The sequence below is a fragment of the Convolutriloba macropyga genome, chromosome 4, assembly GCF_964194025.1.
Source record: "Convolutriloba macropyga chromosome 4, txConMacr16.3, whole genome shotgun sequence".
Classification (NCBI taxonomy): Eukaryota; Metazoa; Xenacoelomorpha; order Acoela; family Convolutidae; genus Convolutriloba; species Convolutriloba macropyga.
The window spans coordinates 24,291,899-24,436,077 of NC_134471.1; the positions used below are offsets into that span (position 1 = coordinate 24,291,899).

The window sequence follows — 144,179 nt, forward strand, 5'->3', positions numbered from 1 at the left end:
TGTTCTAGAACAATCTTTGGTTTCGTTGCATGAGTGACTTTTCAAGCTTGACGTTTTGATTTTTTGAGTGATTTCAACTTCGCGCATTCAGAAGTTAAGCGTGTTGCCAAAAACGATCGTGGACAATGTTAGTATATAGCTCGAGTAGCGGAGAAATGAATATCCACGAGTCTCATCCGCTAGCCAGAAGTTGTACCATAGAAGTTTCCCTCACTTTATTACCCCTCCTAAATTTTTTTACCTCGCCTGTCGTTTAATAGCAATTCGTCTGTAATTAGTCGGTTTACGTTTATCTTTCAGTTTGAAAAAACAATCAAACAGTAATCTACAAAGTTAGCCGAATCAAGTCTTCTGTTTTGAGATATTTCATGGGCCAATAGAGGGAAGTAATCTGATTTAAAAACTGTAAGGGTGAAAAATCTGTAAAATAAATATCTGTAGCTGTTCGTTTTAAAAAGTAGCACTAAATAGGTAATTTTCAATGGCAGTGTAATGTTTTTTTCAAGATGTTATTTCTGAAACGTAATAATAGATATTAAGCAGTGCAGAGTACTCCAAAAAACTGCTTCTAATTGCTTTCGGATAATTCAGAGAAAGAATTTCCTTGATAGTAACTAAATTTTTTCGACAAGCTCACGCTTGTTACATAATCCGCCTGATGTTTCCGTACTACCTTCAACTACAAGAGCTCCCGCTCATTAATTTTAATTGTGGATCTCCTCCGTTTTTGACGCATTCCGTACGCTATCCACCCCCTCCCAGTCGCAGCACGTGCCGTTAGTTACTAAATCTTTATATCAAAACAAGGAGGCTCGTTAATGTGCATTCGCACATAAGGTTCCGACCCCGCTCTTCCACAATTTTGGCATAATTTCTACCAAATAAGGAACAGATAGAAAAATCCAAAAATTATTTTTGGGAATCCCAAAAAACCAAAAAAACCTCAAAAAGCCCAAGTATTCAAAAAAAAAATAAAGTACGAACAAAAAGATAGCCTCCAAACCAAAGAACTCAGTGGAGTAAAAAATGATCCACTAGATGGATGAGGCGTGCGAATATTGAGAAAGCGAGTTAAGACGAACAGCAAAATCAAACAACAACGAACATTAAGTACATCAAAAACTTTGTCCGTTTTAAAAAAAAACCTAATAACAAAGTTAATATACCGTCAGATAAAACTAAAACTAAACAAATTACTTATAAATCACCTGAAAAGATATGGGACCAGTCCATAAAAAAGTTTGGTAACAATTAGACAAAAATAACAAAAACAGTAAAGTTAAAAAATTCTCTTATTTCTTTTGAAAAACAATTAACTGCAAAGGAATGAAAATCATTAGAAATCAAGTAAAATACTACAAAATTTTACGATTGTCAATGCTTCTATAGAAGGGCATTAATACCTATCCTTACTCAATTTTTTAAGCGGCTAAAAAGAACAACAAAAAGAAAACAAACAAAAGTTCAATTAAAACTTGCCAGAAAAAGCTGTCGAAGTCGTAAAGCTATATTTTGGCCCTCAAAATTTGTTAGATTGGATTTTCTTGAAACACAGATAAGGTAGTATGCGGCTTTTCATTAATGAGACTAGGTAACAAGTGGACAAAAAGAAAAAAAGGCCAAAATGTTACTTTTGATTTTTTTTCGAAACGAAATAACTTCCACAGTCATGAAAGCCATTAATTACAAAATGAAATAATTGAATAGGTTCGTTTATCCGTCCAATGGAAGCCCTTGAGAACTGCAATTATCCAGAATATGTCTTGTGTCTACAAAAAAACGTCAAATATAACAAATCACTTTAATTTACTTTTTTTGTGAAAAACCGGTGTCGAAGCCAGTAAGGTCATAAGGAATTCTTAAAATATATTAGATTCTCTGACACCGATCTCTTTTTACATCATCCCTTGACCTCAAAAATGTCTTATTTGACCTGTAATTAACAAGACTCGTTAACAAAGAAAATTGCGAAGTTAAAATTTTTTTTACTTCATTTTGTAGAACACTTGTTTTCAAAGTCATGAAAGCCGTCAACTATCTACTAATATAAGAATATCGGTCCATATTTTATTCCATGAAAAACCGATGAGACTTGTCAGCATACAGGAAATTTCTTAGGACTAAAACAACAAAGTAAAAACGACATTTAAAGACAAAATTAAAAAATTCAATTTTACTCTTCAAGAAAGAAGGGTCGAAGCCATTAAAAAGTTAATCTATATCTTTCAGGATTTTAACATGTTCAATTGCCTTATTTTGAACGCCAATAATTTGATATGAAAACTGTCAATAATATTATAATGTGACAAAACTAGAAAACGTGAAATACTGGTAAATATCTAAAAATAAAAAAAATCTGAAATCTACTAATATTAGGCCAATATTTATTTAAAAATCAACTATTTTTAAAAGTCAAAACGACCATAAGCACTCTAGTGAAAAACTAAAAGCATTAGTTTGGAGATGCATAGGGAACCAAATATAGCTACCACTCTTGAGATTTGATTTGATATGTTCTGTTCTTTAATTAATATAAAAAGATCAATTTTTTAAAACGACCGACTGATTACAATCCGAGTTCTTTTTGGATTGTAACAGTCCAAGATTGGTCCAAAATTTGCCCTACTAATGCTTATCGTCCATTAGGAACACTTAATTTTTTGAATGTTTTAGATATAGAAAGTTTGTTAGTTAATAACTCAAAAATAAATGCGTTTTTGATAATCAACGAATAAAGTTAGCAAAAAACAGCAAAGTTTTGATTACAGAGCACTCTCAACAGAAGTGGAATTGAGAATGACCCCCTTTCAAGTCTACAAAACTGTATTAGTGTTGTTTGAGGTTGTACTTGCGGCAAATTTTGTCAAAGTGGACTAAAGAAGCTTATTTCGTGGAGTTTTGATGAAAAAGGCTGAGTTTTGAAATTTTTAGCCCAAATTTTTGAAAAGAAAATTAAATTAAAATAATCAACAATACTTTTTTGTCTTTAAAAAGGAAATCATCAACACCTTCTAAGTCTAAAAAATTGTATTAGTGTTGTTTGAGGGTGTACTTCCGGCAAATTTAATCAAGGTGGACTAAAGAAGCTTATTTCGTGCTGTTTTTGATGAAAAAGGCTGAGTTTTGAAATATTTAGCCCAAATTTTTGACAAGAAAATTAAATTAAAATAATCAACAATACTTTTTTGTCTTTAAAAATGAAATCATCAACACTATTCCTTAACAAATTTTTGCAAAATTGACGAAAATGTAGGTAAAAATTCCGAAAAATGTGAATAAAAACTACAAAATTTACTCTGCTGCAAATACATTAAAATTTTAGAAAAAACGCATTTGAGCAAATCAACAACCAAACTATCTCGACCACAATCGCTTAGAAAATTGCTTGTCCTAAATTCGTATCCATAAAAAGAGAACTATAAAACTGGACAAAGTTGGCCAAAAAAAGCATACTTGATGCTATCTTTTATGAAAAAATTTGCCAGCTCTCTTTTTTCATTAAACGTAAAACCATTGAGACTATCGTTATGAATTTTATCATATTTTTTTGGCAATTATTCGTCAAAAATTACAAAAAATATGACCAAACAACGGAATTTAGGTTAACATTCGCAAAATTTTAAACGCCCGTAACTCCTTAGAAAAAGCGATATTCAAAAAAATTAGTTCAAAAATGAAATTCTGCGCTTGTTGAGCTTTCTAATGATACCACTCACAACCCTCTAAGATCAGTATATCGATCGGGCAAAATTGGCTGAACAAAAAAATAAATTGAGCATATAGTTCCTCTCCCACTAAAGTGGGTCGGACCAAATTTTGCGTCATAGCTTCACATTATAGCTTAGTGACCACATATAATGTAACCCCCTCCGCCTCTAATTACTGTAAATATACTATAAAGGGGGTTTGTGTGTGTGTGTGTGTGTGTGAGTGTGTGTGTGTGTGTGTGTGTGTGTGTGTGTGAGTGTGTGTGTGTGTGTGTGTGTGTGTGAGTGTGTGTGTGTGTGTGTGTGTGTGTGTGTGTGGGAGGTGGGGTGGGGGGGTTCTATGACGGGAAAGGCCCAATTTTTCAGCATATGTAGAGTTTCAACTTGTTCAAACTGCGACAATATATCCTGGGTTATTTATACTCTTTGTAGATTTGACGGCCTAACTTTGCAAATATGCAAATATCTGCGGCACCTTATCAAATTCTGGAATTTACCAATCTGCTATCAATTGTGAATTGTATTGACATTTGATTCGAGTAATTCGCAACCAGCCGAGGGTGGTCACCAATTACTGATGTACCAGAAATAATAGGCCAAAATAATGCAAAGTTATAACTAAGTTAAACTAATGAACTGCGTGCGATTTCGTGGCTTGATAATGGTGGTCTAATTTGTCAATCGCATAGGAGCGTGATTGAGTTGCGTATTCATTGGTTAACAAGATGAATTAGTTAAATTGCGACAGTGAAACAAATTAATTAGAGAGAAACTACTTTTGAGGTAACCAAGTAGTTTAGGAACCACGATACAGAAATAAGCGAAAGAGAGCTGTTCAAATCCTTAAAACTAAGATTTTCGAAGTTAAGAATCGTCAGAATGTCAGAAAGTGGAAGTGGATTTATTGTTGAATCAAACGCGGAGGTCCCATCGGATGTGTTCAAACTTTTACACGTGAGTTTTTATCATAAGCAAATTTTTTCGCTTCCCGTTACCATTTATCCCCCGTCAAAACTCGACTGCAGTCATTTTGAAGAAATTGCTAGCAGATGCGAGTGGGGGAAGAGGTTTTGTGGTGCTGGCGGGGATGTTGGTTGACAATTTGGGTCTTTCCCATTATAGCCCCCCCCCCCCCCCCCCCCCAGCTTAGTGGTCAGATAACCTATAGCCCCCCCAATCATGGTAATTATACCATAATGGGGGGCTATAATTTAATGGGGGGGCTATAATGGGAAAGACCCGACAATTTTTTTGTTTGGGGTAGTGGGATGGGGTGAGGTTTGGTAATAATCATAGAACGTGCGGTCTGCGATACGCACTTTTCAAAAGGTGGTGACATTCGTTAATTTTTAGAGTATGCCTAACTCACATACGGTTGCTTTTCTGCTTTCATTGTTTTGGATCTTTTTCTCTGTTTGTGTCTTCCCATCCCTATTTGTCATATCTTGCCCTGGAATTACAGCATGTTGCTGAAAGGTCTCTTTTTCTGGTTTCTGATCTTAGAACATTGTCCACACATAACTGCAAAATGAAGCGCGCTTTCAATATTTCCAAATAATTTTGCGTGAAATGGTGCTAGATCTTTTGCGTTGATATAAGAATGGTATTATTGATAAACTGCACTGATCGTTGAAGATGTTTCCTCAAATAATTCAATTCTCGAAGATATTTTCAGGTTTCAAAACTTCTAAAGTTTCTGCAATTTTCAAAAGCTTCTGCAATTTCACTTTTCACTCTTAGATTACTACAAAAAACATAAAAACTAAAAATTTACACTAAATAGCTTATGCAAAAGATATCTTGGATGTTGTGGCAAGGGAGAAATTCTATCGCTGCATTTGTGTATTTGCCCTGCAAATACATGATGAAATTTGTGGTGCGAATCCACAATCAAATTATTTCGGCCCCAATTACTTGTCCTAAAATTGTAATCATGAAAAAACTTCAAAACTGAGTTGTGCGACTTATGGCAGAAACAAAAAAAATGAGGAGAGTGGTTTCTGATTAAATATGAATAATTGAACATATGAACTGACTCTATGGTTGTGAGCAAAAATTAATGTATGCAAAAACAAAATTGAGGAGCTAATACAAATCGAAATAGATTACAGAAAACGCGGAGCCAATGATGATTGAAAAATAAAGGACAAATGCGTACCACTGCTGTGATATATACTGAAAGGCAAAAATGTAAGTTCGCACCCCATTATTTCATGAAGTAAAAATTTATTGGATCTATTCTGTTTCGCCCCCCCAGTGTTTTTTTATGACCCCCAGTTTCAAATTATATGTTGTCATATAGCGCGTTTTTATGTAAGAATATAGCACGTGCGCCTGGGGGTCATAAAAGATTTATGTTTAATAAGCTGGGGGCCGAAACAGAATAGATCCAACTATTTTTGAGGCATAATTACTCCAATTAAAATGACCTTTTGAAAACAATTTTTACACAATTCATCCCCTACAGTAGTCTTGTCGTCTACCTGTGAAACTCAGATAAAATGCAGCCTTCACTTTCCTGGAAACTTAGCTCAAACTTGAGGAACTTATTCTGAAGATGAGAACTTATTCTCATCTTTTCTCTTTCTAATGTTGATTACGGGTGCAAACCTCTAATAGTTGAGTAAAAACACATCGCATCTTGTTGCAAGTGTTTTTCTACTATGAAATGGGGATGGAGTTCTCCAACTTTACATTGGGATTCGTGGTAAATGAGCGTTTTTGTTGAGAAAAACCTTTATTATTTTCCCCGTACATTTAAAATTGCTTACAAATTTTTGTGATTCGGTTAATATGCTCCGAAGAATTAAACAAAATATATAATGTATCAAAAGTAAACATTTTTTAAAATTGCCGAAAGTCTGCAGTGCCAGAAATTAAAACGCCAGAAGTTCCTACTTCGCCAAATTTTGACTTTCATTGACTTTCGTCATTTTGAAACGTATGCGTTTCATGTTTTAAGCATGGTTACGTGACACTTCAGAAATCACTTCAAAATTCGGACTTTAATTTTGACTTAAACGCCAGAAGTTCTCATTGACTTCATGCAGAGTCACGTAACGGTTACAAAGCTCATTTTTATATACTGACAGATTTAACTGTATGCTGCTTTCTAGACATATAGTCAACAGCCTTAACGGTTATGTCCAGTTTGAGATTTTACGGAGAAATAATATGAGATCTGTTGTGAATAGCGGCAGAAAACTTTGTTTCTTTTTTCACCAAAAAGCGCTCGCATTTTGTTTTCAAATCAAGCTATCATCTTTTTTGTAATCAAATGAAATTTACTCAACTTTGTATTGAAATATATGCAATAAATTTTTGTAAGATAAACAGTTTGTAGCGGCAAAATTAACTGCAACGCTTTTAGCAATTTTAAGTGTTCGCACGGTCGGTTTACTTTTTATATAAATGGTTTTAAAGATGATGCAAGTTATCATGCATGACTGCAAATTTTTCGTTATCAATAGATTTGCTAAAAAGTTGAGAGACTTTACAGTTAAAATAAAACTAGTGCTATCACCGCTTTTATTGCTGCAGATTTGAAGAAATTATTACCTATTTTTTATTTCGTTTTAAAAGAAAATAAAATTTATCATGTTTAATTTTCGCAATGTTAAGTTTTACTTTATATCCGTTTTGAATCGAAATCTGTAAACTTACCCTTTCTATAAATTAAAATTTACCTTTTCTATTAAAACTTTTCATCAAGTTTTTTCCTCTTTTTTCATCAACAAATGTTGCTCAGCTGTAATTTAGGATGTGAAGTCGCGATCATACAGTCCCTATTCTAAATTCCAAGTTGGAAGTGTGATTGAATTGGATAATGGGAAACTGATACCTGGTTGCAATGTGGAGAATGCTTCATATGGTATGACAATATGCGCGGAGAGGTCTGCAATTGTGTCTGCAATATCACAGGTACTTGATATACATTAAGAACAAGTCAAGTAGATAGTTTGACGAATATTTAAAATACTCGATGATATAGGCTTAGATCTCGGCTTATATATGGAGGGTTTATTGTTCCGACCTACTTGTGGGGGGAGGAAATATATACTCAAATGGTTTTTTTTGTTCAGTCAATTTTGGCCGATCGATATATTCATCGTCGAGAAATGTGAGTGGTATCATTAAAAAGCTGTTCCAGCGTAGAATTGAAAATTAAAAAGATTTTTTCGAATTCCGTTTTTTTTCCATGAGTTATCGAGGATTGAAGTTTTGTGTGAACACGGGATACTTGACATGATTTTGTTCACTTTTAGTGTAACTTTTCTTCAAATTAAGATATTTTCTATAAAAAAAGTATTTCAAATTTACATTTCATGCCACAAAAAGAATCAGTTGTGTGTTCCTAATGAACTGAAGGCGATAAAAAGACTAGCTCTGGTCTCATAGGGAAGTTCACTATCAAAAAGAAATCGAGTTCTGTTTGAGAGCTATTTCTTTTAGGAAACTTTTCAGTTTTTTTTGTTTTTTTTAAGTAACCTAGAGACTAGTCACTTTTAATATCGAGGTTCCGTTAACGCCAAACTTCATTTACAGTAAAATGAAGCCCAATGAACAAAAAAATTCGTTTTCAAAGAATTGCTCATGCTTTTTTTTGGCTTTGACACTGAGTTTTCGTAATATTAAATGAAAATTTGATTTTTTTTGAGAATTTACTATTTTTTGGAGTCCTATGGTATGAACTCATTAACTAAAGGTGCAATATGATCTGTAATGAGCATTAACGGAACATATCTAGTGCTTTGAGTGGACAGCTATCGGCTGTTAAGACTTTAAGAATAAATTTTCGAAAATTTTTCTGAACATTATCCAATCTTAAACTTTTTTCTTGAACTGTTAGTCAGTCTCAGTAGTGACATGACCCCTTTTTTCTACTGCAACCAACTTTAATCTGGTTAGCGGTTTTATCTTCTAACTATTGGTTCTATGACTTCAGTGACAAGATTTTAAAAAAAGAATTATAAATTTTTGGATATTTTTGTATTATTGGTTACTTTTGAACTCTTATCACATTATCCAAATATTTATAGTTTCCAATGGCTTAAAAAAGACGTTCAGTGGATCACAGATGAAATTTTCAGTGAAACCTTATGTTTTAAATGGCTCTGACACTTTCTTCTTGCTTTTTCCTACTGAGTTTTTGATTTTTGCTTGTTTATGCTGTTGTTTTCATAGCCATAAGACTTATTGTGATGCTTTATTGATTAACTATGCATGACAAATATCCTTTTTTTCCCATCGTGGCATATCGTTGTGTATTTATTGACTTCTGTTGAAAGCTATTGAATTTAATGGCTGCTAAAAGCATAAAAATAATTTTTTGAAAAATTTTTTAACATTAACCAATCATCAATTTTCTTTCGTGAACTGTTAGTCAGTGTCAGTATTGAGAAGACCCTCTTCTTTTCTATTGTATACACAACTAATCTGGTTTCCGGTTTTATCTTCTAACTAATAGTTTTCAAACTTCAATGCCACGGGTTTTCATAATTTTTAAATTTTCGTTTTGGATACTTTTTTGTGCTTTTTGAGATCTTATTACATTATCCTAATACCGATGGTTCCTATTGTTTTAGGGAAAACGTTCAATGGATCATAGAAAAAATCTTCGGAGTCGAATTCATGATTTAAATTGCTTCGACACTTTCTTCAGGCCTTTTTCTACAGAATTTTTTGTTTTTGCCTGTTTTTGTTGTTGTTTTTATAGTCAATGACGTGCTGTAATGGTTTATTGATGAAACATGAATGCAAACAACATTGTCGTCCCATCAATTAGCGTATTTACTGGCTTCCGTTGAAAGCTATTGAATTTTATGGCGTTGATACTATGAGTTTTCTCTTAAATTGCGTGGTTCTAATGTATTTGCTCATATTTGGTGATTATTTGAAGTTATTTTGTTAACATAGAAGAATCCCATTGTGTTAAAAAACTATTTGAAACTAGAAAAGTTTTTATTAATTTTTTTCTTGAATTTGCGGTTTTTTCCTATTTTTTTGTTCTTCAGGTAGCCATAAATTGCTGACCGCTCGCATAAGCTTGTATTTAAAGATTGAATGATTGATGTTACCCGAAGCACTCAGTTTATTGCGAGTACTCCTAAAGTTTACGATATACATTTCTAATTTTATTTTAAAGTTTTTAGTTTTTTTTCGTCTTTTCGTCAACTTGTAACTTACTTTCATCATTGAGAGGTCCCGTCCAATTTCTTGTATTTCAAAAAAATATCTACTTATTTGATTTGTCACTGACATTTTGTTTGTTGGACAAAATGCGTTTGCAAAAACGTTTTTTGAGTGGTCTGTTTTGTGTTTCTTTTTCTCTTTTTTCAACACAATCGCGTAATAACAGATCCCAATGGTTTTCAAATGTGGCTCAGGTAAGCTAAGTTAATATCTCAGTATAAATACTTTAGCTCAAATAGTAGAAATCGCAATTGAGTTAAAATTACGTAATATTCAGATAATAGCTAATGAGTTAAATGGTATCAATAATTTGTGTTTTCTCAAATCGTTTGTAGTTTTTTGAGTTTTTCTGCATCTATAGTCCGCTTCTATGGCTTAGGTCTTTTTGGTTTCGTAATGATTCTCATGGTTTATTTTCTTAAAAACTAATGCTTTTTAAGACTTTGAAATTTCATGGTTTAAAAAATATTGATTAATTTTCGAATTTCGCCTTATTAGTCGTTCTCTTTGTCGACTTGTTACCTAGTCTCAATAAGAAACATTTCCATCTGCTGTATAGTTAGGAAAAAAGTATATTTGTGTTGTTAAGGTTTTATCTGACTGCATTTTGACGTTGTTACTAGGTGCTTTTAAATTTTGATATTCAGTTTTTGCCGTGAAGTTTTTGTTTTTGCTAATTTTGTTGTTAGATTTTTTTCTCGTAGTCTCTTTAACGGCAGATCTCGTTGGCGCTGTAATGAGGCATGGCATTATGTAATTCAATTAGTGGTTAGATTGTGTAACGATTGTTTTAACCTCAAATATCTGTTTTTGTTATATCAACGTTTGGTTGACAATTAAGTAAAGAATGTTGATAAGCTCGGGTCGGAACATCATGTGCGAACGCACTTTAACGAGCCTCCCTGTTGACTTATATTGCACAACCGAGCAGCCTTGGAGTAACACATTTTCTCTGACACAGTTGCTGATAATCGCCCCCCCCCCCCCCCCACATCCCATTACTAATGTTTTTGCAATGTACTAACTCAAACGTTGTCGTGACAACTAGACTTGCCTTCGATCTGTTTTTATCTGATTAGATTGGTACGCTCAAAGGGATCCTTATCTCAGAGTTCCCTAGCAAACGCGGTCTAATTTGGTTAAATTGGTCTATTCGAATTTTCCCAACGAAGTCTGGTTGGCATAACCACTCACACTGTCTATTTATGCTGCTCTTATATGTTGATATATGTTTTTATTCACTGCTTTCGTAAAGGAATAAACTATTCATGATTACTAGACCCAACTTTATTAGCTGCATCATCCATTAAAATCCATACGTCTGGAACGAGTTTCTGCTTCCATGTAAGGCAGTTGCAGAGAAGATTTCGTTCACGTGGTCATAAGGATTTCACAAAGCGCAAAGAAAGCTATCAACTATTCAAAAATCATGACAAATATTTTTTGATAGTTTTTCATTTTTTTTGCCTGATATTTAGATTGTTAAAACTTTATTATCAAATGTGAGAGGTCCACTATAGTTAGTGTTGTTCAGGAAACAAAATCTTGGTGATATGAGACAACTATCGTTCGTAGGTCATCAAGTTTTATCACAGACGATTTGAGGGCTCCAAATTGTGATATTTTATCTCACTTCATTTTTGTTTTCGCTCATTAAATATTGAGACCACAGACACTAAATTCTTACATCAATAGTTGAGATACTTGAAATGGGATCGCTTTTTTGTTCAATAATTTTTTCTTTTCGCTCTTTTAATTTAATTGTATTTGATTTATATTGAAAACAATTTGTTGCTTTAATATAAACGGAAACGATTTATCAAATTTAGGGTTTCAAGCCTGAACAGATGCTGACTTTCTACGTGATCACAAATCTGGACTACTGCATATTCCCTTGTGGTGCCTGTCGCAGTGTCATTGCGGAGATGAACCCCAAGTGCTCAGTGATTGTCGTCAATCGCGAGGGTACCACAGCTATCAAGTCATCAATCGACCAGCTGCTTCCTGGAAGCTTCTCGTCCAAAGATCTCGACAAGTCCAATCAAATGTTGGAGACCTAAATGCTATTTTTATTTTTCAATTTCTCGATTTGTTAGAAGATTGTGTTGATTCGATTGTTTGTGTTAATTCAAATAAAATTAAACAATGAGGTTCGGTAATGTGCGTTCGCACATAAAGTTCCGACCCCGCTCATCGACGTTTTTGGCAAAAATTTCGACCAAATGAGGAACAGATAAATCACCCCAAAAATTCAAGTACTTTTCAAAAAAATGTGTATGAACAAAGATAGCCTCTAACGCAAATAACACAGTGGAGCAAGAAATGCCGCATTAGATTCATGAAATCAGTCGTTATTAGGAAAGTAAGTCGAGAGAGGAGCTACCAAATCAAACAACAATAACAACAAATATTAATTACAACCAAACTTATGCCCATTTAAAAAATCTTACTAAAATAGCGTCGGATAAAACTGAAGCTAAACAAAATAACAAAATAACTTGTACTTCACCAGAAAAGATATGTGACCACTCTATAAAAAGGCAAAAGGTAGCAATTAGACAAAAGAAAAACGAAAAAACTGCAAAGAAAAAAATTGGCTTATATTTTTAAAAACAAATAATTTCAAAGTAAAGAAAACCATTAGATGGCAATTGAAAATATCCAATATGTTTATGATCAAATACACCTCTTTAGGAGGGCATTAAGACCTGACATTAAAGATTTTTTGCGGTTACAAAACGAAAAACAAAAAGAGACATCAAAAAAATTCAGTTAAAACTTTCGAGAAAAAGCTGTCGAAGCCGTAAAGCCATATTTGGCCACACAAAATATGTTCAATTGAGCCTTCCCCGAAAGCAAAAAATATGTTATAGGCCTTATCTTTAATGAGAATAGGTAACAAGAAGACGAAAAAAGAGAAAAAGTGCAAAATTATTAAGACATTTTTGTTTTTGAAAACAATTATTTTCAAAGTCGTAAAAGCCAATAGCTACAAAATGAAATAATTAAACAGGTCGTCTTTTCGTCCAACGAAAGGCTTCAGACCTATAAGTAGTCAGATTGTGTCGTACGTCTACAAAAGGGACGTTAAAATTAGACAAAATTAAAAAAAAATAAAATTACTTTTTGTCCGAAAAACCCGTGTAGAAGCCAGTAAGTTCATAATGAATTCGTTGAAGATAACATTGGATTTTGTACACTTGCTGCTTCGACAAAAATAACGTCATGTTTGGCCTGTAATTAACAAGTAGAAAAAAAGAACAAAAATGCGAAGTTAAACGACGTTAATTTTTTTTTAATTTCTGAAAACAATTTTTTTCGAAGTCAAGAAAGCCATCAGCTGTCTTCAAATCAGAACAAAAGCTACTTTATTACTTCATCAAATGACAGTGAGAGCTCTTATTATCCAGGTAATTTAAGACGACTAAAAGACAAAGTAAAAACGACACTAAAGACAATTGTAAAAAAAATTCTATTAAATTCTTCGAGAAAGGGCTGTAGAAGCCGTTAAAACCATAATCTATCCCTTTCAAGACTTTTATATGTTCAATTGTGCCTTAATTTGGACGCAAATAATGTAATATCTGAACTCTCAACAATGTGATTATGTGACAAAACGAGAAAACACTTGAAAAATGGGTCAATACCTTAAAAAAAATAAAAATTGTGAAATCTAGTAGTATCAAAGCCAGAAAACCATCACTTAACGCGTAAAACCTAGGAAACAATCAAATGTAATTCAGTAGAAAGAAGAGGAGGAAGAGGCATTCTTTCCTTGCTGAAACTAAGCTACAAAATGCACAAATTAAGAGAAAATTAGTAGCAAAAATTCAATAAGCCATTGTTGATTTAAAAAGCAAACATTTTTAAAAGTCAAAACGACTATAATCCTTCGACTACAGAAAGTAGATACACTAATTAGGAACTGTTTAGGAAACCATTTTGACCTATCAACAATGAGATTTGATATGAATTGTTTTACTCTTTGATTAACATAAAAACTGCTCGATTTTTTTTTAAAAAAGACAGACTGATTCCAATCCGAATTATTTTTCGATTGTAATCTTTCAAGATTCGAGCAAAACCAGGCCCGCCATTGCTGTTGGCCCATTTAGAACACTCAATTGGTTCAAATGCTTTAGATCTAGACAATTTGTTAGTTAAAAGATGAAAAGTAAATGCTGCGTTTTTGATAATCATAGAGTAAAGTTAGCAAAAAAACGGTAAAACTTTGATTCTGGATTTCTCGATTGAAAAAGGCTGAGTTTTGAAAAGTTTAGCCAAAATTTTAGACATAACAATTAAATCAAAATAGTTAACAATATTTTTCTGTATCTAAAATTAAAATCAACAGTACTGTTGTTAACAATTTTTACCAATTTAAGCAAAAGTCACGAAATTTTAGGCGAAATTCCTGAAAATGTGAATAAAAACATCGGAAATCCGCCTGTTTTTCACAAAACTTCAAACCACGATAACTCCCTGTAAAACACGAAATACAACAAAATTCTTTTTAATTCCATATTCAACGCTGGAGGGGCTTTTTAATGATACCACTCACAACTCTGTACGATGAATATATCGATCGGTCAAAATTGTCTCAACAAAAAAAACCCATTTGAGTATATAGTTCCTACCCCCTCAAGAGGGGTGGGAGCAATGAGTTAATTGGAGATATTTGTTTTTTTGGTAACCTTTTGTAGGAATGGATGTTTGGATATAAACAAAATGTTGACAATGTTCACATTCTGTAACATCAGATCGTTTTCATGCAGCTTTTTGTGTTCGATTCAAACGAAAAAAGCTTTACCATAGTTCTCAGAAACGTAAATCAATTTAATTTTTAGACATTTTTGTCATTTAAATATTTCTCTCTAGCATTTAACGTAGGCGTTATATGTTCTGACAATGATCATACGACGTCACATTCTCAAAAAATACCGCTTACAGTCACAATTTTGATTGTCTGCGGCACTGATTAAATTTCTGAGAAAAAGCAGATAATATTTTTAGTAACTCTGGTCTTTTTTAATTACTATTTCCGGAACTCGCGTGGTATAATAGAGCTTCTATTGCTCTGGCAGATAAACTTCTGAATGTACGTGAGAACTTTCAATTCTATCTAAATCTCGCTGATTTTCTCTCGCATCAGTTCTAAAGTAGATTCATTTAAAATTACTATAGCATTGAGCAAATATCTGAAGCCACCATAACTTCTGTAAATTTATTGAGCTGCATATAAAAACACAACAAAAAAATGAATTCAAACCAAGAAGAAACAACCAATTCGGTTTCCTTGCCAGCTGAAGTGAGAAACCTTTTAATCGAAGCTAAATCTCGAACTTACAGCCCCTACTCGAAGTTCCCTGTGGGATGTGTTTTACAGCTGGATAACGGAGAGTATATTCAAGGCACGTTCATTTATTTAATCAAATCTTATTGCAATAACAGATGCAAAATGTATCGATGAATATTCTGTTAGCGCACGATGAGTTCCACAAAAATATGAAACACCGAAAAAATTTTTTCTTGTGATTTGACTGATATTTATCTTTTGCTATATGAAGAGTGGCATGAAGCCGAATGTTTTCAACCTAGATGTTGTGAAAATTAGGCGAAGAAAATCAAGTTGTGAAAAATCAAGTGTTCCCCTAAGGGGAACACTTGAACATATATCGAACATTATGAGCAACGTCGATGTACTGTCGTCGAGGAAACCAGGAAAAAGTTTTTAAAAATATTAATTTTGACATGTAGGTTTTTCAACCCATATGCCTGAAGAGACGACTAGACAATTGCTAATCAACAGTTTCAATTCAATTGTAGTTTGCCTAAATTGCACAAAATCTATGTTGAAAGTTTTCGACGATTTTCACCAAAAAATTTTTATATGACTAATCGAGCGCTTCATTATGCACTGTTGTAATCGTATCGGGAGTTGATTAAGAACATCGTCATACAAGTGTCACCGGAGTTTGTCTTAACCTCGGAATTTCCCGACGCGACTATTGTTGGGTTATGGTCTTTCGCAAGCGGAATAAAAAGCGTTTTTAACTAAGTAAAAGAATTAATTTCTCAAAAATGAGAGAATAACAAAATGATATTTTACAGTAGAATTTAGAGATTTACAGGAGAGATCTGATTATTAGATCAAGATGGTGATTTGAATTTGGGGATGAAAAAAAGACTCAAAAATCAGCTGTATATATATACCCATTATCAGTGTGAAAATGTCAAGATACAAAACTAATCTTAGTACAGTGATTTATAGTGGGGTCGCAAAGGTTACACAATATGGTTTGCTTCTGCAAATCAGTCGCAAAGGGAACCATAAATGGAATGCATTTGCACTTTTCTAAGAATTCATTCACACTTCCGGAGATATCATCATCATTTAATACATGCTGGGAAGATTTTACATCATTTAATCTAACTCTAATAATAGTCATCTAAATTCACCAATTTGAACCGAATATTGATTCTAAGCACCATTTCTTGACGATTCATTTATATAATTTCTTTGATCGAAGTCATATTGCTTGTCTTTCTAATCTGGTAAGTCAAACTTTCTTTCTAATTCTCACTAAGTTTAAGACTATAGTTTGATCGATATTCTAACACCCCCACTTAGACTTGAGCTGATTGCGTAGAGTCTGTTCCCATCAAAACTGCTCTGAATGTTTCCACTTTCGAAACGGGTAAGGTCTTTATGAAGATGTCCGCTGCCATTTGGTCTGTAGAGACGTAATGAATTGAAATAGTCCCATCCTCCGTCTTGTCCCGGATGAAGTGAAACTTTGTTTCGATATGCTTGCTCCTTTTGTGCATGACTGGGTTTTAGCAGAGTCTGATACAACTTTGGTTTTCTTCTCCAATTGCTATTGGACGTTTCTGTTGGATGCCAAAATCCTCAAGAAGTTGTTTCAGGTAGAGTGCTTCCTGAACTGCTGCTGCCATGCCTTGATATTCTGCTTCTAATGAAGACAGAGCAACTGTGGCCTGCTTCTTGACACCCCAGCTGAGTGCTGCGCCACGTCCGTTGAGCTTGAAGTAATAGCCCGTTGTTGATTTTCTGTCGTTCACGTCTCCAGACCAGTCTGCATCACTTTCCCCCACTAAATCATAACTAGCCTCTTTTGTGTAAGTAAGTTTTTAACCTTTTGAACTTTGAAAGTATCGCAGAAGTCGTTTTCCGCATATCCAGTGTTGATTGGTAGGTGCATTCATGTGTCTGGACAGAATGTTGACTGTGAACATGATGTCTGGCCTCGTCTGTTTGACCAGATACAGAAGTGATCCAACCAAGCTTCTGTAGATCCTCTGGTCCACTTCTTCGTCTCCGTTCTGTGCTGTCTGAAGTTTCAAATTCAAATCAGCTGGAGTTCTTGAGGGTTTGCATTGATCCATTTGAAACCGCTCAAGCATTGTTTCTATGTAGCGTTCTTGGTCGACTGTGACTTTGCCCTCTTCTCGTCTGATTCTTAGACCCAGAAACCAGTGTAGTCTCCCTCTGTGATCCATGTGAAAGGTTGCTTCTAGTGCCTTCTTGACATCAGAGACCACTGTCATACTTCTTGATGCTACTATGATGTCGTCAACCCAGACCAAGATGAAGGTGTGATCCTCTGCCTCTGATCTTGAGAACAAGCAGTGATCGTTCCTGCTTCTGGTGAACCCCTGTCTCAGTAGGAAGTTTGCCAGCTCTTTGTACCAGTTGTTAGCAGCCTGTTTCAAACCATAAATTGATTTATTTAGTCGACATACTAACTTCTCCCCATCTGATCCGCGTTTTACAAACTCCTGTGGCTGTTCCAGATACACTTCTTCCTCGATTGGTGAGTGCAGGAAAGCAGTCTTGACATCAAATTGGTGCATCACATGGCCCTGCTTCGCTGATAGCTGAAGTAGAATCCTGATTGTCTCTGGCTTACAGGTAGGCGCAAAAGTCTCAAAGTAGTCCAGTCCTTCCACTTGTTTGAAGCCTTTCGCCACATAGCGCGCTTTGTATTTGTCCACTTGACCACTGGGTCCCAATTTCACTTTGTAGACCCATTTGCCCGGTATGACGTCCCTGTCTGTGGGTGGTCTCACTAGGTTCCAAGTCTCGTTGTCTTGGAGTGCCTTAATCTCCTCCTTCATTGCCCGGTGCCACTGGTCCCAATCGCCACCTTGCTTGGCTTCGTAGACTGTGTTGGGTTCCACATAGTCGCCCTCAGTCACAGCAAGATGGGTCCTGCCTTCTCCAAAAAATTGCGGAACATTCCTTGCTCGTGTCCCTCGTCTGGGCTCTGCTCTGTCCGCGTGTTCCAGTGCATCTTCATTGAAGCCAACTGTCTCTAACTGTGAGAAGTCTTCTGTGTCACTGTCTTCAGTGACTCTGAGTCTCTGTAACTCACTCTTGTTGCAGTAAATCCTTCATCTAGTGCTGTTTCTCCAACATCCGAGGCCTCTTGTCTCAGTGTTGTTTCTTGAGTATTCACGCTCCCTGCGTCATGCCACTCCTCCTTTATTGCAGTAGATATGTCCTGTCGTTCTCTGTTGTGCCAGATTCCCAGTTCCGACCCATCATCTAGTAGGTTACCCGTTTCTTTGTTGCCAGGGATTGAGCCCACTTCAGACTCCTTGATGATCACATCTCGAACTGCCATCACCTTGCGTGTGTTGGGTATGTACACCAGGTATCCGTTTTCTCCTTCAGTGTAACCCACAAACTTTCCTTCCAGTGCCTTGGGTTCAAGTTTGCTGACTTCTCGGTCCCTCTTCCCCATGAAGACTGTGCAACCAAAAATAGATAATTTACTAATTGGAAGCTTAGGTTTTATACCTCTCATCAGCTCTGCTAGGCATTTTTCTTCTCGTCTGACAACCAAGTTTCTGATCCTTGCTGCGTGATGAATTGATGCTCCCCACATCATCTTAGGAAGTCCTGAGTCAATGAGCAAACATCTTGACATCTCCAGCAGTGTCCTGTTGCACGTCTCAGCTAACCCATTCTGTTGTGGCGTCTCTGGTATGGTCTTCTCCTGTAGAATGCCTGCATCTAAGCAGTACTTCTTGAACTGCTCTGAGAGAAACTCCTTAGCGTTGTCTTGCCTCAGCTTCTTGGGCGTCCCCACACGGAGAACAAACTTCTTCAGGCTGGCCAATGCTTCACTCTTTGCCTTAATCAATTCCACAAACACAATTTTCGTGTACTGGTCTGCAAACACTATGCAGAACCGGAACCCTGACAGTGACTCTACTCTGAAAGATCCCATCACGTCTGTGAACACCCTCTCCAGCTTCTCTTCTGCTTGGGTCTCTGCCACTCTTGGTACTGGAGTTTTTGTGATCTTGGCCAATGCACACACATTGCATACATCATCGCGTTTCCCACTGTCTCTGGTGCATTCCTGACCACATCCGCTTAATTCAAATGACCCAATCGTCTGTGCCACTTCCTTGCACTGTCAAGTTTCACGCTGTTGGAACTCATCTTGAATTTTAGAACGCTGCAGGGTAAGTAAAACAAATATTTTTCTTGTGTTAGTTTTACCCGAGTTCCCTTTTGGAGTTTCATGCAGCTGTTTCCTCTCTCGAAAGTGAAGCTATGTCCCCACTGCGTGCATCTTGTGACTGATAGGAGGTTTGAAGAATAGTCCGGCACACACAGAACATTTTCGAGTTCGCATTGGAATTGCCCTTTGTTTGAGGGTATGTTGATCCTCACACAGCCTCTGCCCACCACTCTGGAAGCCTCTCCGTTGGGATTTCTGACCACTGATTGAATGGGCACAAAGTCCAGGAACGCATCGATGTTCGTCACTATGTGATCTGTACAACCACTGTCCAATAGCATGCCTGCTTTTTTCCACTGAGTAAGAGCTGCCCACCATTCCTCGTCTGGTGTAGCCAATGTTGGAACCATTGCCACTGACTCATGTTTGCCTCCATCTCTTTGTCTCTTGCATGCCCTGTCTAGGTGGCCCTTCTCACCACACTTGCTGCATTGTGCTGTCTCCTTCTTCCTGCAGTCCTTGGCAAAGTGTCCAGGGACCCCACACACAAAGCTGTTTCCTTTCTTGGGTCCCTTCTTGAAGTCACGCTTCACTGCCAGTGCCACTGAACCACTTTGTCCCTTGTGTCTCTGCACCGTGCTCTCATGAAAGTTCTGCAGCCTTTTCCTCAACTCTGTGAAGTTTGTTGCCGGGTTGAAGCTTTCCTGTATAGCAAATTTTTCATACCTCATTGGAAGACCATTGAGGACCAAGGCGTTGAAGAGGGTCTCTGAGACTGCTTCCCCTGCTTCTTGTAGCCTTGAAAGCAACTCCTGTCCTCTGATGAAGAAGCTGTCCAAATCCTCAGAATCCTCGAGCTGCAGTCGAGCAAGCTGTGCCACTAAAGTCACCACTGTCGGCGTCTCCACACTCTGAAATCTTTCTTGCAAAAGCTTCCAAGCCTTTGCTCCATCTCCAATGCCATCATCTCCCACACAGTCATGTCTCATCAGCATGAGGGTTGTTGCATCTAGAGTCAGTGCCCGATGGCACCACACATTGATCCGTTTCTCCTTGATGTCTGCAACTTCCTTCTCATATGCATCCTTCAGCACCTTGTGGTTCTTCTTCTCATCATTGGTTGCCCCATTGGCCAGTGGCACAGGCTCATTGGGTTACTCCTTTGTCCCCAGTAGTGATCCTAGTGTAGAGTCCCTTCGTCTGCATCATCGCCACAAATCTTGTGCTCCAGATTGGAAAGTCCTGTGCCTTTCCTGTGTAAGTCAGCAGCTTCACTGTCTGTTGATCCATTGGAGTTTGAGCAGGCAAAACGGTTGTGAAAAAAAAAGTATTAAGCAGAAAAGGATTATGACTGTCAACAACAAATTAGTTTTGTTTTGGAAATTAATTTTATGACTTAGAAAATTGCTGGGCCCATAACCTGTTGGGCTATGGACTTTTGCAAGCGGAATAAAAAGCGTTTTTAACTAAGTAAAAGAATTAATTTCTCAAAAATGAGAGAATAACAAAATGATATTTTACAGTAGAATTTAGAGATTTACAGGAGAGATCTGATTATTAGATCAAGATGGTGATTTGAATTTGGGGATGAAAAAAAGACTCAAAAATCAGCTGTATATATATACCCATTATCAGTGTGAAAATGTCAAGATACAAAACTAATCTTAGTACAGTGATTTATAGTGGGGTCGCAAAGGTTACACAATATGGTTTGCTTCTGCAAATCAGTCGCAAAGGGAACCATAAATGGAATGCATTTGCACTTTTCTAAGAACTCATTCACACTTCCGGAGATATCATCATCATTTAATACATGCTGGGAAGATTTTACATCATTTAATCTAACTCTAATAATAGTCATCTAAATTCACCAATTTGAACCGAATATTGATTCTAAGCACCATTTCTTGACGATTCATTTATATAATTTCTTTGATCGAAGTCATATTGCTTGTCTTTCTAATCTGGTAAGTCAAACTTTCTTTCTAATTCTCACTAAGTTTAAGACTATAGTTTGATCGATATTCTAACAACGATAAGAAAACGTAGGGTAATGTTGCCTTTTCTTCATATCAGAAATAAATAAGTTTTCTTATGAAAGTAGTACCGTTTTTTGGTATTATACAGAGAATTGAACCCATTCGTTGTAATTTTAGATGTAATATGTTTTTTTTTGCAAAATCTTGCAAGATTTTTGAGATGGAACGAAGTGCTCGTAATTTTGTGCAGCGACTTTCCAAGCTCGGCAGTAATTCTCACTTTGTGGTCATTCAAATTTAAAATTCCAGGAACGAAATCAGCTGATTTTTGTGTGCTCAAATTTGATGGATTTTGCGCCGCAAAAATGAGTTAACTTTTGTCAGTGAAATTCGAATTGTTTATGATTGAGTTTGTTTGTTGATTTTGCGCTGCAGATTTGATTATCGTTGTAATCCAGTGATTTTGCTTGGCAATTAGTTTCAATTGGAAGAGAATTACCTGAATGCTAAATTGGAAGATTGAAGAATGAAAATCAGTTAAGAACAAATATGAAAAAATACATCGCAACTATTTCGCCAGGTGGAAGAACAACAGTTTAATCAATTTTCAAACGGATGGTCAGAAAGAAGTCTAATTTTGGAGCAGGCAGTGTTTTATATTTAAAAAAAATGATAATTATTGAAACGTTTTTTCATCAGATTGAAGGATTTGGGTTGTGGATAGTCACATTTGAGTTAACTACACTATTTGGGGTAAGAAAAAAGATTAAATTGACCAAAAAGTTAAAAATGAAGTTCCAAATGATGATTGAGAAGGATGGTGCTGACTAATGTGCCACATTTCCCTCCGGCCGACATAATATTAATAATTTTTTAAGCTTATTGGCTGACAGAGTTGGACGCGTTTTCTACTTCTCTGACGATCATCTTTTATTTTTCTCATAATTTGCATAATTTGGAGAAATATTACTTAGAACGGGTAAGCTTGTGTACTCGGTCCGGTTGAATTTTGCCTTGAGAAGTTTTGAAAGTTTCCTATTGCACCTTGTATGCTGATCTTCTGCTGGTCTTGGTTTAGTAGCTTGTCGCAGCGCTGCTGCGATGGTGCTTTAGATGGTGAGATTTGAATAACAGTATAATATTATACGAAAAATTGGCGTGGATTCATTTGATTTATCCTGTTCTGGGAGTGATATTCGTTGGCATGTTTGTTGCTGTTATTGCTGTGTTTGTTTCCTCTTTGACCGTGGTGATGGCACTGGAATGATTCGCGGTGCGTTTGTCCCTTGCTTTTGCGATGTAGTTATTTGAAGTCGGGCTGCCATCGATTTCAGAAACTTTGTTTGCATGCGAACTCTCAACGTGTGCGCCCCCGATACGATCGACTCTATCGATGATACTCAACTAGCATCTGTTATCGACATCGATAATCTTCTTATTGATTGGCGCTAATCATTTTACCGCAAAATTGTCATAATCCTTGTAAACTAACAAACATTGATTCATAACACAAGAAATTTGAAACCAAAAGGGCACGTGACAACAATGTAATTAAGGTAATTTTGAGGACTAAGGTTTTGAAACATCAAAAAACAGAGTAGAAAAATCCGAAAGAAGGCAAGTCGACGCCCCCCAACCGAGCACCAAACTATCCCCCCAGGAGGCATCGACACTGTCATTTGGCGCTTCAAACGAACAGATCCAACCCGAACAGCAGAGCAACCTCCTCTGTGGACAAGTTGGTCAACACAGATGCTAGGAGGGTGGAAAGGAAGCTACATTGAAAAAGAAATACGTGGAATGTTGGAATTGGACAAAAGTTGAAGTTGCATTATGGAAGGGTCTCGTGCAGGTGTTCTGTGAGAAGAAATGACAAATCAGATAAGCTTTGAGAACTTATATATTTTTTATATCACTCCATTTATTGGTTCTCGGGGCAAATAACACCCCCCCCCCTCACTGAAGAGGCGTAGTCACCAATTATCAACAGGGTTTGCGTAACTATAACTCAGGATTTCTCCTTTTTTTTGAAAAAAAAACAGTTTCTCAGCTAAGCGATTGTTAAAATTATTAGCAGTTCAAATTGTTATATTATAAAATTCGGGTCCGGTGAAACTTTTGCAAAGATTACATTAACCCAGCAGCCAGCCAGTGCAATCCGGCCAACCGGACATCTCTACAGCCTCAACCAGCCGACTTCATCGTTCCGCCAGTGGAACATCCAAGCCGTAGTCGACATCTACACCAACCCAGCAACCAGCCAGTGCAATCCGGCCAACCGGACATCTCTGCAGCCTCAACCAGCCGACTTCATTGTTCAACCAGTGGAACATCCAAGCCGTAGTCGACATCTACACCAACCCAGCAGCCAGCCAGTGCAATCCGGCCAACCGGACATCTCTGCAGCCTCAACCAGCCGACTTCATCGTTCAGCCAGTGGAACATCCAAGCCGCAGTCAACATCTACACCAACCCAGCAGGCAGCCAGTGCAATCCGGCCAACCGGACATCTCTGCAGCCTCAACCAGCCGACTTCATCGTTCAGCCAGTGGAACATCCAAGCCGTAGTCGACATCTACACCACCCCAGCAGCCAGACAGTGCAATCTGGCCAATCGGGCATCTGTGCAGCCGCAACCAGCCGAGTTAATCTTTCCGCCTGTAGAACCAGTCAACAAAGTGCCCTAAAGATCACCCAGAGTGCCCCCCAAAAGTCACAAAAAGGCCCCCCAACGTCGCTCAAAGGCCCCCCCAAGGTCACCAAAAGTGTCCCAAAGGTCACCCAGAGTGCCCCCCAAGATCACACAAAGTGCCCCAAAGGTCACCCAAAGTGCCCCCCAAGGTCATCAAAAGTGCCCCAAAGGTCACCAAGAGTGCCCCCCAAGGTCACAAAAAGGCCCCCCAACGTCGCTCAAAGGCCCCCCCAAGGTCACCAAAAGTGTCCCAAAGGTCACCAAGAGTGCCCCCCAAGGTCACAAAAAGGCCCCCCAACGTCGCTCAAAGGCCCCCCAAGGTCACCAAAAGTGTCCCAAAGGTCACCCAGAGTGCCCCCCAAGGTCACACAAAGTGCCCCAAAGGTCACCCAAAGTGCCCCCCAAGGTCATCAAAAGTGCCCCAAAGGTCACCAAGAGTGCCCCCCAAGGTCACAAAAAGGCCCCTCAACGTCGCTCAAAGGCCCCCCCCCAAGGTCACCAAAAGTGTCCCAAAGGTCACCAAGAGTGCCCCCAAGGTCACAAAAAGGCCCCCCAACGTCGCTCAAAGGCCCCCCAAGGTCACCAAAAGTGTCCCAAAGGTCACCCAGAGTGCCCCCCAAGGTCACACAAAGTGCCCCAAAGGTCACCAAGAGTGCCCCCCAAGGTCACAAAAAGGCCCCCCAACGTCGCTCAAAGGCCCCCCGAGGTCACCAAAAGTGTCCCAAAGGTCACCCAGAGTGCCCCCCAAGGTCACACAAAGTGCCCCAAAGGTCACCCAAAGTGCCCCCCAAGGTCATCAAAAGTGCCCCAAAGGTCACCAAGAGTGCCCCCCAAGGTCACAAAAAGGCCCCCCAACGTCGCTCAAAGGCCCCCCAAGGTCACCATAAGTGTCCCAAAGGTCACCCAGAGTGCCGCCCAAGGTCACACAAAAGTGCCCCAAAGGTCACCCAAAGTGCCCCCCAAGGTCATCAAAAGTGCCCCAAAGGTCACCAAGAGTGCCCCCCCCCCAAGGTCACAAAAAGGCCCCCCAACGTCGCTCAAAGGCCCCCCCAAGGTCACCAAAAGTGTCCCAAAGGTCACCCAGAGTGCCCCCTAAGGTCACACAAAGTGCCCCAAAGGTCAACCGAAGTGCCCCCAAAGGTCACACAAAGTGCCCCAAAGGTCAGCCAGAGCTCCCCCCAAGGTCACCAAAAGTGTCACAAAGTTCACCCAGAGTGCCCCCCAAGGTCACACAAAGTGCCCCAAAGGTCACCCAAAGTGCCCCCCAAGGTCATCAAAAGTGCCCCAAAGGTCACCAAGAGTGCCCCCCAAGGTCACAAACAGGCCCCCCAACGTCGCTCAAAGGCCCCCCCAAGGTCACCAAAAGCGTCCCAAAGGTCACCCAAAGTGCCCCCCAAGGTCACACAAAGTGCCCCAAAGGTCACCCAAAGTGCCCCCCAAGGTCATCAAAAGTGCCCCAAAGGTCACCAAGAGTGCCCCCCAAGGTCACAAAAAGGCCCCCCAACGTCGCTCAAAGGCCCCCCAAGGTCACCATAAGTGTCCCAAAGGTCACCCAGAGTGCCGCCCAAGGTCACACAAAAGTGCCCCAAAGGTCACCCAAAGTGCCCCCCAAGGTCATCAAAAGTGCCCCAAAGGTCACCATGAGTGCCCCCCCAAGGTCACAAAAAGGCCCCCCAACGTCGCTCAAAGGCCCCCCCAAGGTCACCAAAAGTGTCCCAAAGGTCACCCAGAGTGCCCCCTAAGGTCACACAAAGTGCCCCAAAGGTCAACCGAAGTGCCCCCAAAGGTCACACAAAGTGCCCCAAAGGTCAACCAGAGCTCCCCCCAAGGTCACCAAAAGTGTCCCAAAGTTCACCCAGAGTGCCCCGCAAGGTCACACAAAGTGCCCCAAAGGTCACCCAAAGTGCCCCCCAAGGTCATCAAAAGTGCCCCAAAGGTCACCAAGAGTGCCCCCCAAGGTCACAAACAGGCCCCCCAACGTCGCTCAAAGGCCCCCCCAAGGTCACCAAAAGCGTCCCAAAGGTCACCCAGAGTGCCCCCCAAGGTCACACAAAGTGCCCAAAAGGTCACCAAGATTACCCCCCAAGGTCAAAAGGGCCCCCCAAAGTCACCCAAAATACCAACTAAGATCACCCAAAACCCCCCAAACGTCACCCAGAGTCCACTTAAGGCCATCCAAAGCTCTTCAAAGAGCCCCCGAGTTCACTCAAGTTGATCTCACTCAACCCTCAAAGAAACGCAAGGTGCCCTCCAAGCTCACCCCAAAATTCGCCACAAAATTACCGTGTGTCCACCAACGTCATCCAAATTGACATATATCAACCCCCTAAGGTCAGCAATTTATCCCCTTAAGCCCCCAATAACATCCTAGATTATTGAATTAAGAATTCTAATTTGACGAATTTACCCCTCAAACAAACCAAAACATATAAAGAGCAACAAAAATGAAGACAACACTAACAAAGAAATCAAAATTCGGAAATAGCAAGCAAAGCATAAATAGCACTGTCAAGCTCTTCCACCAACGCTTTAAAAACGCGCAACTGCTTGAGAGTGAAATAAGGAGGCAAATATCAGACAATCTTGATTCAGAAATAGTCTCTCAGACGTTTCAGGAATTCATCCGAAATGTCGAACAAACAGAAAAAATCGTGGAGGTAATGGCCCAGTCCGAAAGCAGTCAAGTCTTGGAACCTCTTGAAGAGGCAGAGAAGCTAACTACAATGAAAATTGAAATAATGCAAATTGTCAAGCAACACGAAATTTCGATGAGAAAAGAAACCTCCAGAGCAAGTAGCAGATCATCACTTAGAAGTCGAGTGTCAGCTGTTTCAAGCACTTCGAGGAAAAATCAGCAAAAAACCACTGGAAGCAGGCATGTTGACAACCAAAACAACACACTCCTTTCTTCGAAAGACACTGCTAAATCCTCAGGAGGAACGAAAATCCAAACCAAAGAAACTGAAACATCAACAACAACGATTGGCAAATACAATTTGCGGAACAGAAGCATACCAAAATTGGGCGCATGCACGGGTGGAGAAGCAGATTTTGACCCACAAACAGCTCTCCCAAGTCAGAACGTCATTTCACAAGAAGATGAATCTGATAACAACGATGAAAATCATCTAGACGGATCTGGTGATCATAATTGGACAACCGAAAATCCCATTTCCATTGTTCCTAATAACCTAAGAAACAACGACGTGCAGCCCAACTACACACGAAACCCTGAGGGAATATACTTGCCTTCTAGGCAGGAAATGCTACAAATTAAGACGCAGAATTGTCTGAATAGTCAGCAACAACGAGAATCCTATAACATATTCCGTCAAAAGACACCAGAACCTTGTCTCCTACCGAAAGAGGGCCGTGGAATCACAGAGGTGGTGGCAAGCTTACAAGAAAGTCAAAACGTTGCATGCCAATTAAAAGAAATCTCAACAATATCACACGCCAATAGCAATGCATATCCTCAACAAATCGGTTCAACCCAACTTTCTACATCAATCCCATTATCAACTCCTGACATAAACCAGCATTGTAGCTATTCGCAACCAATCGGCAGCCTCAGCAGCAACCAGGGTTTTTCAATTATGAACCCCGAAGCAAATGGTCCTTTAATTCATCATCGCGTTGCGCAAAACATCCTTCCTGCACAAAGCCATACACATTTTCAACCAAGCCACAGCACACAGCATCTCACAAAGTGGAAGGAAAAGGAATCGCTCAACTCACTTGGCGTCGTAAATAATTGGCCTGAAAGTCTTGGCCAAAACCACCAAAAGGCCTCAATAACCAAAATTACTGCCAAGAGGGTTTCGTACCCCCTGCAACTCAGCAGATGATACAACCACCAGGCCTCCATCAGCAACTGCCAACGACACGTGAACAATATGTTCAACCTAATAACTGTACAAACCGTCAACAACCCTCTTCGGAAAATGTAAGTGGTCACCAACAACCAATCCACAATGGAAATAATGCTAATCAGCAAACTGCGCGTCCACAATACTCCGACACCTATCATCATCAGCCATTCTTTCGAAACAACTATCGCTCAGTGAAGCTGCCAGACATACGAATACAAAAGTTCGACGGAGACCCACTGAAGTGGAATGAATGGTCCTGCATGTTTTCCTCAGCTATTCATCAAAACCGTGACATCACTGATAATGAAAGAATGAGCTACCTGCAAACATTGGTGGTTGGACCAGCAAGAGAAGCCATTTCGGGATATCTCTGTAACCCCGGATTCTATCATGATGCCTTATCGGAACTTGAAAGACGCTTTGGAAATCCTCAACACGTTGTCGCCGCCCTCACCAAAGAACTCGAACTGTGGCAGAGACCACAAGCAAGCGACCACGCAACACTGATAAGCTACGCTTCTTTCCTGAGAAAACTAGTCCAGACATTTAATGCACATGGTTTTTACGCAGACTTGAATTCTACCTATTTAGTCCGGATCGCCCGAGATAAGCTACCATGGTCATTGAAAATGAAATGGAGTGAACACCTAGTCGACAATGGAAGTCCATTCCCAGGATTGGAAGACCTCTCAATATGGATGGATAAACAGGCTAGAGCCTGTGAACCTCTACAGGACAACAGCTTTTCCAGCAACGAAACGAACAACGGAAATTACGACAAGAACGACCGCAATAGAGGTAAATTTAACCATAAATCTAATTTCAGGCACAAAGAAAGAAACGGAAACCAAAAATTTAGCCAATCCGGCTACAACAAGAACCACCACAACCAAAACCCGAACAATAATAACCAGAACGCAAACGAACATCATCACAACAACGCTAACAGAGCAAAAACATTTGAAAGCAACAACAGCAGTTTTGTTCACAAACCATTCAATCCAAAGAAACACGAGTCTCAACAAAACAGAAGTACAAACTGTCCGGTCGATCAAGGCGACCATTACATAGGGAAGTGTCCAAAATTTCTGCAAATGTCACCGTCTGAACGTAATGCTGAAGTCAAGAAGAATTTTCTTTGCTACAATTGTCTTAGCTCAACCCATAACGCAAAAACATGTCCATCGAAAATTTCATGCAGACATTGTTCACGGAAACACCACTCAATGCTACATGACAACAATTACGTCTCACAGCAAAAAACAAACGCTACTCAACACGAATTACCACTACGCGAGTCCTTTGACGAGATCAGCAAAGAAACGAAATCACCCAACTACACGCCAGTTTTCCCTCGAAAAATTAGAAATCAGCTTCCAATGGTTCCCATTAAACTTTACGGTCCCAACGAAACATGCGAATGTTATGCTTTACTTGACAGCTGCAGCACAATATCTTATGTTTTCGATCCCATGGTAACCAAACTCAATGCAGCACGAACGAGCCTAGAATCAACTCTGACCGTTTCGACAGCCTTTGGTGATTCCTCAATGGAAGCCAAACTTGTACAACTTGATATTGGACCCTTTAACAGCAACAAACCACTGTTTCACTTGAATTACGTTTATTCAATTAACAATTGGCATTTTGATGATGCCCCTGTTTCAGAACTGAATGATGTTTGCAGCAAACATCTCCATTTGCAACACATCAGTTTTCCCCAACTGGAAAACAATCGCATCCAAGTATTACTTGGAATTGACGCAACACAGTACATCCTCGAAAGAGAGTTTTTACAGGGACCCAAAAACACGCCATTTGCAATCAGAAATCTGTTAGGCTGGACTATAACTGGTCCAATCAAATTCGGCCATAAGGAACAACAAAGAACCAACTTCCTTTCTCTTAGCTATGAAGCATTCGACAGAGAATTGACGCTCACAACAAATGAAGATCCTCTGGCAGATTATATAACCAGTTTCTGGAAGATAGATTCATCGGGAACGGAAAATGAAAATGAAACGCCTTTGTCAAAAGATGGCACCAGAGCACTTAAAATACTGAATGGTACAGTGCGTCACACAGGCGAGAGGTACGAGATCGGTCTTCTCTGGAAAGAAAAAGTAAATTTGCAGAACAACTATCCTGTAGCTAAGGCACAAATTCAAAGCCTCGAAAAGAAACTAAGCAAAGCTCAGCTGCTGAAAGAGATGTATCAGAAGACACTCGATACAGACATCGAGAAGGGATATGTCAAGCCAGTTATTTTCTCTAGCATCGCCCCTAGCCGCGTATGGTACCTACCACATCACCCAGTCACCAACCCCAATAAGCCTGGAAAAGTACGGCGAGTTTCAAATGCTGCATCTGTTTTTAAAGGGAATTCTCTGAACAGTAACCTCTTGACAGGCCCAGACCTGATCAACAATCTGGTTGGTCTCCTGCTTCGTTTCAGAGAAAATCCAGTTGCAGTCAGCGCCGATATTGAGGCGATGTTTATGCAAGTAGGTATAATTGAGACAGACCAGCCTTCAATGAGATTTCTCTGGCCCACCAATCACAGTGTGAAGCAATCCCAGTACACCCGTCTCATGCTCACCATCAACAGCTATTTTTGTCCTCCAGAAAACGCAGCGAGGACTGTCACCGCGTACTTGGTGTTCAATGGAATAAATCAACAGACAAATTTTTCCATCAGAAACCATCAAAATTTGAAACCAACGCAGAGAATTACACTGTTCGAAAACTACTATCTCTAATCGCATGCCTTTTTGACCCGCTAAGGATTATAGCGCCCGTAATCATCACTCTGAAAATTATACTGCAAGAGATATGGAAAGAGGGTCTAGCATGGGATGACAGCCTGCCAAAGGAGAAGATTAAATCAATTCAAACATGGATAGACAATTACATGTACTCTCCCCCAATTGAAATCCCTCGCTGCCTAACACTAGACGTAGCGACCAGAAAAGCCTATGAACTACACGTTTTTACGGATGCTTCTCAACTAGCCTATGGTGCCGTTGCTTATGCCGAATTATCTCTGAAAACGGCGTATCTTGTAATTTCCTAATGAGCAAAGCCAAAGTTGATCCAATCAAGCAGCTAAGTATCCCAAAACTCGAACTTCAAGCCGCCGTCCTTGGAACCCGTTTAGCTCACTTCATCAAGAAACACCATACTATAGAGTTCAAAGATACCACATTTTGGTGTGACAGCATGGCTGTCCTGGCTTGGATCAAAAACTCAGAAAAACTTAAAGTTTTCGTGGGCAACCGAGTAAGCGAAATTCAAAGTCAATCGCCAACCAGCAGCTGGAGACATATCAGTGGGAAAAGCAATCCAGCCGATCACGTTTCTCGAGGTATTCTTCCTGCTGACATTAAAGAGCATTGGCTAAGCCCACCAGCATTTTTGTTCAAACCGAAAGAAAGCTAGAGCACTTTTCTCAACACCGAGAAGACAAACACCACAATGGCGCGACAAACAATTCAACCAGTGGTTGCAGCAAAAAATTTCTCAAAATGGACGAAGTTGCTAAAAGCAACAGCCCAAGTGTTTCGGTTCATCGAAATCTTGCGAACTAAATCCAAAAGAGCACTCAACATCAACGATGTCGAAAACGCCAGGAACCACCTTATTCAAGTATCTCAGCAGAATTCATTCGGTCCCTCAATCGCTCTCTTGAATAAAAACAAGAATTTGCCATCCAAAGACAAACTTCTGCCGCTCTCACCCTTTCTGAAGGATAATATTTTAAGAGTTGGTGGCAGAACAAAGAGAAGTACTTTGGGATATAACACAAAGCATCCAATTGTCCTTAACGCAAAGGAATCAATCGCCCGACTATTCCTGGAGAAGTGCCATGAAATCTGCATGCACTTTGGAACAGAGTATGTCAAAAACTTTGTACAGCAAAGTTACTATGTTTTTGGCCTAAGAGACTCCCTACGCAGCATTTCATACAAGTGCTTTGAATGTAGACGTTTTAAAGGACAAGGTCTTCAGCCACCTATGGCAGATCTGCCTGATGCCCGATTTCCAGAAAACGAATCACCCGTAACCTTCACGAATGTAGGACTTGATTATATTGGGCCCTTCACCGTTATTCAAAGAGGCAAAGAAGAGAAGGCCTATATCTGTCTTTTCAACTGCTTAGTGACTCGAGCAGTACATTTGGAAGTGACAGAAGATCTGACAACATCAGCTTGTATCACAGCCATCCGCAGATTCATTGCTCGACGGGGACAACCACGGCTCTTACTCAGTGATAACGGAAGCAACTTCCTGGGAGCCAGAAAACAAATCAGAAGACAAAATCTGCAGTTGGACCACGACTTTATCAAGAACAACTTGTTGAACCAGTCAGTTGAATGGCGCCTCAACCCTCCATCTGCTCCTCACTTTGGAGGCGTGTGGGAGAGGCTCGTACAGATAGTAAAACGAGCTCTTCTTCTGAACTTGGGTTCTGCCAAATTGACTTGGGACGTCTTCACAACCATTGTCGCAGAAGCAGAATGCTTAGTTAATGCACGCCCCTTGACCCACGTCAGAAGCGACAACGAAGACGAAGATCCACTAACCCCAAATCATTTTCTTATTGGTCGAGCTTTCCCTAACATACCAGCCTGTGTGTTCAATGAGAACCCTTCACTGAAGACGAAAAGTTGGACGCAGATCAGACAACGATTGGAAGCAATATGGAAGAGGCTGGTCCGAGAATACTTGCCTACCCTGAACACCCGAAGGAAGTGGACCAACCCAGAATCAAAGCTTGAAGTCAACGATATTGTTTGGGTACTGGAAGAGTGGACTCCCAGAGGAATTTGGCCCCTAGGACGCGTGACAAGGACGTTCACCGGCCCCGACCAAACTGCTAGATCTTGTGAAGTAAAAACCGCTCTAGGTCTTCTAACCCGCCCAGCTGTGAGATTAGCACATGTTTTCCCGAAACCAATCCAACCAGGTTAGGTAAGGCAGGCCCCGAGAATGTTATCGACATCGATAATCTTCTTATTGATTGGCGCTAATTATTTTACCGCAAAATTGTCATAATCCTTGTAAACTAACAAACATTGATTCATAACACAAGAAATTTGAAACCAAAAGGGCACGTGACAACAATGTAATTAAGGTAATTTTGAGGACTAAGGTTTTGAAACATCAAAGAACAGAGTAGAAAAATCCGAAAGAAGGCAAGTCGACGCCCCCCAACCGAGCACCAAACTATCCCCCCAGGAGGCATCGACACTGTCAGCATCTTCCCTCAGTTTCTCGTGCATGAGTTTCGTTCCTCCCTCTAACTCTTTCCTTGCGTCCCTTCCGTGCTTCGCAAGTTTGTCCTATGTTATTTTTCCGGCTGCCGCCGCTGGTCTTGTTTTGGCAAGTTGGACAAGGACTGTAATTTTCTCCTCCTTCTTACCAGATTTTGCAAGGTCTAAGTTGCGAATGAATAACTTAGGCTTCCCCGGTTCCTGCTACGTGATCCATTCTGTCTTTATTAACCAGGATCCCGGAGGTAAGACCTCGTAGAATTCATTCTGTTTTTTTATCGACCGCTTAATTTTCTACGTTTTGAATGCTAATTTCAACGTAAGTGAAATATCGGTCTTTAATCTAATCTGGAGAAAAGAATTACGCGTGATTCGATTTGAGGATCATTTTTTTAAAAAAAATTGCTGGCATCTTGTATGGCATCGTTTCTGTGTAATTTTATTTCACTGTTGCATCGCTGTGTCTGGTTGCGCTTGTTGTCTGAGAAATGTTGATCTCGTCTGGGTTTTTTAAGATCTAAACACCTGTTAGGCCTACCTCCAAAAACGTTTTTGCAGGGCGAAAAATGTTTTTATCATTTTGTCTACATATTTTGAACTGGTGTATTATCGAATTGGTCGGCCTATTCTCAATAATTTTTTTAATATGTCTCTAATGCTTGCCAGTTGTCGTTTTAGTGTCTGAATTAGCCGCTTCATTAACCCAATCGCTCTGTAGTTGTCGACTGACGCCCCGATTTACTCTATAATATTCCGCTTACAGAAAATATTCATCTGCTGACACGTTTGTCATCGTGCTTGATTTAATGTGATTGCTTGCCGATCACCGTTCAAAGGTAAAAAAAATCTGAAGGATCTTTTGTATGATACTCGCTTGAATAATTTAGCTGTTAGGAACTTGTGATCCCTGCTACAAATATATATGTTGATCTTCTTCATTATCAATTGGTCCGTCTAGCTTTCTCTGTATTTCTTCATTTATGACTTGCATGATTTTAGTGGCTCCTACCTCATAGGATCTAACTTGACAAAAGGATTGCAGTTGGTTGGAAGTTTTTGACAAGATGTCCCTGTTCTTATAAGACCCCCATGTATGCATTGCCGTGTCCATCATGTCACAACTGCCTGGATGGTTGCTATGGATGGCCTTTAAACAAGCGCCATTGATCGAGATCGGTATCGCTACGCGATCATCTACGCATACGCAGCATGAGTTTGCCTAAATTTTTCTCCAGAAACTGTGCTTGTTGGAAAGTTTTTTCCTGCAATATTAGACTCAAAATTTTTGTGTTTGCGGCTAAAATTTCTGTTTTTGGAGCATTTAAAAGAAGCTGTTTTGCACACTTTTGATTGAGTCATGGGGAAACTTTGAATACCTTGACGCGTAAACCTTGTGCATAGGCGTCACATTCGACACGTCTATCAACATCGGGATTAAGGTGGTGGTTTAGTGTAGCCTGGATTATTCTGTGTTCTATTTCTTGAAGCCTCGTGCTATTCCGTCCACACATTTTTTGTTTTCTTTAGAAAAGATCCATCGCAACAGGTTAGGGACAACTTTTCCTGAAGGACAAACAGAATAAAGAAACGATTAATTTTTTGCATCAGTTTTGTTAGTCAGCCGTTTGATGCCTGTTTGTCTGAACTCGTACTCTAAGCATTGACTCTCTGTTTTTGCGAAATGAAATTTTCACATGGTTTTTACGGAGCTGATTGTCATCCGTTTTCTTTAACCACTTGTTTGCTTACTAATACAAAATAATTCTTACAATCTTTTTGTTTTAACGATTGCGTTGCAGGCATGTCAGTTAGGCTGTAAATTCCGGTACGTGTCTGTTATATGACCGCCATGACCGCCAAAACAATAATGTTGAACGGCCGTATAAGGCGGCAATTTAAGTTGGTTATACGCATATTTTCAGTCTATCGAAATGAAAGAAGCATTGTCGTGTGGCGCGCTCAAACTTAGTTTTTCCTGAACTGTTTGCAAAATTGAATTGATATTCGGCATTTGATACTTATTTTTGAGGAATGGTTTGTTCAGAACCTTTGTGTTATCAGAAATAATTGTTTAGGTCCCAATAGGTTTGGAATTTTCCAATACGGCCTTCTTTCAATAATTTTGCTAATTAAATTTTGGCTTTTGGGTGTAAATGAAATAGCAATTTTCGCTTTTTTGATGTTGTACTTCATAAATTTTCTGAATTGTCAAGTTTTTTGTGCGCCTTGTTGGATTAACAGGTCTTCCATTTGGTTTCGGAAATTTGTTTGCATTTCCTTTTCTATCGCAAAGTTATTCATGAACAGTTAACATTGCTTGCTGGAAGTGATTTATTAGTGATGCGCATGCCTAAGCTATCGAAAAGGTCTTTTCCGTTGATCAATTATAATCAGTCAGCTACTGCCGGTATTTGAGCGCGTTTGACATCCAACTTTTAGATTTAAAAATATATCCTCTTTTTGTTTGTGAATTTGTTTGTGACTAATTCAACTCTTTCCAACATAGCTGGACCATGTGATTTTGCAGTCCTCAATGATTGTACTTCTTACCTATCACTGCACGCATTTGTTTTTGGTTTGATTAACAGTTCTGACAAGAATACTTGCATTGATTGTTTGCTCCGCCATTGTCAGCAATAAGAAATTGGATGCTTCTTCTGGTAATTTGTTCCTCGAAATCTTCTACTGAGTTGTACCCATTTCTGGGGGACAAATACTACAAAGAAACGTTATAATTTTTTGCATCAGTTTTGGTAGTCAGTGGTTCGATGCCTATTTGTGTGAACTGCTGGTCTAAGCATTGAGTCTCTGTTTTTGCGAAATGACATTTTCACATGGTTTTTACGGAGCTAATTGTCATCCGTTTTCTTTAGTCACTTGTTTGCCTACTAATAGAAAACAATTGTTACAATCTTTTGTTTTACCGATTGCGTTGCAGGCATGTCGGTTAGGCCGTAAATTTCCGTACGTGTCTGTTATATGACCGCCAACAAAAAATATTATTGAATGAATGTACAAGGTGGAACCTTAAGTTGGTTATACGCATATTTTCAGCCTATCGACATGAAAAAAGCATTGTCGTGTGGCGCACTCAAACTTAGTATCTTCTAAACTGTTTGCAAAAAAGAATTGATATTAGTCCTTTGATACTTACTGTTGAGGAATGGTTTGTTCAGAACCTTTGTGTCATCACAAATAACTGGTTAGGTCCAATAGGTTATGCGTTTTCCAATACGGCCTTCTTTCAATATTTTTTCTAATAAAATTTGGGCTTTTGGCTTTAAATGAATTAGCACTTTTTGCTTTCTTGATGGTGTGCTTCATATATTTTATGGATTGACAAACTTTTTGTGCGCCTTTATGAACTAACAAGTCTTCCATTTAGTTTCAGAAATTTGTTTGCATTTCCTTTTCTATAGCACATTGATTCATGACCAGTTAAAATTGCTTGCTGGAAGTGATTTATGAGTGATGCGCATGCCGAAGATATCGAAAAGGTCTTTTCCTTTGATCAATCATAATCATTCAGCTACTACTGGTATTTAAGTGATTTTTACATCCAACTATCGAACTTAAAACTATTTCTCTTTTTTGTTTGTGAATTTGTTTGCAATTGATTCAACTCTTTGCAACATAGCTTGGCCATGCGACTTTGCAGCCCCCAATGATTGTATTTTTACCCATCACTGCACGCATTTGTTTTCGGTTTGAGTACAGGTTTTGACCAGAATATTTGCATTGTTTGTTTGCTCCAACATTGTCAGCAATAAGAATTTGGATGCTTCTTCTGGTAATTTGTTCCTCAAAACATTCTACTGAGTTGTACCCATTTCTGGGGGACAAACACTACAAAGAAACGATATAATTTTTTGCATCAGTTTTGGTAGTCAGTTGTTTGATGCCTATTTGTCTGAACTCGTGGTCTAAGCATTGACTCTCTGTTTTTGCGAAATGAAATTTTCACATGGTTTTTACGGAGCTAATTGTCATCCGTTTTCTTTAATCTCTTGTTTGCTTACTAATGGAAAATAATTCTTACAATCTTTTTGTTCTAACGATTGCGTTGCAGGCATGTCAGTTAGGCTGTAAATTCCGGTACGTGTCTGTTATATGTCCGCCATGACCGCCAAAACAATAATGTTGAACGGCCGTATAATGCGGCAATTTAAGTTGGTTATGGGCATATTTTCAGTCTATCGACATGAAGGAAGCATTGTCGTGTGGCGCGCTCAAACTTAGTTTTTCCTGAACTGTTTGCAAAATTGAATCGATATTCGGCATTTGATACTTATTTTTGAGGAATGGTTTGTTCAGAACATTTGTGTTATCAGAAATAATTGTTTAGGTCCCAATAAGTTTGGATTTTCCAATACGGCCTTCTTTCAATAAATTTGCTAATTAAATTTTGGCTTTTGGGTGTAAATGAAATAGCAATTTTCGCTTTTTTGATGTTGTACTTCATAAATTTTCTGAATTGTCAAGTTTTTTGTGCGCCTTGTTGGATTAACAGGTCTTCCATTTGGTTTCGGAAATTTGTTTGCATTTCCTTTTCTATCGCAAAGTTATTCATGAACAGTTAACATTGCTTGCTGGAAGTGATTTATTAGTGATGCGCATGCCTAAGCTATCGAAAAGGTCTTTTCCGTTGATCAATTATAATCAGTCAGCTACTGCCGGTATTTGAGCGCGTTTGACATCCAACTTTTAGATTTAAAAATATATCCTCTTTTTGTTTGTGAATTTGTTTGTGACTAATTCAACTCTTTCCAACATAGCTGGGCCATGTGATTTTGCAGCCCTCAATGATTGTACTTCCTACCTATCACTGCACGAATTTGTTTTTGGTTTGATTATCAGTTCTGACAAGAATACTTGCATTGATTGTTTGCTCCGCCATTGTCAGCAATAAGAATTTGGATGCTTCTTCTGGTAATTTGTTCCTCGAAATCTTCTACTGAGTTGTACCCATTTCTGGGGGACAAACACTACAAAGAAACGATATAATTTTTTGCATCAGTTTTAGTAGTCACTGGTTTGATGCCTAATTGTGTGAACTGCTGGTCTAAGCATTGAGTCTCTGTTTTGCGAAATGACATTTTCACATGGTTCTTACGGAGCTAATTTCATCCGTTTTCTTTAATCACTTGTTTGCTTACTAATAGAAAACATTTGTTACAATCTTTTTGTTTTACCGAGTGCGTTGCAGGCATGTCGGTTAGGCCGTAAATTCCGGTACGTGTCTGTTACATGACCGCCAACAAAAAATAATATTGAATGACCGTACAAGGCGGAACCTTAAGTTGGTTATACGCATATTTTCAGTCTATCGACATGAAAAAAGCATTGCCGTAAGGCGCACTCAAACTTAGTTTCTCCTAAACTGTTTGCAAAAAAGAATCGATATTCGTCATTTGATACTTACTTTTGAGGAATGGTTTGTTCAGAACCTTTGTGTCATCACAAATAACTGTTTAGGTCCATTAGGTTATGCGTTTTCCAATACGGCCTTCTTTCAATATTTTTTCTAATAAAATTTGGGCTTTTGGTTGTAAATGAATTAGCAATTTTTGCTTTCTTGATGGTGTGCTTCATATATTTTATGAATTGACAAATTTTTTGTGCGCCTCTATGAACTAACAAGTCTTCCTTTCAGTTTCAGAAATTTGTTTGCATTTCTTTTTCTATAGCACATTGATTCATGACCAGTTAACATTGCTTGCTAGAAGTGATTTTTTAGTGATGCGCATGCCTAAGCTATCGAAGAGGTCTTTTCCAATAATCAATCATAATCTGTCAGCTACTGCCGGTATTTAAGCGCGTTTGACATCCAACTTTTAGATTTCAAATTTTATATTCTTTTTGTTTGTGAATTTGTTTGCTACTAATTCAACTCTTTCCAAAATAGCTGGGCCATGTGATTTTGCAGCCCTCAATGATTGTACTTCCTACCTATCACTGCACGCATTTGTTTTTGGTTTGATTATCAGTTCTGACAAGAATAATTGCATTGATTGTTTGCTCCGCCATTGTCAGCAATAAGAATTTGGATGCTTCTTCTGGTAATTTGTTCCTCGAAATCTTCTACTGAGTTGTACCCATTTCTGGGGGACAAACACTACAAAGAAACGATATAATTTTTTGCATCAGTTTTGGTAGTCAGTGGTTTGATGCCTATTTGTGTGAACTGCTGGTCTAAGCATTGAGTCTCTGTTTTTGCGAGATGACATTTTCACATGGTTCTTACGGAGCTAATTGTCATCCGTTTTCTTTAATCACTTGTTTGCTTACTAATAGAAAACATTTGTTACAATCTTTTTGTTTTACCGAGTGCGTTGCAGGCATGTCAGTTAGGCCGTAAATTCCGGTACGTGTCTGTTACATGACCGCCAACAAAAAATAATATTGAATGACCGTACAAGGCGGAACCTTAAGTTGGTTATACGCATATTTTCAGTCTATCGACATGAAAAAAGCATTGTCGTGTGGCGCACTCAAACTTAGTTTCTCCTAAACTGTTTGCAAAAAAGAATCGATATTCGTCATTTGATACTTACTTTTGAGGAATGGTTTGTTGAGAGCCTTTGTGTCATCACAAATAACTGTTTAGGTCCAATAGGTTATGCGTTTTCCAATACGGCCTTCTTTCAATATTTTTTCTAATAAAATTTGGGCTTTTGGTTGTAAATGAATTAGCAATTTTTGCTTTCTTGATGGTGTGCTTCATATATTTTATGAATTGACAAATTTTTTGTGCGCCTCTATGAACTAACAAGTCTTCCTTTTAGTTTCAGAAATTTGTTTGCATTTCTTTTTCTATAGCACATTGATTCATGACCAGTTAACATTGCTTGCTGGAAGTGATTTTTTAGTGATGCGCATGCCTAAGCTATCGAAGAGGTCTTTTCCAATAATCAATCTTAATCTGTCAGCTACTGCCGGTATTTAAGCGCGTTTGACATCCAACTTTTAGATTTCAAATTTTATATTCTTTTTGTTTGTGAATTTGTTTGCGACTGATTCAACTCTTTCCAATATAGCTGGGCCATGTGATTTTGCAGCCCTCAATGATTGTACTTCTTACCTATCACTGCATGCATTTGTTTTTGGTTTGATTATCAGTTCTGACGAGAATACTTGCATTGATTGTTTGCTCCGCCATTGTCAGCAATAAAAATTTGGATGCTTCCTCTGGTAATTTGTTCCTCGAAATCTTCTACTGAGTTGGACCCATTTCTGGGGGACAAACACTACAAAGAAACGATATAATTTTTTGCATCAGTTTTGGTAGTCAGTGGTTTGATGCCTATTTGTGTGAACTGCTGGTCTAAGCATTGAGTCTCTGTTTTTGCGAAATGACATTTTCACATGGTTTTTACTGAGCTAATTGTCATCCGTTTTCTTTAACCACTTGTTTGCTTACTAATAGAGAACAATTGTTACAATCTTTTTGTTTTACCGATTGCATTGCAGGCATGTCGTTTGGGCCATAAATTGCGGTACGTGTCTGTTATATGACCGCTAACCAAAAATAATATTGAATGACCGTACAAGGCGGAACCTTAAGTTGGTTATACGCATATTTTCAGTCTATCGACATGAAAAAAGCATTGTCGTGTGGCGCACTCAAACTTAGTTTCTCCTAAACTGTTTGCAAAAAAGAATCGATATTCGTCATTTGATACTTACTTTTGAGGAATGGTTTGTTCAGAACCTTTGTGTCATCACAAAGAACTATTTAGGTCAAATAGGTTATGCGTTTTCCAACACGGCCTTTCAATATTTTTCTGATAAATTTTGGGCTTTTGGCTGTAAATGAATTAGCAATTTTTGCTTTCTTGATGGTGTGCTTCATATATTTTATGAATTGACAAATTTTTTGTGCGCCTTTATGAACTAACAAGTCTTCCTTTTAGTTTCAGAATATTGTTTGGTTTTCCTTTTCTATAGCACATTGATACATGACCAGTTAACATTGCTTGCTGGAAGTGATTTATTAGTGATTCGCATGCCTAAGCTATCAAAGAGGCCTTTTCCGTTAATCAATCATAATCAGTCAGCTACTGCCGGTTTTTAAGCGCGTTTGACATCCAACTTTTAGATTTAAAATTTTATATTCTTTTTGTTTGTGAATTTGTTTGCGACTGATTCAACTCTTTCCAATATAGCTGGGCCATGTGATTTTGCAGCCCTCAATGATTGTACTTCTTAACTATCACTGCATGCATTTGTTTTTGGTTTGATTATCAGTTCTGAGGAGAATACTTGCATTGATTGTTTGCTCCGCCATTGTCAGCAATAAGAATTTGGATGCTTATTCTGGTAATTTGTTCCTCGAATTCTTCTACTGAGTTGTACCCATTTCTGGGGGACAAACACTACAAAGGAACGATATAATTTTTTGCATCATTTTTGGTAGTCAGTGGTTTGATGCCTATTTGTGTGAACTGCTGGTCTAAGCATTGAGTCTCTGTTTTTGCGAAATGACATTTTCACATGGTTTTTACGGAGCTAATTGTCATCCGTTTTCTTTAATCACTTGTTTGCTTCCTAATAGAAAACAATTGTTACAATCTTTTTGTTTTACCGATTGCGTTGCAGGCATGTCGGTTAGGCCGTAAATTCCGGTAGGCGTCTGTTATATGACCGCCAACAAAAAATAATATTGAATGACCGTACAAGGCGGAACCTTAAGTTGGCGCACTCAAACTTAGTTTCTCCTAAACTGTTTGCAAAAAAGAATCGATATTCGTCATTTGATACTTACTTTTGAGGAATGGTTTGTTCAGAACCTTTGTGTCATCACAAATAACTGTTTAGGTCCAATAGGTTATGCGTTTTCCAATACGGCCTTCTTTCAATATTTGTTCTAATAAAATTTGGGCTTTTGGCTGTAAATTAATTAGCAATTTTTGCTTGCTTGATGGTGTGCTTCATATATTTTATGAATTGATAAATTTTTTTTGCGCCTTTATGAACTAACAAGTCTTCCATTTAGTTTCAGAAATTTGTTTGCATTTTTTTTCTATAGCACATTGATTCATGACCAGCTAACATTGCTTGCTGGAAGTGATTTATTAGTGATGCGCATGCCGAAGTTATCGAAAAGGTCTTTTCCGTTGATCAATCATAATCAGTCATCTACTAACGGTATTTAAGCGATTTTTACATCCAGCTAACGAACTTAAAAATATTTCTCTTTTTTGTTTGTGAATTTGTTTGCAATTGATTCAACTCTTTCCAACATAGCTTGGCCATGTGACTTTGCATCCCCCAATGATTGCATTTCTTACCCATCGCTGCACGCATTTGTTTTCGGTTTGAGCACAGGTTTTGACCAGAATATTTGCATTGTTTGTTTGCTCCACCATTGTCAGCAATAAGAAATTGGATGTTTCTTCTGGTAATTTGTTCCTCAAATTCTTCTACTTATTTCTACCCATTTTTTGGCTGAAATGTTTGACGTTGTTCTCTGTTGATTCAGTTTTTTTTATTTCCATGTTTTCTGCTATTTTGACCTCTCTTTGTGGCTCAACTGTATATCGTAATAGATTTTGTTAACTTTGTTGTCGAGAAAAAATTTGTCAAGAAGATTTCGCTTATCACTCTCCCTTCACAGTTTTCAAAGTTGCAGCTCTGGGTTTCTCGTTTTAGCACTTTATAGAATTGCTCTACGGTTTTGATGTTCCAGTTACTGATATTAGAGTGTTCCAGCTTATCTTTTTTTGGATAGATTGCATATATTGTCCTCAGGAATTTTTTTCGATTGAGTTTTGCAATATCTATGCCTTTCTGACCTTTTAACTCCAAATAAAGTTTCAAAGGTGTAAATTGTTCTGTTCGCTTTTTTTTATAGATCTGATTGGTCAGTTATTGGAGCCTCATATACAGGATTGGTTGGAAGCTCGATTTCTTTAAAATTTGTCAACGAGAAAATTATCCAGAAGAATAATCTGTTTTGCGTTTTGCGAGAACTGGCCGTTTTAGCTGGTTTTCTCCATTTTCCCCACTTTAATGGTGGTTTGTTTTGTGGTACGGTCCAAGAAAAGTCAGTGGCATTCAGGGTAAACTGACTGCCTCAAGCAGTTAGCGTCAATTTACAGTAATTAAGTTGCGTAATTTGTGAAGCGACTATTCAATATAAATTTGTGTGCTCTCACTAGATGGGTTTTGCGCTTCATTTGACCCAGCTAGTTTGTTGATTTTGCTCTTTCAAATTGATAAGCATTGTATTTGAATGGAGTTAGATTGGCGAATTGTATCTAATTTCCGTTGGATTTGTACATTTGTGTTATTAAGACAAAAAACAGTTTAGAAGAGAGTTAGCTGAATGTGAGAGCTTTAAGAAACTGAAAACTTGAAGAAAGAATTTCAGTTAAATATAAAAATGAACAAAAAAACAATAATTCCATCAACTTAAAGGAACAACAGTATTAACAATTTTAAAACGAATTAAAAGACAAAAGTCTAGTTTCGCAAAAAAGTTTGACGTAAATAAACGGACAATGATGACGAGGAAAGCTCGTTAACATAATGAGGGATTTGGTTTACGGATTACCATTTTTGTGATAACTAAAAACTGAAAATATTTGACGCTCAAAACAGTGGAACGGAATGAAGTTCAAAATTTTGACTGAGAAGTATGACTGACAAATACCTCAGGATCAGTAGTTCAGGTCTCGGCGCTAGGTCGCTGCTGGAAATTGAACCAATCTTCTTTCAATTTTCATTTTTTAAGAAGAGTGACATTTTGGTTTTGTCGACTACTAATATATGCCATACAAAATTGACGTATTGAGGTCAATGAGGATAGGGAAAAAGTTTTGCAATGGAAGTTTTTCATTTTTATGTTGAAATTCTGCCCAACTTCATAGCTAAATTGATTATCGTTTTTCATGATTTTTTTGTGAAAAGAATTACACTAAATTTGAATAAATGTACGGACCATGTTACTTATGTTCTTTTTTTCTGCGCAAAATTTTCATTATAGGTTGTCTTCTTAAAGTTAAGTGTGTTACCTAGGATGAGCCAACGCCCTCAGAGAGGTATCAGCCAGATCAAGGTATCGGCCGAGAGGTATCGGCCGAATCGGGCCATTCCCATATTCCAGGCTAAGAGCTCAAAAGAGAAGCCGGTTCTAAGCAAAATGTACAAACATGCTCTGCATTCACTGTTTTATAAAATTACAAGCCCATCATTTGTAGGCAACATCTACTTCTAGAAGAATAGTCTATTTCATCAAACTTAATTTGTGAAACTCGCATTGCCCCTTAAATCAAAATTTTTATATTTTTTTTTCTAAAATATCATCCATTAATTGTAAAAAGTAAAGAAATAGATTATTAGTTTTATTGCATGCTTCTACAGGTTTTCTGGGGTCTGCCAATGGTCTGGCCAAAAATTGATTCCGTTTGTTCGTTGGTATGGACTGTGGTCTGGCGTAGAGTTTGTTGGGTTTGGGGAGTGGTGTGGAAAATGGTCTGACCTGGGGTCTGTTCGGTCTGGCCGAAGGTTTGGACAAAGTCTGTTCATTATGGTCAATGGTGACCAAAGTCTGTTTAATATGACCAAAGGCAACCAAAGCCTGTTCGCTTCTGCCAAAATCTTATTTTGGGTAAGGTCAGCATGGAGCCCTACTGTCCGCGATCGAAATCAGTCTGGCCAATATATGTCTTGAGTCGCGCACCTCATTTTGGGCCATCCTTCTCATAACAGGTTTTTTACAGTACAGAGACCTTCAAAATTTGCTATGAACGCCAGATAGAGCTAGTTTATATACAATTCCTGGTTGATCGGAATACCTATCCAAGGGCGGTAGTGAACAAAATGCAAGATCGACAGAACTTTTTTGCAGGAGTTTTGTATTCAGCCAGATTGTTTGTTCCATTTCAGCCAGAAGATTTTTTGACGGGAGTCAAGGACACTGCGACTTCTAGTCTACAAAAGTCCGTTATCACAACAGTCATAATCATCAAACTGGACGGAAGTAGGTGACTTCCAAACAAACTGTAGCAACAAAATCAAGCGATAAAAAACAAGTCTGAATTACATTATTAAACAAAACTGTTCCGAATTTCCGAAATCATAAGACCTAATTAGCCCCCTCCTTACCTTATTCAATACCTAATGGTTCTCAAGATTAACTTTTTTTGATGTCTCTGCATGCTCCGGACGAATAGGATAAAAATTCTGTCTGGTAAGGGAAGTAACAGGGCGACAACACGTGCCTAGTTATTTCCACTAATTCATAAAACCTAGGAATGAACTTTGGAGCGTCTTATTTTTTTCAGGAAATGTTTTTGTTGTGGTTATTTTTAGTTGTTTCGGTGGGGTGTCTGGTGCAACCGTAACTCAATGGTCATAAAAAAATTGGGTCGCACCCTCTGTCTGACCAACAGCAAATTTTTGTTTGTTCCCTCTAGCCAATTGCCACATTTCAGTCTGTTTGGTCTGGCCAATTACACTATTTGGTTTGTTTCGTTCTGGCCAATACCCAAATATAAGTGAGTTTGGGCGATTCCCATATTCCAGGCTAAGAGGTCGAAAGAGAAGCCGGTTCTATGCAAAATGTACAAACATGCTCTTCATTCACAGTTTTATAAAATTACCAGCCCATCATTGGTAGGCAACATCTACTTCTAGAAGAATAGTCTACTTTTTCAAACTTATTTTATGAAACTCGCATTGGACCTTTTACCTAATTTTTAAAATTTTTTTCTAAAATATCATCCGTTTTTTGTAAAAAGTAAAGAAACAAATTATTAGTTTTATTGGATGCTTCTACAGGTTTTCTTGGGTCTGCCAATGGTCTGGCCAAAAATTGATTCCGTTTGTTCATTGGTATGGACTATGGTCTGGCGTAGAGTCTGTTGGGTGTGGGGAGTGGTGTGGAAAATGGCCTGACCTGGGTTCTGTTCGGTCTGGCCGATGGTTTGGACAAAGTTTGTTCATTTTGGTCAATGGTGACCAAAGTCTGTTTAATATGACTGAAGGCAGCCAAAAACTGTTCGCTTAGGCCAAAATCCTACTTTGGGTATGCTCAGCATAGAGCCCTACTGTCCGCGATCGAAATCAGTCTGGCCAATACATGTCTTGAGTCGCGCCCCTCATTTTGGGCCATCCTTCTCACAACAGGTTTTTTACAGTACGCATATCTTCAAAATTTGCAATGAACGCCAGTTAGAGCTAGTTTATATACGTTTCCTTGTTGATCGGAATACCTATCCAAGGGCGGTAGTGAACAAAATGCAAGATCGACAGAACTTTTTTGCAGAACTTTTGTATTCAGCCAGATTGTTTGTTCCATTTCAGCCGGAAGATTTTTTTCGACGTGTGTCAAGGACACTGTGACTTCTGGTCAACAAAAGTTCGTTATCACAACAGTCATAATCATCAAACTGGACGGAAGTAGGTGACTTCCAAACAAACTGTAGCAACAAAATCAAGCGATAAAAAACAAGTCAAAATTTTTATATTTTTTTTCTAAAATATCATCCATTAATTGTAAAAAGTAAAGAAATAGATTATTAGTTTTATTGCATGCTTCTACAGGTTTTCTGGGGTCTGCCAATGGTCTGGCCAAAAATTGATTCCGTTTGTTCATTGGTATGGACTATGGTCTGGCGTAGAGTCTGTTGGGTGTGGGGAGTGGTGTGGAAAATGGCCTGACCTGGGTTCTGTTCGGTCTGGCCGATGGTTTGGACAAAGTTTGTTCATTTTGGTCAATGGTGACCAAAGTCTGTTTAATATGACTGAAGGCAGCCAAAAACTGTTCGCTTAGGCCAAAATCCTACTTTGGGTATGCTCAGCATAGAGCCCTACTGTCCGCGATCGAAATCAGTCTGGCCAATACATGTCTTGAGTCGCGCACCTCATTTTGGGCCATCCTTCTCATAACAGGTTTTTTACAGTACAGAGACCTTCAAAATTTGCAATGAACGCCAGATAGAGCTAGTTTATATACAATTCCTGGTTGATCGGAATACCTATCCAAGGGCGGTAGTGAACAAAATGCAAGATCGACAGAACTTTTTTGCAGAAGTTTTGTAATCAGCCAGATTGTTTGTTCCATTTCAGCCAGAAGATTTTTTGACGGGAGTCAAGGACACTGCGACTTCTAGTCTACAAAAGTCCGTTATCACAACAGTCATAATCATCAAACTGGACGGAAGTAGGTGACTTCCAAACAAACTGTAGCAACAAAATCAAGCGATAAAAAACAAGTCTGAATTACATTATTAAACAAAACTGTTCCGAATTTCCGAAATCATAAGACCTAATTAGCCCCCTCCTTCCCTTATTCAATACCAAATGGTTCTCATGATTAACTTTTTTGATGTCTCTGCATGCTCCGGACGAATAGGATAAAAATTCTGTCTGGTAAGGGAAGTAACAGGGCGACAACACGTGCCTAGTTATTTCCACTAATTCATAAAACCTGGGAATGAACTTTGGAGCGTCTTATTTTTTTCAGGAAATGTTTTTGTTGGGGTTATTTTTAGTTGTTTCGGTGGGGTGTCTGGTGCAACCGTAACTCAATGGTCATAAAAAAATTGGGTCGCACCCTCTGTCTGACCAACGGCAAATTTTTGTTTGTTCCCTCTAGCCAATTGCCACATTTCAGTCTGTTTGGTCTGGCCAATTACACTATTTGGTTTGTTTCGTTCTGGCCAATACCGAAATATGAGTGAGTTTGGGCGATTCCCATATTCCAGGCTAAGAGGTCGAAAGAGAAGCCGGTTCTATGCAAAATGTACAAACATGCTCTTCATTCACAGTTTTATAAAATTACCAGCCATTCATTGGTAGGCAACATCTACTTCTAGAAGAATAGTCTACTTTTTCAAACTTATTTTATGAAACTCCCATTGGACCTTTTACCTAATTTTTAAAAATTTTTTCTAAAATATCATCCATTTTTTGTAAAAAGTAAAGAAACAAATTATTAGTTTTATTGGATGCTTCTACAGGTTTTCTTGGGTCTGCCAATGGTCTGGCCAAAAATTGATTCCGTTTGTTCATTGGTATGGACTATGGTCTGGCGTAGAGTCTGTTGGGTGTGGGGAGTGGTGTGGAAAATGGCCTGACCTGGGTTCTGTTCGGTCTGGCCGATGGTTTGGACAAAGTTTGTTCATTTTGGTCAATGGTGACCAAAGTCTGTTTAATATGACTGAAGGCAGCCAAAAACTGTTCGCTTAGGCCAAAATCCTACTTTGGGTATGCTCAGCATAGAGCCCTACTGTCCGCGATCGAAATCAGTCTGGCCAATACATGTCTTGAGTCGCGCCCCTCATTTTGGGCCATCCTTCTCACAACAGGTTTCTTACAGTACGCATATCTTCAAAATTTGCAATGAACGCCAGTTAGAGCTAGTTTATATACGTTTCCTTGTTGATCGGAATACCTATCCAAGGGCGGTAGTGAACAAAATGCAAGATCGACAGAACTTTTTTGCAGAACTTTTGTATTCAGCCAGATTGTTTGTTCCATTTCAGCCGGAAGATTTTTTCGGAGTGTGTCAAGGACACTGTGACTTCTGGTCAACAAAAGTTCGTTATCACAACAGTCATAATCATCAAACTGGACGGAAGTAGGTGACTTCCAAACAAACTGTAGCAACAAAATCAAGCGAAACAAAACAAATCTGAATTTTATTATTAATAAAAACCGTTCCGAAATTCCGAAATCATAAGACCTAATTAGACCCCTCCTTCCCTTATTCAATACCAAATGGTTCTCAAGATTAACTTTTTTTGATGTCTCTGCATGCTCCGGACGAATAGGATAAAAATTATGTCTGGTAAGGGAAGTAACAGGGCGACAACACGTGCCTATATAGTTATTTCCACTAATTCATAAAACCTAGGAATGAACTTTGGAGCGTCGTATTTTTTTAGGAAACGTTTCTGATGTGGTTATTTACAGCTGTTTCGGTTTTTGCCATCTTTTGAGATCTGTCACAATTTTTCATGGTTTTTGTTTCGATCGCTTCAACATTGAATTTTTTTTCTAAAATATCATCCATTTTTTGTAAAAAGTAAAGAAACAAATTATTAGTTTTATTGGATGCTTCTACAGGTTTTCCTGGGTCTGCCAATGGTCTGGCCAAAAATTGATTCCGTTTGTTCATTGGTATGGACTATGGTCTGGCGTAGAGTCTGTTGGGTGTGGGGAGTGGTGTAGAAAATGGCCTGACCTGGGTTCTGTTCGGTCTGGCCGATGGTTTGGACAAAATTTGTTCATTTTGGTCAATGGTGACCAAAGTCTGTTTAATATGACTGAAGGAAGCCAAAAACTGTTCGCTTAGGCCAAAATCCTACTTTGGGTATGGTCAGCATAGAGCCCTACTGTCCGCGATCGAAATCAGTCTGGCCAATACATGTCTTGAGTCGCGCCCCTCATTTTGGGCCATCCTTCTCACAACAGGTTTTTTACAGTACGCAGATCTTCAAAATTTGCAATGAACGCCAGTTAGAGCTAGTTTATATACGTTTCCTTGTTGATCGGAATACCTATCCAAGGGCGGTAGTGAACAAAATGCAAGATCGAAAGAACTTTTTTGCAGAACTTTTGTATTCAGCCAGATTGTTTGTTCCATTTCAGCCTGAAGATTTTTTCGACGTGTGTCAAGGACACTGTGACTTCTGGTCAACAAAAGTTCGTTATCACAACAGTCATAATCATCAAACTGGACGGAAGTAGGTGACTTCCAAACAAACTGTAGCAACAAAATCAAGCGAAACAAAACAAATCTGAATTTTATTATTAATAAAAACCGTTCCGAAATTCCGAAATCATAAGACCTAATTAGCCCCCTCCTTCCCTTATTCAATACCAAATGGTTCTCAAGATTAACTTTTTTTGATGTCTCTGCATGCTCCGGACGAATAGGATAAAAATTATGTCTGGTAAGGGAAGTAACAGGGCGACAACACGTGCCTATATAGTTATTTCCACTAATTCATAAAACCTAGGAATGAACTTTGGAGCGTCGTATTTTTTTTAGGAAACGTTTCTGATGTGGTTATTTACAGCTGTTTCGGTTTTTGCCATCTTTTGAGATCTGTCACAATTTTTCATGGTTTTTGTTTCGATCGCTTCAACATATTTTGTAGGAAATTAATTGTTTCAAAAATTTGGAGATAAAAAAATTCAGAGAAAATAATGACACTGAAGGACCTCTGTCGAATAAGATTGGCAATCAACGTGTATCAGAAAGTGCACATTGAATTTCCACATTATTCGAAACGATCGGCTGGTTGTTAATATACACGTTGCAGAGGGAGCTTTGGTGTTTTTTTTATCAATTGAAAAAGAATACAGGTTAAAATATTTTAAATGAATGAAAATTGATTGTTGAAAAACTGATGCTAAATTTACTGATAGCATAAAAGTCTTGTTATTCATACATATGACACCTTGAAAGAAAAATCTCTCGTTAATGAACAAAATGGAATTGAACGAGTTCTGAGTTTTAGATATAAAGTAGCAATAGTATTAAAAAATTTTGTAAAAAAAGGATTTCATGAGGATGCAGGCGGTTGGGCTGACCAAATCTTCGATGCGAAAATTTCCTTTGTTACCCCCCTTAACCCGTAATCTAACTACATTGTTTTAATACGCCCCCATCTAAACTAATAAATTTTAAGTAAATAGGCTTTTTAAAACCGATAGTTAGATACTGATATACGCAAACAGCTTAAACCTACTAAAAACAGGGACTTCGAAGTTTTTCGAAGTAAAACAAACAAAAAGCGACAAATTCTGGTTTTAAATGAACAAAAATATGCACTCGGAAATGTGAATTATTTGCAGGTTGCAACGTGGAGAACATGTCATATTCAATGACAATCTGCGCAGAGAGGTCTGCAATCGTGTCCGCTATCTCCCAGGGATACAAAGCCTACCAGATGAAGTGCTTCTACGTGACCTCTGACCTCTCCAAGTGCATTACCCCCTGTGGTGCATGTCGCGCTGTGATTGCTGAGATGAACCCGGAGGCGCGCATTGTTCTCGTAAACTCGGACGCCACGAGTGTCAAGCAGTTCTCAATTGGAGATTTGTTGCCATATAATTTTGAAATGTAAATATTTTCACACCGTTCACATTATGTGCTTTGAAGTGGGGGTGCTATGCGAATTCTACCGAGAGTTTAGAACTTTAGTCGGAAATTGTATACCTTTTGTAAAGCTAATTATGAATTAATTCTGTAAATTTAACGCGCACCTTAATTAATATTTCTGGCTCCAGTTTATCATAAATTGTTTCCACAGATCTTTAACAGAATTGAATGTGAATGATAAACTGGAGACCTTTATTGAGTTAATATGGGATGGCTTTTAATAGATAGCGTTGATTTCTGTTATGGAAATAACGTTGCGAGAGAATCCGATTCAGTTCCATGATTCGACCGAATTAGTCAATCCAAATTCCTCAATATAATATATTTTATAGGGAAAATTTAGTTTGCGGTTTTGCTAGCAGTCACTTTGCGGTCTGAGATGCTTCCCAAATTAATCTTATCTCTTTCTTCACTGTTAACTCACCGTTAATATCTAATACAATAACTGTTCTCAATTGTCGTTATTCAAGTTATCGCTGAAGCACCTTTTTTGAGATGCCCGTTGATATTAACCCATTTTATCATGAGTTGCACTACTCCAAGTATCAGATCATTAAGGTAAGTGAAGAGAAATCAACTTGACAAATATCAGAAGATTAGTCTTATTTATAAGTTTCAGCGGGATATAGCATAAAGTTGAAATTTAAACTTGCTAAAGTTCCTGTATCGTTGACAAAAAAATCACAAATGATGTAAGTAGCAATACGGTTCCGGCGAACAATCGTATAGGCACAGAGAAATGTATTCGTACAACTTTCTTAAATTTCAACCACTAAACAAATGAGCTGTGTAGATAATTTGCTCTAGTAAAAAATATATTATACGTAAAATATATATATTTTAAAATTTTGAATTTTGTTCTGATATTCTGAGAAATAGTTCAGAAAGTTATACTTAAGCCGGGTTGGTTATTGTAGACAAATGACTGGGGAAAATATCGCTAACCTTGGCAAAACCCGGGCCACAGAATTTTGCCAAACTTATGTAAGATAAGCGGTAACTACCGTTGAAACGTTAAAAAATTCACCCTAATTTCCGTACATAAATTTGTCTTGAAGGCGTTGAATTTACCCCCATAAATTCTATGGATCCAATGCAAACATGTGCCAGAAGATTGTGGTTAGTTTTCTAAATTGTCAACGCTAGTTACCGCTTATCTTGCATTATTTTGTTTTTCTAAGCGTAGACCTTAAATAATTTGACTTCCTGTACATAATTTGACATAATCTGACCTTACGTAATGTGACTTGTTTATCTTACTTTGTTCATGTTACTTGCTTATCGCGCGATCTAACACTCTGCCATAGTACCTTAGATTTGTTACGGGCATTTACACTCTTTGTGAATCGGATTGTCACAGCACGTTCTTAAGAAACGATCTTACTAGATCCTACATAATTTTGTCGTTTCTAAGCGTAGATATTACTTATTTTTTTTTTGTTTCTAAGCATAGACCTTAATTAAATTTATACACACAATTATTCAGCAGTTAATAGTTGCACTTATGGAAATCGTAGGCTCTATAGACAATTGTTGAGTTTCATTAAACTAAAATTTGAGTTTTCTGCGCAATTAATATGAATTTGGCAAAAAATTAGTTTCGGACACTAATATTGGTAACCTAATCCTAATCCCAACACCCGCCTAGCAAACTGTCTCCTCCCCTGCCTACCTATCACCAACTGCACTCCCCCCACACACACATACACACACATACCCATTCATAATCCCCACATTTATTTAAAATCAGCGCTAAGTTCAACAAAAAGTTGTTTGAGTTCAACGCTAAATTCATTTGCAAAATACGTAATCTACGCATAGAAACGCAAAGATATTGAAGATTAACGCTAGATGCAACGCAGAAATATCTTAGATCAACGCTGAATTTAACACAATATTACGTAAGATCTACTCGTAAAAACACAAAATGAGTTAGAACAACGCTAAATTCAACACAAAATCATGTAAGATCTACGCTTAGAATCGCACAATTATGTAAGATCAGCGCTAAATTAGACGTAATATTACTGAAATCTACTTAGAATGGCAAAACTAGAGATCATGGCTAAGTTCAACGCAAATTTGTCTGAGATCACCGCTGAATTCAACAAAAAATTATGTAAGATCCACACTTGGAATTTCAAATTATGTAAAATCAGAGCTAAATTCAGCGCAAAATTACGTGCGATCAAGGCTAATTTCAATGCAATCTTATTTGAGATCGGCGCTGATTTTGCCGCAAAAATATGAATGATCAGCGCTAAAATCAACGAAATATTACGTAAAATCAACTTATAGAAACGCAAAGTGAGGTGAGGTCAGCATTGAATTCAACGGAGAGTTATGTAAGATCCACGCTAAGTTAAACTTAATATTAGGTAAAATCTACTGTCAGAAACGAAAAACTAGGTGAGATCAATCATAAATTCAACACAAAATTAGGCAAGGTCTACGCTTAGAAACGCAAAATTATTCAAGATCTACGCTTGCAATATTTTCTTTTCTACCCCTCTAACATAAAATTAGCACACTCACAGCCACATTCACATCACTTTGAGTTGTTTTTTGCGTTGAAACCTCGACCCGGGAAGTAACCCTCTGATCGCAATTGGATTATGACAACATGCTGAAATATGCTGTTTGTGCAAATCGGTAAATAATTTTAAGTACAATACCAACGCTATACACGACGAAATTTGGGTCCTTTGTTATTTACAACCAAAAATGCCCAAGTGATCGAAAAGGTCAAAATCCTGTAATAATGCTATGCATTTGCAAGATACTACATAGTTCAACAATTTTGTTGCAAGATACTTGCAAGCATTGAATTCTTTCAACAAGATTATTGTAGGATTCGAACCCTCTGATCTGTAATACCTGTGGTCAACTAAGGTTGGTATATGAATGTGGTTTCTTCAGCTTTGATTACAGAGTTCAGTTAATACAGTCTTGTAATGCAGAAACTCAAAAAAAAAACATTTCTTGCAGGTGATTGATAATCCAAATAATTATCAGCATGTGAGTATGTTGCACAAGTAGTAGACAGCTCACGTTTGGAGTGCTTGCAAATTTTGTGGATTTGATTCTAATCATTAACTTGAAAGCTCCCCCTTTTTTGGGAATTGAAATACCCTTCTATTGGAATCTTAGTTGGACGATTGCATCTCAGCTAATGAATCCAGTGATTAAATTGTTTAATGTTTCATTTAATTCGAGAATATCGTTTGATAATTAATGTTATCAATGTTCAATAGATACGTTTTGAATAATATCAGCACAAATCTTAGACTTAATATCTAATAGAATGCAGTAAATGAAAATAATTCAAAATTGAGCCTTCCAATAAGCACTGCGGAACCAAATCAATATTACTGGTAGATAGACTAATTTTCGGTTTTTTAATTATCAATCGGTCAAAGCAGGCGCATCTTCTATGAAAACTGACCACTACCGGAGTCAAAACGGAATCTCTTACTTTGAAGTAAAGTGTTGTAACCACTACACCAACTCTTATTAAGCTCGCGAACATGGGAATCTCTATAACACATTTGCTTGTTTTGTCTTGTTCCTCGCGGCCGCATCTCTTCAACCAATTATATGTTGAACAAGTAGAGCTTCTGGTCAACCCACGTCAAGCTAATTTTTTCCCCAATTTTGCATTAGGTTGTTTTCTCTCAATATTCCGACACTAGTTATCTGGGAAGTAACCACTGTGGTGTGGAATAACAAACAAAATAGTCCAAGATCTGGCTAAGATCTGAGAAAAATTGTTGTGGGTCTGCATTACGACGTCTGGGTTACAAAATTTTGGCTCCATTACAACATAACCAATTTTGGTTCGGCCATAGTTGGCCTGCGTCTTGAGTTATATTTGGCTTTTCATAGGAGAGAACATAGATGACTTGAAAAAACCAGGCAAGATCTTTCCAAGAGCTTGGCAACACAAGTGTGGTTCCTGGGGGAAATCACGATTTTTTATGGAATTGCAGTGGATTTTGTGTCTCTTTGCACTAAGGTACTCTACATCACCTTAATTAATTTTCATATTTTGACAAATGAACAAACCTAAAATTTTAATACTTCAGATCCCAAGGGTTCCAAGAAATTCCAGGAAATTAATAAAAAAAGAAACTAATAAAACTAATAAAAAAAATTAAGTTACAGATTTTCATGACTTTTACATACATTACTTTGGCTGTACATGGTGTTTTTGTATAGTTGAGTCATTGGATACTTTTTCGTAATAGAAATCTGTAAATGGACTTCATTACACAACTGCTTTTGATCACTTATTAGTGTTGGTTCCACTCGGCCTGAGGCCTCATTCCTGTCCTCTTATAATTCGATACGTCTAGCAGAAATCTGACAAACACATCGATCGGACTAAAACATATTGACTGAGAAATATTTAAAAACCTTTTTTCAATGAAAACTATATTTCACAATCTGAACTGTCTATTTAATTAAGTATTAACTCCAATGTTTTTAGAGCAAGTATATAAGTAACTAAGAGACATTGTTAGTATGAGACATTATTCTTATACGTTTCTATAACGTTACCCATGATTATATCAGCAACAGACAATACTAATAGGATAAACCTTTGAGATACTGTGTCAAGAATTTTTTTTTCAAGTACTTATACCAGTGAATGAACCTATTTTGTTTTGGAGCACGTGTTTCTCTTTCCTGTTATTTAACCTTCAACTGAAAAGTCAACATTTACTCCTGGCTGTCTATAAGAGAGAAGACCTCTTTATATTGTATACAGTATTATAGTTAAATCTGAATAACAGTTTTGCTTCAACAATAATAGTAAATTTCATTTCAATATTTATTAATTTGTTCAATAGCTAATTTTTCTTTTGAATTCCAATTACTGGTTTGAAATCTCACCTCAGTTTAAATAGCTAGTAAAAAGCTACAAGCTAACTGGTTATAAATTGCATCAACTAAACTGTCAAATTAATTCAATAATTTTCATTTTGGATATGGAGTCAAGTGAAGATTTTACCCTGGATTTATTTTCGAGTAAACCCAGCGGAACACCCAGACATTCCCTGAACGGAAATAGAACTGAAAATGCTATCGAGGATTCTATGCAGACGATTGCAATTTCAAACCATCTGTTCGGAGGAATCTGTTTAGTTTTACTATTTTTTTCCGATTAGCTATTTCGGGTCTTTTCCGTTTGTGCCCCCCCCCCGTACGCTATGCTCACCCCAGTTACAGAGCTTGTGTCATTACATGGTGAATCATTATGTAAAAATAAGGCACGTGCGTCTGGGGGGTTCGAAATAATATGTATCCACTAAGCTGGGTGGGCGGGAGGCATGTAATGACAAACGGAAAAGATCCGCTTTTTCTACACACAGATTTATGACTGTTTGCCATACAAAAATGAGGGACAACCCATTACAATTGGCTTCAGAAAAAAACCCACGGCTTAATTAAATTTTAAAATGGGGGTTTATTTCCTGTTGAAATCAGACTGGATTTTTATCCGTGAAGTTTTATATCCTAGACCTCATTACATTAAGTCATATACAATTATGGTTTTTAAAGATATTATCACGGGGAGGTGGCACCCATTTGAACTGTTGACGAAATTACTAAAACTACTGAATAAAGAAAAACCATAGCCCCACCCCATCCCAGCTTTGTGCACATAGAACCCAAGCCTATAACTCACATAGCGCTGTCCTATAATTAATTAATGGGAGCTATAATGGGAAATACTGTGAAAGACTGCACAGTAAGAGGCGTGCCGTCTTTTCTTCCGTTTCAGTTTTACCCCCTATCATTTAACCCCAATTAATAGCTCGCCCCAATTTTTGATTTTTTCCCATACAATTTGCATTCAAAATTAGAAATGCGTAGGGTATGGGGAAAGGGTGTTGAAATTCATAGATGAATCAATCATGCACCCTTAAACCAACGTTAAATTGCATTGCAGCAGATTCCTTTTGTGATAGTAACTCATCCGTCAGTAATGGCGATGATGAGGTCATTGATGGACGAAACGCTGACACTGAGGTTCAATTCCAGCAGCCAAATCTAAACAGAAATTCAGGACAAACTGACGGTGAGAAGTGAAGCCGGATCCGTTTCCTAACTCCTCCAAGATTCGGGTTGTTCACATATGAGTAAGACCAAGTAGTTGCCCGGTGAAATTAGTCACTCCATTTTGGAATATATACAATATAATGTCTATTCTGTTTCAACCCCCGGTTTAGTGGTTATATAACTTTGTTCGTGCTATCTTTTTAAATTGTTACTTGTTATGTAACAATATATCATCATTCGTAAGTGAGGGCATAAACAAGACTCCGAAACAGAATAGCTCCTCAATACTTTTTCTTTGGCTTACTAAGTTTTGTTGGAGCCTCGCTTACTAAATGAAGAGACGCATTCATGGCAAAAATTAACACTAGGGTTAGAATAGCATGACTATCGTCACTGAATGCTACTTTCAATCAAAGCTCATTCAGTTTGTTCACTATTTGACAGCATACTTAAGAAACGATTGTAAGTACATTGAAAATCAAACATAAGGTGAAACTCAAACTCAAAGTCAAACTACTTAAACTACCTCTATATGTGTATTCCTTGGTTTGCACAAATACAAAATCAACAATACCATCGCATCATATTATGTACTAATTCGGTTGTTGGTATAGAATACTCGAAAAATTTCTATATGGTCGATATTTCTGCAAAGACATCAAATATAAACCAAAAATAGACATTATGGAAAACTGTTCATTTTTTTCAACATTGTTATCTGATGGCAATCAACGATGCAAATTTATATGTAAGGACACGTGACTAGAACTAGAAATTGAAATTGAAAAATTTCAACAAACTGGTTAAAGATCAGCTAGTCCTTTATTTTTTTAAACAAAAATAGAGTGCGTATCGAGGTATATTTCCTTGAGCGGTAAATTGGTTTTAACCGTGTCTTTTTTGTAAACAGTCTTTGTGGTTGTGCAGTTTCACCAATCTGGACCTTTTGCAAAAAACAAACTTTGCTCTTCTCAGTTTTCTTAGGAACAAAGTTCGAAAGTAAGAGAAACTTTATACCAAGTACAGTTTCAATTGCTCTTGCTGGCTGTAGCGAAGTCACTTTTCATATTGTTGTTATGGAAACCAACTGAGCACTAGATTTGACTAATTAAAGTGAGCAGTTGAAATCCAATAAGGAAATTAATTAGAGTTCTTAAATTTTCGGTTCTTGATAAATTTAAGTCACATGACTCAATGAAGTTTAATAGTTTCAATTTGAATTATTTGTTTTTTATAAAGATGCAAATTGTTGAACAGCGGAGCTGAACGATTAGTTGTTGGGACTAATTGAGAATCAAATAATGCAACAGTCATCTACAGTATATCTAATCATACGGTTCACAAATTTTGACAGCAAAAGTGTAATACCAGGGAACGTGTGAAACTAATTAAATAAACTGGGTGAGGTAAAATTTTCCTTCTGATTTATAGAAGTGCCAGCTTCAAATAACCGTTACAAGCTTCAAATCGATGTGAAACGCTGCAAAAGTTTTAGATATAAAGCACCATTAAGTATGAGTTTGACTTGATTTGATTATTTTCCAATTTTATTGATCTCTACTACTTCAAAAGAAATACAGAGAGTCGTCAAAATTTAATGACGGGGCTTGAAGATCAACTTCAGCTTTGGCAAATTGATCCGGGTTACATAATCCTCCTTCATTGATGATTTTTGAATGCAGATTTCACTTCTGCTGACTCAATCATATATATATTTTTATATATATATATATATATATATATATATATATATATATATATATACTAGCTAGATTTTATAAATTACATTTAAGTACAGTATCTTTTCTTGACTCCCATTTTAATCAAGTTTGCTGTAAAACATTGTTCCGGTTCAATGGGAAACCGATCCACCGAATGCCCCACAAAAGGTGTTAATGATGGTGATGCACTGAAGGATCAAGGCCAAAGAAGGTCTTCGGGAAAAACCGGAAAAAGTGGAACGAGGCGTCGAAGTAGTGGAAGTGGATCAGGCGGACGGAGGGAAGACCTCGTCACAGAAAAATTGTTCTAACAACTTACGCACTCATAACAATTTTTAAGTTACGGAACTTAACCCCATTATGCTCTTGTCTTAGATCGTCTCTCCATCTCAAACCCCCCCCCCCCCCCCCAGATTTAAGAATTTTGAGAGCAATTTTCTAAAAAGTCCCTCAATTAACCCAACAATCAAAATTAAGGTTTAAATTAAATTTTCCTTCATTGCAAAAAATACTATTTTTTCTATTGACTATAGGTTATTAAAGTTAAAAGTAAATTAAACAAAATTAGTGTTTGAGTAAAAGGCAATTAATATCAAATGGAAAAGTTGTTTTTCACCAAGCGACCGCTACTCGGTTTTTTGGATACGCAATGATTCTGTGCCGTCACCAAATGTGTCCGTAGAAAGAGCAGCGGTGGATCTGGCAAAAAGAGACGAGGAAGCAAGAAACGAAGGGGATCGCGTCGGCGAAGGAAGTCTTCGACTAAGAAAACGTTCAGCGACAAAAGTATCATGGTCTTGTCACGTGACTACATTTTGGATAAGATGTTGATTGAAGAGAACGAAGACCATTTTACCGAAATGTTTGCGTTGTCGAAAAAGATTGACCAGATTTCGAAGAAGGGAGTCTTTTTTATGAATAGTGTTTCGCACTGTTTTCTCAGCTTTTCTAACAAAAATTTTTTTCAATACGCTTAGACCGTTGTCATAGCAACCAGCGAATTTTCCTCGATGGTTTTAAATATTGGATCTTTTTGGTTTTTGACCACGAACCCCCTCCCCAAACAACGTAATGCTACCCCAGTTACACCATTTAAAAATTGAGTGTTATGTTACAAGCCAAATCATTACATTTTAATACAGCACGTGCACTTGGGGTGTTGGGGGATTCTGACCTGTTTTTTATTAGTTGCGTATTGTGGACTGGATTTAGGAAAAAAATATTACTAACTGGGTGTTGGTGTTGATGGCAGGCGTCAGCGTGCCATGAGGGAGTTGCGGAATTAGCCAGAGTTCTGAGCGAGAACCAAACAGGGCTGATTGTGGAGAGACTCAAAAAACAGATTGCAGAGTCATTTCTCGACTTCCAGGCAAAACACACAGCACACGTTTTAAAGCATCAGCATTAGCATGGAAAAGAAATAACTTCATTTGTATTTGTGTTGGAAATTGAATTGAACTGCAATAATTGACTTCATTTTTTTGAAATTTTCAGCATTTTGATAGTTGTTCCAGACAAAAGATTTTACATCCTTGCATTTTTATAATTTCTGGCAAGTTTTTCAATTAGTTTCAAGTATAGTTATTTAGTTAACATGCTCCCCTTTTCAGCATTAGGTTTTCTTAAAAAGTAGGTTTTTCATTGAATTACATTAATTTAGAAGAAATCTCTCATTTCGTTCCGCTTTTTGAACATCTTCCTGTCACATATGTTCCTTCCTACCTTCTTATGAACAATGTTTGTCGATTTTAATTTCTGATTGCGAGTTCTCAGAATACTTAATTTGCTCGTCATATATATTTCTATTAGAGTGCGTTGTGTGTGTGTTTACTTACCATTTGCCACTTACCATGACTAGAGAAAGAGCCAGCTGAAACAGCAGGAGATCCAGGGTCTGTCTCTTGAGAACAGCTTCCAAGTAGAAGTCAGTTTGCTAGCTAAGATGAACACAGAAAGCAAACACATTCGAGAACAGGTATTTAAGGCAATCAGATCTTAGTTATAGAGCAACCAGCGCAGTTTTAAATAAATCTCTTTTATGAATTTAATCAACTCAAACGCCGCGATTCTCTGTTTTGTTAACGTTACGAATGATTTTCGGACGACATTATGAAATCAAATATTTGGTAGTTTGTCATAAAACTTACGATATAGCTTTTTTAAAAAAATGAACTGTGTTTAAGTTCAATGAATGCCCTTATGCTTATTTGATAGGACATTCTGTATCTCTTATGTTTATTTTTTTTACTACAAACAACAATTTGTTTTTGATGTTTGCGGCAAGAGCCAGAGAATTCAAAATTGTTTTCTGACGCAATGCAAACACGCAGATTTCATGCCGGTGATGAAAGATACGGATCTTTTCCAGACATCACCAGTCATTTTAGATCTTGACTTCGTGCATGTGGTGTGGATGTAAAGTTGTGGAAAGAGTAGACAGTTACTGTAAACTACTCAAGTACATTTGGGAAAGAGAGGCAAGCGAGGTAGTGGCAAAACAGGGCTGGCTAAGTCTCAATGACCACACTGATAGGGTTAAGAGGATGTTGATACAGGACTCATTGACTGAAATGTTAGTAGGATTCCAAATCTAGGATTTCAAGAATTAGTTTATTTTTTCAACAGCATAAAGTGGCGAAATGTCCTAATAAACATATAATGGAAACATATATCGTAAAAAAATCCGCAAAAAATTCAAAAGTATGAGATATATTTTCGTCCTTAACAGGCAAAACAATCAAAGGCTTATTTCAAGTTAATTTTTACCAGCTCTTTAGGGGCCTGATTTCTTTATTTTTTCGTACGTAAAAAATGACAGAGAAAATGGGCCAAAAATGACAGAGAAAATGACAGATACTTCAAATTTCTAATCAACAAAAAAGAGGCTAGTCAATTTTCGTTCGCACTCGATGTTCCGACCCGAGCTCATCTACATTTTTGACTTAACTGTCAACCAAATGAAGAGATAATCAAAAATAGATCTTTGAGTTTTAAAAAAATCGTTACACAAGTTACTAAAAGAGTTACATAATGTCACGCCTCATTACAGCGCTCAGAATATTGACCATTGATAAGACTACGGGTAAAAAAACAACAAAAAATGCAAAAACAAAAAAAAATCAGTTTTTGCGGCAAAAATTCAACATTTAAACCTGAAAGCACCTATTAACAACGTCAAACTAAAAGCACATAGAACATTAACCATGCAAAATTACTTTTTCGTTAATACAAAGCAGATGAAACTTTTTTAAATGAGACTGGGTAGCAAATTGATACAAGGAAGACATAATGAGGCGAAAATCAAATATCAACCAATATTTTTTAAACAAAATATTTTAATAATTCTTAAAACATTAGCTTTTAACAAAAGAAAACTCTTGATAAAATCACTAAAGAAACTTTATGAAACCACCAAGTCTTTCATGGCTCACCTTGGCCTCATTTGGAAGTCATTGGGAGCTTTTATTACGCGATTGCGCTTAAAGAAAAGAAAAAGGAACAAACTTATTGACCACTAACAAAACTTTTATAAAAACGCATATTGTTCTACTCACAAAACATCTGTTACGACCTAATATCAATGGACACGCTAAAGTTTGAATTACAAGGAAGTGGACGGGTCCTCTCATTGATGAGAATTAGATGCAAGAGTACAAATATAACAACAAATGAATTAATTAGAAAAATATAGTAAACCTTAATGCTATTTGCTATAAACTTACTGCATTGAGTAAGTTCTTTCATTCATCCCTCAGTTAGATGTTTATGAGAACTCTCAGCATTCACGTCAACATAAGGAATTAAAAAAAAGAGGCAAAAAACTCAAATAAAAATTGAGAAAAGAGAGTGTCAAAGCCATTAAAAATGAACTATTCAACAAAATTTTTCTCATTTTAAGTTAATTTTTAACAACAATAGGTTCTTTTTGTGTAACAATATGGCTTCAAAAAACCAACAATCATGAAAATATTTTAAAACCACTAAATTTTTTAAAAAACCCGTACTACCAAAGTCATTAATTCTATAGTTTTCAACGGAAATAAAAAAAATAGAGTTATAAAAAATTATGCCTGATTTGGAATGCAAAATTTTTTCTTTAAATTTAGTTTATCAATTGGTTATGAAATTGCGCGAAGCCATTAAAAACTGCGCAAAGCCATTAAAACAATACGTTTTCTCCAAAAACTTTATCAACAATCCTTTGAACGTCTTCTCCATGGCAGCGGGAGCTATTAATAATAGGATAAGGTGATAAGATTTCAAAAGTAACAAAAATATAAAAAATTAACCAAAAATTAAAAAAATTATGGAAAGTTTTGGCATCGAGATTATAAGACAAATTTAGAAGATAGAAGCGCTAATCAGAAATTTTTTTGATTGCAGTAAAAAGGAGGGGTCTTGTCAATAGTGAAACTGATTTACAATTCACAAAAAGAATTTTAGGATGGATAAATGTTTTTTTCGAAAAAATATTTTAAAAGTCTTAACCGCCATTAGCTGTCCACTCAAATTACTAAACATGTTTGCTTACTACTTTTTAGCAAGCCTATTGCATTATTAGTCAACGAGTTTGTGCCATAAGACTTCACATTTTTTAAGATCTCAAAAAACCACAATTTTAAGAATCACAAAAAATGAGCTATTCCTTGAAAAGGAATTATTTGTTCATTGGGCATTATTTGACTGTAAATCAGGTTTTTCATTAACAGAATCTGGATTTGAGAAGTTACTAGTCCCTTACTGACTTGAAAAAATTTTTAAAAAAGTTGAAGTGGTTAAAATATTAGCTCTCCACTAGTAATCGATTTTTTTATAGTTAACTTCCCTATGAGACAACAAAAACTACCATTTTTTACGGCCGTTTTACAAATGTTTCATTTGTAGCAAAAACGTAATTTTGAATACAAAAATTACGCTAAAAGTGAGCAAAATCATGCCAAACATCACGTGTTCACACAAAATTTTAAACCTCGATGGCTCCTCGAAAAAAAAACAAAATTCAAAAAAATCTTTTAAATTCCGGACTCTAGTCTGGCCGTGCTTTTTAATGTCACTACTCACATTTCTCTACGATGAATATATAGATCGGCCAAATTTGACTCAACGAAAAAAAACCCATTTATGCATGTAGTTCCTCCACCACAAGTGGGGTCGAAACAAACATGTTTTTTATTCTAAATCTCAAATTGACTGTGGTATCAGGAACATTAAGCAGTCGTGGCATTTGATATCAAATTAGGCTAATCGATATCTTTTTCGTGCTAAAACAAAAGCGTTGTCGGAAACATTAAAAAAGAATCTTTTAAAAATTCTCCAAGTGCAAGATGTTATTTTAAATCAAAACTTGAATATATTCCCTAGAGTTATATTTGAAATTTAAAAGAAATTCTGATTGTTCCAATGAAGATTGACCGAAAAAATAGCAAAGAATTCTACTGTCAAACTTTTTTAATTAGATATTTTTTGCGCTCTTTCTAAAAGCCGGATTGTTGAATGCATCTGCTCAAATACAGCTTGGTTTAGGCTAAGCTATTCAATGAATTAGTGAGAATAAACGAAATGATTTTCCAGTTATTGTCGTAACCAAAAAATTAAAGCTAATCAGATAGTTTGTGTCTTTTCAAAGCTCTGATTGTACGAATAACGGTACTAGAATTGAGTCGGTGCTCTGAATTGAGTCGGAATCTCATATATAAACTTTAGTACTGGACCATAGTCTTTTCATTATGATTGAGAAACTGTCTTTAAATGTTGAAGGGATAGAACCTCAAAGAAATTTGAGCGAGACGCAGACAGGATCTTGGAGAGGTATAATGAGCTGAAAGACTCAAACGAGGCACTTGCAAAAGACCTATTCTTAGTGCTCAATAAGCTCAAACAGGCTAGTTCATCATTCATCTCCAAAGTAGCACTTTCACACGCTTTAAATCGCTTGAATTTGATAACAAGGACCGTTTGTTTCGCAATTAATTCTGGTTCCGTAAATCATTGTCTACGTAATTCCGCAAAGTTTAGTGTTTGAATTGTTTTCCATTAAAATGAGTAACGTCTATAGCTTGTACCGCCTTTGAATAACAAAACCAATCGGAAATTAAAATAAATGATCGCAGACTTGTCGCGTGAAATCAAGAATTGATGTATTTCAAAGTTAGAGGTAAACTCTTTGAAGTTTGAGAACTTTGCCACGTTTTGAAAATGCAAGCTTTTAAAGCAACTTTTAACGAAAAAAGTTTGGATAGAAATAACGTATATAAAGAAAGAATTGATACAATTTACTAGATTTGCAGTTGAAATAGTCAAAATTTTGCGCAACCATTTCTTGTTTTTGCAATTTAATCGCGAATTTTTACCAGATATTTTTTGCCAGTTGAACTGAATGTTTTCGTTGTGATGGTATGGTGCATGTAATGTAGGTGCAAGATTTGTATGACTCGACTTCTGAGCATTACAAGGCATGTCAAGAGACACAACACATGGAAGCTGTCAATCACAACTTCACAGTTATACAGCAGCTGCAGCTGGAATTAAAAGAGGTTCTTTAAACTATTGCTCACTCTATTGCCACATCTATTTCTGAAAGGATAACGACCATCCCGACACCAAATACGAAGAGGGGGTTATCCGAGGGATCCCCCCAGCTTAGTGGGTGTATATTATTTGCAACACCCCGACGCACGTGTCATATCTTTATATAATATGGTTTACTATTTAGTGGCACGTGTTCTGTAACGGGGGTGCATAATGTACTGGGGGGGGGGGGGGGATCGGAAAAGATCCCAAAAATGCTATGAATGTTTGAAATAAGCTCCAATGGTGGCTCCTTATTTTAACTTCTGCGGCAAACCCCAAGAGCTCTACAATCATTAGTTCAATTTTTTGGAATTTTGTTCTCTTTCAATAACTTTATGGTTGCTTTGCTTACCATGAGTTTGTATAATAGAAAGTGAAGTGAAAATTGATTCACTCAATTTCCATTTTGAACAGTGGAACCGGAAGGTGGAATTCCGCGAGAGACAGAAGGCGGATCCAACGACACTTCAAGATCTGAATAGATCCATCGCACAGGAAAAAGTCACCCAGGCAGTGAATTTCAAATAAAAGTAAACAATAGAGTTCCACAAAAATTTTCCCCTTGTTTCCCTTATTTTTTGGGGTCTTTTCCAGTCTTACTCGAGATTACATTTTAGCTGAAACTTCATATGCTAGTTTCTCCTCATTTTGAAACTGTTTGATCTTTCGTTTCAATATTTTGGGCAGGTTCAAACTCGCTTCGAGCGGAGGACTTTCAACGTCAGTAAAAATTATGCTTTTAAACCTCAGTTCCTTGGATCTAAAAGTGAGATTAAATAAATGGGATTATTAAATCATATTAATGGGCTTATAATCTTTTTTCTTTTTGCTGGCGCTATTTATGGCAGACACAATTTTTCTGTATCAAAGCAATCTTTAAAATCTTTTGTGCCTGTTACTTGACAAAATTGACAAACTTTTATTGTTTATTTGTATTGTTTCAAAATGAAGCTTCAGTTCCACACTATTTGCTTCTTATTTTGTGTTGAATCACATCAAAAAGGAACTGCGTCTTCACTACTACACCAATAAATCCTGAGAGGATGTCATCGTGCATGTCTAATAATACTGCATATCCCAAAAAGAAGATCATTTTTACCTGCCTGTTAAGGAATTTTCTTTACTCCTTGGTTGTCATTAGATTTTTTTTTGTTCTTGTCAGGTGACGTAGAATTAAACCAAGGGCCACTTCTCAATTACACGCAGTTTACCACCTTAATGAAAAAATACAACGATCAAGTAAAGTTTCTACATCAAAATTGTCAAAGCGTGCTTGGAAAAAGGTTACTCCTTAAGAATTTTCTATCTGACCTAGGTGACAATTGTATTTCGGGCTTCTCAGAAACGTGGTTGAAATCAGTTAACGATATTTCGTTTTGGTCGATACACTCAGAATACTTAGTGTCCTTCAGATGCGACCGACGTACTGATCTTCAGGAGAAAAATAAGGGCAGTGGTATTCTTTTGTTCGTTCCGAAGAAATTTCATCCAAAAGCACGAAATGATCTCGAGACAATGTCAAAAAACCATTTTGAAAGTGTTTGGGTAGAGTGTAAAATAAACAAAAAGCCCGCGTTGATAAATTTGGCTTACCGTCCGCAAAAAAGCCTAATAAATTTGTTTTTAGAACAGCTAGCCCTGGGATTAGATAGAGCAGCGACTGAAAAAACAATTTTTCTACTAGGTGACTACAAACTTAATTACTTTAATTGCAATGATAGAAATCTTCTAGAAACTCTGATCTTGCCGTACGGTTTACTGAATTCAAATACAACTTAAGCAACAGGAGAAACATCAAGAACGAAGTCGCTAATTGACTATGTTATATGCGAAAAATTTTTATGTTCCCAGACACTGGACTCGATTCTGAAAAGTGATTACTTAGTCACGCTTACTTTAATTGGTGAAACCGTTAAAAACAAAAGAAAAGCTATCAAAAAAATTGTGTTTTGATAAAACAAAGTACTTTAAAAATGCTTTTTCCCTAGATGTTGGAAAGATAAATTGGAGATCATTTTATTTATAAGAAAATCCTAAAATCATGTATAAAACTTGTGCTCGTCATCGGAAACGGTAATTAAAAAGCATGCTCCAAAAAAGACCGTCTTCATACACCATGACAAGCCTAAACTGACGCTACATCAACAATGGATATCAAAAAACACAGTAAAAAAGTTTGCAAAACATCAAATAATAACAAAAAGAAAGTTTTGAAGCAGGAAAATGAAAAACATCTGCTAGATGTGTTTCAAAACTTAAAAAGTGCCAGAGAAAAGTGGAATTTTATCAACGAAATCAGAAACGCTGAAAAAACTCAGACAGAAATACCAAGACTCAAAAACAGTTTTGTAACTAATTTGACCAATGGAAATGATATTTCCAATCTTCTCAACTGTAAATTTTCAGCGTTTGGTGAATATTTTGGTAGAAAAGAACAGTATCAATTCTGTAATAATGCGGCACGCCTCACTAACAAATTTATATTCAGGTATACGACAACCAAGGAGATATTTGATATATTCAACAATTTAAATTTTAAAAAATCGTTGGGTCCATCACTCATTCCAGCTTGGGTTTTAAACGATGCAAGAGAACACATAGCTGAACCTCTCTGTTTTTTGTTTACCCAAATTTTAACTGAACAACGTTTTCCTGACAACCTTAAGCGTGCCCACGTATTGCCCTTTTCAAGAAAGATGATCCTGAAGATCCGAGAAATTAACGACCAGTTTTGCTTACTGGAGCTCTAGCTAAAATTTTCGAAATCCTTCTTCAAGATCAAATATTAGTTTATTTAGAGAAGAATAAGTTGCTTGCAACAACACAGTTTGGATACAGAAAAAAGTGTCAACTATTGATGCTCTTTTATATTGCACTGAAAAAATCAGATATGATCTCAATAAAAAACATCGTCACAGGAGCTTTATTAGACCTATCAAAAGCTTTTGGTACCATATCACATCCTACTCTTCTGCACAAAACTAAACTTTTAGGTTTTAGTGAACAAGTAAATACAATTTTAAATTCTTTTCTGGAAAACCGTGTTCAAAAAGTCAGATTCTCAAAGTATGAATGAAATTGGATAGCACTTTACCGTGGAGTACCACAAGGTACTGTGCTAGGCCCACTGCTTTTCAACTTATATGCAAATGATATGACAGATGATACTGATATGAATTCTAATATAATCCGTACGCTGATGATACTTTTATCTTTTAATTCAATAGAATTCAATATTTTTGGAGACCCTAAAAGGAATAAATTCGAAGAATTAGTTGTTAGCGGATGTACAGTTATCGAGAAAAAAGTTGTGAGATACTTGGTTGTTCATATTGACTGTAATCTTTCTTTCGATGAAATAAAAAATTAACTACGAAAAAAAGGCTGTTGGCATAAAGGTCATTTACTCCATCAAAAATATATTCCCAGAAAAAAACTAGATCTGCTTAACCGAACGCTCTTGTTTTAAGTCATCTGCATTACCCAACTGTTCTGTTCTCAGGTCTTAAAAATCACTTCGAGTTACTCTAAATAAGCAACTGAACTGGGGATTAAAGACATGTTTCAAAAGAACCAAACCTGACAGGACCGCTGATCTCAAGATCAAACACAAAATCTTACCGGTAGAATACCTCATAAAGTATCGGGTTATTAAATATTTTATAAAGCTTCTAAAAGCAGATCTACCAGTTTTCGATGAACTCAAGTTAGCCACCCTAAGTGCTAAATTGAATGACCGTACAAACAAGCTGTCATTTGGAGCAAACAAAAAAACAAATATAATGCAAAACTGTTTTTCAAAAAAGCAATTGACTGGTGTAACGATTGGCCTCTCGCCTTGAGGCGGAATATCCCTAAAAAGCGGGCTCTCAAAACTACAATAAAAAATCAATTCTGGAATGATTTTCTAAAAGACCCAAGGGTTTCTGAATTGAATTCTAATCTCAAATCTTTCAAGTTCAATCTATTTTGACTTTGTTTTAGGGCGGCATTTAGTCTTCTATGAAATGTTAATTGGAGGATTAGCGTTTCTTAAAACTTTCTCTTTCCTCGAAAATGTTAATTGTAGAATTAGCGTTTTTAAAAATTTTTATCAGTTATAATTCATCTCTCTTAATTTGTCGATATTTTAGCACATTGTAAATTTAAAACAATTTTAAACTTTCACAATATGTGACGTTTGTTTCATTTAAACTTCTTAACAGTACATTGCCTTTAAACTATGTTCTGTACTTTATAGTTCATAGTCAAAGGAATTAACAATGTTTTTTTTTGTTTTTTTAGAGATCATAAACCGAGCAAACACTGAGTTCCACAGGTGACAATTTTTTTCTCTTGATTGGATATTTAATTGACCAATTAAATATAGGCGATTTCAGATCATCTTTAATTCCACGCCGACGAAGTTGGAAGCAATTTTTGTAAACATGGTGGTCTCTTTAATGCAAATTTTTCGCTTGACCGTTCTAAGACTTTTTGAGTGTTTTTTACGCCGTTGAATTTTTTTCCTGATCTAATTTTCGCTCTCATTCATGAGTGCCAGCAAATGAACTCAAGTGGCGGCAGTTGACAATCAGCTATCAAATAATAAGTGCGCCAAAGTTTTTGCATTTTTTGGTGATAATAGTATATGATGACCTCTAATGATTTCATTTGAAATCTGTTTCAGCAATTTAGAACAAAATTTTGGTTTCTAATGTATAGTATTTACAGACTGCTGATAAAAATCAGCGCCACAATGTAATTTTAAAATTTTTGAAATCACAACAATGTGACCTTCCTGTCAAAACTGCAGATACGCCCTTCAAACCCACAACCTCATCCCACTCACAACTTACACCGACTTCCACAACCCCACCTCCACAACCTACCACCTCCAATTTACCTGCCAACATGACCTGTATACCCTTTAGCTTACCAACACTTACCACTCACTTACTCTCCCAATAACTTGGCCGCGTTTTCGCTTTTGCTCTAGAACTTTTTTCCTTTTTAATTCTTGAGTGATTTATTCTCTTTTAATTTCTTGACTTTTATGCGATCTAAATTGCATTTTTCTTAAATAAATCTCTTTCTGTATGATTGTAAGACAAACGATTGTAAGACAGAATATCACAAGGCCCCGCTAGCCGAGTCGTTAATACTTCACTCTATCACGCCTGAGATCACATTTCCCAACCCCTTACTAGTGGAACTTTTTAAACCTAGAAAAATGATCTGGGCCACAGCCCCCTCTGAATTGAATCGCCCGACTTGTCGTTAAAAATCAATTTTTCCGAGGTTAGTCCGTTTGTTTTTTGTTTTTTTTTTAAGTGACTCAAGTTATTGTTTTAATGATTTTAAGGTTAAAGAGTTGCTAAGTCAAATGTTGCCACTCTAGACTACTCACCGAATGGCTGTTTTATTTGACCAGAGAACGCACAAAAATATGAAATGTGAATGTTGTTTCTGCTGACAGCTCAATCGCGTCAACTGGCAATAGTAATTTGACCATGAGTACCGTCTTCTAATTTTTGTTTTTATTAGTCGCATTTATGTTGAATACCAACTGAAAAATCAGTTGTTCAAATTCAATCTTTGAGTTCTCTTTAACATTCTCTTGTTAATATGTCCTGAATTTCGATATTTTGTTTTAATTCTTTTTCCTGAATACGGAATGAGCTGAATAAAAGCAATTGGGAGGAAGTTTTCTAATTGTGGACATGTAACTTGAGAAAATAAATTCTTTCTCTTAAAAATATAATTATTAAAACAATGGGGCAAAATGTTAAGCAGTATTTTAAAATTTAATTGGAAGATAACTGAAAATAAAGCATCACAATGTTAGCAAAATTTTTAAAAAAATGAACAGAGTGTACAAAGAATTTGAAAAACGGAAAAATGGAAATTTAGCTCTTAGTTTTAATAATCACATTTTTGTATATGAACGAAAACTCTAAAATTTGTCGCGTGTTGATGTTTAGCTTAATTTCTGCCGATTTCGTTTGAACTCGTTCAAAAAACTTAATCGAAACTCAAAATCAAAACTAAACAACTATTGTTCGAAAAAAAGTTCGAAAAAAATTACCCAAAAATAGGATCCACGCCCGGCGCATTTCCAAATCATACCACTCTCCTCTTTAGGGGAAATACAGCGAAAAGCAGAAAACACTAAAAATCACCTTTTTATGTATGGTTACTTCCATACTAATGTCGGGTCAGAAGGTTAATCATTACTTTTCCTTAAGCAATACAAGAGTTACAAAACTATTGTTTTGGTGCACGAAGTTTCCGATGGCTTTTATCACAGTTTTTTGCATACTGTTTTTTGAGAACGTTTTCCTTAGATTTTCGTGCTTCTTGCATCACATAAAAGTTTATTTTTGTTCCTCATGTTTTTGTTTAGTATTTCAAGCCGTTTTTGCAGCTCAAGTTTACTGCCTCTTTCAATGACCATTTGTTTGTATGTACAAAACAGGCGAGACTAAATTTGAGAGTGAAGCAGTTAAGAGAAGCAATGTCCTACACAATGGAGAGCTTCAAACACAGTAACAAAGTTCACTCAGACTATTTGAAAGGGAAGTCACAGAAATTTGCACACATACATATGCTTTTCACGTCTATTAAAAAGGATCAAAGAGTTTGATTCTATGCTTTTGGTGGGAAGATAACTTTTGGTGGGAAAAAGTTGGTGAAAAATATTTAACGTATGGTTAAGAACTCAGACATCTTTTTAAGATGCTTGAGGCATGATTTTATCTCTTTTTTAAGTTGTTACTTGAATTAAGAGTATGTGTGCATTGTGATGTGATAGAAGTGAACGAAAAAACAATTCCGCAGTTATTTGAGACTACGAAGCAGCAAGCTAAAGAACTCATGAACGCCGATTTATTAGGTAAAAATCTATATTTGGCAAATACCTAAGGGGTTCATAATATTCGATAATGCCGCTTTCTTAATTGAGGTTTAGGTACGGTTTCCAGACTATTTCAAATCTGAGTTTGATATACTTGTTATCCGATATCTCGACGGCTCCTGACCGCGAATATAATCTTTCTTTCTCTTAATTGCCATTGATTTTAATTTTTTTTATTAACCCCAGCCTGATATTAATGCGGCGAACGCAAAGTAAGCCGATAGGCAAGCAAGCCGACAGAAAAGCAAGCCGAAAGTTATGTAATAGTTGTTGAAACAATAAAGATTTCTTTGTGTTCGAAAGAAAGTTACTATGGAGTTTTTATTGATTTATCGAAGGCTTTTGATACTGTGAGTCATGAAATTTTGCTCCAAAAATGTTTTGCGTATGGTTTGAGGGGGAAAATTTATGACATTCTTAATTCATATTTGACCAACAGACAACAATGTGTTTCAGTTAGCAAGCAGCGATCATCCTTTGAAAGCATTTTTTGCGGTGTACCGCAGGGTTCTGTTTTAGGGCCACTTCTGTTCTTGATTTACGTAAACGATCTGCCTGCTTTTTGTACAAACTGTAATGTAACTATGTTTGCTGATGATACAAATATTTACGGAAAGGTGGATGATGGAATTAATGATACAATAGAAAATGTGTCAGTTTGGATGGAATCAAATAAGTTAGCAATAAATAGAGATAAATGCAAGGCTATAAGTTTTGGTGCTACTAATGAGACACCTGAAATAAAAATTATGATTACAGCATCGAATTTGTTGACCACATTAAGTACTTGGGTGTATACATAGTTAGTAAACTGAGCTTCAAATCACACATTGAGAAAATAATTAGTCGGATGAATTCTTTAACAGCGGCAATCTATCAGTATATAAATTTTTTCAAAAGACACATACTAGTCCGATTATACAAAGTTTATGTTCAACCAGTATTACAGTACGGGGTTTTGTTGTATGGAGTGGCCAATAAAAGCGATCTTCAAAAATTAGAGTGGCGGCAAAGCATAATTTTTCGTTTGTTATTTTCAGCTAAGAGATTCCAAAGCATTGACGAACTGCGATGGAAACACAAGTTGTTTTCTGTTAAAGAGTTACACATATATGAACTGATAAAATTACTGTCAAGAATTCTCTGCCATGAACATCCAAGCAAATTATTAAATAACTCATTTCCGGAATTAATTGAAGAAAATATCCAAATAAATGAAAGAACTCATCTAGTCAAAACAAAATATTTGCAAACGAAGCAAAGAAACAAGTCACTCATATATAGTTTAACTAAAATGGATGAAAGTATTATTCAAAAATTATGCTCATTTAGTGCACAGGATTTAGCAAACTTTTTACATTGTTTTAGAGACTCATTTATTATAGATAACAGATTTTTTGTTAGCCTTTTTTGGTAAGGAATAAAGCGAGCTGCATTTTTTTTGTAAAATTGGCATTCTTATTAAACATTTTTTTAGGGGTTTCTAAGATTGATTGGAAAGTGGTATTACCAGGGTAAAATATGATTTTAGAGGGTTTGAATTAACAAAAAATTAGACTTTGAGAAGAATTAAAAGGCATCACTTGACAGGTCTAGCGACCTTTTGAGGTCCTTTCGGGTTATGTTTTGTTGTTTGTAAATTTATAAATGCAAGCAATGGAATAAACTCGAGAACTAATTTATTATTATTATTATTATTAATAGTTATGTAATCTATCAGAAATAATACATTGTCAGCCGTTACAATCAATACTGCGCGTAGTATTATAGTGCATAATGTATTCCAATGCACCAAAGAAACAAAAATGCGTCAATATTAGACATCTATTGGGTACGGGCCTCAGCAGACCGCTGTCCATGGCCATGCCTCTCATCCGCTGTAGGATGTAATCCGGAAATAGCGGGCCGTTTATCGCGGCAGGCGCGCGCCCACCGGCCTGCCAGGGGCAAATTAAAATACGGGTATCCAAAAACTTTTCGGCTTACTTGACCTCATTTTCAAAATTCGGCTTGCTTGCCTATCGGCTTGCTTGACCGCCACCTATTAATGGTGATAATTTTCGCCATTGAGTTACGTTATGTGATATCTGCAAGGAGTGAAGCCCCTTCGTAAGCAGCTGGGAAAACAAGCGCAGTGTCTTGTGTCGAAGAGAACTGAGGGAATTGTGATGACAGCTGAACAGATGAAACTACTCGAAGAGAACACTTCTATCAATGCCAACCTCAACGAATGACATTTCAAATTAAACCAATGATCTTATTCAATTTAACAGAAAACAAAAACCGCGCCTTTTCTGTTTACATTTTTGATGCCTTGAATATCCAATGACACACAACAAAGAATACCACCTATAGAGAAAATTCGGCGTTAAAAATGATCATGGTCGTTTTTTGGAACATCTCAATTCGAATGTTTGGATACCCCTCTCCCTTTCTTCTTCCTCCCCAAGGAAACAGTTCTTAGCTTTATATGCGCAAAATAATGAATTAAAGGATTTAAAAGAAAACAGACGTCTATAGTTCATGTAAAACGTTTAATGACAAAATCAACGTGTTATTATCATTCGTTGCGATATATCCAGTTTCTGGACAACGCGATAGCCAGAACCGAGTCAGACCTCAAATCCTGCAAGGTCGATTCCCAAAACACAATGCACACCCTTACAACTGGGAAGGATGAAATCGAGGAATTGGAGTGGATCAAATTGGAGGGAGGAAGAGTTCTGGCCAGATTGACGGGGTTGACAAAGAGTCTTCAGCTGACGATTCCCAACATTGACAGACATCGGATGGCAATGATCAGGAAGAGACAAGAGTATAGGTTGGCAGGAGATCTTGGAAATTATATCTTTGCTGCCGAAAATGAAAAAAAATTCGGAAAGGACTTGACATCTTACACACTATATATACACTATATAGATCTTTCGGAGATCTTGCCTATCGATATCGATGGAGGAGTTATAGTAGCACATCATCATGTAGCAAATCATGAGCTGATTGTCCCCCCCCCCCCCCCCCCCCCTCAACAAGAATGCTTCCCTTAAGTTGAGAGACAATTTTCGCCTGATATTTCCCAATTAGACTTTAAATGTAAATATGCAATTGTTGAATTAACCTTATAACGATACTGCTTTGAGAAAGAAAGCAGGCCTCAAGTTTAGCATACCTGATTACGCCACGGACAATTTCGAATCGTAGTCGATTTTTTCTACTGTCAGTTCTCTTTTTATTTTCTCTGCATTGTTTGGTGTAGCTCTAATTTGTCAGACATGCGAGTGACCCTTAGGAAGATCAGTGACACTGTCTCGGGAGACACAATCTGGCAACTCATCCGGGAACTCTGCACCAAATGGGCCAGGCATGTAGTCAACCCACCGATTTTATTCAACCCTTGTATGCTCAAGAAAAGGAGCCGCTACGTGTACCAGTGATAATATAAATTCAAGCTTGGTTATAACCATTTTGTTTTTCACCGGACCTAAAAATTGTTGCTGATTGCAAGTTTTCAATTACATTCCAACATTCAGTTGAAGAACATTTGCATTTTAAATTTGACAGTTCTGACATGATAATTTTGTTGATTTTGTTTTGGAAAATCTAGTAACTTAAAATATGATTACAGAACAGAGCCCACAGAGACTTATTTATTTTCCTAGACTTTTTTCCTAGATTATTTTCAATTAACTCAACCTTTTAGTACTTAAAAACTTTACGAATAAACAAGTGGAAGAGGTGTCCTAAAATATAGCATTTAAGTTTTTACCCATGCGTTTACTGCCAGGGAGCCAGAGGTGTTCCCGGAACTAGATATGGCGTACCAGAAGAAACTGGCAGCTGTACAGCGATTGGAGACTTCGGCTGCTAGGGTGTTGAAACAGGCCTCTCTTCACAACCAAAGAAAGACTGGTCAATTTATATCACAAACATTTCCTCTTTTTGTCTTTCTACTTTTTTTTTGGCAAAACCCAAAAATTCAGAAAGTGGTTTAAATTTAGCAAAAGCACGCTTTCCTATTTACCCGCCTGAAGGTACAGTTTTTTTCCCCCAGTCCACGTGTTTAAATAGACAAAATCAGCCCGGGTTAAGGTTCAGCGAGAAATATCGTAAGATTTACGGTAAATTGAGGCAAAAATAAATATAAAAGCTGCAGATTTTTGTAATACTTTTTATTATCGTAATCAACCGCTAAAAGATTCAGCTTTTACACGACAGCCACCCCATTCGCGCTCCAATCTGCAATTTCAACGCATCTCAAAAAACATCTTTTTCTAGTTTAATTCGGCTGAATTTCTTTTGCTTCAACTGTTTTCTTTTCAGCCGAACTGCGAAAGACTGTGTGAGAAAAAGCAGAGCTTAAATCAGAAATGGAAAAAGTGCATCATACACTTCAAAATAATGAACATGTATTATTAACTGAAGATTGAAACCAAGTTTTCTGCTTTTAGTTAATATAATTGTTTCACCACTTGCTTTTTCCTATAATAGTGTGCAATACTCACGGATGATAATTGGAAATCGTTACCAAAAATAGACCCCCCTATTTGTTTCAACTTGGGCAAAACTGCAGCAAAACTGATGGCAGGGCAAATGAAGCAATATCTAACTCAGCTCCTTTGCAGTTAATTGTTCCGACCCCACTTGTGGGGGGAGGAACTATATACTCAAATGGTTTTTTTGTTTAGACAATTTTGGCCGATCGATATACTCATTGTAGAGAAATGTGAGTGGTATCATTAAAAAGCTCGTCCAGCATAGAATTCGAAATTAAAGAGTTTTTTTTACTTTTCGTTTTTTTAGAAGAGTTATCGAGGTTTAAAGTTTCATGTGAACACGGGATATTTGGTTCACTTTTGTTCACTTTTACTGTAATTTTTATAGGAATTAACCATTTTTCAATAAAAAATTTAAATAAAGAATTCATTTCACGGTACAAAATGTATCAATTTGGTGTTCCTAATAGTTGAACGGCAACTAAAAAGACTAGATCTTGTCTCATAAAGATTTACTGTAAAAAAACTCGAATTCTATTTGAGAGCTGTTTTTTTTTAGAAAATTTTTGCTTTTAAGTCACCAAGAGAATAGTCACCTTTCATATCGAGGTTCTGTTAATGACAAAACTCATATACAGTTCAATGATGCCCAATGAATAGAAAATTATCTTCCAAGCAATTGCTCAATTTTTTTGTCTTCGGCTCTAAGTGTTCGTAAGTTTTGATGAAGTTTTGATTTTCTTTGAGGTTTTACTGACTTTTCGAAGTCCTATGGCATAGGCCCGTTGACTAAAAGTGCAAAAGCTTTCTTAATGAGCATTTATTGAACCTATCTAGTGCTTTGAGTGGACGGCTAATGGCTGTTAAAACTTCAAAAATAATTTTTCCGAAATTTTTTGACCGTTAACAAACCTTAATTTTAACTTTTTTGATTTCTAGGTCAGTCTCAGTAATGGCAAGACCTCTTTACTTCCTACTGCAACGGAGCTAGTGGTTTTATCTTCAGTTTTTGGTTTCATGGCTTCGATGCGATGAATTTTCATATAATTTTTTAGTTTTTGAATAATTTTTTCATAAATTTGTATCCTTTTGAAATTGTATCATATTGTTCTCATAATGAGTGTTTCCGTTGGCTCATATAAGTCATTGAAAGAATCATAAGTAATTTTTTCAGAGAAAAACTTAGAGATTAAATGCTTCTACATTTTTCTACACTCTGGCACATTTCTTTTGAATTTCTGGTTTTTGCCTGTATTTGTTATTGTTTTCAAAGATATAAGACTTATTCTGAAGTCTCAAAGATTACTGGTGAAAAACAAACTGCATTTTTCCCTTTTTCCCATTCAAGCATAACTTAGCGTATTAATTGACTTACGTTGAAAGCTATTGATTTTAATGGCGTTGCTGCTACGGGTTTTTTCAAAGGTTTCGTGATTTGAGAATAATTATTCGTATTTTTTAATTTTTTAAAGTCTTATGGTTTAAAAAGAAGAATTCTTTTGCTAATCAATATTTTTTGAAATTAGAAACGTTTCACTGGAAAGTTCATTTTCTAATGGCTTCGACACTTTTCTCTCATTTTTTGAATTTGCTGTTTTTTTTCTCTATGTAGTAATAAATTGCTGAGAGGTCTCATAAGTTTCTAATTCAGGATTGAATGAATGATAATATTCCATGCAGTCAGCTCAAAGCAAATAGTCTTATCATTTTTGGGATTAGTCGTTTTCAGAATTTTTCTCATTTTTGTTGTTTTTTTCGTCACTTTCATCAATTTGTAACTTATTCTTATCATTGATAGGTCCCATCCAATTCCTTGTAATTCAAAAATAAAACTTTCTATAGATATTATGTCTAACTTTCTAACCTTCATATTTCGAGAAGTTTTATGTTTGAGGAAAATTTTTCCTATGTTCGAATTGTTCGATTATCCACTCCTATTTTTTCAGCAGAGATTTTTGTTGCTCAACATAGTCAAAAATATAAAACTTTCCTCAGTTTTAATTATTCAAGGATAATTCATTGAAAACAAAAGAAGCGAGCCGTACTATTTCAAGTGTGGGGATTAAATTCCGTGCAACAGAAATTAGTAATTTTGTCTGTATTTTGTATCAGAAGTACATAATTAGATAAATTTTTGTCTTCATGAGCCTCAGCAAAGTACAAAATTGGCTTCAGAATAAGTTAAAGTATAATCTCGGGAATTTTAAGGTCATGGGAGTTTATCGTTGGGAGCATACGCACTCGTTTCAATGATGTAATTGCCTTAGGCTTCCAAGAACTATTTTCAAATACCTAGTTGGAACTCATCCATTTTATCTCAAATTTGAAAAAAACGTGGTTAGTTTATTGCCTACTTTTCAATTGCAATTGTGAATGCTGACACATTTTGGTTTTTTGGTGTGTCAAAAGTTCCAATAAAAACTAATGTCCTTAACATGAACAGACAATTCTAGTTTTGTCCACAATGTTGTTGATTTGTCCAAAGAACTTTTTATTTTTTTGCTGATCGAAGTTTCTCAAGTAATCAAAAAGAACACAATGCTATTTCCAGGTTTACTAACAAACATAACTCATACACAACTGCCTGACTTCGATAGTTCTTTAAAATTAGATAAAATTATTTAAAATTAGCCTTAATCCAGGGAAACTATGTGACTCATGTCAGATTTCTTGGGGATATATGCTCGGTTTTTTTCACTACTTTTCACGAACCATGTTTCCATGTTTTAAGATTATAGTTGTAAGCGTGTGTGCAAACTTGTCACACTAAGCGTATTTAGTTCTTTAGTTCAACTTTGCTTCAATTTTCAATCTAATGTGGAACTGTATTTCACGATGTTTTTGGGGCTAGTGCGAAAAGTATTGACAATACTTTGTAATTAGTTTCCAGCACATAAATCACTAGTTTGCACGCGGGTCACCTTTCTCCACCATAGATGCAAATGATGGAAAGCTTAATTTGCGATTAATTCAGCAATATCCCTCTCAGTACTAAGTGGATTAAGGTGACAATTAGCAGTTTTGCAGTTACTTACAGCACTGATCACAGGAGTAATTAAGTATTCGATCTGCGCCATGAACGAGCACAAACGAAAACCTCGACCTGGGTGGTCTCAAGTGATTTTGAGATGAAATGAGTATAACCTGATTCCACGTTTTGTGTAACTCTATTCCATCGTAGAAAGTTCTCACAATAATTTGAAAATGGTAACAAAATATTGCGACTTTTTTTCCACAAAACGCAAAGTTTATTGAAATTTGCCTTTTCGGTCTTTGGTCACGTAATACAATGAAAGTTACCAGGGTATATTTGCAGAAGAACCGATCAGCTGATAATTAACCGAATATTTATCAGTATCACACCGAAAGTGACGGGTGTGGATTCCAATATCCATCGAGCATTTCTAATCAAATTTAATCACTTTCGTTTTTATATCGTCATTACACCAAGTCCTGAAGTAATAAAAGGCAAAAAGTTTGGGTTTTTGAGGGCATTAATGTTATTGGCGCTGTTATTTTTGTTGGAGAGTGGAGTACCAGATACCGGATTATTCAATACGGTATGACAGAAAACGCTTCGGGAAACATACTATACCTACGCGGTCTAAAACTACTAAAAATTAAACTTCAAGATAAAAGCTGGTTTGATGCTTCTTAGATAGTGTTGATGACGATCTTTGTAGTGCCTGTTCGTCTTGTGTTGGTGACGTTTGCCCTCTCACTCGGGTGGGTCATCTGCAAAGTTACAGTCCAAGGACTCTCTGATGAAGAACTGAAGAAACCTCTAACAGGATGGCGAAGGTGACAATGCAGAAGAATTTGATATTTTTAACCATGCCCCAAAAGAATCACTTGATCTCCATTGCCAGATATAAAATACGGTGGCAAGGGGAATGTATGTTTGAAACTAAGGAGAGAAAATTGGGAATTTTACGACAGAAAATAGATTCTTAAGTGAATCCATAGTCTATCGATGATAGGTCTCTGTTTTATTTTTCTTTTGTGAGATGTCCGAGAACTTTCAACGTGAAGTGTTATTCTTTCCTAATACCTGGTAATTTTTCACATGGAAAAATATTATTGCAAGAAATAAGGCCATTCCATGACCTGGCAGCTCCAGCAATAAATCAATTTTTCAAAATGCAAAAAGCATTTACGATCAGAGTTGTTTAGTATTGTGGAATTAAAAGAATACAATTCAAACTAACGGATCATTGGAAAAAGTACAATGTAAAAAGGCGATTCAAATAAAATGCAGCAGTGCACAATAGGATTTTTTATCCCCGCTATCTGATTCTACGGAATTTCGAGGCATAATAAAGCTGGAACTAACCGATTGTTTGAAAAATATACGCTGTTCTCTGAGAAAAAAACGCAAAAAACGAGCTGCCATAATAAAATATTGCACCATAATGTTGAGTTATTGTTCAGTGCAATAACAATGCGTAGGATTGATAATAATCATCAGCAAAAATCGATTTTTGTTTAGGTGGCTACAAAGAGAGTTCGGACCACCAGTAGCCCAGCTGGTCTTCTTTGTCCTTGGATTCCTATTTATCCGGACCAAAGGTCAAAGAGCGTCGAAAAAGGAGGCACCAGTACTGGTAATGGCACCACATTCAAGCTGGACAGATGCGCTGCTGCATTTTCTGGATCCAGACATCACCTCTCCTGTGTCCAGAATGGACAATGCCCAAATCCCAATTATTGGAAGTAAGGCTTCATTTCCATTGGTTGCTTCAATATAGTTTGCAAAAAAAACTAAAACAGCTCTCATAGTGATTTATTGTGTTTTGTTTATAGTGAAGATTTTTGTCTAAAGAAGAGCGAAATTATGGCGACGTTTGACCGCATAATCGAATTCAGCTACAGTGGGGCCCATCTTTTTTTCTAATTATTTAAATTGAATGAATTTCAATTTTGTTGCAGCTCTTGTGAAGTTTCTTCAGCCAGTTTGTGTCAGTCGAGATGTTGCCAATTCAAGATCAGATTGTGTGAACGAGATCAAGAGACGAGCCACTTCTTGCAGCGAATCAAATAATTTGCCAGACTCAGATGAAGACCGTGACGTCAAGAATGAGGGTGAATGGCAGCAGGTAAGAATAGAAACACCTCTCACCATACACCCCCCTGCCACGCATACTAATTAGTTTTCAGTTCATTTATAATTAATAATAAGTTTTCAAGTTAGTCAGTTAATTAGTTTTTCTTCTGAAAATCAAAGCTGTGTAATCAAAAGTTGGATCATTTTACTGGTCGCATATTATTATGAGCTCTACAATGATGTGTTCAAATATTAAAATGAGAATAAAAACTGTATGATAATTTCATACGTTTGGCGACATGGGACAGTAACAGTCTGTTCTGGATTTGTAACTCATAAAAGAATTGGCGATTTTGTGGAGCGGGGGGGTCTATTTTCAGTGTTGTCATTTTATCACCTTGAACAAATTCAACATGTAGGAGATCGATTGTTCAACTTCGAAAACAGTCCTAAACATGATAAAAACCTATGGATATGCAAATTAAGTTATAGCCTCCGCGCTTGCTTGCAAAATGCTAAAAGAAACCAAAAGTGAAAGAAACAATTTTCTCGCCATAATTTATGTTGCAGGTTGCTCTCTTCCCGGAAGGTACCACTACCAACCGCAAGTGTCTGATCTCTTTCAAAACGGGCGCTTTCCAGCCGGGAGTGCCAGTCCAACCAGTGGTCGTCAAATGGCCAAACCACTTCGACTGTGTAACATGGGCATTCGTAGGACCCAGTGTGTTAGTTATTAGCAGGTTTCCTGCAAGACCATATCAAGCAATTACTTCATTGACAAATGCTTTTCGGTTTCTGCAGGCAAAAAACGTTCTGCTAGATTTTCGCAGGCGAAATAAAAGCGTTTTTAACTAAGTTCGAAACATGAAGTTTTAAAGAATGAGAGAATAAGATAATGATTTTTACAGTAGAATTTTGAGATTTAAACGAAAGATCCGACAAATAGATTGAAATGGTGATTTGGGTTTGATTGCCTACCGGAAGAGATGCGCAATGATTTAGAAAACCCTAAGTCAAGTGGAATGTGTACTGATGTAATGTTTATGTTGAATACTTAGCTTAACTAAGCTAAGTATTCAAATTACATCATTCTAAAAATAGAATGATGAAATTAAGCTGAACCACTCATATTGCGTAAAATGTCCGTTAAGCCAAACGGACATTTTATCGTACAGTCAGCAGGACGGGAATTATCCCGTTCTGACAACTATATATAGCGAAGTAAAAATCACAACTTTGAGAAATTAAGAATTGATAACTCAGAGAAACTGAGAATTTAATATCTCCAAATTGAGAAAGTAATCTCAACACAAAATATTCCAAAGTGAATGACTAATCCAATCTTCTCAACTATATCGAATAACGAATAGTTAGAGACAACTTTCAAGTCAGGACTTTATTCAAAAGGGAATAATAAGTTACTGATAATAATTCGAGTTAGTAAAGTTTTTACTAACTTTCCCGACCTTCTCCTCTTTCTAACTTTCATAACTTTCTAACTTTTATAACTTTAAGTTTTAACTCTTATAACCTCATTAATTTAGCTGTGAATTTATCTATGTTAGACTTCTATAAAGATTATATAGAACTTATAACTAGATCAATTAGTCAAATTTACTTACTTAGATCATTAAATACTTTTATGAGACTTATCGGGCTTAGAAAGATAGCATATACTAGGAGTACGACCATCCAGTCAGAAGTTTGAACCTTCGCAACCCATACCCTCTAGTATAAACTGGTGCGACCAGTGAGGCACGCATAAATATTCTATCTTCTAAGCAAAAAAATAAAATAACAAAACAAATCTAACATAATGTCCTCAGGAGGAACGCGGAGTAGTACAGCTCCTTCAGCCGGCTCCGGTAGTACTGGCACAACAGCTGTATGTTCCGGATCCGGCAGCACTATTACAGTAACAAGAACATTAATTGATACCCCCCTCTCTCATCCTAATATGTCACTTGTCACTTTCTCGGGAAATGACACTAGACAAAATGCAAGTGATTTCTGGAACTCCGTTGAACAAAAAATAAACTTCTCCTTAGGCACAACGTTACCGACAGACCCCACTGCATTAACAAATCACCAAAGTAGACGCAAAGCGCTATTTGGATCACTACTGACAGAGACTGCATTAGAGTGGTACAATACTATAGACCCCACAAGAAATCTTGACCAAATCAAAGGAGATTTTATAAATAGATTCACTGTTAGCCGTGATCAATTTAAGTATCGACTAGAAGTGGAAGGTGCCACCAGGCAAGAAGGGAACTAACTAAAAAACATTTTCACCGAATTAAGCATGCTGTTGATAGAGGATGGCCTGAAAAAATACCTGCACGATTAACTGATCCTGGCCAAATTGCTACTGAACGAACAATACAGCAGCGACAAAGAGAGCAAAAGTATATTGACTTTGCTATTAGAGGCCTGCAACCCTCATCTTTAAAGCGCAAAGCTCATGAATACAGAATAGAAAATCCGGATGAAACATGGGACGAAATACAAAATCACTTAATAACAAAGACTTAACATTTACTGTTAGCACTGACGGCACAGTAAAACAAACAAATGATAAAATTAGTAGTATTGAAGCACAAATTAAAGAGCTTACTAGCTTAATAAGAAATAACGAAGTTAGTGCTATTAACTCAGGGTCTTTTAAAGATCCCAATGTAAAGGGCGGCCGAATAACACAAGCTTTTGCAATTATTGCCGTAATCATGGGCATTCTATTTCTAATTGCTCTAAACCGAGGATTGATGAAGGATTTAAAAAAATGAAAAGAGAACTCACTGAGGAAAAGGAGAAAAAGACATCCTTCAGTACTGACTACAGAAAACAGACTAACAGTAAGCCGTATTTCAATAACCAGAATTGTCCAAATAATACTAACAGTGGATATTGCAACCGCAGGTACGGAAATAAACACTTTAACAATAATAATAATAAAACCTACGAACAAAACAACCAGTTTAGTTCGCATGAAACTGATGCGAGACAATATTTTGAACTTGAGAATCAAAATTTTCAGCGTTCTTATCCCCCCACGCGCATACTAATCAATTCCAAGCATCAAGCAGTAGATATTATGATTAACAACCCCACTCGTCCCACTCTGTTCACTGTGTAGAGGATCAAAACCAACAAACAGAATATTACGATCAGAATAATTACACCGATGCTATCACAGACTTCTTTCCTTTTAACTTCTAAATTCTCCGAAAGTTGATACAAATAGTAATCCAAAATCTAGGATTTACCTAAATATGTATTATTTCACCACCGGAGACATAAATAAAAATGGTGGACATGAAATTGAATATCTGATTGACCCAGGTTTGACTTGTACGATAGTAAACTACCCCACATTTCTAGAAATGCAAAATTTGAACCCTAGCATGAGGATATTCTCTACCATAAACATCATAAAATCCTATAATGGATCACAAATTCGTATGTTAGGGCATACTACAGTAACATCATACTTTGATACTGACGGAAAGTATGAAGCGAACTATAAGGTATGGGTTACACAAGAAGGAACGTCTAACCTGATTGGAGTTGATTTCTGTCATATTTTCTTTAAAGCTCTGTATTTTGATATTCCTGCCGTAGAATTAAAAGAACACACAGGAGTAATCAGTTATGGAATACTGAATAATGAAAAACAGTATCCACAAGTATCAGAAATAGAAGCAATAATCTTGTTCCAGCCACTTTATATACAGGCAAGATCAACTTATTTGTACAAACACCAGAACACTGATTTATGTTACCCCAAAGGCACTTCCTTTCTGCCGCACAAAAATACAGTAAAAACAGAACTAGTGTTTATAAACAGAGTCTGTACACAAAAGGAGAAAACACTACCTATACTAATAGAAAACCACAAAAATCACCCTATTACACTTAATAAAGGTATTATTGGGTACGCTGTATGTGATCTAGTATTAAGTCGTGATACGCGCAAATTCAACATGCGCAATTGTAGTGAGTTCGCATACTCAATACTAAATAAGTATGAAGAACTGGATAATTGTTTCATGCTCAGTACAGTTGTTAACTCAGTACAAGAGGCTGAGTCGAACGAGTCCGATAGTTGCATAAACTATATTAGACACGAAGAACAGTCAATATTCAATAGTAGTATGGCTATCGTACACAAAGTTTCTAAGGATTGTGCTATGAGTAAAGGCTTTGCACTCATGTTGTGTAAAAAGTTCCCCGACTTGAGAGAACATTGTAGGTGGCAAGTAGAAGTGAACGACAGTGACGGAAATACAATAAACCAAATGTATTACAATACATTGCTCCTAGCCTCGGACACCAGATCTTTAGTCTAATAACTAAAAAAAATTTAATAGTAAACCGACTATTGAAAGTATTACAACCGCACTATTCGAACTTCGCAATATACTTCTAATGCAGAACATTAGATGCATAGCTATGCCAAAAATTGCATGTGGATTAGACAAAATGGACTGATCCGAGATATCTGCATTGCTATATAATGTATTTAATTCTTCGGGAATAAAAATATATGTTTATATGAGTAAAGCCGAAATTAATCAAATGCCGTCCTCTGCACAATACACAGATGAAAACATCGAAGAGATATTCGGAATCGTAGGCGATGAAATTGTGAACAAATGCAAAAATGATGCTGAAATAGCAACTGACTTCTCAAATGATGCAAAAACCTTATGCAAACCCAATAATACTGAACAATTTCCAAAGTTCAGAACAACTGAACAAAACCATTTCATTATTCATGAAGTTGTTAAAGAAGGACTCGATACACGACCAAAAGATGCAAGTAAAAACTATGCACACTATATCGAGTATCTTAAAAAATTTGATTTCACACAAAGTGATTTAACCGACGATGAATTCAGAGCACTTCTAGAAGTTCTTCTAGATGATGAGGATATATACTCCCATCACAAGTATGATATCGGCCGCACGAAACAAACATTTCACATACCCCTAAAAAAAGATTGTGAATTTAAAAAGCAACGACCCAGTAAAGTCCCCCTACATCTGCGTGACAAGTTAGAGGCAATAATGGACGAATTAATACAAGCCGGAATAATACGCGAGCTAAATGAGCACGACGATTTAAATAGCTGGTTTGTAAATCCAATTATTATACTGCCTAAGAACGACTATGTAAAACTTGTAATTGACGCCCGCTACCTCAGCTCAATTACAGATACAAGTAACTCAAGTTGGCTGCTTGAGCCACTACAAGTTCTGATGACACGAGTAAATGGAGCATATTTTACAAGTAGTGATTTATCGTGCGCTTATCATCAAGTGCCCCTTACAGAAGTGACTCAGAAGTTAACTAGTTTTATTGTAGGTGGACGTCAATATACCTATCAAGTCGGATTTTACGGCTTAAAGCCCCTTCCGAACTTCTTTAATAAACTCATGTTCTATGCATTTGGACCGCTAATAAAGAAAAAGCAAGCAATTACTTATATTGACGATACACTACTACAAGCACAAGATAAATAGGAAATGTTCACAGTAATCCGTGAATATCATGCACTACTGCGTAAAGCAAACTTGAAAACTGCGCCGGATAAAACAAAATTTTTCTTACGAAAGAAGAAATTCTTCGGGCATGTAATATCGAAAGGGACACTTAGCCCAATCACTTCGCGCAATCCCGATATACAATATTTGAAAACGACAGAATCAAAAACCGACGTCCTCAGCGTATTAGGGGCGATGGGATTTTATGCAAATTGTGTTATAAACTATCATATTGACGCAAAACCCGTATATGATTTAGTTAAGAATGAAACAAATTTCGAATGGCTGGATAGCCACCAACAAGTATTCGATAAACTGAAAGCAAAATTTGCACACGATATTTCCGTCGCTATCCCCAACTCAAAATACCCCTTTCATATACATGCTGAATCTTCCAACTTAGGAACTGGTAGTATATTAATACAACAGTTCCCCGAAGGGAAACGAATTCTTTCTGCAAACTCCCGTGTATTCGATAAAGCAGAACAGAAAATGTCCCCACAGCATAGAGAACTGTGCGGAATAATATCAGCATTACAAACTTACAAGTTGTACATTATAGGCTCCCCTATCCAATATATCTATTCTGCGATCACAGACCTATACTATTCCTCTGGTCTGGCCGCGGACAATTATCACATAGATTCTTTAAGTATCAAGTCGTGCTTACTAAATTTCAGAATCTAAAGATAATATACACTGAAGGTAAAAACCTTGCTTTCCCCGACTTACTTAGTAGACAAGTCCCGCAAGAATAAGCGAGAAAGTTCCAAATTGAACACAAAACAGTCCCAAAGGACATTCGCTTCTACACATCGGATTATAAACCGATAAATTATTCAATACTACACTGTGACGAAAAGAAAGCACCCCCAAATACTAGCTATCCGGTAATTGCACATATACCCGGACAGAAAAAGAAAATACTAAATATAACCGACAAAGATTTTAGTATTAACAACGCAAGTGACGATATAGCACAAACATGTAGTGCAATATACAATATTGCCGACTCGTTCAGATATGGACGACAAATAAATCAAATCAGGAAAATGTCTTCAGAAAATGTATCTACAGAGAGCCTTAGCGATCATACATATAAAAAAATACCCGAAGAGGTACATGCAGTAGATGAAGGTCTTGACGACGAAGACTGGTTAGAATTACAAAAAGGAAATGTAGATATATCCTTAATACAAGAACTAGAACAAGCGAAAGAAGAATACAAGCAACGCACGCATAAGTGTGACATTGTATAACCGACAACTTTACATACAGAAGTAGTTAAAGTATCTTGTAAAGACTTACTACAAAAATTAACAGAGTTTACTAAACAAGCTCAACTAGACACAGATACAATTCTGCGCGAACAAATAAATGATCCGGTTTTACAAACCATTCTCCAATGGCTAAAAGCAGGCAAAGAACCGCCGAGCACAAGTACAATTAAGCATTGTAAAGGACTACGTGCATACAAAAATATGTTTAACCTTCTACTACTCGATGAACAATATGACTTAATATGCTACAATAAACCAGACGAGAACGGTTTATACAATACAAAACTATTTGTTCCACTATCGCTATTTATGAAGTGTTTTGAGTTAGCACATAATAATCCGCTAAGTGGGCATCGTGGAGACGCATGTACCTTTAACAACATTAGTTGATTCTTTTACTGGCCCAAAATGTATAAATGGGTTACAATGCTAATACATGATTGCCTAGATTGTCAGAAGAATAAAACACAAAGACATGATCTAAACGAAGCACCCTTAGAACAGTGGGGAGAATTAGAAACAACCCCATTTCATACTATACACATAGACCACAAGGGCCCATTTAGGCCTGGTAGTAACCAAAAGAAATTTTGTCTAGTTATAGTAGATAGTTTCTCTCGCTTTATACAAGTTTATCCATCAAAAACAGCCGATGCACCAGAAACTGTTAAGTTAATAGAAAAATATATTACCCGATTTGGAATCCCCAGCAAATAGTACATGACAGCGGTACTGCATTTTTGAGTAATGATTTTGTGCACTGGACGCATGAATTCGGAATTACATTAAAACCACGGACCTCATACTCACCTTGGACAAATGGCAAGGTTGAAGTTAAAAATAAAAACTTAGCAAATTATTTGCGCAGTTTTATTAACGACACCGGATCGAATTGGGCCAGCCTTACTAAAAAATTTGCCTTTGCGCATAATACTGCAATAAATTACAGTATAGGATATACTCCGAACGAGATAGTTCGGTATTAAACCGCAAATTCCAATTTCCCTTAAGCTAGGCTTATTACGGGATAATAGACGAAATTTTATTTCAGAGTACTGTAAAGACCTTCCCTTACATACTCACTGTGAAAATTCTTGTAAAAACGAGAAAGTAGACAAGCTATTACAAAATCGATTTTCTAGTACTATACTACAACGCGAGAACGAATTCAAAAATATATATAGTAAAACATATACTCGCTGTAGGCAAATTACAAACAAAGCACACGAGTATAGGAATAGATTTAAATTGGGTAAACCAATCAAAATCGGTCGTAAAGTTTCACTGGAGAATCACGCTAAAGGATTATTGAAATCCAAAAAGCTATTCGAGTTACGCTCTGGACACTACACCGTTACTAAACAAATTACTAACACTACGTATGAAATTGTTCACGATACAACTGAATAAAAGAAAGTAGTGCATAGAAATCACTTAGTAGAGTACTTTCCTAAAGAACAAGAAATAGACAAGTTAGTACAGACTATAGTACTAACTATGATGATTCACAGGCCTACTATGATAGGTTCAACCAGTACTCAATAAACAGATTCAATCACCAAACAATTGATAACCCGGAATATATGCCGTGGCCTAATATTAACAAAGCAAATAATCAGGCTGAGCAATTAACATCACCGCAACCAGTTGAATACTCCACTACTGTTAACACGTGCCGGAGTGCGCCTAACAGCCCATACAAAACAAATAGAAATGATAGCACACTACATATCAGAAATTTTTTAGCCCCCAAAGTAGTTCACAAAGTACTAAGTCCAATTCCCATACATTTAGCCCTATCATTAGTTCAACCCCCACCCAGTAAAAATAAAAACTAATCCTAACCCAACTTATTCCGATGTCAGACCGCAGAGAACACGGACTGAACCTAAACGCTATGGAAATACAATTCCGTCAGATTTAATCCCAAAAGTTCAAAAGAAATAATTCTTTTATACAAAGTTGTTATTAAAACATACGAAATTACAAAAATAAAATGTACAAATTATAAGAATGTTTAAACCGAAATTTATAAAATTTATAACAGTCGAGCCCTAGCAATTTTAATTAATTTAATAAATTCTCGGGCAAGAGTAAAATCTCTAAAGAGAAGCCCGTGCCCCAGAACAACAGCCAACCCATATAGTTGCTGAGCAGCTCTTGCTGTCTCAGGGGTCCACCACACTCGCCAAAGCTCGAACACATAATTCATAAATTCTTCATGGCACTCGGGGTATGGTGCTGTTAACTTTCGTTCGAACTAAAAAATTCAAAAATTTCATAATCTACCCCAATATATGCCAGAAAAATATATTTGTAACTTCAAAAATTTACCTCTTCCCCCAACCAACATTTGAGGTACTGCACTGTACCAGGACATATCTTAGCGTATTTCAATAAATTCCTATCTTTATTATTTACACAATATTCCTGCGCAACCCGCAGCGAATGAAACTCCTCTTCAGAGAGGACAATTTGAGTTGATATATACTGCTCAGAGAGGAAAAATTTCATCTTTCTGGCATCCAACTCCAAATCTAAGTGTTCGAAGGCAGAATAATTTGCCTCTTTAAACAAATTTAGAATAGTTCTGTTCATTATTCTTAAGAAATAGACTAGTATTACTCTCAGAATATTTCTCTATTTATACATGAAAAGAAATATACTCCCACCAGTTAAAATTCTTATTCACTCTGTCTTCACGGACAACCCTCAATCAACCAATAAGATTGGAGTATTCCGCCGGTTGCGCGGATAGTAATCCGCTCTCAATACTTCTGTAAATAGACAGAATGATAAAATGCCGTAGAAACAGTTAGCCAATCAGGGCTCAGTATTTTGCCATCCGCACGGACGGCCCAATTGCCATTGAGAAAACTATAAAATCTGAACTCAACTGAATCCATTCATTCTTCTGAATCTCTAATCTGCAAATTACAACTACAAACTCTCGTCTACAAATACTACAAAATTCATTTTTAAAAATGAATCCCGAAATCGAATCTCTGTTCCCCGAGGAGGGAGAGGTTATTGAAACCGAAAACCCCCCTAAGAAATTTCACTGAGGTAAATCTTTTGCTCTTTCCTTTTCTGTTTCGTCTTTTTGCAAAAACAAACATATTGATAATATCACAAAATTATTTGTGATGGCAACTTTCATATATCCCCCACGCAAATTGTGAGAAACCAAACACCGAAATTTTAACAAATCTAAACGCCGCTCACCATCAATTGTATGCAAAAACTGCAACATCATTAAAAGTCGCTCACTACGATTGTTCACTTATGGACTCTAACAAAATGTACTCACTAAACAAAGTCGCTCCTTGTAAAATTGAACCACAAAATGTTGAAATTTCAAAAGTCAAATGACAAATCTTCAACCGTTTCTTTAGAGTAAAACTAGAAGCTACTATATGTAGAGCAAGCCACCAAAGCATTAGGTGGTATTGCGGCCTTTTCGACGCTAGTGGAATTGATGCAAAACGTAGCACATTTACCACAAACGTAGATTTAACTCCAGAACAGTGTAGGCAGGCTAGATTAACTAATAAGTTAAGTATTAACGGAAAAGTAATTCCGATTAAATTAAATGTAAGAACAACTTATATAAAAAATTCCGGTCCCAATATTGGAGAAAATCCAAACGAATGTGACGATTCTGGTTGGATAATTCACGATACGTTTGAAACATATATGCAGGATACAACTTTAAATGTTAACCTGCGGGGAGGTTCAGTAAATAACTGGCAAAATATTCCCCTGCCTTGCTCATTATCAGAAGGCGGTTGTCAAAGTACTTCAACCGACCCCCGTGCTTATAGCTGGGAGAAACAAGATAATTGCTTGTTCGCTGTAAAAGAACAATTTGAAGGCAAAATGATAAAAATAGGAGATAATTATTATATCTCTAAAGAATCAGAGAAAAAACAAAGCTTTCTATTTCAAGTGTACATTAAGCCTCAATCACTTTGCAATAGCAATAATATAGTTTATCCGTCACCATACGACACACTGTATGTTGCATTTACAGGCGGATTTAATATGAATACAGGAGAGGAACTCGAACCTCTACCTACTATAAATAGAATTGATAAACTTCCGAACAGTTCAATAAGTTCGCTTAATATCTCCCGAACTGAGATAGATTATGAGGCGCATTTGAATACTAAATTCAACTATTATCAGTACACTAATTTCCGAAGGCTACAACTCTCTGAAATAAACACTATACAACAAATTTGTGAACTAGAACGTTAACTTAAAAATACACAACTTGCATATTTGCGTCTCAGCCCTAAGCTGGCTGGTTTTCTGTTAACTAATAACAGATCTATGATTTTAGAGACAAATGGCAATGTAGCCTGGCTCTATCACTGTCCAAAATTTTATTCGCCTTTACAAGTAATGGATACTTGTTATGGTAGAATACCGGTGTTATATAAAAATAAAGTTCGCTTTATCGATCCAGTTAGCGGACAAACTTTCACTACTGCTAAACAACAACCAATTAACAACAAACAAAAGAATCTTTTTCAACTAGATATTGAAAATGATAACTCTTGGATCGAATTAACTCCACGTATAACCCAAGTCACTGGGCCAGCATTATTTGCACCCAGCAATCAGAAACACAAAATGGTTTCAATGAAATTTAAAAACGGACAGGAAGTTTCTTTTCATGTCAAAGAAAACATGATTGCATTTTGGAACGATGTAACTTTAAATTCCGAAATGAAAGGCGCAGCGCAAGAGTTTTCTCGTGAATTAGTTGAGATTCAACATAATAAAAGCCAGCCTAGTGGTTATAGCAACTACTATACTACAAAAACAATATATTCAGATTCTCTAATCTCGTCACAATTTTTACACAACCGGTATATAAAAGCCTTCGGCCGGATAAACTATTATTTAGAGCAATGTGGAATTACTTTGGCTGTATTCCTTTTTGTGAAATTTATATTCGACATTGTAGTTTGCATCATTCGAGCACTACAAATACACAAAATTACAGGAGCCTCAGTGAGTTTTGGGAAAGTAATACTATCAGCTACTTTCTATATACTTTTTCAGTCCATAGTATTTTCAGTATTTCGTCCTACTGAAGAAAGAGACGACTCAGAACACTTAGTACAAGACCCAACTTATAAAGAGCCGACTATAAACATATACCCTCCTATACAAAGTGAGCTACAGGCAATTAGACAAGAGAGAGAAAATCAATCTAGCAATGATGATTTCCCCACCTCTCCAGTGTAATTAAATCTAATTAATTACAACTATAAATCACCTTTTGTATAAAATTTTTTTTAGAATACAGCAATTGATGACAACGAATTTCTTCTGCCAGCATTTGGGGAACTCTTAGATGACCAGTCTCCATTGGAACTCTCAACCGATATTGTAGAGCAATATCTACTACAAACTGTGGAATCACAATTGCAACAAGAGCAACCATCCGAACAACCACAACCCGGACCCTCGCAACTTCAACCACCAGTGGCAGCAGTCCTGCCAAAAGCCCTAACGATACAAGACAAAATCCATCGACAACTGAAAACAGAACAACTTGTGTGCAACCCCAGCTTCAAAGGGCATCCGAAGTATGACATGAGCTTGAATTATAAGCTCCAGAACCACGCTAACTTGTATAAACTCATGTCTTACAACCCTAAAACAAAAATTTATCGCGCGAAGAATCTAGGGATTGACAAACAAATTTTGTCAGTCCCCTTCTATCTTTTCACCGCTAATTTAGAAAGCTCTGAAGATAGTTACATCCGTAACCTCGAGCAGAGTTTTCTAAAGGAAAGGTACAAAAACTTCCAACTCCAGCAGCGCAACGACAGCCTGCTGCGAGAACTACGTGACTATCGCAATGGAGACTTTCGAGGAAACGAACAACTTTCGCCCCTTTGAGATGGGGAGAGGAAGAAAAAAACTTGTTTTTATTATCTGTAAACCTTAACAATTATCTGTATTTTTTTTATTTCATGCTTACCTTTTTATTAATGCTATGATTTTCATTTCACCCCCCACTAGGAACCATGTCGGGATGTACTGAAGTAATGTTTATGTTGAATACTTAGCTTAACTAAGCTAAGTATTCAAATTACATCTTTCTAAAAATAGATTGATGAAATTAAGCTGAACCACTCATATTGCGTAAAATGTCCGTTAAGCCAAACGGACATTTTACCGTACAGTCAGCAGGACGGGAATTATCCCGTTCTGACAACTATATATAGCGAAGTAAAAATCACAACTTTGAGAAATTAAGAATTGATAACTCAGAGAAACTGAGAATTTAATATCTCCAAATTGAGAAAGTAATCTCAACACAAAATATTCCAAAGTGAATGACTTATCCAATCTTCTCCTCTTTCTAACTTTCATAACTTTCTAACTTTTATAACTTTAAGTTTTAACTCTTATAACGTCATTAATTTAGCTGTGAATTTATCTATGTTAGACTTCTATAAAGATTATATAAAACTTATAACTAGATCAATTAGTCAAATTTACTTACTTGGATCAATAAATACTTTTATGAGACTTATCAGGCTTAGAAAGATAGCATATACTAGGAGTACGACCATCGAGTCAGAAGTTTGAACCTTCGCAACCCATACCCTCTAGTATATATGGAAGAACTCTGCCGCAAAAATTAATAAGACAGTCCCGCGAAAAGATGTTCATTCGCAATGATAGAGTTTGTCCAGCAACTCTTGATTATCTAAAGAATAAGAAAACTATATCTATACGTTTTTGCTTTTAGCTCTTCTTTGAAGTTGATGTTATCATCTAAGGCGATACTCTAAGCATCCACGGAATATTTAAGAAACTTTTCAAAACCGTATTTATTACTGCATTTTAAACCAAAAAACCGGGTCTTTTGATAATGATTTTTTACAAGTTTCACTTCAATCAAAAACATCACTGATTTTTTTCTCTTTTAACTATTTTTAACAACAACTTTAAAATCGTCTATGCAAAAGAATATACCCTCCTTGCTTATTGTTTTTACTATTCAAGATGACTTAATTTTCAATATTCAAGATCACCCAATGGAATCAAATTTAGGTTTCAAAAAAACATTTGTAACATTTCAAATATTGCTGCCTTATTTTATTCCAAGAAACGTTCACACGTACAGCCAAAAGTTAGGATGCCGCATTGAACAAATAGTTTCACTTAGGCTTTAATTACGAATATAATCTTTTGTGATATAGTAATTATTATTGGTATGAAGGAGGCTCGGTAATGTGCGTTTACACATAACATTCTGACCCACTCACTCGCATTCTAGGCATAAATGTCTACCAAATGAGGAACAGATCGAAACCCCCCAAAAATTCAAAGTATTTTTCGAAAAAAATGTGTATGAAGAAAACGATATCCTCCAACGCAAATAACTCACTGGAGTAAAAAATGCAACATTAGAATGATGAGATCAGCCATTACTAAGAAAGCAAGTCAAGATGAAGAACCAAATCAAACAACAGTAACAACAAGCATTAATTACATCCAAAACTTTATGTCCATTTAAAAAAACCTAATAACCAGGTCAAAATAGCGTCAAATAAACGTAAACTATGCAAATAAACTTGTGCTACACTAGAAAAGATATAGATCGACTCCATAAAAATTATCGGTAAGAATTAAACAAAAAAACAAAAAATCAAAGTTAAAAAATTGGCTTATACTTTCAAAAACAGATAATTTCAAAGTTACAAAAACCGTTAGATATCAATTGAAAACATTCAACATGTTTATGATCCCATGCGGTTATATAGGAGGTCATTTAAATCTGTCATTATTCAATTTTTATGCGGCTACAAAAAAGACAACAAACAAAAATTCAATTGAAAACTTGCCAGAAAACGCTGCCGAAGCTGTAAGGCCATATTTTGCAGCTCAAAATTTGTTCAATTGAGCCTTCGTTGAACGCCAATAATGTGGTATGCGACCTCTTATCATTAATGAGAATAGGCAACAAGCAGACAAGAAAAGAGAAAAAGGGGCAGACTTAGGTAATACTTTTGTATTTTCCGGAAACAATTATTTTCAAAGTCATGTAAACCATTAGCTACAAAATGAAATTTTTAAAACTTCGTTTATCCGTCCAAAGGAAACACTTGAAACCTGTGATTATTCAGAACATGTCTGACTTCTACAAAGAGAACGTCCTACAAAGACAAAAATCAAACATTAGTTTACCTTTTTTCGCAGCCAAATCTGTGTCGAAGCCAGTAAATTCATGGCTAATTTTTAAACACATTTGTTTTGTACACTTGCATATTATTTCGACAAAAATAATGTCATACGTGACCTGTATTTAATTGTTTTTAAAGCCATGAAAACCATCAGCTATCTACTAAAATGGGAATATAGAATCATAATTCCTCCATAAAAAGCCAAAGAGAGCTGTCATTATTCAAGAAAATGCATACGACTAACAAACAAAAAAAATTGAATCATTTTTTCCTCCATAAAAAGCCAAAGAGAGCTTTCATTATTCAAAAAAATTTTAACGACTAAAAAACAAAAAAAAACGACATTAAAAGTCAAAATTAAAAAAAAAATAAAATAAATTCTTCAAGAATTGGGTGTCGAAGCCGTTAAAACCATAATCTAAACATTTGAAGATTTTTGAATATTCAATTGTGCCTTATTTTAACGCCAATATTGTAACATGCGCGAAAGGATTAAACTTTAATTTATCAAAAACAAGAGGAAGAAAGAGCATTATTTCTTTGCTAACACTAAGATACATGTTGACCAAATTAATAGAAAATAAGATTCCATGTTCAATAGGCTATTGTTAACTTAAATATCAAACATTTTTAAAAGTCAGAACAATCATAATCTTTCGAGTAATTAAGCTAGATATGTTAACTTGGAGCTGCTTCGGAAGCCAAGTGGACCTAACAACATTGATCTTTGGTTTGTATAAAGGCCGAATTGTTTTTTGAAACAAGACCAGCAAAATACAATTCGCATTATATTTGGGTGGTAACAGTCCAAGATTGAACCAAAACCAATCATTAAGGCTGCTGCTTTTCGTCCATTAAGAACACTCACATGTTTCAAATATTATATATCTAGATAATTTTTGGTTAAAAGATCAAAACGAAATGCTGACTTTCAAAACGAAATGCTGACTCTAATCATAGAGTAAGGTTAGCAGAAGACGGACAATTTTGAATTCCAGACTACCCTCGACGGAAATGAAAGTAGGAATAGCTCCTTTTGTAGTCTAAAAAGATTGTGTTGTTTGTGTTGGGTTTGTAATTCCGGTAAATCTAATAAAAGTGGACTAAAAAGGCTTATTTCAGGCAATTTTTGAATTTTGAATTTCCATAAAAAATGCTCCGGAAAATGCTAATAAAGATGACAAAAATCGCTCTAATATTCACAAAAATTTAAACCACGGTAAATCGCTCTAGAGAACGAAATTCAAAAAAATCTTTTACTTCCTTATATTACGTTGGATGGGCTTCTTAATGATATCATTTACAACTCTACGATGATTACATCGATCGGTCCCGATTTTCGGAACAAAAAACGCTGTTGAGTATATAGTACCTCCCCCCTCAAGAGGGGTCGGAACATTAAACAAAATATAGCAAAACTTGAGCAGCCTATATTTTGTAAGGTTGATGTTAATGTTGTCCATAAAGACCGAAGTATTTGAACGACGTAACGTTTTCGATAGTTTGCTGATTTTGTGTTTTTTTTTGTTTTTTGGTTGAGTTTGATGTCAAGCAACACACATTTAATTTTTGAGTTGTTGAGTGTTGTTTTTCTGGAAAAGAATGCTGTAACCTTATCGGATTTGTCACAGTTATTTTTATCCTACTGCCCCGATCCAAAGAAACAACAGTATTGTCGCTTTAAGGGCGGCAATTTTTTTCATTCGTTACTGTGAAGGGCATATCATTTAAAAACATTAAAAAACAAGATGAAATTATTGGGTCTCAGACAATATTGCTGTGGTGGACCGCAACTGTTTTTTTGAGATTTTTTTTCTTTTTGAGTGTATTGATACCTATTCATTATCATCAATGCAGAGGAGGTTTTATAACATTGAAACAACATGCTTATTTTTTTGTGAGCGTTTCCACTGTGTCCAAAGTCCTGAAATTTTTCAATAACCAAATTAGTCTTTTGAAGAAAATTTTCTTGTTGAAAAAAGTTCAAAATAGGGTACAAAAGTGTTTCAAACATTTTACCAAGTGTGGAAAGCTGCAAGATTGGTCGACAGTTTCCAGAAACAGACAAATCACCATCTTCATAAATAAATATATCTTTTTGACGCTTGAACTCCTTCCGAGAAAATACCGTCCTGAAAACATTTATTGTACAGCTCTTTTTATTCTGGGCTAATCATGGCAAATATTTCTTCTTCAAATGAAAAAGTTTAAATTGTGGATGGAAGCTGGCTCGTTCGTCCGAAAATTATTCCTTATAATTGTGAGAAAGAACGTTGAACTGTTGCTCCACCTCGTCTTAAGTTTTTTCTCTACTCTAAAATTATCAGTGTTTTTTCAACAATATTGCCAACTAATATAGAGTTTTTCTGCGTCTTTCACTAATTTTTAGTGTGCTATATGTTTTGACAGTCAACTGATGGTAGATTTTGAAAAATCATAGTTGAATTTTGCGGCTTTGCTCTGTAATTAGATCCACTTTTCAAACAAACTTCGGTGATAGTGCTTTTTTGAGAGTGCAAAAAAGATTTCACAATTTTTCAGTCCAATAAAATCTATCCCCAGAAAGTGAGACCAATTCCTCGAGAGCTGGATTGGTATCTTTGTTCTCAGTTTTAATGGTTGCGTTATTCGCACCCAATTAGGAACCTTCCGCGAATATTTTTAGTGTATTGCAAACGAACAATCTAGCTTTGAAATAATTTTTGAACTTTGAAGTTTCAGAAAATTTTACTGACTTTGCATGCACGAAATCTTATTAGAACGACATTAAAAATGGTAGATAGGTTGTGGCGTCTTTTAGTTAAATTTCATTGTTTTCCACCTCGTGCCCAATGCCAGTTTTTGATTGTTAATTGGCGGATATGTCATGTTTCCATCGTGTTCTTTAGAAAAAAAGATCTGATGCGCAAGTTCTGGTTTGTTTCAGTTTCCTACGTGCACCTGAACCACGCAGTTATACGTAGAATCAATTAAATCCCTCATTTTTATAGTTTGCGTTTTCGGGTTCCACTTCGGGTGGTGTTTAGTTTAGGTAATTACCCCCCCCCCCCCCCCCCCCCAGCGATCTAGTGTTTGGTAAATGCGACAGAACTATGTTATGGAAAATTGGAGAAAAAACCATTTTATTTGAATTTTGTTTGATTTCTACTGACTACTAGTAATATCCAATTAGTAAGCTTCCTTAGAGCTATTTTGCGCTGTTCATTACAAGCGTTTTTGATATGTTTGTTAACTCGCTTTTCAGTTTACCTTTTTCAGACATTTTTGACATCTTTAGGTTTTTTTGTTATTTAACTCGCAGCGTGAACATTTGCGCTTGTCTTCTATGTATATTCAAAGTGAAATTCAAAGTGAAATATTCTTTTGTGAAAAAAACTGTAATATCGTCATTTATTCATTTTTTGTTCCGACCCCTTTTGAGGGGGAAGGAACTATATACTCAAACGGTTTTTTTTGTTCAGTCAATTTTGGCCGATCGATATATTCATCGTAGAGAGTTGTGAGTGGTATCATTAAAAAGCCCTCCAGCGTAGAATATGGAATTAAAAAGAGTTTCTTGAATTTCGTGTTTTACATGGAGTTATCGTGGTTTGAAGTTTTGTGAAAAATAGGCGGATCTCCGATGTTTTAATTCACATTTTCCAGAATCTCGTCTAAAATGTCGTGTTTTTTGCTTAAATAGATAAAAATTGTACAATAGTACTGTTGATATCAATTTTAGAGACAAAAAAGTTTTGTTAACTATTTTGATTTAATTGTTATGTCTAAAATTTTGGGTAAATTTTTCAAAACTCAGCCTTTTTCATCAAAAATTGCACGATATAAGTTTCTTTAGTCCATTTTGATTAAATTTACAGAAAGTACAGACCCAAACACCACTAACACAATTTTTGTAGACTCAAAAGGGGGCTTTTTACATCATATTCCGTTGAGAGTGCTCTGTAAATAAAACTTCGCCGTTTTTTGCTAATTTTCTTCGTTGACTATCAAAAACGCAGCATCTATTTTGGATTTTTTAACTAACAAAAAATCAATATCTATAACATTCGAATAATTAAGTGTTCTTCAAGAACAAACACCATTAGCAGGGCTAGTTTTGGACCAATCTTGGTTTGGTATAATCCAGAAATAATTCGGATTGTAAACAGTCGGTCTTTTTTTAAAAGAAATCGATCTCTTCTACAATAATTAAATAACAGAACATTTCAAAAAAAGCTCAATAATGATAGTTCCAATTGGGTTCCTAATTAGCTCCAGATTATTGTATCTAGTTGATTACTTGAAAGCTTATGGTCGTTTTGACCTTTTTCACGTTTTCTAGTTTTGTCATATTATCACGTTATTGACAGTTCATATATCACATTATTGACTTTACAAATAAAATGCAATTGATTTTATCAAAATGCTTGTAGATATAGATTAAGATTTTAACGGCTTCAGCACTACTTTCTCGAAGATTTCAATTGCTTTTTTTAAATTGTCTTTAACTGCCGTTTTTACTTTCCCTTTTTAGTCACATGAAATTTTACTGTAAAGTGACCCACTTTCCATGCCTTTTCATGGAAGAATAGATGAGACGATATTCTGATTTTAGTAGATAACTGATAGCTTTCATGACTCTAAAAACAATTGTTTTCCAAATTAAAAAAAAACACTTCTAAACTTTGCAAATTTTTTCCTTTCATTGCCGGGTTGTTATCTAGTCTCGTTAAAACAGGCCAATTATGACATTATTGTTGTCTTAGGAAGGTTTCAAAGGGAATTAGTGTCACACAATCTAATGTTTTTGAAGAATTCACTTACTTTACTGGCTTCGACACGAAATAAAAAGTAAATTAATTTTCGATTTTGTTCATGTTTGACGTTTTTGTTGTAGACATCAGACATTTTCTGGATAATTACAATTCTCATGGGATTCTTTTGAAAGAATATACAAACCTAATTAAATTTTTTGTTCTGTAATTAATGGCGATCATGTCTTTGGAAAGTTTTTTTTCGAAAAATTTTTAAAGTGTTACCTATTTTTGCATTTTGTTTCTCATTTTTGTCTGCTTGTTACCTTGCTTTAATGATGAGAGGTCAATTAATACATTTTAGGTGGTGTGGAAAGTGCAATTGAACACATTTTGATGGCCATAGTATGGCTTTACGGTTTCGAAAGCGTTTTCTGCCAAGTTTTATTTGATTTTTTGTTTGTTGTCTATAAATTCTTTTTATAAGCTCGTCAAAAATGGAATACCAGCAGCTCTTAGTTCCTTCTATGGAAGCATTGGTAATCGTTCACCTATAAGATATTTTATTTGATTTCTAATGGTTTTCATTTTTTCAAATTTAATTGTTTTAAAAAAAAGCGAATTGTTCAACTTTACTGTTTTTGTTCTTTATTGTCTAATTGTTACCAAGCCCTTTTATTGACTACTCTCTTATCTTTTCTGTTGAATTACAAGTTATTTTGTTTAATATCAGTTTTATCTGACGGTATTTTGACTTCTTTTAAGTTTTGTTTTTTAAAACGGACATGAAGTTTTTGATGTAATTAGTTTTTATTGTTGCTGTTGTTTGATTTTGCTGTTCGTCTTGACTCGCTTTCTTAATATTTGCACATCTCAACAATCTAATGCGCCGTTTTTACTCCACCACAGTTATTTGCTTTGGAGACTTTCTTTTCCTTCATACACCAATTTTTTTTAAAATACATGAATTTTTGGGTTTTTCTATGTTCCTCATTTGGTAGACAATCAAGCCAAAATTGTGGATGAGCGGGGTCGGAACCTTATGTGCGATCGCACATTACCCAGTCGCCCTCTTATTGTTTAGATACAAACTGATATGGCTTCAACTATGTCAAATCACAACGTTCGTTCAGGTTCAGGTAAGTTTCTACGTACTATCTTTGCACTGTTTATTCACTGTTTATTCATGATATGAACGTTGTACCCCGAATTGATCTATTGCCATTAAAGGGTTCGATCAAAATAGTAAACGAGAACAAGAGTCAAGCATATCTAATATATTTTTGTTTTTATTTTTGTATTCAACGCATGTGCCCATCCTAATTTTGAGATAACTGAACGAAAACGACAACAACTTGGTAAAGAAACGTAAGCATTGTCCGTTCGAAATTATGAAAAACTCGGATTTAAGCTTGAAAAATGTTCGGTTTGATCTGTTCAGAAATGTTAGAAACCCTTTAATACCCGAGTCGTCACTTCTTAGTAATCATACTAAGATCATATGTTATACCATACAAAACATAGACTATATCTTAGTATGGTCATAAGAAGATTTCCATTTTTTCATAGTTTTTAAGAAATCATAATTGATCTTTGTATTAAAACCAAGAAACCATAAACAATAACGTTCGGTTAAACGTCAAATAAGCATATATGATTTTGCTACTACAAAATCATACATGGTCTCAGAATGAAGAAATATAATGATTTTGTTAGAGCTTTTAGAGGTTTTCTATCAATTTTTATCTCTGATATCAATGTGAATGGTGACTTTATTTTTACACTCACTTGTAGATTACTTTTTGGTTAGTTTGGTATATAGCTGCAAAAACTGATTGATATGAAGCAAAGATATCTATTGCTTTTTTCAGTTTAAGCGGCATTTATTTTTTTATGATCTTAGTATGGTTGTCAGGATCCCATAAAACGATATTTGAATTAGTATGATTACGTTGATGCTTTTGTAAATACAGGCGTCTTTTAGTCGTTTGTTCACTTTCTGGCTGAAAGTATGGTAGGACTTGTTGCTTTCATCTAATTTAAGGCATCTATCAAATTTTTGATGATCTTAGGATGATTGTCAAGGTTTCATACAAATCATATATGACTTTGTATGGTTACTGAAAATCATATATGACTTTGCTTGTTTTCTAAAAAGCAATTATGGGGAGCAACACGGGTATATTTTGTTTTTAAAGAAGATGGCAATACCGAAGATTTCGTATGTTAAAGAAATGCTGAACAAGTGTCGATACTTCATCACGTGTTAATATTTCCTTTGTGTTAACACCCGGGCCGAGGTGTCCACCCCTAATACACCGTTATTAAGCGTTATTAAGCGAGATTAGGGTGTAAAGCGTTTTCCACTCTTAAATAACAGGGAAAAGAGTGCAAGAGTGTAATATTATTTTTACACTCTTTACACTCTTTTCCCCGTTATTTTTGGGCAAAATCCTCGACCCGGGCATTGCGTAGTTCTGGCGGGTGTTCAATTGTCAAGATCATGCTGGTAACAGGTTGTTTTACCGAAGATTATCTTAACTTTGGAACTAGAAGTTTCTCATGTTGGAATGCCGGCGCCCTTCGTTTAGTATTCGCTTGTTGTTTTAGTACTTGCCTGTTTACACACCCTCAGATGAGGAGAAAAGTGACCCCACTCTGTTTGCCAACAATGTTCGTCACGTCATGGCCAGGTTCAAACCGTTATTTCAATTTATCAAATATGGCAGTGTCGAAGTCCGTAATGAGGGAAACGAAGCAAAAATGAACGCTAGTTTAGCAAAAAAAATGCTGTTTTTGTTTTTTTTTTTTGCATTTTTTCTGCATTTGTATGTATTTTTTTGCAAAATGGTTTTCATAAAATCTTGCTGTCCTGGTTTTTTATTCATAAACTAACTGATTTTATCTCAGAAGTTAAATGTTTTTAAGGCCAAAGTCACCGATTTGCTTTTAGTGTGTTGAATGTACCCGTTACCAGCTACACATACAGAGACGGAGTTCAATTCAGGAGAAGGTATCTGGCTTCTAAACAGGGCTGGAGTGCCAAAATAGCAATATGGAACAATCTTGCATCTAAAATTGGGTCAGTATAAGTTATTCTTGAAAATACGTTATTAAAAAAATTAAAAAAAAAATTAGGTTAATTGCTACCCACCCGATGACCCAAGTGACCCAATGTGAAGCTGAAAACATTCAATTCTGTTCCACTAGCTATACTGAAAAGTCAACGGAAGGGGCGGCTATGTGTGTGAAGGGGTGGAATGATTTTCAAAATCTAGAACACCATTATTTTCAAATTTGTCGAGCAGAATTCAGCCTAATTTATAACACTTTTCCAATAACGCATTTACTATAGCAGAAAGTTGTCTAACGTTTTTCATCAATGTTTGCTGCAATCGCAACAATTGCATAAAGTTTTCCTATTTTAATTGGTTGAACTCGAAAATTCAAGATTTTCTTTTTTCTACTTTTTAAACAACAGCATAGCAAAAAAAGAGTTCTGCAGAAGAAACCAACAAAAACATGTGCAAATTTTAAAATGTATAGGAACTTGTATTGCCATTACTTTCATATAAATAAGCTGTTGAAATGCGATGAACCAGTATCAAGGTTAAAGTAGCAAAACTCATGTTTTAAGCAAAAGCGTTCGCTTAAATATCAATTGGCTGAGCGATTTTCAATTGGCTGAGCTGACAGACCCCAATAGTTCTCATTAACTTCAAGCGTAAATAATTGTTCCGACTCCACTTGTGGGGGAAGGAACTATATACTCAAATGGGTTTTTTTGTTCAGTCAATTTCGGCCGATCGATATAATCATCGTACAGAAATGTGAGTGGTATCATTAAAGAGCTCGTCCCGCCTAGAATTTGAAATTAAAGAGATTTTTTTGAATTTCTTTGAATTTTTTATTTTTCGAGGAGTCATCGATGATTGAAGTTTTGTGTGAACACGTCATATTTGGTATGATTTAGTTCACTTTTAGTATAATTTTTCTTCAAACTATGATCTTTTCTTTAAAAAATTTTCACTCAAAACTACATTTCATGCCACAAAGGGAATCAATTTTGTATTCCTAACACACAAAAGGTGATAAAAAGACTAGTTCTGGTCTCATAGAGAAGTATACTATAGAAAAAAAATCGAATTCTATTTGAGAGCTGTTTCTTGTTTTAGAAAACTTCATATTTTCTCAGGTCACCTAGACCAAGGTCACTTTTTATATCGATGTTTGGTTAATGATAAACCTGATTTACAGTAAAATGGCGCCTAATGAATAAAAGACACGTTTTCAAGGAATCGTACATGTTTTTTATGGCTTCGACTTTGAGTTTTTGTAATATTTAATGAAGTTTTGATTTTCTTTTTGAGGTTTTACTGAATCTTTGGAGTTCTATAGCATAGAATTTTTAACTAAAAGTGCGATGGGTTTAGTGTTGAGCTTCATTGAAGCTATTCAGTGCTTTGATTGGACAGCTTATGACTGTTACGTTTTTAATTATATTTTTTCGAATTTTTTTTAAACAGTAACCGATCATAAACTTATTTCTGTAAACCGTAAGTCAGTCTCAGTATTGGGAAGACCCCCTTCTTTGTTTCCACTGCACACAAAATTAATCTGGTTTCAGGTTTTATCTTCTACCTATTAGATTTAAGACTTCAATGCCACGGGTTTTCATAATCTTTTTTTAATTTTTTGATAATTTTTCTTAATTTGGTTCCTTCTGAAATACTATCACATTATCCTAATAATGATGGTTCCCATTGGTTAAGGAATGACGTTCAATGGATCATAGATAAAGTTATCAGAGAAAAATTTATGGTTTAATGGCTTCGACACTTGCTTTTCGCCCTTTTCTACTGATTTTTTGGTTTTTGCCTGTATTTGTTGTTGCGTTCATAGTCATAAGACTTACTGTGATATCTTATTGACTACCCATGACAAACATCTTTTTTTTATCAAGTTATGACTGAGCGTAATTTTTGACTCCTGTTGAAAGCTATTAAACTTATTGTCTGTTAAAACTTTAAAAACAATTTTTCAAAAAAATATTTAAACATTAACCAATTTTAATTTTATCTTCATGATTTGTTAGAAATTCTCAGTAATGACCAGAACAATTTCCTTTTTTTCTACAGCAATCTAAAATATTTTGCTTACCGTTTTTTTCTAACTCCTGGTTTTAATGGCTTCGATGCCAAAAAATTTCAAAAATTTTTTTAAATTTTTGGATATTTTTGTATTTTTGGTTCCTGTTGAAATCGTATCACATTATTCTAATATTGATAGCTCCCATTGGTTTTGAGAAGACGTTAAATTGAGCATAGATAACATTTTCAGATAAAAGAATATGGTTTAAATGGCTGCGACACTCTGTTCTCGCACTTTTCTATTTTTTTTTTTGGTTTCTGTATTTGTTCCATAGTCATAAGACATATTGTGATATCCTATTGATTACCCATGCATGAAAAACATCTTCGTCCTTCTATTGAGTCATGACTGAGCGTATTTCCGGGCTTTTGTTGAAAGCTATTGAATTTAGTGGCTGTTAAGCCTTCAAGAAAAAATTTTCGAAAAAAATTATTTGAACATTAACCAATCGTAAACTTATCTTCGTGAACTGTACGAACGCCTCAGTAGTTACCTGAACTCGTTGTTTTCTACTTCAACAAAAAATAATCTATTTTGCGGCTCTATTTTCTACCTATTGGTTTGATAAAAGGGATGCGCGAGTTTTCATAAATTTTCTGGACCTTCGGAAAATTTTTGGATTTGTTGGTGGATCTTCTGAAATCACATCACATTATCCTATTAGTGTTAGTTCTAATTGGCTTAGAAGGAGTGTTCAATGGATCATAGATAAAATTTTCAAGGAAAAGCTTATGGTTTAAATGGCTTCGACACTTTCTTCTCACACTTTTATACTGAATTTTTGGTTTTTGCCTGTATTTGTTGTTGTTTTCTTAGTCAAAGATTATTGTTATTTCTTATCTCGTCGATGACTTCTCAATGACAACGATTTTTGTCGACCTATCGAGGCTTTAGTCTTATGCTCCTATCGAGCGCTTTCATTGCCTTTCGCTGAAACCAATTGAGTTTAATGGCTTTCGTGGTTTTAATATATTTGTTCATATTCATTGATATTTTGAAGTCCTATTGAAAAAAAAAGAATCCCATGTTGTTAAAAAACAACGGATGATAGAAAATTCATTACCGAAAAGTTATTTTTCAATGGCTTCGACACTTTCTTCTCACACTTTTCTACTGAATTTTTGGTTTTTGCCTGTATTTGTTGTTGTTTTCTTAGTCAATGATTATTGTAATGTCTTATCTCGTCGATGACTTCTCAATGACAACGATTCTTGTCGACCTATCGAGGCTTTAGTCTTATGCTCCTATCGAGCGCTTTCATTGCCTTTCGCTGAAACCAATTGAGTTTAATGGCTTTCGTGGTTTTAATATATTTGTTCATATTCATTGATATTTTGAAGTCCTATTGAAAAAAAAGAATCCCATGTTGTTAAAAAACAACGGATGATAGAAAATTCATTACCGAAAAGTTATTTTTTAATGGCTTCGACACTTTTATCGCTCAATATTTTTGGCTATTTTTTTAATCTTTAGATAAGCTTAAAATGCTGACCGGTCTCAAAAGCTTGTAATTGAGTATTCAAGTATCGATGTTACCCGAGGCAGTTAATTTATAGCGAATAGTCTCAAAGTTTACGATATTATACATTTTTAATGATTTTTTGAAATTTACAGTTTCTGTCCTTTTTTTTTCTTCGTCAAACCTGTAGCTTATTCTCATCATTGAGAGACCTAATTGAATTTTCTGTATTCAAAAAATTTAAATGCTCTGTTATATCATTCCGTAACTAATGTTTTATTTGCGGACAATATGCTTTTAAATAAAGTTTTATTGGTGTACTTTTTTTCTTTTTCTTTTCTTTTAGCACATTCGCGTAATAACAGATCCCAATGATTTTCAAATGTGGCCCAAATGCACTTTTTTAATCTTTCAGTATAATTTAAGTTGCATTGGTATGAATGAAAAAGGAAGGAAGAATACATAGTATTCTGATAATAGCTAATGATGATTCTAATGGCTTCAACAATTTGTGATTTCGCGAATTGTTTAATTTTTTAAGTTTTTCTGCTTCTCTAGTCCGTTCCTATGGCTTAATCTAACCAACGCCAGGTCCTATTGGTTTCATAATGAAAAATTAGTAAATTTATTACGAATTCTTTTGTTAAAAGCTAATGATTTTTAAGACTTTAGAAATTATTTGGTCTAAAAAAAGTTGATCGATTTTCCAATTTCGCCTTATTATTTCCTTTTGTCGACTTTGTTACCTAGTTTCATTCAGGAAAATTGCCGTCTGCTGTATAGTGTGGACCTAGTAAAAATGGGCATTTTAAGTTTTTATACAATTGCATTTTGGCGTTGTTACTAGGTGCGTTCAAATTTAGATACTTAGTTTCTGCCGTGAAATTTTTGTTTTTGCTTCTTTTGTCCTTAGTTTTTCCTCGTAGTTTTTTCATTGAAAGATCTCGTCAGCGCTGTAATGAGGCATGGTATTATGTTTTTCATTAAGTAGTTAGGTTTTTATACGTTTTTTTAAACTCAAACATCTTTTTTTACTATGTCTTTATTTGGTTGACAATTAAGTCAAAAGTGTAGATGAGCTCGGGTCGGAACATCATGTGCGAACGCACACTAACGAGCATCCTTGTTAACCTACAAATTTAATCCCTTAAAAAATTTTCTCCCAAAGTAATCCCGAAAACAGCTTTAGGCAACCAAGAAACCGGATTCATCACCCTGCGTGTATTAGCACTGAACCACTACAAAGTCAGTATATCGCTGAGAAACGGTACTGGATCAGTTCGTTTCAAGTATAATTCTCCATCGGTATGCCCAATCAAAAAAGCATTGTATTTTTTCAGTATGCGCATTCTAGATTCAGAGAAAAACAGAGCATTCCCAATTTAAAAGATAATTTCGAAAGCATACAGATTTGACAAAACCCAAATATAACGAAGCCCTTACATTTTTTTCGCTCGAACTTTTTGTAAAACTTAATCATTTTTTTGGTAAATTAATCAATACGCTTGTAATATTATACGATTTTTAAGTGAAGGGTCATATAGTTTTTTTGTCCAATTTTTTTTCATATTCACGGTCGCCTCAAAATTTTATGTCATTTGTGACAAATCGAATTCCAACCAGATCTTTGTGTAGCTAACCTTTTGTCTCTCGAAGGCTCTTTATTATGCGCCTTGAAAGAAAAGTTATCCTTTTTGCTGAGTTGACAAAACAAAATTAACTGTGCTATGGCTACATTTAGGTTGCCGAGCCGCTATTTCGGGAGTGACTCGGATATCCCAATGTAGCTCACAGCACGGTTAAAATAACATTGCCAATAGTTTTTGATTAACTTGTAAAATACAAAATCTCCTCAACACCACGACAAATTGTTTTTAATTGTGATATCTACGAGCTCGTTGGCCAGAGTGTTAATATAAACTAAGTGAGTTTTTTGTGATCATAGAAAAAAATCAGAGTCAAATTTCTCTAAAATTTAGACTGGCTTGTCTATATTTCGACACGATGATAAAATGGACAAGTGTAAAAAAGGTCTCTAAATAGTCCTCAATTTACGTTGTATGACTACTGAAGTATTCTGGGTGGTATATTTGCATCATTCTTAACAAGCAAAAAAGCATGCGCAAGAGAATTACATTAAATCACACACATTTTTCCACGAGTTTCTTTTTTTAAACTTAATTCATTACAGAAATCTGGTAAAAACTATGGTTCAAGCTTTCATTTAAATAAACGTATGTACCAAATTTATCAGTGAACCGAAATGCTTCATTTGATTAGGGCAAATCTGATTGAGTGGTAAATTATTCTTGTAATTTTTTTTCTCTAATGTTAAATTTCATTTGGCTTTTTTTTTTAAATAAAAGTCGTCTGTTCAAAGTACTTCTGCATTTGTTGACTGTACATTTTAGCAAATCTAGCGCCGAAAGTATGCAGTGAAATGTGAAACAAATGTGGGTCGTAGTAAGAAAAAAAAATTTAAAGAACCATAAATTGGAACTGCGTCAGACTACCGTATAGCTATCTAGCCACAATACGAGCGGTAAAAATTTTTTCAGGTTGACCAGCCAAGTTCTGGACGATATTTTGAAGTACATTGTTCAGAAGCAGCGATCGAATGATTTAGTGGACTCTGATTGGTTGGAGGAAGTCTTAGGCATCCAATCAGATCTGCCTAAAAACTCTGACGTCAGAAATGCTTTAAATGAATTTCTGCCCACCATCCATAACTCAGAGGTGAGAACTTAATAATTTTTCTCTTTCTTTTGAAATAAAAATTTATATAAATATGTGGATTTTTAAACACATAGATATTTCATAATTAATGCGTTTTGTTTTAGGGAAAGATCAGCTTAGAGAAATTTGTGGCTATAACAAGTTTGTGGTGCTGCAAACAGGAGAAAAACCTGGATTCTCTCAAATATCTACTAACTGTGAGTTTGCGTTTGAAAATAAAAAACTAAATGTATCTAATGTTTCTTAAAGTTAACAAACACAAAGGGTCAAAATATTTCTCAACAGCGTGTATATTTTTCATCACTGAGGAAAATTTCTTAGAAAAATGAGGTTTATTTCCGCATAATTATGCACAAATTGATTTGCGCCTGATTTTTAGTACATTTTCTTTTAAGTGGTTCTAATAAAAGTATTATTCGTGACGTATTACTTTAAGAAACTTTTTCAATTAGACGAACTTCCTCAGCTGAAATAAATTTAGGTGCAAAATCATGAAATCAAAATATTTCGCTGAGTCATTTCAGATTCACCTTTTGCCCACTATGAACGAAATCCAGGTTATAGTCCCAGACCAAATCCACCTCTGATAAGACCGATTTGAGTCACACACAGAGCGTGTAGTGCGACTCAAATTACAGGGTCTGGAAAGTGTTATAGTCGTACGATAATCTAGACAATGGTCGCAAGAAAGTCTGGTCACAGACCAAAGTCTGGACATAGTCTGGAAAATTGTTGCACGACATACGGGACCAGGGTCGCACGAAAGTCTGATCAGAATATCTGGAAATAAGTTGCCCCAAAATCTGATCACTGAGCTTTAACTGACAATTTTAATTTAACTGCAGTTTTTCGCCACTGTTTTTGGCGACCCAACAGCAAAATTGCATGCAGTTCAAAATGAATTTTTGTTTATAATTTCATAAATTAGTTTTGTTCTAACCTTAATAAGATATACTGCTGTATTCAATTTTTAATTGAGTACTATGGATTGGAATTGCATATTTTATACAATTTCCAAGTGATTTTAACATGTATTGAAGAATTCTCTGATCAGAGGTACAATCTACAGGACGGTTTGATCAGGGGAAGCGCTGGTCGCACTAAAGCCCACAACAAATTCGGATGGCACAAAAGTTGGTCGAAACAATTGTCGCACGAAAGTCTGATCAAAGGGCGCTTTTGCATGGCATTGTCTGATCAGAAATGGTCACGATAGCACAAAGAAAGCACTTTCCTTGGGTCACACGAAAGACTGATCAGAGGCTATTGTGGTCTGGCACATCTGATCAGATACTATAGTCTGATAGAGGTGGCTTGGGTTTGGGAATGAAAACATAAATAATTTGTGCTGTTATTTTGATCCTATTTTTCAGATTTGCGGAGTTGATGATTTGAACCACATATCAGAAGAGTCAGTAAACAGATGTGTGCAAACAATATTTGAGTCCAATTCTGATCATCATAGCAAGAACGAAATAATTACCGACATGTTTAAGCTAAGCTATGTCAATTTCGGTGAGTGTTTTCCTTTTAAAAAGTCCAAAAACATTAACGCATTTTAAAATTGCATAATGGTATTGGTTGGGTGCAATGTGATATTTTTTTGCTAACTCTGTTTGCTTGATTGTTGGAACTCAGTTTGCTGAAATTAGACTAAGAGAATAAACACTTTTTGAAAAATTACTATTTTGAAATTTATTATTTCAAATCTAGGCCTTTTTACGGTACTGACTAGTGGAGTTATCAAAAATAAACAGGATTTCATTCAAGTTTGCCTATTTTTTTTAAATACTATAAAATAGTTTTGAATATCAAGGCACGCAAAAACAGTTTTTCTGTTTCCCATTAGTTGGGTCACAAATTTTGCCGGCCTAACCCAATAAATGATAAAATGCAATCATTTATTATTAATCGATTATGACTGAATCATCGTGTTAGAGTTAATTTAAATTGACTTTTTTTTGGCAATTTATTGTTATGTTTCAGAGACATTCAAACATCATGTGTGCAGAAAACAAGGCGATTTCTTGACGTAAATAACGGACAAAAACAGTGTTTGACAACTGCTACCTAAAAACTTTGTAGAAAATTTATGTGTTGTCATGAAACCTACGTTATCAGCTGAACAATTTTGTCTTGAAAACTGAATTAGTAACTACTTTTTAAGTTGAATATTCAAAAAAATCAGTCTCAATTGGTCGAAAATGAAACTGTTGCTTGCATAGAACAATTATCATTAGTCAGACAGGCGATTTTCTTTGCGTTGGCTGACGAAACAGAATTACTTCTGCGGATCAACTCTTAAAGGCTCCAGAAAGTTGAATGAATCTAGAAAGAGTTTCCAAAACCGCTTGCTACTGTCTTCAAGATTAAAGTAAGAAAAACAAATGGAAGAAATAAAAGAAAACATACCATTGCTATATATAGGATTATTGACAAAAGAAATAATTGTGCATCCAACTGCCGATTGATCGTTCGAAAATTAGACAATAGCTCAGGAAAAGAGAGAGAAAAAAATTTTTTTAGCAAAAGTGTTTTCCTCCAATGACCAAGTTTTCAAGAATTAATTTATCACACGGACAGCAATCCAAATGCAAACGTCGTAAACACAAGCTCAAAACAAAATCAGCATCTGTGAGTAAAAAGTGTACCAAAATTTTATTAGCAAAAATCCGGCAATTTGTTGGATTTTATCTCTTATTTCATCTCCCATTGAATTTCTCTTTCTAATTTTTGCATACTTATTTTCCGCAAATATTATACCTCTTATCGAATTTTAGTTCTTTTTTTATTCCAAATAAAAAGAGTGCTTATATTTTGATGCCGAGTTTTTGATGCAAGTTGTTTTTGTCAAAAAGCTCTTACCAACGAATTTTGGCTAGAAATAGTATAAAACCACTACTCTATACTGCATTACCGAGCAAAAACTAGAGCAGGATTTTTGTGACAGAGCTACAAGAGAGACTTCGATCTTAGAATATAAACCGTACAAAAATGGTAGTAGTTTGTAGTAATTGTAGATGCTGGCATTTCCACAGTTTGTTTGAGGACTGATCTCTTATGACAAAATTTTTATCAAGGAGAACTGACCGATCGCTGTCGATATTGTTGCAGAAAAGGTGAGTATCAAAAAAAGTAACAGATTTAAATTGCGACAGGTTTTGGAACACAGCTTTCATGTAATTTTGGGGAATTAATTTTGGATTTTCGGAACAGAGGTTGCAAGTAATTGAAAAATAGAAAAATGACGAAAGAATTTTCAACCAAAAGAATTTCTGTATTATTTTGAAGCGAATATCGCATAATTATCGTTGTCAAAATTTTTAGAAGTTTCTGATATAGTGTAGTGAGTCCGGAGATTCTTCTGTTGCTTCATTGAAACACATTTGAAACATACAAAGTGTAAACAGTTCATGAAAAAGCGCTGGGTCAATTTTTTCTACACTCCAAGGAACCAGCTGGTTTCAGCATCTTTGTCATAAGCATCCAAAACATTATTTTTTCGAAAAGCTTTCCAAAAAAGTTTTCCCTGTTATTTTCTACAAAAAAGTTTTCTAAGCAGATCTGTTATGAATTATCTAACAATATATTGACAAAGACCAGAGAGAAATATTGGAAAACTTAAGCTTTCTTGTAGCCAATTTTGCTGATAGATGTTACCCTTTCTGTATAATAATAGTAATCCCCTTACTGATTTTTTCGAAGGCTCTGTTGGCAAATGTTCAAAAAACATCAGACAGTATAGGATATAACATCTATCGCGTATTGTCTGAGAGCCCCGTTTCAATACAGTAAAACATGAGCATTGCTATTGCGCTATTTAATGACTTAATACACATTACGCTTCCGTTGCATCAGTTTTATAATAATTTGTTGTACTGGTTGAAATGATTGATATCGAAAACGATCAATTTTTTGAAAACTTCAAGTTTTATCTTTGTTATTTATTTTTCAACGTGAAATTGATATTAATTAACAAGTAAGATCTGCTTAACTAATCAACTCTTCGGCCTAACTAGACTTAGGCGAAACGCGAAAAAAGATGGATCACAGCAATATTAAAAATTAGTGATAAATAATTTATATGGAAAGCATATTTAACAAAAGACTTAATTTAATGAAAGATATGCACATGCGATGAGCAGTCGCAGACAAATTGCAGAGCTTTGAGTTCCGAAGTTGCAAAAAAGACAGTACAAAATAATTCAATTACCGCAGAAACATCATTTAATAACAAATATTGATACGTGAACAGATTTTGCTTGGATTATACACAAATGGTTTGGGCCTGTTGGAATAGGAAGTTACTGCAATTTGACCGGTCACAATTCTTTTCATCCATCCAATCGTGCACTGAAGCCCCATAATACACAAGCCCTCAAAATGAAAAGTTCTCGAGGTATTTTTTGATAAATATCAAATGGAAACTTCAACACAATCTACAAATTCTGAAACAACTTTTTCGTTTGCACCGCTCAAAGTACAAGAACTTAAGGTTTACTTTGTTCCTAGAAACCGCTATAATCGGACTCCTGGTCAAAATGACAAAATACATAGAGCGAGAGTAATTGGACAGAAAATGATCAACAAATAATCCACTATGTTAATTTTTAAACGGAGCTAACTTGCAAATAGCCAAAAAACTGAAATAGTCTATGAAACTGACATCTGAAACTAAAAAAATTACGATTGAAAGTGCATTCGAACGTCCAGCAAAAACCGCAAAAGTCGATATGGCAAAAGGCTGGTGTCAGGACAATATACCCAATATCATAATACCCAATTCCAAAATACCAACTGTGCCACACTACCCAGTGCCAGATTACCCAATGCAATAACACCCAGTTCCATAATACCTAATGCCGAACTACCCTATTTATAATTTAATAATTATTATCTTGAAATTAACGTATAAACCCACAATTAAGGTACCAGAATACAATTAAGTAAGAATTAAATAACTGGACGCAATTCAAGTAAACAAGACGCAAAGTTATCAGAGAAATTGAATTGTTCGAAAAAACTTGACCCGTCATTCTACTCTTTAAACTAGACCAAAAACAGACGCCATACATGATCGAAATTACTGGTTGTACGTCGCATTAGAACCGATTAACTTTAATCCTTCTTGGACATGGGTTTCAAAAGAAGTTAGAAACAAAGACTACTACGCATTGGAAATGCTCAAAATGGAGCTCCTATAAAAATAAAGTTACGGCCATTACCACTGGAAAACAATTACTATCAAAGAAAAACGAGCATAGTCATGAAATTGTTCCCGGACGAGTACAAGTAAAAAGATCTGCAATAAAGGACACTAAACCGCCAAAGCAAGGACACTAAACCGCCAAAAATCATCCGAAAATTACAGGAGCCGCCAATTACAGGCAAACGTTTCGAAGTGACCGCCAAGTTAAAAGACTTCTGCCCTTACGACACGGGAAAAACAGACAACGAGAGAAGGCTGATTTTTCGAACAAAAAACCTAGAATCGCTAGAAACCAACAATAGGCTTTAGCTCTGTGACGCAACTTTCAAAACATCTGCCATCCAGTTTGACAAATTATACCCAAATCCTATTGGGATTGGAGGGTTTTATCCACATTGTATTTATGCTTTACTTAGGTACAAAAAGGATAACTTCTATCGGAAGCTTCTTGTAGGCTTGAAAAAACCTACTGATGGAATTTGAAAGAAAACAATTCTCCTGGATTTCAAAAAAGCACCAGTCATTATCTTCTCAGAACAATATCCCGCATGTGAGATAAAAGGCTGCTATTTTAACTAGTGTCAAAATTTTAACAGGAAGATATGTGAACTCGGCACGAAAACAATTTTTGAAAATAACCCCGAACTAGCATTGCGTTGCGAATGATTGCCCCAATCAGTTTCTCCCTGAACCTATATTGATCTTGTAACTGAGCAAATACAAGATGTTTGTGAAATTGCTAAAATAGACACAGAGCATTTGCAGATGATAGACGAATTAACATCGAACTTTCAGAGGACCTATATCCGAGGTGAAAAAGTTGGCGGGATCAGTAGGAAACCGCAATATCATTTGGTCCTCTGATACCATAAAAAAGATCGAAAAGAGGGCTGAGCAAGAACTACAAATGCAGTTGAAGGCTGGCATTTGGGCGTTACGTCTTTTTCTCAAGGCAGCCATACCTGCATTGGGACTTTCCTGGAGAAGATTTCACTCTATCCTGCTAAGCAAAATTTCAACTTTATCAATGATTTAAGTGGAAATGAGAACAAGAGCCTAAAGAAATACTAAAGAAAGGAGTTCTGAGCAAAAATGTCAAAAAAATTGCAAAAAATTTAAAAACTGATAATTTTGTCTCATATTTACGTTAATTTGCTCACTATACACATTCCTGAGATTTTATACTTGTCAGATATGCGTTTTGTCGTGTTATTGAGTAATTTTTTTGTTAAAAAGCATTACTCAAAAACTAGAGGAGCAAGAGAGCTGATAGTTTGACATTGGATTTTCTGTGTTGGATAGCTTTCTAGATTTCACTCCCATCCCTTTGACTATACCGCGGATAACTGGTTTTAGTGGGTTTTCCCGACTTCTTCTAGTTTTTTGTGTCCGATCGTTTTATTAAGTCAACTTTCAATTTTTCGAGAAAAAGTGTTTATTCACGGGAACTCGAACCGCTGCTGTGTTTTTCTTTGCGTGCTTTAATCGCTGAGCCAATTCCGCTTTGAACGTTTTTTGATGTTAGCAGTGATATTTTGAGTTATCTTTTTTGTGTTACGTTTTAAACAGATTTAACCTGAAAGTCACATTGACCTAAAAAGAGGTTTGAAATAAAAGGAAGTTTGACCTAAAAGCGGCATTGCAATTGTCGAAATTATTTGTTCAGTTATTAGTTTTTCTGTGCAGGCGTTCTAAAAGTTTACGTCGTTTCGTCTTGCTTGGTGATTTATATGCACAATCAGGCTTTACCAGTTCATCTTTGAACATAAAACAAGCATTCTTTGTCAAAGTTAGCATCAAAGTGAGTAATGTTATTATAACAATTGGGTATATAGGCATTGGGCATTTTGGCATTGGGTATATTGGCATATTGGGTTTTTATTGCGGATGTTGGCATTGGTTATAATGGCATTGAGTATATTGTCATGTAACCCAATAGGCTTAATTCAGCAAGTATCAGAGTTGAACATTAAGTCACAGAAATAAGAATTGTTTATCTGAGTGTAAAAACAATCCATTGATGAAGAAGGTCTTTTCTAATATGAAGTACATTGTGCAGTCTAACTCACGAAAAAGAATTCTTTTTTTTTGTTAGAAAGGGAAAATTTTTTATGCGCAGATGCAAGTTCAATCGGCTACCAAGGGGGAAAACGGCAAGTTAAATGTAGAGACACTACAGAACGAAAGTAATGACCTCTTGATTTTTATTTCACAACAAAAAGTTGCACCAAGTAAAACATAACTTAGAGACGTTGCACCCAATCCTCAAATGAAAAAGTAAAAGGTGGAGAAGATAATCCAAGGAATTTTTTCGAACTTCTACAAAGATGGTTTGAGAGGGAAAATTGAGAATGCGAAAAGGTATTTTGCCTAGAAAAGCAATACAGGAAGTTGGCAGGCCAAAATTCTTCTTGTGGCTTCACATGTGTTTTCTCAAAGTCAGTTCAAGCGGAGCGGAACTTCTTGGTGAAAGTAATAGCAGGTTTTGACCAGTTTTTGAAACCGCCAGATTTTTTAACAAATACAAATTTCTATCAAAAATCTCACTGACAGATAACTTGAATGATCTAGAGCGCAACTTACTCTGTCCAGCTGCAAACAATGGTAGTCTCGACATATATGACCCGACATATAAAGCAGTCGAGGAGCTGAATATGTCACGAGCCACTTCAAGTTTGATAATAGCTTCTTTCCTGAACGGAATGGAGTTCAATTGAGAGGCAAACTAAACAAAATGCACGTTCACAACAGTAAAAAAGTTTGTTTGAAAGTCAGATACTGAACAGAAAAAATTTTGCAATTACGTAATAGAACGGGTAACTGAATGGGAAAAAGAAAAAAATGGTGAGAAAACTAAAGACTGTTGATTGTAAATTGTTAAACATCAATACAATATTTACAAATCTGTCAAACAAAAATATATGAATCTCAGTTTTGATGAGCCGGGTGATTGTGCGCTAATATGTGTCTGGCATTTGCGCATCCCAGTCTTGTTCACATCCGTTGTAGTACAGCAGCCACTGATCGCAGATTACGCGAACATTTAAGTCCACAAAAATATCAAGAGACACGTCTATCAATCGACCATTCAACCAAACTAAAGTAGTACACAACTCTTTTTCAGCAAGAATACACTTTCAATCTTCAGAATTAGTTTCAGAGCTGTCAAGTTCAACGGGATTCTTTCACTACGCGAATGTAAATAGCAACCATGCCCGAAACCACAACCAGTTATGGTGCCTTTAATAACCTTGAATGACAATAAATATCGAAAAAACCAATAGTAGTGGATAGAAAAGATGTTTCAGGAATGGTTTCTGCCCGTGATGACTTGTATTTTTCTAAAAAAATCATTGACTTGTCGCTTTGTTGCTAATTATGAACATTGTCGCTTTGTTGCTAATTATAATCAATCAGTGGTCGAAATTCTAGAATGAATGATTTTGACTGTGCGATTGTAAACGAGTATGCATTTAAGTATTGACTATTAGATTTGAACACCTAGCCTTGACAGTACTTGATATCTCGGCAGGACACTGAAAGAAACTGGTGAAGAGAATATTATTTATCATGATTTAGTATATAACATGAGCGCTCCAATAATTCAAGATTCAATTTTGTGTTTGTTGTGTGAAATCTGATAGAATCTCAAACGAGAAAACTTATCAAAGAGATTCGTCTTATAAGAGAATCGGCCGTCCGAGCTACCACGCTGATGATTCCGAGTTTGAATCGTCACAGCTGGTTAATACAGACCCCTTAATTCAGTTCAAATTCGCTCTTATTTTAGGCTTGTGGATTTCGCGGAAACTTGAATTACACTTACACTAATCCGTCAGTGTTTTGTTGTCCGCAGAACGCTTTTAGAGGAAAACACTGACGTAATCCCCTCAAAATATTTCAGACCAAGCACATTAAGCGAACGTAAGTGTACTCCACAGAAAGATTGTATTAAGATGGTGTGTGAAATCCACTTGCATAAATTGGTCAATTATGCTCGATTTGGGGGGTCTGTATTAACCAGTAATGGTGTTAGACGGGCGCAAACAAGGTGACAAATCTGGAACCATTAGTTCGTTAACGCGGACAGTCAAGATGGTGTAAAGAAAAACGTTCAAAAATTGATTTGATCAGTTTTTTTCCAGTCGAAAGAAAAGCATAAAAAACTTTTGTTTATGGCTCCTAAATTCAGGTTTTAACGTTTTCGATTATTAAACTTTCTGCAGTTGCATCTTAGTGCAGGTCCATTTGGGAAGGGAGTGTATTCAGAATCAATTCTACCTGATATGTTTGATAAAAGAAGTTTTGTGCTCTCATTGGCAAGCGCAATCAGCGTTTATTAATATAACTGGAGAACAATTAAATGGTTTGTCTAAAAATTGGCGTCAATTCGGCTTTTTGGTTTCATTTTGCAGATATTTCACCAAAACCATATCCTGCAATTTCCACACCATCTAATACTTAACTAGGCTTCTTAGGCTTCCGCAATTCAGCATATTGATTTTCAACTACAGTTTTGTGAGTTTATCTACTTTAGTTTTCATTTCCAAAAATTCGTCAAAGCTCGAATACTCTCGAGGAATGATAGTATTTAATCAAACGGAAAAATATATGCTTGATCGTTTCCTATCATATTGTTCTAGATTTAAAATTTTGTCGAATTATTTAACAAAGCGTCTGCATCTAAAATATGCTTTAAATCAGCCGCTTCTAGCTTATATTTTTGATCGAAACACATTTAGAATTCATGATAAAAAGCTATTGAAGGACACATGTAGTAATTAGGCTGACACAATTAAGCAGGCTAATCTGCATTTGCTTATCCACCTGATTATTCACACTCATTAATTACAGCAAAATTTCAAGCGCAATTGTTTATGAGAAAAAAAAATGTAAAACACAAATTTCATGTTGCTGCACGCTATGGGTCGAACGCAAAAATATAAGGTAGCCCACAAAGTGCCAGAAAATAACCACGAGAGCTTTGTAGATCTGCAGTCTCCAAAAATAACAAAAAATTTACTAAGGAAATACAAATTCCTCTTTTTTATATTAATAGCCTAGATGACTAAGAATCTGTATAATTGCCTCTAATCGCTGCTCTGAGACAATTTTCAATCAGAAGTACACACTTCCATTTGAACGCATCTCCCTGAAAGAAAGTAAACAACAGAATTCATTTTGAAGTAAGGAAATTCATACTTGAGTGTGAGGTAAGTCACATATTACCAAAAAGTTAATGATGCAAATGATCAAAAAAACTCGCTTTACTAAGTGCAAAATATAACTTCTCGCACACAATTCGGTCAAAATCTCATGATTGGAACGAATAAAAAGTGGATTTGAAGTTAAGGTGACTCCATTTTCATTGTTTTCAATAACACTCATTTTGATATTTTGTATTGCATAAAAGCGGTTTAGAACGATAGAGATATCATTAATCTGAATTTATTGCGCCACTTATCAGTTTAAATTGGTATTTTTGAAGCATAAAGTTTCAAAAATTTTGAATAAGGCCTCTTATGCAGTCCTTACTGCAATTTGAAAGGTTTTTCATTCTATGAGATTATTTATCCTACGAGCAATTTATCGTTTAGAGGACTAATTAAAATGCATAGTTTATTGAAAAATATTATGAGATTGGATACTTTGAGTTTAATACTTTAATTGAGCATACTTTTGCATGAAAAAATCAGTTCTCCGAAAACTATCTTTGTCTTGTATGACAACTCAAACATAAGGAATTTTTTGCAAATTTGTTGTCTGAGCTATACCCTAGTCAAGACCAGATAGTTATCTTGCAAGATCTTCCAAGATTCTTGCAAGAAGAATGGTTATCTTACAAGATTCTTGCAAATTCGTTCAGTTCGAGCTGTGCTATCATTAGCTGTTTTTGACGCATTATCTTTCATTTAGCGCAAACTACTACCAAAATATGGTGGAATGAGTTTTCAGAGATCATTTGAAACAAAATTTGTACCAGATATCTGTATTTTTTTACAACCGTTGGTATTAATACTGGTTACTCTCATTTATTTACATTAATTCGTGCTTCAAATTTCTTGTTTTGCTACTATGGAAAAAATTTTACTTTCTGTTTCTAAACTGATTCAATTTTTAGTTTGAGCGGAAGAAAACAAAGTTGATGCTATTTGGTTGTATTTATGTATCACAATGTAAAAAAAAATTGATGGCAAGCAATGTTCGCGTCTCATTTTGATCTTGTTCGATCATGTTCTATTTATTTGCATATTTGCAAGATGAATGGTTATCTTGCAAGATTCTTGCAGGACAAAGGGTTATCATGCAATATCTTGCAAGATTTTGGAAGAAAATCTTGCAAGACGATGTATCGTCTTGCAAGATTTTGCCAGAATCTTGAAAGATCTTGCAAGATAACCATTCGTTGTCGACTGGGGTACTGTTGTTCATGCCTATCAGGAATTAGAACAAATTTGGGGAAATTTGGCCCCAATAGTTTATTACACAATATCTTTTTTTCGAAGCTTCAATAATATGAAACTAGTCAGTTAGTTCACTTTAAAAAACCGAATCAATGCAACCTTTGTTCTCCAAAACGGTAGCAAAAATGACATTTTGAGCTCTAGTTCGTTGTATTTATTCATATCTTGTTGGATTGACTATTAAGATTTCAGCATTCAATCCATTGAGCTAGAACACTGACTTGTTTTCACGGTGTGGCATCTAAATGTTACCATTTTAGTGAAAATTGAATTATAATTATAATGCAAAAATAAAAATGTCAGACAAGCGGCGTGATCCTTTAACATGTTTGTTGCGGATTGCGGATTGTAATTTCAAAATATGTTTTCAGGCAAATTTGATACAATTTTATTCGATCTCTCGCCGTACCGATTTTTTTTCTGAGAATTGCATTAATTGATACTCAATTCGCGCCTAATAAAAAGGAAAGAGGAATTATAAAAAAAATGACGGAAATTACTTGTGGTCGGTGGAATTATAATTAAAGACGGCCAATAAACTACCAAGGTCTCAAATTGATTAATGTACAGTTGTGCTGATTTTTATGCACGTAACAAAACCTCAATTTTAAAATTGAATACAACCGGGACCAATTTTGCTGCCATTTGAAGTCTTCGATATTTGAAGAGAGAAATGTCAGAGAACCTTTAACCTTGAACTTTATTCAAAAAAACTTGTACAAAAAAGTTGTGTGCTAGCTAATGGTGTTCTCCCGTGGATCGTGTTCTGCATTTGGATCACCAGGAAACCACACCTCGCTGCAACTGAATGTCACCCACTGAAAAATGGAAGAGGAGAAAAATACTGAACAAACAAGCCTGCCAATAGATTCAAAACTAAGAAAATGTTAAAAATAACATTCACTTAATGACGCAGAAGAAGAAAAGAATATAATGATTCAAATTTGTAACCCCAAAAAATATAAACCCAGAGCCCTAGTTTAGTCCCCTAGTATGTACTAGTTTAGAGCTAGACGTTTGAAAAGACCCAAATACTCTCGTAGGGGGGACTGAGTAATTTAACTCAATATTGAATGAAATTACACAGTTGAGCTTCTTAGTTAAGGTCCAACAAAGGTCTTTTCATAGGAATTTATATTCAAGCTAGATCTATTCAAGAGTCTAGTAGAAGTCTTTTCGTAGTATTTTGGTTGAGTATGGTTTATTCATGGGTCGCGTAACAATTTCTTTGTGGCACTATCGGGTCGAGCATGGTCTAATCATGGGTCGAGAAAAATTCTCTTTGTAGTGTTTGTTCGTCTAGCATGGTCTATTTATGGGTTAAGCAAAATTCTCTTCACAGCACATTGGGTCGAGTATGATCTATTCGAGGCTTTAGTAAAAGACGATTCACAGCACTTTTGTGTGGAGAATAGTCTGTTCATGGGTCGAGTAAAAATGTTTTTAAAGCAAATTTGGTTTGGGCTTGGTTTGAACATGGGTCGAGCAAAAATGTCTTCATAGCAATTTTGGCCGATTATGGACTTTTCATGGGTCTAGCAAAATTCTCTTCACAGCACATTGGGTCGAGTATGATCTATTTGTGGCTCTAGTAAAAGACGCCTCACCGCACTTTTGTGTCGAGAATAGTCTATTCATGGGTCGAACAAAAATGTTTTCAAAAGCACATTTGGTTTGAGCATGGTTTTTACATGGGTCGAGCAAAAGTGTCTTCATAGCACTTTTGGTCGGTTATGGACTTTTCATGGGTCTAGCAAAATTCTCTTCACAGCACATTGGGTCGAGTATGATATATTTGTGGCTCTAGTAAAAGACGCCTCACCGCACTTTTGTGTCGAGAATAGTCTATTCATGGGTCGATCAAAAATGTTTTCAAAAGCACATTTGGTTTGAGCATGGTTTTTAAATGGGTCGAGCAAAAGTGTCTTCATTGCAATTTTGGTCGAGTATGGACTTTTTAGGGGCCTAGCAGAAGACTCTTCACAGCACATTGGGTCGAGTATGATCTATTCAAGGCTCTAGTAAAAGACGCCTTACAGCACTTTTGCGTCGGGAATAGTATTTTCATGGTTCGAGTAAAAGTGTCTTTAATGCACATTTAGGTTGAGCATGGCTTATACATGGGTCGAGCAAAAGTGTCTTCATAGCACTTTTGGTCGAGTATGGACTGGACTTTTCATTGGTCTAGAAAAATTCTCTCCACAGCACATTGGGTCGAGTATGATCTATTCCATGCTCTAGTAAAAGACAACTTACGGGACTTTTGTGTCGAGACCATTCTTTTCTTGGGTCGAGTAAAAGTGTCTTTAAAGCACCTTTGGGTTGAGCACGGTTTGGAAATGGGTCGAGCAGAAGTGTTTTCATAGCACTTTTGGTTGAGTATGGACTTTTCATGGGTCTAGCAAAATTCTCTTCACAGCACATTGGGTCGAGTATGATCTATTCTTGGCTATTGTAAAAGACGCCTTACATTACTTTTGCGTCAAGAATATTCTATTATCGGGTCCAGTAAAAATGTTTTTAAGGTACCATTGCGCTGAGCAAGGTTTGTACATGGGGCGTGCAAAAGTGTCTTCATAGCACTTTTGGTCGAGTATGGACTTTTCATTGGTCTAGAAAAATTCTCTTCACAGCACATTGGGTCGAGTATGATCTATTCTTGGCTATTGTAAAAGACGCCTTACATTACTTTTGCGTCAAGAATAGTCTATTATCGGGTCCAGTAAAAATGTTTTTAAGGTACCATTGCGCTGAGCAAGGTTTGTACATGGGGCGTGCAAAAGTGTCTTCATAGCACTTTTGGTCGAGTATGGACTTTTCATTGGTCTAGAAAAATTCTCTTCACAGCACATTGGGTCGAGTATGATCTATTCTTGGCTATTGTAAGAGACGCCTTACATTGATTTTGCGTCAAGAATAGTCTATTATCGGGTCCAGTAAAAATGTTTTTAAGGTACCATTTCGCTGAGCAAGGTTTGTACATGGGGCGTGCAAAAGTGTCTTCATAGCACTTTTGGTCGAGTATGGACTTTTCATTGGTCTAGAAAAATTCTCTTCACAGCACATTGGGTCGTGTAAGATCTATTCGTGAGTGTAGTGAAAGACGCCTTGCAGCACTTTTGTGTCAAGTATAGTCTTTTCATGGGTCGAATAAAAGTGTCTTTAAAGCTCATTTGGTTGAGCATGGTTTGTACATGGGTCGAGCAAAAACGTCTTCATAGCTCTTTTGGTCGAGTACGGCCTTTTCTTGGGTCTAGCAAAATTCTCTTCACAGCACATTGGGTTGAGTTCAATGTATTCATGGGTCTAGTAAAAGACGCCTTACAGCACTTTTGTGTCGAAAATAGTCTATTCATGGTTCGAGCAAAAGTGCCTTTAGAGCCTTTTTGGGTTGAGCATGGTTTTTAAATGGGTCAAGCAAAAGAATTTTCATAGCGCTTTCGGTCGAGTATGGTCTTTTCCAGGGTCTAGCAAAGTTCTCTTCATGGCACATTGGGTCGAGTATGATCTATTGGTGCGTCTAGTAGAAGACGCATGTCAGCAATTTTTTGTCGAGAATAGTCTATTCATGGGTCGAGTAAAGGTGTCTATAGAGCACTTTTGGTAGTGTATGGTCCTGTTTTGGGTCTAGCAAATTTCTCTTCACAGCACATTGAGTTGAGTTTGATATCTTCGTGGGTCTAGTAAAAGACGCTTTGCAGCACTTTTGTGTCGAGAAGAGTCTTTTCTCGGGTCGAGTAAGAATGTCTTTGAAGCACCAATGGGTTGAGCACAATTTGTGCTTGGTCGTGACAAAGTGTCTTCATAGTGCTTTTGGTTGAGTTTGGTCTTCTCATGAGTCTAGCAAATTGCTTTTCAGAGCACATTGGGTAGAGTATGGTCTATTCGTGGCTCTAGTAAAAGACGCCTTACAGCTCTCTTGTGTCGAGAATAATCTTTTCTTGGGTCGAGTAAAAATGTCATCAAAGCACCCTTGGGTTGAGCATGGTTTGTATATGGGTCGAGCAAAAGTGTCTTCAAACAACTTTTGGTCGTGTATGGTCTTGTTTTGGGTCTAGCAAAATTCTCTTCACAGCAGATTGGGTTGAGTATGATCTATTCGTGGGTCTAGTAAAAGACGCTTTGCAGCACTTTGGTGTCGAGAATAGTCTTTTCTCTGGTCGAGTAAGAATGTATTTGAAGCACCTATGGGTTGAGCACAGTTTGTGCTTGGTCGTGCAAAAGTGTCTTCATAGCACTTTTGGTTGAGTTTGGTCTTTTCATGGGTCTAGCAAATTACTTTTCAGAGCAGATTGTGTAGAGTATGATCTATTCGTGGCTCTAGTAAAAGACGCCTTACAGCTCTCTGGTGTCGAGAATAGTGTTTTCTTGGGTCGAGTAAAAATGTCATCAAAGCACCCTTGGTTTGAGCATGGTTTGTAAATGGGTCGAGCAGAAGTGTCTTCATAGCATTTCATGGGTCTAGCAAAATTCTCTCAACAGCACATTTGGTCGAGTTTGATCTATTCGTGGCTCTAGTAAAAGACGCCTTACAGCACTTTTGTGTCAGGTATGTTCTATTCATGGGTGGAGTAAAAGTGTCCTTAAAGCATATTTGGGTTGAGCATGATTTGTACATGGGTCAAGCAAAAACGTCTTCATAGCACTTTTGGTCGAGAATGGTCTCTTCTTGGTTCTAGCAAAATTCTCTCCACAGCACATTGGGTCGAGTATGATCTATTCGTGGCTCTAGTAAGAGACGCCTTACAGCACTTTGTATCGAGAATAGTATTTTATCGGGTCGAGTCAAAATGTCTTTAAAGCACCTCTGGTTTGAGCAGGGTTAGTACATGTGTCGCGCAAAGGTGTCTTCATAGCACTTTTGGTCGAGTATGATCTATTTGTGGCTGTAGTAAAAGACGCCTTACAGCACTTTTGTGTCAGGTATGTTCTATTCATGGGTGGAGTAAAACTGTCCTTAAAGCACATTTGGGTTGAGCATGGTTTGTACATGGGTCGAGCAAAAACGTCTTCAAAGCACTTTTGGTCGAGAATGTTCTTTTCTTGGGTCTATAAAAATTCTCTTCACAGCACATTGGGTTGAGTTTGATGTATTCCTGGGTGTAGTTAAAGACGCCTTATAAGTAATTGTAAAATGTGGATCCCAGCGCACCCTCGCATTTGCTCAACGTTCGCTGGGATGCCACCTTTTACAATTACTCTACACACATTAAAATTTCGATCGAATAGCTCAATTTTGAGTAATTTCACATTCACTAAATTTTCACTGTGTTAGTCAAATTTATAATTACTTTATACATAGTAAATTTTGATCAAGTAGCTCATTTTGATTAATTTTTTATATTCATTCAATTTTTTGCTTGAGATCAACATTTTTGCAATTATATATTTTAAAAATTGATTAAATAACTCAATTTTTGATGAATTTAAATGCTAAGAAACCTAATTTTGTTCCACTATACTTTTATAATGGATCAAAATATGACATATTTGACACATTCAGCTGGTGGATCGTATATAGAATTACCTTTCAAATCACCATATATTATTAATGTTAAGAATATGGATGATGATATGTGTATAATTTGGAGTTTATTAGCATATATGTTTCCAGCAACAAAGGATAAACAAAGAATATCTAAATATTTAGATCATCTCAATTCAATTATTTTACCATCCTTTGATTTTCCATATAATTATAATGATATAAAAAAGTTACACAAATGGAATAATGCAGATTTTAATATATTTGAGATTGATGAAGATAAAAGAATTAAAGGAATAATATTTAGATCTCATAATAATTGTAAGGGTTGTAATCTTTTAATATATAAAAATCACTATGTTTTATGTACTAATATATCCACTATAATTAGAAATTCAAATAGAATGTCATATCCATGTTTAAATTGTCTAACAAGCTACTCATCAGAACAAATATTAGAAAATCATAAAATAATGTGTGAAGAACATAAAGCAGTAAAAATTACCTATTCGCATAATGATTACCATCAGTTTGATAAATGGTGTTACAAAAACAGAGTTCCTTTTACAATGTATTGTGATATTGAAAGTTTTAACACTAAAGTAAACACACAAAAGCCATTCTGTTATAATCTTATAATTAAATCTAGTTATCCTGATCTAATGGAAGAACATGAAGTTACTTATATGGGTCAAGATTGTGGTGAACATTTAGCCAACGTTATAATAAAATTTGAGGATAAATTTAAAAAACTACTGAATGAAAACATTGTAATGAATGATGAATCAGTTACTGGAGAACCTAATATTTGTTTCTATTGTAATAAAAAATTAGGTGAAGACATAGTAAGAGATCATGACCACTTTAATGGTAAATTTAGAGGATATGCTCATAATATATGTAATTTAAATGCTAAGAAACCTAATTTTGTTCCGCTATACTTTTATAATGGATCAAAATATGACATACATCTTTTCATCAAAGAATTAGCTATAACAAAGTTGAAAATGAAAGCATTAGATAAAACAGAAGAAGAGTTCTTTTCTTTAAATATAGGATGTATTAGAATATTAGATGCATTTAGATTTTTTACACCACTAAGTTTAGATGTAGTAGCAAAAACATTAGGTGGAGAACAAAGAAAGGATTTTATCCTTATGACTGGATTGATGAAAAATGGGAAGAAAAAATGAATTCAACTGAGTTTCCTCCACAAGAAACATTCTATTCTAAACTAAAACAAGAGGGAATATCAGATGAGGATTATCTTAATGCTAAAAAAGTATTTGACAATGATTGTAAAACTTTTGCAGATTATACAATTATGTATCTAAAACAAGATGTAAAATTACTAGCAAAGGTATTTGAAAAATTTAGAGATAAATGTATAGATGAATATAAAATAGATCCGTGTTATAGATATTCATCACCAGGTTTATCATGGATATGTGGATCAAAGTTTACAGAACAAAGATTAAAACATTACCAAAAAGATACATATGATATATTACTCATGATTGAAAAAGGAATAAGATGTGGTATTGCATCAATACTTGGTGATAGATATGTTAAACCTTGGAATAGATATACACAACCAGAACATTATGAAATAAATAAATTATGCAAGTTATTGGATATCATGGACTTTGACCCATTGCATAGCATGGCCTTTGACTCAAATAAAGCACAAGAAGACTATCTATTATATTATGATTTTAACTCATTATATCCATCATGTATGGTAGAAGAACTACCTATAGGTGAATTTATTAAATGTAATGACCTACTTTACGAAACTACTAAAGATGGAGACTTTGGTGTAATATATGAAATAAATATTAAATATTCCAATGACCTTAAACAGAAAACAGAAGTCTTCCCTTATTTTCCAGAAATTTCAAAATCATATACTGAAGAATTTACTAATTATCAAGAAGTAAACAAACCCAATAAATACAAACCATTAGAGAAATTAATGCTTACATTACATGATAAAAATAACTATGTTATAGAAGGAAGAATGCTTGATTGGTATTTAAACAATGGTGTTAAGTTAGAAGATATAACATTTCTCAAAAAAATCAAATATGAGAAAAGTAAATGGTTAAAACCATATATAGAGTATAATGTAAAGAAAAGAGATGAAGCAAAAGCTAATAATGATAAATTTGGTGAAATGTTTTATAAATTAATGAGTAACTCATTCTATGGTAAAACTTTAGAAAATGTAAGAAATAGACAAGATGTAGAAATTGTAAATAAATTAGATAGATGCAAACAACTAGTAGGTAAAGCAACATATAAATCAACATCAATATTTTCTAATAATCTTGTTGCTATACATAATTATAGAAGTGTATTTAAACAAGATAAATTTAATTATATAGGATTTGTAATATTAGAACTTAGTAAACTTAAGATTTATGAATTTGTGTATAATGTATTGAAACCAATATATAATAATAATTTCAGCTTATGTTACATGGACACTGATGGCTTACACATACATCTAAAAGATGACCCAAACAAAATGAAAGAATACATAGGAAGTAAATTAGGACAAATGAAAGACGAGTTAAAAAACGAATACATAACAGAAGCTATATTTTTAGCACCAAAAGTATACTATTTTGAAACAACAAAAGAACAAACTCTTAAAGCAAAAGGTGTAACCAAACCATCTCAAAAACATCAACTAAACAGAGATGATTATTATAATGCATTGTTTAACAATGAAAACAAATATGTTGAACAATTTAAACTAAGATCAATTAAACATGATATGAATATTGTAAATGAAAAAAAGCTTGCATTATCACCATTTGATGATAAAAGAATTGTAGATGGTGTAAAAACTAAACCGTATGGTTCGAATATCTAATGCTATAATAATTTATAAAACTAAATATAGAACTAAATATAAAACTAAATATAAAACTAAGTAATTTTTATGATAAAAAGTTTTACGTAAATAACATTAAAAGCTATCCTCACGATGAGAATCTATATCTATTTAAAAGAGATCTAGTAAATAAAATCTGTGAAGCATATTTAAATTTAAATCCACGAAGCGGTTTCACCGATAAAGACCTACTTATCTGTGAAACAGCTTCGCTGATAAATAATATTAAAGAGCTAACCTTTAATGATGATAGAAAGTTAATTGAAGCTGCAATTACACTATATAACGATTTATTATAATTATAAAAAATGACTAAACTAGAAACACTCATAGAATTAAACAATCTAGAAAAACAAAACAGAAAGAATAGATTAGAAGATAAATTAAAACAACAAGAATATTATGGTGAAATAGAAGAGTTATTTGATCCTTTAACTAAAACACTAAATGCAAACAATGAAACATGGCTAGCTCTTAATGAACAAACATAAACAAAAGCTGGTCATGATGGATTATATGACGAAATGCTAGATATATCTAAGCAACTATTATCTATGAACATTAGTAATCAAGAGCAACTAGATAATTTTGTTTTTAACTATGGTAAATAAAGGGTAAACCTGGCTACGCGCATAATGATGGATAAACAACAACAACAACAACAACAACAACAACAACAACAACAACAACAACAACAACAACAACAACAACAACAACAACAACAACTCCTTGCTAAAGAAGTATTTAGTCCTCAAATAACAAAGTTTAGAAGAGAAAGAATAATACCATTATATAAAGATGAAACATGGTCAGCTGATTTAATTGATAAGTCATCTTTAAGTACATACAATAATAATTATAAGTTTATATTAACAGTTATAGATATATTCACAAAATATGCATGGGCTATTCCATTAAAGAATAAATCTGGTTTATCTATAACTAATGGCTTTAAATTAGTATTAGGCAAAAGTCCACAAGGTTGCTCTGAAAGTAGAAAACCAGAAAAGTTATGGGTAGATAGAGGTAGTGAGTTTTACAAAAAAACATTTAAATCTTTACTTAAGGAATATGAAACAGAACTATATTCTACTTATAGTGATTTAAAAGCTGTGTTTATAGATAGAGATTCAATAGAACATTATTACACATAATAAATAAACCTATGTTCATCAATGGTGATGGTAATTGGGTAAATATATTAAATGATGCAGTCTTAACATATAACAATAACATTCATTCAACAATTAATATGACACCAGTTGATGCTTCTAATAATCCTGATAAGGTTAAATACACTTTTAATTTTAAGAATATTAAGCCAAAATTTAAAGTTGGTGATTATGTTAGAAACGCAGATAAACGTAATATCTTCTCTAAAGGTTACACTTCTAATTGGAATAGAGAACTGTTTAAAGTTAATGAAGTTCTAAAAACACAACCACCAACATATAAAATATAAGATATTAATGGAGAGATAATAGAAGGTAAATATTACGAACAGGAATTATTAAAATCCGAGTTTGACTTTGAATCTAATAATAAAGTTTTAGAATCATTAAATATAGATATTTCTTAATATAAATAATGTCAAGAAATAGATTTAAACAGGCTAAAAATCAATCAGGGAACTCACTTCTCGGGTTAACATCAACAAACAGCCTAACACTAAGTAAGGCTCGTGGGTTATTCCTAGAAGATAATGATAATATTGACATGAAGGATACCTATAAAATTACAAATGTACATCCTCCGTTAGATGAAAAGGATGTGGCTAATAAAGAGTATTGTGACAATAACTTATTATCCTCTTCTAATAAAATAGAAATTTTATGTAGAAACATAACTGAACTAAGAAAAGGTGATTTTGATAAAGTTACAACTAAAACATTACAACTAAATGAAACACAAGTTAATGAAAATCTAATTAAAGAATTCATTAAATCAGCAAATGAAGTCACAAATACTGTTAAATTTTGTAATAAAGTTGCTGCTGATACTATCTCTAAATATAATCAATTAAAACAAGAATTTGATAATAATAAATTTAATCAAAATATTACTAACATACATTTAGATGATATGTTTACTAATGGTCTAAGGGAAATGAAAGAATACAATAAATCTCTTAGAGGTGTTATAGTACAATATATAATTTCTATACTTTTACGAAGTAAGTTACTTGATAATAAAGAGCAAGATAGACTTGAGATGCATTATGGATTTAAACAAGAAGATATAACGAAAGAAATAGAAAGTTTTTTTACTAATGAAAATGAGTCAGCCAACAGCACCGAGTGAGAGCTTACTGTATCCAGATTTACCATCAGTATCGGAACGGTTGATAAACGAAAAGATTCAAGCTAATAATAAATTTAACAACAATATTAACATTATAAAAGATATTAGAAATTATTATGAAACTGAAACTAATAATTATAATAAGAAGTTAAGTAGATATAAAAATTATATTAATGTGGCTGAGATAACAGAAATACTATTATCATCAATTGCAACAATGACAACAACAACATCATTTGCATTAACAGGTATAGGATTACCTTATTCTATACCCACAGCTTTTGCTACAGCAACTGTTTGTGGTTCATTATCAAAAACAATTAATACTAAAATAAGAAATAAAATTATAAAGTATTCACAAATGTATATTCTAGCTAAACAGTTTAGTGATAAATTTAATAAACAATATACTAAATCAATGAATGATAATAAAATAGGTAATGATGAATACAATGAATTGGTCAAGGTATATGAGGATTATAAGAAGAACAAGAAAAATAAATTAAGTGTTTTTTTTAAACTAAAGTTATTAGTTTTTAGTAATAACAATGTCTTTAGTAATAATAATATTAGTATAAATATATACCGATAATCATAATCATAACAAAAATATAATATAATCTTAATCATAATCAAATAATTATCTTTTCTTTGTACCTAAGTATAAACCTCTTCCTTTTTGTACTACCTTTATACCTTCACCAGTAGTTGCAAATTTAATTAAATCAGGTGTGGCTGATAAAGCAGCTCTAGAGTTTCTAGATGCCGCTGCAGTTCCTATTTTACTTGCAATCTCTAATGCTCTTATTGGATTATTAGCAATTTTTTTCCAAAGTTAACTGTAGCTCTACCAACACTTTTAAAGAAATCTTTCAATCCCTCTGCTTCTATTGTTGCATCAGATACTGTCATTGATTTATTTCTATTACACTTAACACAATTACCTTTTAACATCTTAGTTCCTTTGGCTGAGATAACTCCTCTTATGTTATTAGTGCCACTATAATGTCTGCCACCAACACAATATGAATTGGTTTTGAACTTATTTAAAACACTCATTTCTATATATAAAAAATAATGGAAGTTAAAAAGTATAATCCTTTTGTTGTTAAGACTAAGCCTACGGGTTTCACCCGCGAGCGAAGCTCGAAGACTAAGCCTAAGATTAAACCCAAACCACAAACTAAACTTGAAGCTAGTGGTTTGTCTCTAGAGAATAAAAAGAAACTAGATACTATTTATGCTAAAGGTTTTGTTAAGACTAGTAGGAAATAATGATAAGGACTTTAATTATAATTATAATTATATCTATGATATGATATCAACCATCTTATTACCATCACTACTAACACTAATAACCTTTCTAGTTAATACTAATGCTTGACATATAACATCGGCAACTGCAGCACTAAATTTAAAATTAGGTTGTATTGGTTGTGGACCTATATGATCACTTTGATATCTAGTATCAAATACATATATTCTATAACTACTTTTGAATGTTCTATGATTTATATACGGTTTTATATTATATGGTAGCCCATTATAATCTTTATTAAAGCTAACAATCTCTTTAAAAGCCTCATTATAATTATTGGTACCATAATTAATATTCATTCTATCTTCAGGATAAAACTCACTACCAATCTTACAATAACATTCAGTAACATTCATTATATGAAATGTACTTGCATCATGAGTTTGTTCATTAACAATATTATTTTCAAAACCAACTATTATATATTGTGGTCTTTCCATACCACTTTCAATACCTAAATCAAACAAGAAGTTAGTAGCATTAGGTACGTTCTTATAAAATGTCTTTCTTTCATAATAACTGAAGTCTATATTATTCTTTTTATTTAATCCTTTCTGTACAATAATTCTATTATCATTACTAGGATCAATACTAGGCACACACCATGATATATCTCTAATTTCTATATTACCATCATTAGCTACTGCAGCAGCACCAGCATTAATTCTATATAGAGCTCTATCATTATTATTTCTTTTTAATATTAGTTTAAATCCTAAACCATATATAATCTTTTTTAAATCATTCACAAAACCAAATAGATCACTCATCTTAAGCATCATATACATATGACCTCGTTCGGCAGCAGCATGATCACCTTTAAGTTGACTATCTCTATTACCTTGATTTCTAACGAAACCACACTCATATTCATCATCAGTACTAGTTAGTAACTTATACATCAATAGATTAGGATGACAATGATCTATATATTCAATAGTCCTACCACCACTAGTTTCAAGTTTAACTGAACTAAACAATGCCATCATACCATAATTAACTAATCTAATATTAGCATTATTAGCAAATACACCACCAGCATCATCTGATACAACAAACTCTATCTCTAGATATGAATCGTGTATATTTAAATGGTTCTCTTCTCTATTGAGTATGATATTAATGTTAGTAATGATTGTATTCATTGTTGCCAGATTATTTGGTTTATATTTTATAATCTTACTTTTGTGTATATCATTATTATAATCATAAGTTGCATCCAAATTAAAATCCATTTTTATTAGATAAAAAATGACTGATAACTTAATCTTATGGGAACTACAAAAGATACATGATGCTTTAACTAAAACTAAAGAAGAACACACACTTAACTTTAGAATGATAAAGCCAACAGAAAAGTTTAACTTTAGTGAACCTATACTTAATAAAACAAAATTAGGTTTAATTAGATTATCAGTTTATAACTCAGTGTTTAATGTGAATAGAATGAACAATCAATTCATATATGATACCCAAGGTGAAACATGGTCAAATAACCGTCTTTTAGGTTTTACACCAGGTGCATATGAATTATATGAAATAGCAGAATTATTAAAAGAAGAAACTAATGGTAATGTTATAATAGAAATGGATAAGAATACAATGAAAAGTTTAATGGAAGTAAAACAAGGTGCAATGAACTTTGACATAGCAAATTCAATAGCCCCATTACTAGGATTTAGAAAAATAGTTTAAAATAAAGGTAAATATACAACTCAGAAAATTGTTGATATTATGGGTTTTAGTAATATTAACATTCATTGTAATGTGATATCTGGTGTTAAAGATAATGGTAAGGATACAGACATATTATATACTTTTAATCTAACTGAACCACCAGGTTACTTGATAAATTTTATACCAACTAATATCTTATATCAAAATGTAACTAAAGACAGAATAGAATATATAGAGTTTCATATTAAAGATGAGCATGGAAGACCTATAGACTTTAATGGTGATGTATTAAGTTTTACTTTACATCTAATATAGTTAGCAGACCGAAGGTCTGTTTGATTTAGTTACAGACTTAGACTTAGACTTTACTTAGACTTAGGCTTAGACATAGTCATAGATTTAGACTTAGACTTAGACTTACACTTAAACTAAACTACAAAACTCTCCGATCCCAATTAATTCTTAGTTTACCATTAATATTTTTATTTTTAGTTATATCAATGACAATGTAATTATAAGGCTCTTTCCATACCTTATTACATATATTAGCAAAATCATTATAACTAAGTTCCACATTATTAAAGAAATCTTGATATATAGATATGAGGGCTTTACCTCTCTGTTCAAATAAAATAAATAGATTACAGTTCTCTCTAACACTCTGCCTATCCAGAGAGAACAGGTTTTGATTAAGATATATCATATTACAATTATTATGTCTACCCCTACAAACGTATTCATTAATAATTGGTTCTTTGGCTTTAACATCATCGAATATCATTAGTTTCTTTAAATCTTTGGGTAGTTTATCAGGAGATGGTAAATCTTTTATATCTTTTATAAATTCTACATTTGCTTTGCCATTATCAAAACCTTCATCTGTGAAGCAGGTTCCCTGATATTGATCACCAGTAGGACCAATGATGTATAGCTTATCAAATTATATACTAGCTAGAAATAGTTTTTTATATAAGAATGTCTTACCACATTCACTAGGACCAGATATTATACATCTAAAGTTATCTGGGAATTCAGCTTCAGTAATTATATCATCATCATTTAGCCATGATTGTAGATCATTATTTATATTATTAGCAATAGGATTATTATTTCTCGGGGGTGATATATCCACCTTATCAGGGAACCTGCTTTGCAGATCGGTGAATTTGCAAAACAACTCTGTTGAACCGCTTCGCTGATCAGAGAACCTGCTTTGCAGATAGGGCTTCGCCCATGTTTCACTATCGTAGAATTTGCACAAAAACTCTGTTGAACCGCTTCGTAGATCATTATCTTTATCATTATCATTATCAATATCATTATCATTATCATTATCATTAACATTATCATTATCATTATCATTAACATCATCATCTGTGAAGCAGGTTCCCTGATTAACATTATCATTAGCATTATCATCAACCTTATCTTTACTACAACCTAAACAAAAACACTCATTATACATTCCTGGATATTTACATTGATTAACTAGAATATTCAAAGCATTGTTATTTCTAAATCCTCTATCAATAAGATAGATCATGTATAAACAATAAGCCCCACAATAAGATTCATCATATTGTTGTATTCTTTCATTAGAGCCTAGATTGACATACTCTTCTAAGAATAATGGGGGAGTTTCTATACCAAAACTATCAAAGTAATACACTGGACCACCTTCTCTTCTTATAACTAAAACCCAATGTGTACCTTCAGTTGGATGTAAATTTACAATAATGTTGGAGTTGGGTTCACTTATGTTATTTGGAGTCTGACCTCTCATTACAATTTCAATTGGTGTTAGACTTATATCTTTACCTATATCTTTTATTCTGATATCACTCATAGCACTATTATCAATATTAAAATTATTATTGAATTCCTCAAAAGTTAGGATAAGCATTTTCTTATAAGTATTATTAATGTTTAATTATAACTCTAATTATTGCGAAGCATCGGTGGAACCGTTACACGGATGGTCGAAGACCCATAAGTCTAATTATGTCTATATTTATCTATGTTTTCATTTATAAAAATGGAGACAGGTAGCGTGGTTATAATTTTTATTTTCTTAATTATATTTTGTTTTATATTATATGATTCAATACCGAGTAAATATGCAAAACTAGAAGAAAGCTTTGGTGGATTTATGAATAGGAGTCTAGTTAGATTTGAATATGAAAAGTCACTATTACACACTATTGTCTATGGTGGAACTGGTACGGGTAAAACATATTTTGTTAGACAATACTTAAAATTATACTCAGTCCAAAATCAAGATCCGCGAAGTGGTTACACCGATCAGGATCAAAATCAAAATCAAGATCAAAATCAAGATCAAGATCAAAATCAAAATCAAGATCAAAATCAAGATCAAAAACAAAATCAAAATCAAGATCAAAATATAGTTATAGTGTGTAAAGATGACAGAGACTGGATAAATCCCGAGACTAAAGAGTTTTATACTGGATTTAATAAATGTGATATGAATATGGTCACAAAAAACAATATGCAAAAATTTCGAAATTGTGTAATAGTACTTGATGATATGGGTGATAAGTTAAATAAGGATATAGACTATTATTTTACTGAAGGTAGACATTATAATATTCAAATGATTGTAATGTGTCATAAACCAGCTCAAATAAATAATACAGCAAGAATGAATTGTGATACTATTTATTTAACAACTTATAATGGATCTGATCTATTTAAAAACTTTAATGAGATATATAAATGTGAACATGACTTTAGTAAAATAATTAATGAGTTAAATAGTAACCATTATAACCGTACAGACGGAATGTCTGATGAACTTCGTTATGGTATAATTAAATATAATAAGAAAGAAAATACTTTTATTATTATTAATAGTAATAGAACAATGATATATGATTCAAGAGTTGGTTTCCTTGATTTAAAAGCTCTCAGTTTAAAAGATGAGTTAGGAAGAGAAGATATAAATAAACTTATAGCATATATGAAACCACTCATGATAAATGCAACAGATAGTAATACTATTAGTCATGATAATTATCAGTTTTGTGTTAATAAACTTCTTACATTAAAAGGTATTAAAATACAGAATGATGTTTTAACTCAGGAAGTGGTTAAAGCAAATGGTCTTAGATTATTTTCAACTATTTTAGGTATTATAAGTTCAGGTTTAATGATATATAATTTCATGAGTCCTGATATAACAGTAAGAAATGCCGGACATGTGGCAACTGCAGCGAGTACTATGTTGAAAGGAACAAGTACATTATTGAACTATGGATTTGGCAGAAATCAAGATCAAGATCAAGATCAAGATCTGGAACATGAAAGGGAATTTACAGATGGAGAAATATGGTCGAAGACCCATCAGCGAAGCAGTTATACACATAAATATACTGGGATTTTAATCAAAGAGGGACGAGAGAATTTAAACAGTCTATATGTAAATAATGAAGAATTTAGAAATTAATTTATAAATTATGTTAAAAATAAAATGCAATTAAACCTTGAAGCAATTTTAGATAAGAGATGTAAAACTAATATACTCAATACGTTAGGAAATAAATATTTAGCAGAGTGTATCAAATCTAAAGATAATACTAAAGATGTAATTGAAATCTTGGGTAAATATGTTGGATCAGTGTAACTGCTTCGCAGATTAGTATAACTACTTCGCAGATCAGTGTAAGGACCTTCGGTTTTGTTACACCAACTGCTTGGCATGCCACGGATGAAGTCCGTTGGTTTACCACAGACAGAGTCTGGTCGCAGATATAATTGAAATTAGACCAATTATAAATGGTTATAAAATGTTTAGAGTGTAACTATAAATGTGGAAACATTGCTTGTTTAAAATATCATTATGAATCATGTCATAAAGATAAAATTGAGAAATGTATATGTGGTAATAAAACAATAAGTGCTATTTGTGCTAATGATTTTTCTCCATGGGGTTGTTCTTTAAAAAATGAATCTAGTTCTGGTTCTGGTTCTGGTTCTAACTCAAGTTCCAGCTCTAGCTCTAACTCTAGTTCTGATTCTGGTTCTAGCTCTAGTTCTAGCTCTAGTTCTGGTTCTGGTTCTGACTCTAGTTATAACTCTAGTTCTAACTCAGACCCTAACCCTAACTCTAACTCAGTCCCTAACCTTAACCCTAACCCTAATCCTAACCCTAACTATAACTCAGAAGTATTAATCAGAAATTGTAATAAATGTAATAATATAAAACCACTAACTGATTTTGATGAGAGTAAGTATACATGTAGAAAATGTACTTCAACTAAAGTTAATTGTCCATATTGTGCTTCTGTTGTGAGATATGATGGGATACGAGCACATGTAAAGAAACAGCATCCAAATGTAGAATTAACTAAAGAATTTAGTAGAAATCTGCAAAGCAGTTTGGTAAGCCACGAACAAAGTTCGTTCACTGATCTAACTGAAAGGTTAGTGAAACCACTTCATGGATCAACAGAGCTAGTTGGGGAACCAAGGCCGAAGGCCCTTCCCAGATATAATAATAATACCCAAACTGAGGAAATTTGTTCATGTAAATATTATAATTTTGTATCATTTCTTATTAATAATGGAATAAATATAGAAAAAGTAAAAGAAAATATAAATTTATTAAAAAGTATAGATAATTTGAAATAAAAGTATAAAAAATATAAAAATTTATAAAAATTTATAAAAAGAGGGAATCACTCCTTAAGAGTGAAAAAGAGCGATATTTTCTACTGGGGGATCACTCCGAATAAGAGTGAATCGCTCTTAAAGAGTGAAATGTAAATTTTGCTTTGATTTTTTAATTTTATAATTTTTTTGTTTTTTTTATTTTTCATTTTTTTTAAAAATTTTTTAAATTTTTATTTTTTTAAATTTTTTGGGAAATTTTTAAATTTTTTAATTTTTTTTAATTTTTAAAAATTTTTTTAAATTTTTTAAAATTTTTTTGAAATTTTTTTTTAAATTTTTTCTTCAATTTTTTTAATTTTTTAAAATTTTTTTAATTTTTTTTATTATTTTTTAATTTTTTTTTAATTTTTTAAAAATTTTTTAAATTTTTTTAAATATTTTTATTTTTTTTTTAATTTTTTTCTTTTTTTTAAAATTTTTTTAAATTTTTTTTTTAATTTTTTTTTTAATTTTTTTTTATTTATTTAAATTTTCTAAATTTTTTTTTTAATTTTTTTTTTATTTTTTTTAATTTTTTTTTAAATTTTTTTTAATTTTTTTTTAATTTTTTTTTATTTTTTTTTAATTTTTTTTTAATTTTTTTAAATTTTTTTTTGAATTTTTTTTCAATTTTTTTTAAGTTTTTTAATTTTTAATTATTTTATTTTATTTTTAAAAATTTTTTTTAAATTTTTTTTATTTTTTTTTATTTTTCTTAAATTTTTTTTAATTTTTTTTAATTTTTTAATTTTTTTTATTTTTTTTTAATTTTTTTTAAATTTTTTAAAATTTATTTTCTTAATTTTTTAAATTTTTTTAATTTTTTTTTATCTTTTTTTAATTTTTTTTAAATTTTTTTTAAAAATTTTTTTAAATTTTTTTTAATTTTTTTTTTTAATTTTTTAAATTTTTTAATTTTTAATTTTTTATTTAAATTTTTTAATTTTTTATAAATTTTTGGAACTTTTTTTATTTTTTTTTCAATTTTCAACCTAAATCAATTTGAATCATTAGTGTGAGAGCTATTTACATTTGAAAATTTTTCCGTGTATTAAGATTGCCTATAGAATATAAAATGTAGCCCTACTTCACCCTTTTGAGAAAGAACCTTCATTTTCACTCGCAATGTGTATCTTACCAATGTCTATCCACTCACAAAATTTGGTGTTGATATATGTTTTAGTTTCTGAGTTATTGTCAAAAAACCGTATATTTTAGTCCTAATTTGGATATAGCTGAAACTGTGAAAATCTGTTATCTAGTTCATATTACCTTAATTGTACTTGTTTATTGATTGTGTACTCAAAACTCAGCTAGTATAGCGCTATTTGATCCGTTTCAATCATATTTGGTCATGTTACGTACATTTTTCTTACATTTGCCAGTATTAAATTTATTCAAGTAGTAGTGTTTCCTATGCGAAAGATTGTATTTGAAAAATTGTACATCAATATTAATATTAAATAAAATTCTGAATAATCAATCACTCATTTATCATTTATGAAAATTGCAGTTCTGTCATGCACCTGGATTGTAGCTGGCTATCCTTCTGAACTTCTGCCAAAAACATTGTAAGGAACTTCTTCCATTCTGAGTAGTAGTCTGTTGAAACTAGGATCCTCGGATAGTTTTCACATGCTTGAGAGAAGTTGATATAACTCTGGATGGTAGAGTAGGAATATCCTTTATCGTTCAGCAGTTGTTTCCAAGGAATGACCTTATTGTTCTCTTGATGATTTTGTTTCACTTTCCCCCATATGAACCTTCTGTCAGAAATTGTCAGTAGTTATAAACGGTTCAGCTTTCCTTCCATGTTATTGACTGTGGTGAGATAAGACTCGAATTCACTAACATCGAATGAAGTCCTAAGTTTATCACGAAATGATAAATATTCTGGCACATTCACTTCAAACTTGTCGAGTGTTTCCTGATGCTCATAATATAGTAGATCTTTCTTGAACTTGGAGAGGAATAACTGGAAGAGTTCTGTTTTAGTTCGTTTTCCAGTCCCACTATCATGTTCAGCGGTCTTGTCGGGTATATATTTGTTCTCCTTGCAAAATGTAATCATTTGAGTTGTTAAATTAGTCAACTCGTTTAGATTTTCTTCAGATAAAGAAGTGCTTGATAAAGCTCCTGTTATCAAAGTCTCGTCAAACGAAGAAAATTGTATAAAATTTTTTGCTAATTAATTGATTCTATTTGGAGTATAATAATTGATATAATAATGATTCTATAATAATTGATATAATAATGATTGGAGTATAATAATGATTGGAGTATAATAATTGATATAATAATGACTCTATAATAATTGATATAATAATGATTGGAGTATAATAATTGATATAATAATGATATAATAATAATAATAATTGAGTATAATAATTGATATAATAATGACCATTATAATTGATATAATAATGATTGAAGTATAATAATGATTCTATAATTAAAAGATTCACTGCTGTATTAATACTAAGAATAGCCAAAAAATACCGTGGAGAATAAAGGTCCCCACATGGAGAATTATTCTAGAACATTCTTTATTCTAGAAAAATCTGACATGATTTTTAACTTAAAATTAGTTATCATTTCCCAAGTAATTACTTGTTTTAAAGTAAAATAATAATTAAATCCTTCTATTAAATTGAATGCTTTGTATAATTAATTAAAAATTATATAAAATTTTTAATAAATACTCTCTTTACTAGCTAATTTTTAAGGGTATCTTATATTCGAAATTTTCACTTGTTTGATTTCATTCTATTAGTGGTGGTGGCTTTCTTTGTCAACGTTGGCGGTCATTTTAGCATGACATGCACTTTTCATTTTCATTATTTAACGAACTAATTATAGACTGAGCAAAGTGTGCGCGTAATAGAAAATGTCTTGTATTCCCGTATTTTGCTAT

At 35.2% G+C, this 144,179-nt stretch overlaps 4 protein-coding genes across 8 annotated transcripts; all 4 read left to right on the forward strand.

Moving 5' to 3' along the window:
- Positions 1–4,258: 4,258 nt before the first annotated feature.
- On the forward strand, positions 4,259–12,013 carry LOC142337535 (cytidine deaminase-like). Of its 2 annotated transcripts, none has more exons than XM_075386831.1 (3): positions 4,259–4,661; positions 7,476–7,628; positions 11,729–12,013. In XM_075386831.1, exons 1-3 carry the CDS (start codon positions 4,587–4,589, stop codon positions 11,957–11,959), a joined length of 459 nt encoding a protein of 152 aa, XP_075242946.1. In that variant the 5' UTR covers positions 4,259–4,586; the 3' UTR covers positions 11,960–12,013. The 2 variants fall into 2 exon arrangements, with proteins under 2 accessions (XP_075242946.1, XP_075242944.1); XM_075386829.1 differs by having other exon boundaries at positions 4,265–4,661; positions 7,467–7,628.
- A 2,960-nt stretch (positions 12,014–14,973) lies between these two features.
- Positions 14,974–51,457, forward strand: LOC142337536 (cytidine deaminase-like). The gene is made up of 2 exons (XM_075386832.1): positions 14,974–15,310; positions 51,024–51,457. The coding sequence occupies exons 1-2, from the start codon at positions 15,157–15,159 to the stop codon at positions 51,293–51,295; spliced, it is 426 nt and encodes a 141-aa protein (XP_075242947.1). The 5' UTR covers positions 14,974–15,156; the 3' UTR covers positions 51,296–51,457.
- A 137-nt stretch (positions 51,458–51,594) lies between these two features.
- LOC142337534 (lysophosphatidylcholine acyltransferase 1-like) lies at positions 51,595–113,274 on the forward strand. Its single transcript, XM_075386828.1, has 12 exons — positions 51,595–51,888; positions 80,731–80,873; positions 81,562–81,785; positions 82,002–82,168; positions 82,687–82,841; positions 102,977–103,031; positions 104,503–104,585; positions 104,846–104,974; positions 111,061–111,238; positions 111,343–111,435; positions 112,612–112,753; positions 113,225–113,274. Exons 1-12 carry the CDS (start codon positions 51,826–51,828, stop codon positions 113,272–113,274), a joined length of 1,482 nt encoding a protein of 493 aa, XP_075242943.1. The 5' UTR covers positions 51,595–51,825.
- Positions 56,073–77,051, forward strand: LOC142338330 (uncharacterized). Of its 4 annotated transcripts, none has more exons than XM_075388025.1 (17): positions 56,073–56,458; positions 57,306–57,415; positions 59,286–59,421; positions 59,800–60,017; positions 60,368–60,486; positions 60,976–61,092; positions 61,505–61,689; positions 64,875–64,998; positions 65,531–65,650; positions 66,102–66,197; positions 72,145–72,242; positions 72,479–72,561; positions 74,677–74,810; positions 75,165–75,403; positions 75,836–75,944; positions 76,368–76,488; positions 76,900–77,051. In XM_075388025.1, exons 1-17 carry the CDS (start codon positions 56,322–56,324, stop codon positions 76,920–76,922), a joined length of 2,169 nt encoding a protein of 722 aa, XP_075244140.1. In that variant the 5' UTR covers positions 56,073–56,321; the 3' UTR covers positions 76,923–77,051. The 4 variants fall into 4 exon arrangements, with proteins under 4 accessions (XP_075244140.1, XP_075244141.1, XP_075244142.1 ...); XM_075388026.1 differs by having other exon boundaries at positions 59,286–59,395; positions 59,798–60,017; XM_075388027.1 differs by lacking the exon at positions 66,102–66,197.
- Positions 113,275–144,179: the final 30,905 nt, after the last annotated feature.

Coding starts and splice junctions, on each gene's coding strand:
- LOC142338330 (XM_075388025.1), top strand. CDS start 56,322: ATGGAGTCAAGTGAAGATTTTACCCTGGATTTATTTTCGAGTAAACCC. Junction 65,651..66,101: donor TGCAGCTGGAATTAAAAGAG/GTTCTTTAAACT, acceptor CATTTTGAACAG/TGGAACCGGAAGGTGGAATT. Junction 75,945..76,367: donor GCACCAAATGGGCCAGGCAT/GTAGTCAACCCA, acceptor ACTGCCAGGGAG/CCAGAGGTGTTCCCGGAACT.
- LOC142337535 (XM_075386829.1), top strand. CDS start 4,587: ATGTCAGAAAGTGGAAGTGGATTTATTGTTGAATCAAACGCGGAGGTC. Junction 4,662..7,466: donor ATGTGTTCAAACTTTTACAC/GTGAGTTTTTAT, acceptor GCTGTAATTTAG/GATGTGAAGTCGCGATCATA. Junction 7,629..11,728: donor TTGTGTCTGCAATATCACAG/GTACTTGATATA, acceptor TATCAAATTTAG/GGTTTCAAGCCTGAACAGAT.
- LOC142337536 (XM_075386832.1), top strand. CDS start 15,157: ATGAATTCAAACCAAGAAGAAACAACCAATTCGGTTTCCTTGCCAGCT. Junction 15,311..51,023: donor TAACGGAGAGTATATTCAAG/GCACGTTCATTT, acceptor AATTATTTGCAG/GTTGCAACGTGGAGAACATG.
- LOC142337534 (XM_075386828.1), top strand. CDS start 51,826: ATGCCCGTTGATATTAACCCATTTTATCATGAGTTGCACTACTCCAAG. Junction 82,842..102,976: donor GCATTCGTAGGACCCAGTGT/GTTAGTTATTAG, acceptor CTTATTGTTTAG/ATACAAACTGATATGGCTTC. Junction 104,975..111,060: donor AATCTTGCATCTAAAATTGG/GTCAGTATAAGT, acceptor AAATTTTTTCAG/GTTGACCAGCCAAGTTCTGG.